This window comes from Puma concolor, chromosome D2 (genome assembly GCF_028749965.1).
Source record: "Puma concolor isolate L17-30 chromosome D2, mPumCon1.1.hap2, whole genome shotgun sequence".
Taxonomy (NCBI): Eukaryota; Metazoa; Chordata; class Mammalia; order Carnivora; family Felidae; genus Puma; species Puma concolor.
Window position 1 is genome coordinate 87,720,684 of NC_141677.1, and position 105,912 is coordinate 87,826,595.

The following is a 105,912-nucleotide window of genomic DNA, read 5'->3' on the forward strand; positions in this document are numbered from 1 at the left end:
TGACTTCACCCTCTTTCCGGGGGCCAAAATCCGCACACGCAGCGGCCAGGACTTGTCGCAGCCCTCTCCCCCTCCCCAGGCAGCGTGCGTCCGCGGGTCCGCGCGGCGCCGGGGGCGCAGAGGTCCCGCCTGTGGCCTTCGCCGGGGCCCGGGGCGGAGGGATTACTGAGCACGGCCGGGGTACTGTGGCCTCCGCCGGGACGGCTAGCGGGTGGGTACTGAGCACGGCTGGGGCGGGGCTTGAATGCAAAGGAGCAGCTGCGGGCCGGGGGCGGGGCGGGCCCGGGGGCGGGGCTCGGCACCGGAGCCGCGCGGCCCGGCGTGCTCGCACTCGGAAGCCCGGCGCCCCCGCGTACAGGCCCGGGCTCTGCGCGCCCCCGCCCGGGACCCCCAGGGCCGCTCCGCTTGAGCTAGGCCGCGCCGGCCGAGCGTGGGGGCCGCGCGGGCGGGAGGAGCAGGATGTCCTTCCAGGGCAAGAAGAACATCCCTCGGATCACGGTGAGCCCCGCTCCGGCGCCCCCTTCACCCCACGCCCCCTGCCCACCGCCGGGGCCGGACCGTCCCGGCTCCGCGCCCAGCTTGCTGCGCTCCGCGTCTAGCCCGCGCCGGTGCCCCCCTCCCGGCGCTGGTCCTTCCAGCGAGCGCCGCGCCGGACTCACAGGTCCCGGGCCCTCCTGTGCGCCAGGGAGGGCGCGGGGCCGGGAGAGGCCTGCTCCCCAAAGCGGGGAGGGGCCTCCTTCCCCGCGGCGGCCGCGCGCCGAGGCGGGGAGATCGGGTCTCGGCGTCCTCCCGGGACGCGCGGCCTTTTGTTGGCACCGCCGGCCGGGCCTCGGGTGCGTCCCCCGCGCGGCGCGGCTGGCTTGGCTCCGGACCGCGCCTCCGCCGCGCGGGGAGCTCTTTGTCCGAGACAAAGCGCCTCAGCCCCCGCGGCTCAGCCTGGAGCCCCTGGAGGCCCGAACCCCTCCACGGAGCCGGGGTTCGGAGACCCCAGGGGAGGCGAGCGCTCCCTCGTAGCCGCTGAGCGGGCACCCCGGCAGCCCCGGCCTTTGGGAGGGGAGACCCCCCAACAACCACAAGCGAGGGTGCGGGAGGTCAGACGGTTCACCCCGCGCTGCCAGCAAACAAAGCCGCCCCCTCCAGGCGGCCGGCCGGGAGCCGGCGGAGGGAGGGGGAGGGAGGCGCCCCGGCGCCAACTGGACCGTGGCAGGGGGCGCCCGCGAGGCTGAGACCCGACTCTGGAGTTGACCTCGGCAGGAGGGCGGTGGACTTGCGGATTCCCGTCCTGAGAGATACTCCGGGAGGAAGGAGCCCCTGTCCTTCCCGGACTGGAGGGGGTCTTGCCTCGTGACTGGCTCGGGGTCCAGCCCGATTCGGGAAGTCTGCCAGTGGCTTGCACGGGGTTGGGGTTTTGGGGGGGGGGGGGAGTCAGACACAAGATGGCTTGTTTAGGGGAACTTCCAGCCTCATCCTGGTGAGCACCTCATCCCAGCTGCATTTCCCTCTTGGTTCCAAACCCAGGAAGGTTCCCAAAGTGTGAGTTCAGGTGCCTGGAAAGGGGAGGGATGTAAAAGACCACAAGTAAGGTCTTCCTACCTGGGCGGGGCGGGGCGGGGCACACAGACGGCAAGTGTCCTCCTGCCTGGGGTGGGGGTGGGGGGGGGACACACAGACCACAAGTAAGGTATTCCTACCTGGGTGGGGGGTGGGGTGGGGCACGCAGACCACAGCTCTCTTCTGCCAAAGCCTTCGTCTTCCTGGTCAGGGTTTCCTTGGGCTTACTTGAGGATGGTCGGTCCACTGGGGGCTGCACTTGGCCCGTGGCCTGGCTCATCAGCTGTTTTGTAGACAGTGGGGGGTGGTTTTACGAATCAATACAATCCTGAGAAGTCAGTCCAAATGGAAATGAGGACGAGAGGAGGATCACGTAGTGAGGAAGGCCCACCCGAGACGGGTCATGTGCACCTCAGCGGGCTCTTGGGGTTCCTGCTAACTGCACTGCACAGCCTGGCTCCTGTGGCCTCGGCTGTTGGTGCGTGGAGAGCCACGCCTCCCTGTGAGGCACACTTGTCGTTCCTGCCGGGCCAGGTCAGAGGGGTGTTGAGGCTCAAACAGGGGAACAGGAGGAAAGGGCTGCCGAGCGGGGTGCTCGTCCACAGCCTTCTGTGTCTCTGCTCCTTTTCCACGTTTCTCCCCATCATTCTCCTGAGTCCGTGCCAAGTTCCGTGCATGCCACCCTACTTTCTGCCCCACTTTGCACCTTCCCCACCACTTGGCGGGGTTCCTAGAAGTGGGTTTATGGCTGCTGAGCACTGGGCCAGCCCCACCCGGTGCCACAGCTCCACGCTGTGCAGGTGACCCACCAGCTGGCCTCGCATCCTGGCACTTTGTCCACCCACGTGGGGTACCTCCAGGCAGCACCACGGCCTGTGGTCACCCTGATGTCTTCCTGGCCCTTCACCCCCATGGCCTCTCCATCAGCAGCTCCTGCCTCCCGAGTCCCAGCCTCTCTGGACTCTATCCCTCCTCGGCCCCTCAGCACCCCCAGACAGCCTAAGAGAGCACCAGGCAACACCCCCATTTCCATCACTGAACACCGCCCGTGAGCGACAGTGGCCTCCAGACCTCTCTGCCCCATTCGTGGGGGTGGGAGACAGTGCTGGCTTCCTCGCTCATTTCTACGTGTGCACATTGCATCCGAGTGTTCCAATCCTAATTCCAGAGGAAGAAGTTTTGGGGAGGATGTTGAATAGCTCAGTTTGGAGAAAACCTGTCTTTTGTTTGCTTCCAATAGAGCGACCGCCTTTTGATCAAAGGCGGGAAGATCGTGAATGATGACCAGTCCTTTTACGCTGATTTGTATGTGGAAGACGGTCTGATAAAGTAAGTTTCTGCCTCAAATATCTTCACAGATCACACGTGTGCACATTGATTGCACATTGTCCACAAGTTTACCTTTGGGTGAACTCCACCTAAATGTTTTGTTTTGTTTTCTTTTCTTTTCCAAAATCCCGTTCCCTGGAAAGAGCCCCAGCCCAGGCCTTTAGTGACAACAGAATCTTGTCAGTTAGTGGCAAGGTCTTGGGAAGCAGGACAGTGGCTCACACATGTATGTGTGTTATCACAGCTGTAGGATGATTCAGGGCTCGAGGTAGGTGCTTAATAAATACTTACTGACCACACCTGTCAGCGGCTCTAGTCCCTAGAGCAACACGTGGAACCCAGGTGGGCACCGCAGGGCAGTGCCCAGGGTGGGTCTTCTGTGTTGACTGTCTCAAGCCCACGGCTGGTATGTCATGCTCTCTGACGGTCTCCGGAGGCCAGACCAGTTAAGTAATCTTTGTTGCTTTCAGACAAATTGGAGAAAACCTCATTGTCCCTGGAGGCATCAAAACCATCGATGCCCATGGCCTGATGGTCCTGCCAGGCGGAGTGGACGTCCACACGAGGCTGCAGATGCCCGTCCTGGGCATGACGCCAGCGGACGACTTCTGCCAGGGGACCAAGGCCGCCCTAGCGGGAGGGACCACCATGATACGTGAGTGTCTCCCGCGTGCAAAGCATCCGTCCCAGGCTCCGCCGGCCAGGCTTCTGTGTTGCAGGAAGAGCCTTACAATAGAGCGATTTTTTGGTCTATTTCCCTTTATTACCTTTCAGTCTAAGAAAGCCCCGCGTATGCTTTTGTTCTCCCCGTTCACGTTGTGAGTCATCTTGCCTTGGCGAGCTCCGGCGTGCTCCTGGGATTTCCATGGGAGCAAATGGATGTGTGCCCAGGAATTTCTTATTTCCTGGGAAGCTGGCAGCCGGCCAAGGACTAGGTTTTCCAAACCAAAATGCCTTGCACGAGGGGAGGGGTCATGTCTGAAGCAGACACGTTTGCTCCTGAGCCTCTGAAACTCGGTTTGCACAAAGTTCCTGCCCATGTCGAGAAGGAGGCTACGTTTTCAGAAAAAACACGACAGGAATACTTACTGTTATCTGATCAACGGTCACCAGAGTTGCCCTTTCTTCAGTGCTGGCTCTGTGCCACCTGCAGCTTGTAAACCCTGGGAGCTCGGCAGACAAGCCCCGCCTACCTAACAGCTTGCAAGGCGGATTCACCTGCCCGAGGTGAACCTGACTGTGCTAAGCTCAGAGCCAGGACGAGACCCCAGCCCTTCTCTCATGGCCTTGAATGCCACCAGCTGGGCGGTGCCGAGTGCAGGCACCCTGCTGTGGTTAAGACCTGGTCTAACATGCCTGGTTGAACCCTGGCTTCATGTTCCAGCTGTTCGACTTCAGTAACTCACCTAACTTCTAGAAGCCACGCTTTGCTAACCTGTGAGGCGGGCGGGAGGGGAAGAGCCTCCTTAGACGGCTGTGGGGACTAAGGGCGTCAGTGCACAAGTTGTTCTGTTGTGCCTGGCACACGGTGCATGCTGTCAGTGCTGCCACCAGGAAGGCTGCCCTGAGGACTCTGGGCTGCTTCACAAGTTATGTTTAGCTATTGCCCAAACCACGGCTTCGTTTGGTTTACTCAGCCATGAAGCAAACACCAACAAGCCAACAATGGTCTTGTTTTTTAGTTTGAGGAGACTGGCCATTTTATTTTTTTATTTTATTTATTTATTTATATTTTTTTTTAAATTTTTTTTTTTTAACGTTTATTTATTTTTGGGACAGAGAGAGACAGAGCATGAACGGGGGAGGGGCAGAGAGAGGGAGACACAGAATCTGAAACAGGCTCCAGGCTCTGAGCTGTCAGCACAGAGCCCGACGCGGGGCTCGAACTCACGGACCGCGAGATCGTGACCTGGCTGAAGTCGGACGCTTAACCGACTGTGCCACCCAGGCGCCCCAAGACTGGCCATTTTAGATCACTGCTCATGCTCATCACTGGTGGCCCCGGCCAGCCAGGACACTTCGTGATTGTTACCTGCTCGTGCCAGTGCCCAGGCATCAGACAAGCCGTGAGGTGTCACTGTGAGGACAGAGAGATGCTGTGGCTTGAAGTAGCCTCTGGCTAACCGTCTTCCCCAGGCTGGAGCCATACAGGGACCACAGGGCAGGGTAGCACCCTCTCCCCCGGGGTCCTGGGCGTGAGATCTGACCTGTGGGGAGCATGGGAGACCCACATTGGGGGGGGGACCCACAGTCTGCTGGGGGAAGGCACAGCGTTTGCCAGTAACCCTTGGGTGGGTGTGCCTTCTTGTTGGCCACCCCTACTCTGAGCCCTTTCCCGGCACCCAGGGGAGACCGTGAGCAGTGTTTGGACCTTGGACCTGGGGTTGGGTGGGGGAAGTGATGGTGTAGTGGCCAAGTGCTCTCCTGGTTTCCCCAGGGGTGGGGTGGTGTTGTGTGTAGTCAGTGAGGTACAAGTAAGGGGAGCCAGCCCCGTGCTGCTGTTCCGGGCTGGCTGGCCGGGTTCAGCACCACGGACAGCACCACCACCTGCTTCTCCCCCCTCCACTGGCCCTCCAGGTGCGCTCACTCACGTAGACACCTGTGTTGGAGGTTAAGGCTCTGGACTGCCACCGGCGCTCCTTGGGGTGAACGTGTCCATCAGGGCGTGGGTGGCTTGAGTCTGGGCTTTCTCTCTGCTCAGAGAAGGCCAAGGGATATGAGGCAGAAGGTGCCTCTTTGGACAGAACCAATGAGCAGGTTCGTAGCAGCACCGGCCTCATGGAAGCGGCCCGTGGCCTCTCCACGGCTTTTTCAAAGGCACTTCCTGATCTCTTGGGAGCATGAAACCAGTCTCCCTTGGAGGCCAAGGTGGTTTCTGGTGACCAGAGTGGGGGCTCGGCTGACCGCACTGCCCCCCCACAGTGGACCACGTATTTCCCGACACGGGTGGGAGCCTGCTGGCAGCCTATGAGCAGTGGCGGGAGCGCGCGGACAGTGGAGCCTGCTGTGACTACTCCCTCCACGTGGATGTCCCCCGCTGGCATGAGAGCATCAGGGAGGAGCTGGAGGCCCTGGTCAAGGACAAAGGTAAGGGCATGTCCAGAGGCCGGCTGGGGTGGCTGGAGGGCGGGTAGGCATGGGGGTCCACGCTTCCCTGGTATTGGCTGGAAAGGGCCCCTACCCCCAGCCCCTGGCCAGGCTGGACTCTGCGTCTGTTTGACCCCAGGGTGGGGGGGTTGGGAGCTGGGGGGAAGAAGGACAAATTGGAAGGTCTGTTCTACTTGCAGAGGATCCAGAGCAGGAGGTCACCTGCCTCTGTGTCTGAGGGACGGGTCCTGTCACTGTCCTGAGCTGCAGCCCAGGCCCCTTGTCCCCGTCCTGGACGAAAGACAAGAACCACAAGTTTTCCCAGCGTCCTTTTAGGAAGGGAATACTTTCCAACCTGCAGTTCTCTGTGCTGTCTGCACTGAAAAGCCAGTCTGTGAACCAGGCTTAATTTCTTTTAATCAAAAGTCCTGAAGCAAAACCCACATCAGAGCTTCTTGGGGATTTGACACAAGTTAGTTTACGAGCAGGCCCGTGGGAGAGGAGATCAGGGAGCAGGGGAGGCTCCCGGGCGTCGGACCGACAGCGGCTGGGATCTGATCCCCCCTGCTTGTCCTCCAGGCGTGAACTCCTTCCTGGTCTTCATGGCATACAAGGACAGGTACCAGTGCACCGACGGCCAGGTGAGGGCAGGGGCTGAGAGGAGGGGACAGCGGGTGCTCCAGGCCGCTGGCAGGGTGCACACAGCCCCACACGCCTTGTGCGCTCTCTTCCCAGATGTACGAGATCTTCAGCATCATCCGGGACCTGGGTGCCCTGGCCCAAGTGCACGCAGAGAACGGGGACATCGTGGAAGAGGTGCCCGAAGGGCTTGCCCGCAGGATGGGCGGGGGCGGATGAGGGGCCGGGGTGGCTTCTGGACACTCACATGTGGGCACTTTGTCGCACAAACCCCCAGGGAGGGAACAGTGGATATATTCTGGTAGGCAGGCTGCCCTGGATCAGAGGTCAAGCAAGCAGGGAGTTGGGGGGTCTGGGGGCTTTTGTCCATAATAGAGATTCCTCCGTGATCATCACACTTCTTTTTTTTTTCCATTTTTTTAACATTTATTCATTTTTGAGGAGGGGGGAGGGGCCGAGAGAGGGAGACACAGAATCCAAAGCAGGCTCCAGGCTCTGAGCTGTCGGCACAGAGCCCGACGTGGGGCTGGAACCCACAGACCGTGAGATCATGACCTGAGCCAAAGTCGGACGCTTAACTGACTGAGCCCCCCAGGCGCCCCTGATCATCACACTTCTTATCAGAAGTTTCCCAGAACCAAAATGTTGCTTCCGGGGGGACCGAGACGGGCTTTCCTGGTGTCCTCTGCCCCTGTGGATCGAGGCCCCACAGAGAATTAATTGTTTCTTGTGGTCACTGAGCACAGGTCCTGGCCCCCACCTGCCCCTGTGCCTGGGCTGTGGGGTCGGCGCCCGCAGGTACAGATGCTGTGGGTGCCTGGGAGGTGCAGGGGCTCCTCACGGGGCAGCATGCCTCCCTGGCATCCCAGACACAGAGAAGCTTCCTGGTGGGTTGGGCTCTGCCTCATCCCCAGTTGAAAACAAAGTGGTGACACCTGGGGAGGGGCACGTGGGGTTCCCAGGTCCTCGTCCACCCACCCCGCCACGAGAGCGCCAGGTGCCATGTGTGGCCTCTCTGGTCCAAGGCCAGGCCGGGCTTCAGTTAGGAGAACGCCATGGGTCTGGCTCAGTATGCAGGCAGGTGGGCAGAACATGCCAGGGAGACCCCACCAGTGTGGGGAGTCGTGTTATTGGGTCCACGGGATTCTGCTTCTTGCCGGTTCTTCACGGTGACTCCCGGATCCACGTCTTCATTCACGCGAGAGGCACAGATCTTCAAGGGCGTGCCGGGGGAAGTGCATTCTGTCCACCCCTGACCACGGAGCCCCCAGTGTACTCCTGGATGCCCCCTGCCGGCGAACACAGTATGGCAGGCGGGGTGCCCTCTCCAAGCCCCAACCTCATCTGTAATGTAGGGAGCTGGGGTCACTCCTCTCCAGACCCACCCTACTCCTCTGTTCTGAGTTCTCTGTAGTTGGTGATTCGGGGGCCTGGAGGCCCGGAGCTCAGTGTAGGGGAGGAGAGCTCACATGAGCGTCAGGGGGGCAGGGCACATCTTGGGGGCGGGGTCTCCTGGGCTGCCTACATCACACCCAGACTGAGGCTCTGTGAGACTCTGGCTGTACCCGGGCCGGACTGTGATGTCCTGTCCGTGTTTTTAGGAGCAGAAGCGGTTGCTGGAGCTTGGCATCACCGGCCCCGAGGGCCACGTGCTCAGCCGCCCCGAGGAGGTAGGAGTTTGCCCGCTGAGCGCCGTCCCAGCCCTGACCGCATCCCAGACAGCCACTTCACGGGAGTGGACCTGACCCCGTGGGCGTCCAGGGCTGTGACTCGCTGGTCCTCCTCTGGCTCATGTCCCCCATCACCACCGGTGGCCCTTAACCCAAGGCCAAGAAGGCGGTGAGGTCAGGCTCTGGGAACCACCTGGGTCAACCTAGACCCTCCTGGGCACTGAACTGCAGGCTGGGGTCCTCAGTCACTCACGCTGCCCCCTCTGGGCCCAGGATCTGTGGGTGATGGTGGCCGTCCATGCCCACACCAGTCAGGAGGCCCCAGGGCCCGCTCAGTCTGAGCTCCCGTCCCCAGGTGGAGGCCGAGGCCGTGTACCGTGCCATCACCGTTGCCAAGCAGGCCAACTGCCCCCTGTACGTCACCAAAGTGATGAGCAAGGGTGCGGCCGACATGGTCGCCCAAGCCAAGCGCAGGGGTGAGTGCCGGGCCCTGGGCCCCAGACGCTTGAGGGCGGGGGCGGATCTCTCAGGGATCGGGGGTCACGTTCTCAGGACTGGGGGCCCAGCTGGCTGAACTGAGTCTCAGAGCAGGGCAGGCCTGATGGAGAAGCAGCAGCCACCCTGCCTGGCCTCTCGGCAGTGGGGCCTCGGGCGGGGGCTCCAGGGGTGAGTCCTGCGGGAGACGCAGGCGCCCCATGCCTGTACAGGTGGGGCCCGGCCTCCTGTCTCGTCGAGGTAGCAGCTGCTCACCAGGGGCCATGAAACAAGGGGCCCGTTGGTCCTGTGTGCACAGAAGTGACAGCTGTGTGTGCGTGTGTCATGTGTACACGTGTGTGCGTGTGTGTGTGTGCGTGGCGTGTGCGTGTGAGGGACAGCTGACCCTATGCCTGATGGGACCTCGCCCCCCCCGCCCCACGCTGGGAGCCCCACATCACTGTGTGCTGGGTGCCTCCGTGCCTCCAGGAGCTGGGGTGCACACACTGGGAGCCTGGGTGGCCTCTGCCCATAGAACGCCCCCAGTGGAGGAGGCGGTGGGGACACAGAAGAACGGGGGTCCTACGGGACAGCCCTCAGACCGGCAGGGGCGGGCAGAGTTGACCACGTTTCCTGCCCTCGGCCCAGCTGATTCCCCGGCAGGCCCGACCTCTGGCAGATGGTGTGAAGGGGAGGGTATGGAGGGGACCCCCACGGGGGAAGGTCCGGGTGTCCTGGAAGGTAGAGATGAGCCGTACAGGGTTTGGAAATCGAGGGGCGTAGCAAGAGCACAGCGCGAAGGGCCCTACCCTGCCCGGGTCCGGGGGGCACGCAGGCTGTGGGGGTGCCTCTCACGGGCCTCCCTGCAGGGGTGGTCGTGTTTGGGGAGCCCATCACCGCCAGCCTGGGCACCGACGGCTCGCACTACTGGAGCAAGAACTGGGCAAAGGCCGCGGCCTTCGTCACGTCCCCCCCCATCAACCCGGACCCCACCACCGCAGACCGCCTCACCTCCCTGCTGTCCAGGTGAGAAGCCCCTCCGGGCGCCCCGCCACGACCTCAGCCCCAGCAGCCCTGGGCTTCTGCACGAGCCGCGGGCCGGGACCCCCCCGGGCAGAGAACCCACGCCGATCCGTCCTGGCGCTCCCGTCCCCGTGCTGAGCCACCGGCCGTGCCCAGCGCTGCTCCGGGACAGCCTCCGGCCCCCGTGGGCTGTGCTGGCCGGGCAGGGGGGGCGAAGCCGGCTGGCCTTGGCCGGCTCAGGAAAATCAGGCCGCGGTGGGTTCCCCTGACCCCCCCTTTTCTCAGCGGGGACCTCCAGGTGACCGGCAGTGCCCACTGCACCTTCACCACCGCCCAGAAGGCCGTTGGCAAGGACAACTTCACGCTCATCCCCGAGGGCACCAACGGCATCGAGGAGCGGATGTCTGTGGTCTGGGAGAAGTGTGTGGTGCGTGCGGACTGGGGGTCTTGGGCCATCCCCCCCTACCGGTCCCTCAGAACAGAAAGCCACTTACCCGGTAAACACACCGCCTGGAACACAGGTCGGGGTGTGTTGTGTCCCCAGGGCATCACGCCCCCAGCCCTGCCATCCAGGGCTCCCCAGACGTTCAGTTCTGGTACCCCTGGAGGAGACTCCCGCCGCTGTGGGGCGACCAGGTCACCTGCAGAATGCATCTGGGAGAGCCGGGTCGCTATTTGTGATGGGATTATGCCCAGTCTCCCCCAAAGGCCTGACGTTTCCTCACACTGCCTGCACCCCCGCACTCCCGCCCTGAGCTCCTCCCCCCGCAGAGGCCCGGACACCAGCCCCCTCTCGTCCCCCTTCTTCCCGAGGCCTGGCCACCCCGGGGGACTGTCATGTCCTCCAGGGGAGATAGACGTCAGCAAAACCTGGCCGCTGATTGCCTCACAGGGTGAGCACGGTGCTGGTGTGCAGGGCCCAACAGGGACGCGTGGGTTTGCGACAGCGGGGCCCTCCGATGCCCTGGGAGCGTGGTTCTGATGCCGCCTGCTGCCTGGGGACAGGGGCCGCCGTCCACACAAAGGCCGCGAGACCAGACCCCCGAGGGCTGTTCGGACAAGCACCCCCCCCTCCCATCTCACCTTGGCCCTCTTGTTTCCCAGGCCTCAGGGAAGATGGATGAGAATGAGTTTGTCGCTGTGACCAGTACAAACGCAGCCAAAATCTTCAACATTTACCCGAGAAAGGGGCGTGTGGCTGTGGGCTCTGACGCCGACCTGGTTATTTGGAACCCCAGGGCCACAAAAATCATCTCTGCCAAGAGCCACAACCTGGTAAGAGAAGCCTGAGTCCCTGGGTCAGCGTCAGGGTCAAGGCTGGGGTAGCCCCAGGGACCTGCACCACCTACCTGCCCTGCCTTGCGGGAGACTCAACCCTGTTACAGGCTCATCCGCAGGCCCTTCCTCCCGAGACACGCGTTTTAGAAACTGGCACGGCCCGTTGTGGCCAGCTCCATCCGAGTTCGGCCCAGCGGGGGTGACCGGTTCTCACAGGTCCTACAACAGGGGCCCTAGGGCTCCGAGGGTGCCGGTCAGCCCGCAGGGGGGTGAGGCCGGCCCTCCACCCTGTCTCCCCAGAACGTGGAGTACAACATTTTTGAAGGCCTCGAGTGCCGAGGGGCCCCCACGGTGGTCGTGAGTCAGGGCAGGGTGGTGATGGAGGACGGGAACATGTTCGTCACCCCCGGGGCCGGCCGCTTCATCCCTCGGAAGACGTTTCCCGACTTCGTCTACAAGAGGATAAAGGCACGCAACCGGGTAAGGCCGGAGCCGGCTGGGGCGGGGGGCGGGGGGGATGGCTCGGACTTCTCCGACCTTGTCCACCTCCACGAGGTTTCTCCTCCTGGTCAGCCCGGCCCGGCGGAAGTAAGTGGGACCAGCGCCTGCTTGGGGAGTCGGTTCTTAGTAGTGGCTTTATGTACTTTTGTTTTTTTTTAAATCTTTATTTATCTTGAGGGGGAGGGAGGAGGAGCAGAGAGAGAGGGAGACACAGAATCCGAAGCAGGCTCCAGGCTCCGAGCTGTCAGCACAGAGCCTGACCCGGGGCTCGAACCCATGAACCGCGAGATCATGACCTGAGCCTAAACCAAGAGTCGGATGCTTAACAGGCTGAGCCCCCTCTGGCGCCCCTCCATGCACACTTTTATTACCCAAGTGGCACAACAAAAGTCAGTGGTGGCCGCCTCTCTGAGTGAGCGCCCTAGACCGTGCGGGGGCACCGTGGGAGCCCCCCCACCCCGCCGGCCGTGCGTGGACGCGCGTTCACAAACAAGCAGGGGCCTGTAGGCTTTACGGCAGCTTTATGAACCGGGGATTTGGGAGTACTTTCCACATCTTTCCTTCCTTCCCGCAACCCTTGGCTGAGCTGCCCCCTGCGTCTGACCGGCCCCCCGGCACGCGTAGCCGGCTCGCGCACACACACGCACACGTGTACACAAAATTACTGCACACACAGGTCTGCTTTATCCAGCTTTCTAGAAGGACGTTGTCTGAGCTCAGAGCAAGGAGGGCCGGCTTCCAGGGTGGGCCGGGGGCCGGGGTGGTGGTCTCCTCTGGGGGGGAAGGAGAGTGGAATCTGCTCTAACTCCCGGAGATGCCGCTGTCTCAGGGCGTGAGGGCCACACAGCTGCTCACCGAGGTGGGGCCTGGAGAACGCGGCCCAGCCGGCCCAGGTGCAGAGCCCAGGCCGGAAGTCCAGGCATCCCCCCTCCGCCTCCCGCCCAGAGGGGTGGGGGTCCGCTGCTGGGCTCCTGCAGACCCTGCCCCCACACGCAGCCCAGGCAGGGAGAGGTGGCTCCCGGTCCCTCCCCCTGGGTGCTGGAGGCGGGGTGTGGACTCAGACCCAAGCCGTCGGACTCGAAGCCCCACACTTGCCCCCCCGCACCCTGTGGTGACCCCCTGGGACTGGCAGCAGTCACGAGTCTGAGCCTGAACCCCAGGGAGGCACCAGCAGGAAACAGCACACAGGAGGGTTTTGCTTCGTTCACGGACCGTTCCATCATGGTGGCTACTGGGGAAATGTCTCTGGCTTTGGGGCCGTTTTCAGGGAGGACGGGACCCAGGGCTTCCTCGGGGCTGGGGTGGGGGCTCTGCTGGGGCCACGAATGAAGCCTACTGATGAGGCAGTGGCCACGGGGGCCGGCTTCCCCTTCCTTAAAGAGGCCACGTCCTCAGGGCTGCCCTTGTCTGAGCGTGTCCTCTAGCCTCAGGGGAAGAGGGGCCGTGTGCACAGGTGTGAGCAGGGAGGGACGTGCACACTGTGTAGGGGGGAGCGGGGAGGGAGGGGTGCGTTCGAGGTTGCGGGTGGTCGCGGGAGGAACCCCTCCCTTGGCTGGGAGCCCTGGGGTTCCAGAGCCTGGCAGAGGGGGGCCGTGGAGCGGAGCAGGCTCGGTCCCCCTGACGCCCAGCCCCCTCGGCCCCACAGCTGGCGGAGATCCACGGCGTGCCCCGAGGCCTGTACGACGGGCCTGTCCACGAGGTGATGGTGCCTGCCAAACCGGGGGGCGGTGCCCAGGCCCGCGCATCCTGCCCAGGGAAGATCTCGGTCCCACCGGTGCGCAACCTGCACCAGTCGGGGTTCAGCCTGTCTGGTGAGTGGAGCTGGGGTGGGGGCTCCGCTGGAGCATCCCGAGGGTCAGGAAGCGCCCCCGGGGTGGGCACCAGCACCCAGCCTGTGGCGGGGTGAGTTCAGCAAGGCCGCAGACCACCCACAACCGCCCGCAGATGGGGAGTGTGGGGATGGGGGTGCAGGACATGCTACCCCCACCCTCCAGGGGCCAGTGGGGAGGCCCTCCCGCTCCAGCGTCTGCCCCAATTTGGCCGCGGTGACCCCTACTTGGATCATTCGCGCTGTGGAGAGGGCTCAGTGACGGGATGGGCACACGATGCCTGTGCCAGGTGCCGTGTGGGGTCCGGCCCCTCCAGCCCGGGAGTTCCATGTCAGGCACATGAGGAAGGGCTCTGTGAGCACATGGGGACACACAGGGACACCGTGGAGGGCTCCGGGGGCCCAGGGTGCAGGCTGCCCCTTGGGCCTCTGGTCAGGATCCTGGCTGTGCTGTGACAGATCCCTGCAGATGCACTGGGCCCGGGTCCTACCTCTTCCCACCCCTGATGTCCCCGCCTGTCCTCCCTCTCACTGGCGGCAGAGTCCCTGCTGGCCTCCTGGGGTCATCATAAAAGCTAGGGGCAGGCTTCTCTTGTGGGGCCCAGGTGGGACGAGGAGGCCTGGCCGCCCCACCTCACTTCCCGCGCACCCGCGGCCTCGGTGTGGGAGCCTCTGCATGGTCTGCTCGTCCGTGCGCCAGGCTGTCCGCGGTGTGGGTGCGCGGGGGCTCCGCAGCCACGGCCCCAGTTACGGGTGCAGCCAGCGCGTCCGTGCCCCTGCCCTCAGGCCCACCCGTTCTGCAGGGTCTCAGGCGGACGACCACATTGCGCGACGCACGGCTCAGAAGATCATGGCGCCCCCTGGCGGACGTTCCAACATCACCTCGCTGTCCTAGGCGTCCGCGTGGGACCCGGCGAGCCAGTGCTGTCCCACCCACGGGGCGGCGGCTGGCCGGGGCTGCTCACCTCACATAGCTCTCCCTTTGTCAGACTTACCTGAAAGGTGCTTGGCCTCACCTTCCCCACCCCCCACCCCCCAAGAAACTACCCTTTTGGGGTCCCAGGTCCTGTACGAGGAGCCTGTGCAAGGAAAGGGCTGAATCTGGGGGGTTTCACTGCCAGGTTGAAGAGGCTGGATGTGATGGCGGAGTCAGCTCAGGTGGCCCCGAAGGATAGCTGGGTGCTTCACAAAGGCAGAGCTGCCGCCCCACCAGGACCACGGGAACCACGGGGGCCCCGCCGCAAGGCTGGGGCGTCGGCTCCCGTCCCGTTATGAATCACTGCCCCACGGAGCCCCAGGCCTCCCCTCTGCTCCTGGGGGTGAAGGTGCAGCCTGCCCCCCCTTCCCTGTCCGCCTCGGTATGGGGGGGGGGGAGCGCCCGCGAGCTGAGCCCCCTGCCCCAGAGCTGCTGTGATTTCAGGGACCCATCAGGAACTTCGCAAAGGGCAGCCTCGTTCGTACGTTGCCGAGGACCAAACTTCCGCTCTTGTAGTAGCCCGAGTCCAGGGGAATTTTAGGATCCTTTAGCTGAGATGCTCTCCTTTTACGACCAAGTGTGCGGTCTGGTAGTTGATTAGCGCAGCACATCGTGCACCAAGGACAGCTGTAGCCAGGAACCTGCATGCCACCCACAGCCCGAGCGGCCGCCTCTGCCCCGCGCGGACGGGAATGGGGTCTATTAAAGGCGTCTGGGTTAGAAGCTGCTGGCGTGTGGAGCCCCGACTTCTCTGACCCCGCACCACGTCCCCACCGGCAGTTCGTGTGCGGGGCACTCGAGAACATTCGTGCTGGCTGCACGGACGGCCAGCCACCCCTAAGGATGGCTCTGCTCGGCCTCTGGGTGGAGACGGGGCAGGGCTGGCTCTTCCTCTCAAGGGAAGGGGCCCGGGAACCGTGGCCGCACCCAGGCCTGCAGCTCAGACACGGCCAGAAGATGCTGGTGTGGCCCGTGGCCAGATGCACGGAGCGAGAGAGTTGGGCTGGATGACCTCCACCACATTCCGACCAGACGGGCCAAGAAGGTGGTGCAGCCCCAGCCTGAGGCCTGTGTCCCCTAGGCCCTGCCCCCTCAAGACAGAGCAAACCAGGGCTTTGACTCAGGAGGCACTGATGGCCTGGCCTCACTGCTTTCATAGAAATCGTGCTGCTTCTCTGCCCCAGGTGTGGAATGTCCCCGAAGGGTGTAGTTGCTCTAAGAGCAGGGTGTTCATGGTCAGGGGGACAACAAGCTGCACCGGTCGGGGACAGTCCCTTCCACCCTGCGCCTGCAGCGCCCATTCCTGGTGGTGACCAGGGAGCTTTTCCAGCCGTGCCCTCTGGGGGAGCACAGCCCCAGCCTGGAATCTGGGCTTCCTGTGGGGCTGCCCCCAGGAGAAGGCCCGACCTGGTGGTCCCCAGATCTGTTTGGTCAGTGCAGCCTCAGAGCTGCACTTCCGGGGCTCCGCCGGGGCCGACGTCCAGGCACAGGCGGGGCCGACGTCCAGGTACAGGCGAGAGGTGATCGAGGAGCCAGGTCACACCCACATCCGCGCAGCCAGCACAGGAAAGGGGTGTGCTATCCCCTGGGGTCTCAAAGTGCACACTGAGATTCACAAGGTTTTACAGAACCCTAACCTCTTCCTCGTTCTTGCCTCTGGCACCACCAGGTCTCCACCTAGAACTTTCTCTGGGGGCTGGCACCACCCACAGGTGTCCTGCAGCTGCCCACCTCTGGACCCTGGCTTCCCGGTAGTGACTCCTGTGTCCCCTGCGTGGGCACACGGGGTTGTCTCTGACATGAACTCCCCCGGCCCTTGGCGAGCGGGGAGCTCCCTCTGCCCAACTCAGCCAGCTCTTTCTCACGCAACCTGCGGTTCTGGTTCTGGTTCTGGTTCTCCACTGCCCCCACCCCACTGGCAGGCTTCGCCACCGTCCCTGTCGGCAGACTCCGCCCCTGCCCCACCCCACCGGCAGGCTCCGCCTCTGCCCCGCCCTCATCGGCGGGCCCCGCCTCTTCCGTGCCTCCACTGGCCGACTCCGCCTCTGTCCCGCCCCGTTCCCGCCAGCAGGCTCCGCCTCTGCCCCCCCAGCTTTGTACAACCCCCTGCCGGCTTACAACACGCACGACACTGGACACCGAGCAGCTCTTAGGTCGTGATGCTCAGAGGTGACAACTGTACAGAAACACAGCAGAAGTCGCCAGAACAGTGTGTCCATAAAAACACTCCTCACCTTTCCGCACGAGACTCCGTGCGCCCCGGGGAGCCAGTGCACGGACGTCCGGCAGCCGACGGCGGGGCCGGTGCCGAGGGCTTATGTACAGCTGAGACTGGTGGCACTGGAGCCTCTGTGACTTGCCAGTGGTGGGCCGGAGGGGTGGGGGTGGGGGGCACCAGCGGAGGCCGCAGGCCTCCTGCCACCGTTGCAGGTAACGGAGCCACCGGGGCGCGTCCCCCACTCCCGGCGGTTGCCATGGGCCACGGAGAGCCCTCGAGCAGGCTCGGCAGTCAGCCCGTCCCCGTGCAAACAAGGCCAGGGAGCAGCGGGGCCACCAGGCCCGGGGTCTGTGCTGGGAGGGGCCGGGCTGCTCGGCGGGGAATGTCCACGCTGGGCCTCTGCCCGCCACCCCGTCCTGTCCTCCTGGCAGACCTGAGTCTGCAAAGCAGCGGGAGCTAACTCTCGGTGAGGCGGGAGGGGCAGATGGGGCCGCACATGGACAGGGCGGGGCGCGGCCCCTCGCGGTCCTCCGCAGCCTCCCCGGCCCCGGGGGCCGGCGGCGGCTCGCTCGCGGGGTCCTGGCTCTTCTTCAGCCTGTGGGGGGGAAACACAAGGAGGGGCTTTCTGCAGCCTCTCCGGCAGCCGCAGGACGCTTCTGGCCACCCCCAACCCTGGCCTTGGCCCAGGACTTGCAGAATGGGTCCCCCCAGGGACTCGCCGGAAGAAGTGCCCCTCCAGGCACCGCAGGGGGCAGAGAATGGGTGTGGGGTGGGCCAGGGGTCAGCCCAGCCCAGCAGCACCCTGCCTGACCACCGAGGCCTCAGACTGCAACAGTGGGGTTGGGGAGCCAGAGCCGAGAAGGACACCTAGTTTAAGGGCATGTCCTGTGGGTCAGCAGTTTTGGAACAAAGCTTGTCAAGAGCTTGCCTGAGCGTCCTTATCCAGGCCTCCGGCCTCCAGGATGGCAGCCAGTGCCCTAAACCAGTGCCCACACATCGTCCTGGTCACCGGAGTGCAGAGCTGCCTCCTCCAGGAAGCCCTCCGTGCTGCACCTTACCACCCCTCTCCTGGGCCCGCAGCGCTGGGCTTCCTCCCTCCACTGCAGCAGGTGTCTTAGCTGTCTGAGGCCTGTCATAGCTTCCTGCTAACCAGCATGTGCCCTTTCTGTCCCATGGTCCCTGACATTCAGGAAAGTTTGTGGCATGCACGAGGGAGGGATATCAGTCCATGTGACTGCAGGACTGCCCAGCCATCACCTCCGGCTGGGAAGTCGGCGGAGTCTCTCCTCGGGAGAGGCTGGCTGTTAGACCTCAGTTTACAAGTGCAAGTTCCCAAGCTCCCCTCCCTCCCACACAAGCCTGAGCAGGGGCCTCCCACTCTCCCTCCCTGGGAGGGTGGGGACCCGCTTCCCGGGTCCCCTGATGCCCTGTGGCTGCCGGGGCTCAGGACCTGTGTGGCCCAGAGAGCCTCCCCCTCCCCTTGGCGCCCTGCTGCCCGCCCCCCAGCGCACGCACTCACTTTTCTCTGTTAAAAATCACAAAGTCTTGCTGGATCGCATCAAGGCAGTCCTGAAGGTAGTCATTCTCCTGTTAGAAAGACATACCAATGAATGTAATGGATGCTGTTAGACTCCCTCCCCTCCCCTCAGATGGGTTCCCGAGCGTCCCTCCCAGCCTGTCTCTTCCCCTGCTGTGGCCTGCGCCTGTGGCTTTCTGTGGAGACCTGACCCGGGCTGTTGGAGAAACTCTGCCCTCAGGCAGCCAGAACATCTGGGAGTTTGCATCTCCTGGGCGACCCTCAGCCAGTGACCAAAGGGTGCCCAGTTTGGAAGCCCAGCCACTGCCTCAGGGCAGACGCTGCCACGAAGGCAAGGTCTGCAGGACAAAACTTGGGCCAAAAACCATACCTGGCTTGGCTCCCTCCCCTCCCTGCATCAAAGCCAAGGTCCTGGGAGACAGAGCTGGCCTCTGAAACCTGGGAGGGCCTGAGTGCACACATGTGGCCACGATGGCCCCTTCCAGCCACGAGAGGGCCCTCCCCGCCGGAGGACAGCAGCACCTCCCCGCCCCCCCAACCCATCTGCCTCCACCTGCCCCCAGCAGCAGGGCCTGTGTGAGACCCGCTAAGGTCAGAAGGGCACCGCCTGGTGCAGGAGCAGAGGCCGGGTGGGTGCCCGGAGGCCTGACGGGTGTGGGGCATACGCAGGAGGGACAGTGTGGGTGTGGGGCGTCCTGCCATGGCCGGGAGCTAACTCCCGGGCAAGAACCCTGGAGGGGGTCTAACATGCTGCCGGGCAGCTCCTGGAAACTTGGAAGGAATGATGGCCCGGTGAAGATTCCAGAACAGCCCGGGACGAGTGCTGTCTCAAGAGAGGTGGGCAGCCAGAAAGGGCGGACAGACTCAACATCGAAGAACTGATCGCCCTCAGACAACCATGCTCTCCTGGGGGGCCCAGAGGACGTTCCTTTCAGTGAGGCGCTAACGACTGAGCTGGTGAGGGGGCAGGGCACCATGGAGCAGCTTGGCACCGCCTGGGCTCTGCAGGAGACGCTGTTCTAGAACCGAGCCCCCCGGCGGCCACGGTGATGATGGTGCGCCGGAACAGCACGAGCCTGGACCCAACTTATCCGGACCCAGCCAAGTGGGAGTAAGCCCTGTAACCGGCCGCACCGTGCAGCGGGAAGCAGGTCCCCCTGCGCCCGGGTCTAGCGGTGTCCAATGGGTCCCAGCGCTCCTAGGGCCAGGGACACGGACAGCCAGCCCATGCTCACACACACACACACGTGCACCCATGCACACAGATGCATATGTGCGCACATCCTCACACACGTGCACAGGCGCACACATTGCACATGCACATACATCTCCGTGCACACGCACACATGTATTTACACGCGCTCACGCAGTGCACCCATGCTTGCACACGTGCTCACACCTTCACGCACAAGCATGCTCACACATGTGCACCCCTGTGCACACACTACATGCACACACGTGTGCACACTTTCACACATGCACACGTGCACAATGCTCACACATGCATACATGTGCACACATGCTCGCACACACGCACCCACACGCACCCATACACACACACGCACACATGCACAGTAAGATCAAGGGTACGAGAGAAAGCTGTCACCAGCCACCTTGATGGAAATTCACACCATTTCCCGGGTGTACCTTTGGAAGTCTGTTGGATACAGGGTCTGAGCTAACTCTTGGCCACGCCACCTTGCAGCTGGGTGAGAGCAAGTGTCCCCACCCCGCCCAGTGGCTGGCCCCCAACACCCCCCACCCCCACCCTGAGTGCATAATCAAAATCCACTCATTTGGCTTCTGGTACAGCCCTCGTAGCTGGTCCTGGATCTGTGGGGTAACAGCTGTACCATGCACGAGGCCAAGAGGCTCCTGAAACTGCACCCCCCCCAACAAAGCAGCCTAGATCTACATAAACAAGTCCGCACCAGAATGGAATGGCAGTGACAAGTGCCACCGTCACGACTGTAAGTGTGTACCTTTGCCTTCGAGCCCCCAGGGCACAAGGACGCCGCTCCCCGTTACCCTCCCGCTCACTATGGAGACCTGGCACCTGGCTCAGGGCAGACGATGGGGACCGTGGCACATGTGGCCCAGGGCAGCTCCAGGCACAGCTGCGGAGCCCGAGGCGGCACGTTACCAGCGTGGACCATGCACGGCTCTGTGTGCGGCACACAGCCACCGACCTGACAGGGCCACCCTTCCATGCCCACAGGGGAGGGGCTAGGGCCAGCGTGCACGCACCCAAGGTGGACGACTGTACTTCCAGGAAACGCTTATTTTGGGTTGATTAGTCTTTGAAAGCCATGCCAAGCAGTTCAACGGGAAAACAGCAGCGTCTTCAGCACATGAATGAGTAGATATCCACGTGCAGGAGTGACCGTGGACCTGACGCTACCCATAAAAGTTAACTCAAAACGGACCCCAGACCTAAATGCAAGAGGTAAAGTGATAGAATGCGAAGAAGAAAGCGCAGAAGGAAATCTTCGATAAGACGCCAGACGCACAAAATAAGAGAGCAGGAGTGGAGACACCGTACTTCATCAACATGTCGCAAACGACCCCACCCGACGAGGAAAGAGAAAGCCACCGAACAGAAGAAACTATTTGCAGCTCATGTCTCCGACGAGTGTCTCAGGACAGGTGAACGGCTCTTAGCAATCATAAAAAGATAAGGAGGGTGGTTCCGGTGCTTTCGCGTGAACGGCTCAGAGTCCGTACGTGCGGGGCCACACCTGCAGTCCCACCTCTGAACACCAGGGGCCGCCACCAGCAGTCCAGAGTCCAGGCCCCCCAGCCCGGACCGGGCAGTGTGGTGAACGTGGCTGACACCCAGCCCCCGCCTGACCCCTGTGCCCAGGGGCAGGCCCGAGGAGGCCGCACCAGGGCTGGGGTCTTCTGCCGGCTCAGACCGGTCCAGGGGCAGGAGGGCCACAGCTGTGACTGCTGCCATCTGCACCTATACCCCAGCTGCTTCTGTGAGCACCAGCTGTCCCTCGGGGACAGGTGCAGGGTTGATCCCGCGCTCACACGCGAGCTCCCCAGGAGCGCCCCCACCCTCCCGGGAGAAGCTCTGTGACCTGGGGCAGGCGAGGGGTATCTGTGGGTTTCGCTGTGTCCCCCCAGAGTGATGTCCTAACTCCCAGCTCCTTGGAACGTGACACAGAGTCACATAAAGAGAGGGTCATCTGGGTTAGGGTGGGTCCTAACCCGTGGGTGATGGGTGTCCCTATAAGAGAAGACACATGCATGTGCCCCTGGGGGCAGAGGTGGGAGTGATGCGGGCCGGGGAGCCCTTCCACCAGGAGCAGGATCTCGAGACATTTCTACCTGCTTAGGAGAGGAAGCCAGGGGCTCGGCCGGGGGGTGGGTTTCAAGGTGGTGCCCCGGAGGGAGGGGGGGACCCCACACCAGGCCCCCCACTCACAGACTGAGAGCTGTCTCTGCTGCTGTCCCGGGACCTGTTCTTGGCCAGACGCTTTTTCTTCTTGTGTAGAGGCCTGGACTCCAGGATCATCTCCTCCAGCTCAAAGGTGGGGTCGCAGTGCAGGCGGCCTTTCTGTGGGGGGGGATGGGAGCTGAGCCCCACCACCCCCGTCGGCCCCCGCCCACCTGGGGCCCCGCCCACCGCCCACAGGCTTACGTTGGGCACAAAGCCCGGTGCCACCTTCTTCTCACTGAGGTCCTGCCACAGCACGCCGGCCAGCGATGGGGCCGCCTGCATGTCCTGTAGGCTGGAGGCTCGGTGCTTGGGGTCCACAGTGAGGAGCTGGAACACGACCCACGTCAGATGGCACCCACGCCCAGCACAGCCCTGGCGCCCACAGCTGGCCACCTGCCCCAGGCCAGGGCACCCCACTAAGAGGATCTCAAGGGTCAGGCAAGGAAAGGGGGCACTGACTCCAGATCAGTGCAGTCATGTGGCCAAAGGGACAATCTGGCCAAGCCCCTGGAGCCCAAGGCCAGTGGAGGGCGTGTGGGGTCCACGGGGACCTTTGACTAAGAGTCACCAGCAGGTGGCAGCCTTGGCCTGGTGAACGGCAGGAAGGGCCCCAAGACCGGAACTAAGTGGACACAGCCCCTGGGAGTCGGGGTGCCGTGTGCGGTCAGGTCAGTGTGGCTGGGTGTCCCCTCACATGCTGTCCCTGTCCCTGTCTCAGAGAGAAGGCAGCGAACCCTATCCCAGGCGTCCCTGAGGCGTGAGGCTTGGTGCACGGATGGCCCTTACTCCCTGCTTGGGTCTCTGGGGCCCAGGTCCACCGTGGGAGCTACCTGGGCAGGGGTGGGCAGAGCCGTGTGGGGTGGAGGCTGGGTTAAGAGCCTCTCAGGAACTGGGAGAGGCTGCTAGCTGCCCGTCTGTCATTCCAGGGGCGAAGGTGTCCAGCAGCAGGGGGGACATGCAGGGAGGGCCCTGTGGGCCAGGAGACGGGGGCCGGCTGGGCCTTGTGTGTCCTGTAAGCTCTTGCACGGCCGGTCCCGACCCCGGAGGCGCCCGTGTGCGACTCTCTGAGTGGAAAGCGGTGGGGCCGGCTGAGGGGCAGCCCCAGCCCAGGCCTGGACACCGGACCGAGGCACTGTGATAGCAGCACCTGGCCTGGGTCCCTGCCAGACTGAGGTCCCCTGGCTGCTGCAGCCACCTGTTCAGCCAGTGGGGGGGGTGCAAGGGGGGTCTGGGGTCCTTTTCGTGTGCTCCCGGGGGGTGAGCCCGACTGCTGGCAGCAGGCAGTGGCCACCCATGTCTGGCAGAAGGTCGGGGTGGAGGAGGCCAGAGCCTGCACGCACCCTCCCCCCGACACGTGTGACAGGGGGGCCTGCGCCTCAGTTTGGGCATCTGTGAAATGGGGTGATGCCGGGCCGTGGGATTTAGTTGGTGACGGGCACATGGCATTCGGCTCACAGCCAGTGCTCGGACTGGCCCAGCTACCGCAAGACGACAGAGAGCCCAGCGGGAGCGACACGGACGTGCACACGCAGGAAGCCGGTGCTTCCTCAGCGCGGGGTGGGGGGGGGGGGGGTGGGGACTCACCTTCCGCAGCAGGGCCACCATCTCCTTGGACCAGGTGGGGACGTACTGGACGCTCACCGTGCTGAACAGCTGCACCAGGGACTCCACGGCATTGCTGGAGTGGACGTCGTAGGGCCTCTGGGGCGGGGGAGGCAGTGCTGTGGCAGGGGACCCGCCACCCAGAGGCCCCCGAGGCAGCGCCCCACCCCCAGCACACACATAGCGCGGCCTCCGCTCCCAGGAAGATGCCGGGTCTGGGCCGCGCCTGCGTCCAGGCCGGGAAACTGGCCAGGACAGGCCGCCCCTCTGGCCGGGCAGGAAGCACATCACCCCCATGGATGCCCCGGCCTGGGCGGATCGGCCCTGGAGGCCAGGAGGGGCCACCTTCCTCCAGGCTGGGGTCCTGCAGTGTGGCTGAGGGTGCAGGGCCTCGGAGGCCCCCCAGGAGGGATCAGGAGGGCCCCAGCCTCCCAGGGCTAGAGGGTGAGAGCAGGGGACCCCACAGGAAGGTCCCAAGGACGCAGCCCCACTGACAGTTCTCTCCACTGCCTGGCCCTACAGTGCCCCTCCCCTCCCCCCCCCCCCCCAGAGCCCACGGTGGCTTCCCTCCTGCGCTGGCTCAGGCACCACTCTCCATAGACACCGCACTGGAAGTGTGCGTCCACGGAACGGGTGACTGTCCCTGAGCACCTGCAGGGACGGCCTCATCCCTTCCCAGGCACCCAGGCCCCCCCACCTCCGTGAGACACAGGCAGCTCAGGTCGAGGGCCAGCCCCCACCCCCAGGAGCTCCGTACCCATCCACGTAGCAGCTCGTAGGCCAGCACCCCCACCGACCACCAGTCCACCTCGAAGGAGTAGCCGCTGCCACCGCTGACGAAGGACTGGAAGATCTCCGGAGCTTTCCAGGGAGGGAGAGGCCACTGAGCATCCCGGAACCGCGGGTCCCCTCCCCCGCTGACCGCCCGGGGGACCCTCCCCCACCTGGTGTGGGCGGTGGGCCGACCCAGGAGTGTGTCCTAGCTCTCACATCGTCACCTAGCGTCTGTCTGAGCCTGTCCCGCACTACAGCAGGCTGGCCGGGGGGGTGCAAGGCTGGTGGCCGCGGCTCACCCATGTATGGCTTGGTCCCCGCCAGGGCGGTGGCCCTCTCCCCGTCCTTTATGATGGTGGCGATGTTGAAGTCGGTCAGGTGTGCGTGCCCTGCGAGGAGAGAAGACACAGCCGGTGTCCCGAGGGCTGGAGGGGCATCCTGTGGGCGGGGCGCGCGCCCCCACGGCCAGCCTCCCGCAGCCCGGGCTCACCTTGCTCGTCCAGCAGGATGTTGTCGGGCTTGACGTCCCTGTTGCGGGAGCAGGAAGTGGGGAGATGGTCCAGGAGCCCTGTTCGTGCCTTGCAGTCCCTGGCAGGGCTGGCGGTTCCCTCACGGCCCCTCCCCACTCAAGGCAGAGGCCCCAGAAACCCAAGTGGGCCTTGGGAAGATGCCACCTGGCAATTCTGACCGAGCCAGGTGAAAGGAGCCGTTCTGGTCTCTGGCAAAGTGCCCCTCCCACCTGGGTGAGGCCAGGAAGACAGCAGGAACGTCCTGGACACAAGGGTGCCAGAACCCCCAGGGGACAGCAGAACCCCGTCCCCAGTGCCCCAGGCTGGCTCCTCTCCCACCACCCCCCTTCGTGGCTGGCCCTTCCCCAGCCCCCCGGGCTGGCCTCTCCTCAGAGTCCCGGGGCTGCACAGAATTGACGACTTGGGCCTCTGCCTTGCACCAACTGGCCTCAGGCCTCACCCTGCTCGGCAAATGTTCGCTGCCTGAACTGTGACCAGGTAACAGAACCCCCAGGCAGACACACAGAGACCCCATCTACTTGGCTTCGTAATATACCACATGCGCTTCCTCGTTTCGTTCTGCGGATACAGCTCTGTCTTCCTAACTTCATCTGCTTTCAGCTAAAGTTACAATCAGCCTGATTCCCCAGGGGCACGGCAATGAGCAAACGGACTCCTGCTAGGGGTGGCAGGGACCCGGCAGCTGAAGAGCCCAGGTGAGGGCCGCCCTGATCCCGGCCGAGCCGGGGCTGCTCGCCTCGGACCCACCCCGAGGTGGACATCAGGTGCACAGCCTTGGAGCCAGGCGCTGGCTGGCCCAGGTGCCCCACCTGGGGGCGGGGGGTGGCCAGAGCAGGCAGGAGCCTGCCCGGGAGGCCATCAGGTAGGCACACACCTGTGGATGATGTGCTGACTGCGCAGGTAGTCGAGGGCCAGCGCCATCTCGCAGATGTACAGCCTCACCGTGTCCTCGGAGAACTGGACGTTCTGCTGCAGGTGGTATCGGAGGTCCCCGCCCAGGAGCAGGTCCACCACCATGAACATGTCCTCCTCATCCTGGAAGGAGTACCTGCGGGCACCGGGGGAGGACCTGGCACACACGCACGGCTGGGGAGCCGGCGTCGCGGTTCCGTCCACAGATGGAATCCACAGACGCCACACCCGACGAACCCCCGCCTCCCACGGGCACTCTCCGGGAGCAGGGTCCCGCCCGGGGTGCTGACCCGGCTCCTGCCCGGGAGCCGCGCTGAGCCGGGGCCCTTGGGAAAGATGGAGGGGCCCGTCCTGATGGGAGAAGCCCAGCTGGGGGCAGAGACATGGGAGTGACCGGTGGAGAGAAGGATACATCGTCTCTGGCCGTTTCCCTGCCGCCCCTCTTCTCTCAAAAGGGGATAAAAGCATCTGCTTTGGAGGACCGTTAAGGAATGGAGACCTCAAGGCGAAATGCTCAGGCAGTGCTGGGCAAGGGGCCGCTTCTAACAACCGTGGTGGTGGGGGTGGTGGGGATGGTGAGGGTGGGGGTGGGGACGGTGATGATGAGGACAGTGGTGATGACGGTAGTCACAAGACAACATTTAAGGACCTCCTTCCATTTTGTAATTTCTTTTGTGAGCTCTCAGAGGGCAGTCTTACTGTTGAGCAACTGGCTCTTTCCAAAATAAAGTCACGGGGCGCCTGGGGGCTCAGTCGGTTAAGCGTCCAGCTTTTTTTGGCCCAGGTCATGATCTCACAGTTCGTTAGTTCGAGCCCCCATCAGGCTTCACGCTGACAGTGCAAAAAGCCTGTTTGGATCCTCTCTCTCTTTCCCTCCGCCTCTCTCTCTCTGCCCCTCCCCGGCTCGTGGTCTCTGTCTCTGTCTCTCTCTCAATAAATAAGCTTAAAAAAAAGAAGAAAGTTACAAAGAATTGATTTTTTTCACGTGATGTTCCTCTCGCTGCCCACCGGAAGCCACCCTGTCCTCATCTCAGGGGCAGGTGGCCTGGGGAGGGGATATGGGTCCAGAGGGCAAAGGGACTCGGAAGGCCAGGCTCCGGGACAGGCCAGGAGTCCTGGGGAGCAGTGGACAAGAGCAGGCGGCCTCCCACGCCGGGAGCTGAGGCTGCGGCGGCCCCGTCCTGGTGGCGGGAGGCATCCCTGGCAGGCCCGCCCGTGGGGCTGGGGTGGTGGCCACAGGAGCAGGGCAGGAAAACATCATGCTGACGGGTCACGTCCCTCAGTCGTCCTACGTGGACCACTTTGTCTGTGTACGTGCGTCGCTAATTCTGCACTGGGGACCACTGCCACCCCTGCTCCACAGACGGGATGTCGTCTGCCGCAGCAGGAGGAGTTTGACGCGGGAGCCCGTGCTCCTGGCCACTAGGCAGGCACGTGGCCTCCCAGAGAGAGCCCCAGAGGGTGTGGAGGAAAGCGGAGGCCCCCCAGGTGGGAAGTCCTGGGTCTTCTATCTCGGCAAGCCCCAGGGCCGGTGTCACAGTTGAGGGTCGGCCACACACGGCAGCCCCTTCCTGAGAGGCTGCAAGCAGGCCCGGCCCGGTGAGGCCCTCCCTGGCCGGCACAGAGTGGGTGGGTTTGAGGGGTGCTTGGACGCCCCTAGCTTTAGAACCACTGCCCCAGGATGCCGAGAAGACCGCCATGGAGCACAGTGACACGGCGACACCGTGTGGCCCCGCTGGCCCCTCTGCTTGCCTGGACGCTAGACATTCGTAGGGACATCGGGCCACAGTGAGGGAGGCCCGGGGCCGCGTGCAGGGGTGAGGGGCTGGAGGAGGCCCGGGCAGCCGGGCTCCACCGCCCTGGGCCCTGCTCGGCACCTCGCCCTCTTCCCACAACCACGTGGGGAAGGCCACACCCCCCACGCACAGCCAGCTCCTCCCTCCTGCCCGGTCTCCCCCCCCCCCCCCCCCCCCCCCCCGGGGCGGGACCACGGTTCCGGTTCCGACGGGGAGAGCCGGCTGCGGGCTGCTGTCCAAGGCGCGGTACCCTCCCACCTGCTGCGGCCCAGGTAAATAAGCGAAGGGGGACCTGCGGCTCTGAGTGCGTCCTGCAGGAGCTAGCACCAGGTCACTTGCAACGGTGCACCGTCCCTGCCTCCGTCCCGTCCCCGATGCGATGCCGCTCGGGCGGCCTCTCCCTCCATGTTGGGCTCCCAGTGGGGGCGGGGCTAGGCCTCGTCTCTCACACGCCTCCCCAGCTGCCGCAGCACCTGGGCCCACCGAGGGCCCTCGGGAACGCCACCCGGTCTGTGAGCCCATCGGGGAGCACAGACCCCAGGAAGGGAGGCTGTCAGGGAGGATTCGGAGAGGACCCCGGCGGGGAGGACTCTCGTGCAGCCCCACGCTCACGGAGGAGAGAGGAGGGTGATCTCACTGCAGCCTGTGTCTGCCTCCCCTCAGGGGCTGGTCTTGGCGACCATTCTAGGGAGGAACTCAGGCCCCCAAAACTCTCCCCCACTGGCTTTAGCGCCAGAAACTCCAGGGGCCCCAGGCCTCCTTCCGGGGAAAGCCTGGGCTTCCCACGGGTGGGAAACCTGCATCAACACGTGCGTCGTGCACACCTGGACGGCGCTGGCCCTGGGGAACCTGAAGGTGAGCGCGCGGGGGGCGGGCCGTGGGCGTCAGGGCATCCCAGAGGCAGGAGAGGGGGGAGCAGCGGGGGAGGGTGGCGGCGGGTCCAGCCTGGGCTCTGTGCCCGCGAGGCGAGCTCACGCACCACAGGTTCACCAGGAAGACGTGCTCGATCTCCTGCAGGATCTCCAGCTCCCGGAACACGTTGCGCACCTCGTCCCGCTCGATGCAGTGCTGCTTGTTCATGTACTTCATGGCGTACATCTTCTCCGTGTCCCGCTTCTGCACGATGCACACCTGGGGGCAGAGGGCGCTTCAGGTGGACGCCACCACCCCGCCTCCCACGCTGGCCACGGCAGACGTGACTCGGGAACGACTGCATGTCTTTGGTGGGGCAAATTCCTGTGCAAGGCGCCTTCGGAAAGCAGGCAGGACCCAGCCAGGAGCACGGCGCTGGGGCCCAGGAACCCCACGCCCACCACCAGCGGTGACCCACTGCCCCTTCCTGGGGCTCGGAGCAGCAGCTGGCTTGGAGGGCCGCTGGGGACGAAGTGGGGAGACCCCTCAGCCAGAGCCCTGCACCTGGGAAGGCCCCAGACGTGAGAGCTACTGTCCTCGTCACCCCTGAGCCACCATCCCCAGAGCAACAGGGACCCTCCTACAATGGCGGGGCCCCTGCATGGCTCTCAAGTGCTAATCCCACCCGGCACGGAGCTGCGAAGTCCACTCGCGATGTTGGCGGCATTCACACTTTGGGCAGAGAGTGGGGGTGCAGGGACAGCAGAACCACAGAAGCAGCACAGATTCGTGCGCGCCCGAGTGGCCAAGGGGCGTCCATCAGAGCCACGGACAAAGGTCTCCAACAGCAAACGGGGCTAACGCACAAAATCACAGGCCGGGGGCCACGTTCCCCACCCAAGTCATCGAGGGACCTCTCGAGGACAGAAAACTCAAGTCACGCCTGAGGGTCCCCACAGCCTTTGGGCTCCAGGTGTTCAAGTAGCCGGAGCTGGGGGAACTCGAGGAGCGGGGAGACTGTCCGGGGGCCCCACCCAAAGGCAGGTGGCCTGGACCTGACCGGAAGTGTCAGTGAGCATCAGGGTCGCGGGCCAAACCCGCGGGATGCAGCCCTTTTAGGTGAAGCCCACGGTCCCTCACCTGGGAACACATCCTAAGACACGAAGGTGTTCTGTGGGTTTTTTTTCAGAAGATGTTTACCAGTTGAGCAAACTGCTTATCACAGACTTTCAACCAACCTGAGCATCCAGCAACCGTATGGACACCGGGCAAGTGAGCTCAACGAAATGCCACACGGCCACTGAAACTGTATTTATAAACACTGTTAAGCACGTGTGACGACTTTCATAAGGCCAAGCAAAACCGCAAGGCTGTGCCATTTAATGCGGATGCGGCGATGACGTACCCGATGCGGCAGAACCGGAACTGAGCACAGGGCATGCACCGCCCCTCACTCTGGCTCCTGCACCGTCACCGTGAGGGCGTCTGGTGGCAGTGCTGCCCCACGGTGGGGAGGCAGCCGGTGACTGCTGGCTTCGGGGTGCCGGGCACAACTGAGCAGCCTGCGTGCTGAATCCCTCCATCCTCCAGGGACAGGACCCTCATGAGGCACAGCAGCACCGGGCACACCTCCCTGCCAGCCCCAGATGGGCAAGGCGTGTGGCGTGGCGCCCGCGTGACACCCACGTGACATCTGCGTGACGCCCGCATGATGCACCTGTGCAGCTTCCACCTCAAACCCGCCCAGGGGCCGTGCAGGCCGCCGAGACCCCCGCAGAGCTCTGCCTACAACTGCCTCTGGCTGGGCTGACTCCCCAGAAAGCCCGCAGTTCGGGGCCGGGGACCTGACCTCAGACCTGCTTCGCTTCGGCGTCCAAAGACCCCCTTCTGCTCTTGATGCTATGAGAGTCAAGGCCCCCCACCCTCATTGTTCTGCCCAGACGAGGGGCCCGACATGCAGGAGCCCTGTCCCTGAGGGGGGGCAGAGCGGGGCCAGGAAGGGAGGCCACGACCAATGTCCTGCCCTAACCTTGCGGCCAGGCCTTCCCATGCAGAGAGAGGTTTGGAGCCATCCCCGTCCTCCTGACTGTCCCCCAAAGGGAACAGCGGGGGTCACTTCTCTGACAGGAGCATAAACAGTCATAAAAACATCCCCAAGGGGCGTGGGGACGGGCAGAGCTCTCCTGGTGGGGACGGGGGCAGCGACCACTGTGCCCGCCGGCTCCCCCGTGGGGACCTTGCATGTTCGGGGACCCCTGCTGACTGGGATGAGGCAGGGCGCCAGGCTGGGTCTGAGAAAGAGATGCCCAAGCCACAGGGCTGCCCCCTGGATCCACCCGTTGCTCTCCCGGCCCCTGTGGCCACACACAGCAGACAGACCCCTGTCCGGGAGCCCTCGGGCCGCCCTCGTCCCCGGGCCTGTCCTCCATCATCCGCTCCTCGCCGGCTGTCCAGCGGTCTCCCCAGCGGCTGACCCTCCCTTTCCCTACCTGCTAAACGTGAACGTTACGCTGGCTCGCAAGCCTGTGAGAAGTCAGGACTTCTCGTGCTCACGCGTCCACTGATCACGGCTTTGTCTCTGCCACGCTCAGCTGGCCAATGGCCTCAAAGACATCCACATCCTGGTGCCTGAGCCCCGTGACACGCGACCTTCCCAGGAGATCATCCCGGACTGTTCAGCAGGGTCCTCGTGAGCGGGAGGCGGTGGGAGATGTGAGCCGCAGGGTGTCCGGGCCAGAGCGGGCAGCATGGACCCGGCTGCTTCAGTAACAGACTCATTTCTCACAGCTCTGAGGCTGCACGTCCAAGACCAAGGTGCTGGCAGATTCCGTTCCTGGTGGGGGCCCGCTTCCGGTGCTCACGTGTCCTCAGCAGCCTGTCCTCCGTGGGCGCACGCACAGAGCTCTGGTCTCCTCCCCTCCCCCCCACAGGTGCCCGACACTAATGCCATCACCCACCCGCCTGCACAGCCTCCGCTAAGCCTAAGCCCCCCCAAAGCCCCCACCTCCAAATACCATCACACGGGGAGGGGGGCTTCAACATGGGAAGTCGGGGCACAGTTCAGTCCATGGCAGAAACGTGACGCCCAGAGGGAGGGGCCACCACGTGTGGTCATTTGTCGCAGTGGCCTCAGGAAGCCACGTCCTGGGAGCTGTGAGGGACAGCCGGTGTCACTGGGTCGCGTGATCCACCTCTGCTGTGAAACGCTCTCCTTCCGAGCCGTCGGGGATGCTCTGGGCGCAGACGCAGGGTTCGGGGGCCTTGACGGACGGAGACTGGATGGAGGCCGGGCCAGACCACGAGGTCTGTAAAGCCTCTCCCACAGACAAGGCCATTAGCGTGAAAACCGTTCCCTTTCTTGAATCTTTCCTCTCATTTCAGCCAAACGGCCCGAAGTTCGTCCACGGGATGGCCAGCCGAGGCGCTCTCCGGGCTTCCGCACCCGGAAGCTGTCAATGCGGCCCAGAGAGTGGGCTTACCGGCTCCCCCGTGTCTCCGTGAGCCAGGCCTCGGATCTGGGACGTCACCCAGAAACGCAGACTGAAGGAGCCTCGAGACCCCAGCTCTAGGCAATTATGCAAATGCGTCTGATCAAGTGTGATCACAGCAATTAAAAGCCAAATCACCCGCTGTCCCCTCTGCTCTCCCGACGCTCTTCCTCGAGATTTCTGAGCTGAGGGGGGACGGCTGGAGTTCTCTCCCGCTGGCTGACGATCTGAGGGGCCCCACGGTGGCAGGCGGACTGCCCACAGGGGCTCCTGGCCGGGGTCACCGGCGGAGAAGCCCAGAGCTGCAGAAACACCTCCGCCTCCACCCGAGGGGGCACATTCTGTGACTCTGAGCCTGGCTGAGTCCCCCGGGGCTCTGAAGACCTGTGCTGCCCCCAGAGCCTGGCCACCCTAGCGGATTCCATCAAGCAGCTGCCAGGTAAGGGCCTGTGATCCATCCTAAGGGCAAATCTGCGTGCCCCCCCCCCCAACTTTTGTCAGGCCCACTTGTCTGTGCGCCGACACGGAGGGAGAGTGGATTCCCGGCGTGCATCTGAAGGTGCTCTGGAAAGGCTCGCTGCGGCCCCGTGGCTGGGGACACGGGCGGCCACGCGGTCCCTCCTGCCATCTCCAAGGAAGTCGGCGTAGGCGGTGCTGATGGGGTTCAGCTAGCTGGGCCGGGGACCTGGGGGGAGGTGGAGCCCAGCCGAGCAGCAAGCTGACCTCAGGGCCACCAGTACCCACAGCTCAAGGGCCCTTCCCAGCCAGAAGGAGGCAGGGCGAGCAGAGCCCAGACCCAGACTCCCTGAATTTTTGGGCTCTGTGTCCTGGAAGGTTCAGAGCTCAACTGATCACAGCCGAAAACCTGGAGGGGGTGGAGGCAGAGCTTTGTCTCTGATTTCTGGGGAGCACGGCGGGACAGGAAGGGCCTGGGAGCCCCCCTCCAGACCCTGCTATGGGCCCCAGCACGACAGGGCAGGAAGGGCCTGGGTGGCCCCCAACCAGAGCCTGACATGGGCCCCACAGATGGCAATGGTCCTTCCTTCCTCAGGTCAGCTCTCCGTCCCCACTGCCTGCTCCAGAGAGGAGGGAGGGTGTCTCCAGTTACTTTCTAAGTTCAGAGGGGCAGGAGAAAATCATTGTAAAACCTGGTTCTGTGACGTGTAGCCTCAGTGTCAGGGCTGGCGGGTTACAGATCCTCAGCCTCCCGATGCTGTCCTTTGTGTCCCTTGTCCTACAGAGGCCACAGGGGCCACTGTCATCTCTCCCCACCTGTCCTGTTCGTGCTGGGAAAGTGTCCAGCATCACCTGTCCAGTGATAGACCAGCAGGTCCGTGATTTAAGGCGTCCTACCTCATGGGAGCCCGAAGCTGTTTTGACCTCCTGTGACAACAAGGCTCTTGGCCTTCTTACTGTCTTTAGCAGAAAGTCTGGACCTTGGGAGGCCCGCATCATTTGCGCCCTCTTTGGGGACACCACTTGTGTCCTTTGTTAAATCATAAAAGGCTAATTGGTTTTCAGCCATACAAAGGCCAGCTGATTTAAAATCCCATTAAAATAGGTATGCCTTTAAAGATTTGGACTTTTATTCCTAAAAGGATTTTTTAGAGTGCCCTCATCCTAAATAATGTCCTGGCAGTGCCTGTGGGGAGATTAAATTAACGGAAGACTCACAGGGATGTCTTGCTACTTAGAGCCTCAGTAGTGAGACAAAGCCGGGAGTTAAGCCCACACCCCCTGTAAACTCCACCTGTGCTCCCCCAACCCCAGATGCCGGTCCCTCACTGGGACTGTGACCAAACTCCCTCAGCACCAACCCCTCCCGTTTGGGCCCCCACCACAGAAAGTCACTGGACTACCCTATCCGTAGGGAAAGAAAAACTTAAAAATTACCCTAAGTCCTTGATAATAGGAAAAGACATCCCAGAACTCCTTGATGAAAATGTACATTCTTTCCTGGTGCCTTTGAGATGCACAGATGGTCTCTTTGCTAGATGCGAGCCCTCTGGAGGAAGTACAAGCTTCTGGGGAAATAACTCGACTTCCAATCAAAGGAAACAAGAAGGGAGCTGTTTGGGACTAAACTGACAAGTGAAACCCTCTTAAAAGTCTTTTCCACTAGAGCTGGTTAAAATGTTGGTGGGACACAGGCGACCTCAACTTCCAGAAATGCGGTTTTTTTTTAATTTTTTTTTTTAGTGTTTTTATTTATTTTTGAAGGAGAGAGAGAGACAGAGCAGGAGCAGGGGAGGAGCAGAGAGACAGGGAGACACAGAATCCGAAGCAGGCTCCAGGCTCTGAGCTATCAGCACAGAGCCCGACACGGGGCTCAAACTCACAAACCATGAGATCATGACCTGAGCCGAAGCCGGACGCTCAACCGACTGAGCCACCCAGGCGCCCCTAGAAATGCGCTTTGGATCCAACTGATCTTTCATAAACTAGTGAGTTTTATATGATCACACACCTGCCTCGTGTGGCACATTTCCCACCTGGGGATGGTGTGGCCAAAGGATTTGTAACAGCTCATCCGGGCGGCTTGAAGGAAAATAAGTGAGGAAGTATTACATGCTTAAGTATTCTAAGACTCTCAGAAATACAGAAACTAACCCAATTTTTTTTTTAAGTTCACGTGATCTAGGAAATCTTCAGTGGAGAAAAGCTAGTTTAAGTTTGCTGCCATAACGAACACAGATGTGTCTTCAGAGTTGTTGACATTAGATACAATGCGGACGTACAACTTTCTCCACCTGGGTTTTTACTAGTCAAGTAAGTTCATTTTACCTCTATGCTACAAAATTTGTTGGCAAAAAAATAATGATACTAACTTAAGAAGATAGGTAGGTAGCTGTTTAACGTCTCATGAAATTTTCAAGAGCAATCCAAGCATAATTACTAAAAAGAGAAAAAAATTAAATAGATGTAAGTAGACCAAAAGTTTGTAAATGAACTTTTCCACAATAACAAATGTCTACTTAAAAATAGTTTCCAGGGGCGCCTGGGTGGCGCAGTCAGTTAAGCGTCCGACTTCAGCCAGGTCACGATCTCGCGGTCCGTGAGTTCGAGCCCCACGTTGGGCTCTGGGCTGATGGCTCAGAGCCTGGAGCCTGTTTCCGATTCTGTGCCTCCCTCTCTCTCTGCCCCTCCCCCGTTCATGCTCTGTGTCTCTCTGTCCCAAAAATAAATAAACGTTGAAAAAAAAAAAAAAAAGTTTCCAAACTGGGGCGCCTGGGTGGCTCAGTCGGTTAAGCATCAGACTTTGGCTCAGGTCATGATCTCACGGTTCGTGGGTTCGAGCCCCACGTCGGGCTCTGTGCTGACAGCTCGGAGACCGTAGCCTGCTTCAGACTCTGTGTCTCCCTCTCTCTGCCCCTCCCCTGCTCACGCTCTCTCAAAAATGAATAAAGAAATTAAAAAAATAAAGAAATAAAATAGTCTTTTTGACCTCAAACTAACTTTGGGGTTTTCAGAGGGTCCCTGAGGAAAAAGATTTGTTATTTCTCCTTATAAAAGTACAGAGGTTACATTAATTAGGCTTATTTGACACATGAAGTGACACAGGGAAACGGTGAAGTTAGAAGTGTTGCTAAATCTTTATGTTACATTTGTATGCACATATGCTGTGATACACGTTTCAGAAGTTATGTAAAATGACTGGAAGCTTATCAACATCCTCAGCGGTTGTTTAATCGGCCGTAATTCCAATTACCTTAAAACGTCACATACCGTAGAAATAACCTAATTTCCTTGTCAACTGCACCACCTTTTGCAATAAACTGTCATCAGATCTGTAACTACGGCTGTTTTCAGTCTGTCCCTGTTTGGAGATGGTCACTGGTTTATCGACACTTCATGGAAAGCTTCTTATAACCACGTACAGACGAGAGAGTTTCATCTGCAGGAAGTCCGGGACTGGCTTCCACAGGGACCCTGGGAGAGAGGTTTCTGGAAACTGTGATCATGCCCCTGAGCCAGAGGAGACCTTCTGAAACTCTAAAGAAGCCAACAGCCCAGGATGGAGCACACCAGATTTAATTACGCGGGACGAAGGAACCCGTGAGGGAGATCACCACATCTCTGACCTTTGTTTGAAACATGGCTGGTTCCTTAATGTTTGGTTTTCCAGACTTAAGAAATCCTATTTCTCCTTTCTCTCAAGCTGTCTATAGCTCGCAGCCGTCTGGTAGATTATAGCTTTGGAATGGGATGGGGACATTTGGCTTCTCTCCCCACCTGATTCCTCCAAAATTTAGCAACTGCTACTAAATACTCTGACTTTTGCGCCGATGATTTGTGTCGGTTCAACGGGAATCTGTTCTCTTAGCAGTAGGACGTGATTAAAACCATCGGTTCTATCACCAAGACTGACTGGGAGGCCACATTTGAAAGCGCGGCACATGGAATCACTCGGCCAGACGTGAGAAACTCCTCCTCTGAGCTGACGGGGTCCACGCTTACCACGGGCCCGGAAATGCCAGCCTGATGCCTGCTCACGGGTTCCTGGCCCTGCAGGTGAGTAAAGACGTCACTTCTTGACAGACCCAGGAATCCCAGGGCACCTCGGGGACCCGGAGAAGACAGGAATTCATCCAAATTTCTAGGTCCTGAAGGCAAAGCCTGACCTGGTTTCTTAGTCTCAAGAGCCTACATCTGATCCGAGATTCCTCATAAAAGTTCCAGCAACGCTGACTTAAAAGGGCCTATGCGGTCAGTCACTATTCTCGCCATACTTACGTAACTGATCAGGCCACGTTTGATGAGCCTTGACTTATTTTGCAAAAAAATCAGTCTGACTTCAATCGTCTTTAATGAAAATGGGGGTTACTGTGGGGGGGGGAATTTTGTTTCGATGAAAGCGATGATACCCTTTGTGGGGTGTCCACGGCGCCACGCTTCTTCCTTGTAAACTGCCTCCTGCCATTTTGTGCATTCTGTCAATAATTAACATTTCCAGATTCCCCCCGCCCCCCCGAACTTTCTGACTTGGAAAAACTAAAAATGAAAACTGCCCTTTTCCCAAAGCCCAAAGCAGCTGGACAAGCTGATATAACTTCAGAGAAAGCACGCCAGCAGACCGCGTGCATGCGGCTGCGTGGGCCACTCCGGAAGCTCCCCGCGACACCCCAGGCCACCAGAGACATTCCAACCAAACACCAGGAAACGCACCCACTGCCCCCGTCTCTCCTCCCTCCACCATCCAGAGGCACTGAGACCAGTCACTTAAAATCTCAGCTGACCGCCCTCCGGGCTCAGAGTCTGTCTGGGTTTATGATTTAGTCCGACATCAACCTTTGTTTTGTCTTCGTTTCCACAGAAACGCTTCTCATTAAATACCCGACTGCTCATACCTTAGAGACAGGCGCGGCTTTGCGGGGGACACCACCTGCAACACTGAAACCCGTTTCGCTGAACTGACCTACTCTTGGGACTGACGAGCGACGGAGCAGGCTGTCCACTTGGAGCCTGGACTGTGATGCTCTGGGGGAGCTTCAAGGGGGCGGAGGTGTCGCTAAAATTCGCCACTCGGGCACAACATCATGAGCTGAGACATTTACGACACCAGCAGGTGCGAGAAAGGCGCCCCCTTCCTTCCTAACAGAGAACACGCCCCACGTGGACGATGGTGGAAGATGTACCCCCTGCACCAGGAGGGAGGTAAGGCCGAGAGACTTCTGGACAGACCTGCTTCTCACCTTCCGGTCCCCCCAGAGTGTGGTTACTCTTCCACACTGCCTCTGTCCAACCCGACATGAAAACACGTGGGCCCAGCCACTTCTTCGGGTCTCCATGACCTCACGAGGGCTCCCGGGCCACCTAAGACTTGCACTAAATAAACGTGTCTTATGTCGGCTGACTACTCGGGCTTAGCAGCAAACCCTAACAGAGCAAAGTCTGCCTCCTGCGGGTTCTCAGGAGGACCCAGCCCAGAGGACACGCCGACTTTGGACTTCTGGTCTCCAGAGCTGTGGGAGGATACGCTTCTGTCATCGGAGGCCCTGAAGCTGTACCACTTCCTTAACGGCCCCAGGACACGGATCCTTTCCCCGCACCTTCTGGAGGTGCCCGCCTCTGAAAATACCCTGCTTCCTTCTGGTGTCGGAGACCCTGCCCGCTGGGCCCCAGCCTCTGCCCTTACCTGACACCTGCTGTCCTCTGTCCCTGCCAACCGGGCCATTTGTCACGTGGCCCCACTGCAGCCCCCTCTGACCCCCCGTGTCCTCCAGCCGGGGCCTGACCACACCACTTCTGGGAGGCCCACGGGCCGCCAGGCACTCGACAGTTAGTTGTCCGGGAGGGGCCCTGGGCTCCACCCTGGCGTCCTTCACATCGGCCACGGGGCTCCCCCGAAAGGGCTGGCGACCACCCTCGGCCGGAAAGGCTCGACCGGCCCGGCCTCCACGGTCTGCCCGGCCTGGTGCCATCCCTGCTCGCGGGGACCTCGGGCGCGCAGGCCACATGGGCAGCAAGCACAGAATGGGAGCGGGAGCGCTGGGGCCTTTCACGACTGAGCCTCTGGGGCTGTCCAGTCGGTTCCTCGAACAAAACGGCTTTCTGAGCCCGCTTCCTCCAGTAATCGACTTGGGTGGACTAAGAAGAAATGCAACCGGATGGTCGCACGAGGAGTGGACTGTGCCGACCCCAGGACCCAGGGTGGTCCCTGTGAGTGCGGCGGCTGGGGGTCCCCGCGAGTGCGGGCGGCCGGGGGTCCCTGTGAGTGTGGCTGGCCAGCACGGCCCGGAAGAGCTGCTGAGCAATGAGGGTAATTGCCGTGTTCGCTCAACGCTGTTTATGCACTTTGCAGATTTAGTGATTCACCCCAAGCTCTTTTCCTCTCCAAGTAATTTTGCTCCCCAGAAAGCAAATGCCTGATGACAGGTCCTTGGAGCCTCAATACATCCTAATGAAACTGCCTCCTGGTCCCTCCTGGCGAGCTTCTCCCCACGGGAAAGGCCGTCTGGCTGTGGATGGAGGGAAGAGTGGGAGCCTGGCCTCCATGGCACCAGCTTCCCGAGGGTGCCCGGCTTCACTGACCCGGGACCCACGTCCAGACCCCACGGCGGCTTCACTGACCCCGGGACCCACGTCCAGACCCCACGGCGGCTTCACTGACCCGGGGACCCACGTCCAGACCCCACGGCGGCTTCACTGACCCCGGGACCCACGTCCAGACCCCACGGCGGGGCCGCCCCTCGCCAGGGGAGAGCTGGGATCAGGATCTCCCGGGCGTGCCGACCTCTGCATGCCAGACTGCCCTGCGGAGCAGGATTTTGTCTGCCTTGTTCCCACGTTTCCCAGCACCTGAAACGGGACTGGCACATAGGACATTTTGATAAACATGTGACGAAGGGTCCAGTGCCGTCCAGAGACGCTTCCTCTCCAGGCAGAAGGAGCAGGTGTGGCCAGGCTCCTGCCCCAGTGTCCTAGCAGGGTGCTCAGCGAGCCAGCCGCAGGCATGTCCTGGCCACACGGGGCCCCTCATCCACAGACAGGCCCTCGACCAGCTACCCGGGTACCGGGGGTGGGGGTCCACTTCCATTTTCTCATGTAATCCCCACAGCACCCTCGTCTTGAGGACGAGGAAGCAGAGTGCAGTCGGTCCCCACGAAGCCCCCATTCCAGCCTGCAAACACGGGGCCCAGCGTCCAGGCCAAACCCAATGGAAGACGTACAGCCACCTCGACGACTTTGTTTTGTGTCTGCATCAGACAGAATCAAATAAGCACCGGAAAGTGAGGGAGACTGATTCTCTCCTGAAGGACTCAGGAGTGAGCTGAGCACGTGCACGGCAGGCCGGGGCCATCTGCCTCTGGCTCCCTCCCCAGGGGCTTTATCAGCACGGTTCACCTCTCCTGGAGCTGACAAGCTTGTCCTAAAATTCATTTGGGAAAACAAGCAAAAATAGGCAGAAAAACATTTAAAAAATTTTTTTAAATTATTATTATTATTATTTATTTTTGAGAGAGATACAGACAGAATGTGAGTGGGTTAGGGGCAGAAAAAAGAGGGAGACGCAGAATCTGAAGCAGGATCCAGGCTCCGAGCCGTCAGCACAGAGCCAACGCGGGGCTCGAACTCACAAGCTGTGAGATCATGATCTGAGCCGAAGTCGGACGCTCAACCAACTGAGCCCCCCAGGCGCCCCCAGAAAAAACATTTAAAAGGAGAGCAAGGCAGTGACCACAGACACTAGAACTTCACCCATGAAAGTGTGTCCTGGGGCAGGACAGGTGTTCAGGTCAAAGGGAAGGAAGAGAGAAGCCAGAAACAGACCCGCCGCAGAAAGGCTTCGTGTAGCATAACGGCGGCATCTCAAATTTACGGGAAAGGGGACTTCTTAAAAAGCGATGTTGGGGGGCGCCTGGGTGGCGCAGTCGGTTAAGCGTCCGACTTCAGCCAGGTCACGATCTCGCGGTCTGTGAGTTCGAGCCCCGCATCAGGCTCTGGGCTGATGGCTCGGAGCCTGGAGCCTGTTTCCGATTCTGTGTCTCCCTCTCTCTCTGCCCCTCCCCCGTTCATGCTCTGTCTCTCTCTCTGTCCCAAAAATAAATAAACGTTGAAAAAAAAAAAATTTAAAAAAAAAAAAAAAAAAAGCGATGTTGGAATAACCGAATCACTATTTAAAAAAAGATACAATTGGATCCATTCATGACAAGCCACAAGCCAGAACAGATTCCAGACGCAGTTCTAAGACGACGCATGAGATGTAGGCGTGAGAAAAGAAAACACGGTGGGGGCAGGGACAACATTCCCAGGACACAAAACCCCTGGCGACAAGGAGAAAGGTCAATAAACAAGACTACATAAAAATAAAACATTTTACGTGGAAAAGACACATAAAACTGAAAGACAACACATGGGGAAAATATTTGCACTTGACATCAGAAACAAAGGGCCAACATCCCTCGTATACAATGAGCCTCTAAAAAAAAAAAGACCATCAACTCAATAGAAACACAGGCAAAGGCCCGTCACTTGGCCTCCTAACACTTAAAGATGCACAACCTTGCTTATCATGAAGTGGATTGGAGGGTGGCAGACGCGTCCCGCCCACAAAGTCACCGCGCCAAGGAGCGCTGCTCCAGTAGCCGCTGGAGGAGGGGGGATCCCCTTCATCCTGGAGCGCCATTCAGTGAAGGGGACAAAGGCCTTTAACCTGCACGAGCTGTTCCCTATAAACTTCGCTGATGGCAAGTTTGTTTTGTAAATAACTATGGCAGCTCATCAGAGAACAATCCCCCGGAAGGAGGGGGTAGCGGTGGTCATCGCTGGCCGCCACGCTCTGCCGGGGACCACGAGGTGGGGGGTGTGGTGGGGTCGAACCTGACCCGCCCCGCAGGTGGAGACCACGACGGATGCGCACAAGGCAGGTGGGGAGCACGTCAGGGACCAGCATGCACGACGGCCTGGAGGCCCACAGAGGGACCACGGGGATACGGGGCCACGGGGAGCGGGGCCACGGACTGCCCTGGACGGGCCTCGTGTGGATGGCGTTGCGCGTCATCGCGTGGGCCATCACCGTCAAACCACGGAACATTTGTGAGACGTCGGGGAACGTGAACCTGATACGAGCGACTGGCGTGAAGCATCTCAGGCGTGGGAGGGGCCATGGTCATGCTTGAGGAGAGTCTTCCCCTCTCGCAGACACACGCTGCAAATGCCGATAAGGGGAGACACTTTCCCGGGGTCACTTCCCGGAGTGTGGGCGGGAGGCGTGCAGCGGGCGGCACTGAAACTACGCGTCCACAGAGCTGGAATGCCCGGGTGGTGCAGAACTGCTCTCCTCCTCCCCGTCTGTACCTGTGCTTGAAGTTTTCAATTTATTTTTTCTTTTTTCTTTTTTTTTTTTTTTAAATTTTTTTTTTCAACGTTTTTATTTATTTTTGGGACAGAGAGAGACAGAGCATGAACGGGGGAGGAGCAGAGAGAGAGGGAGACACAGAATCGGAAACAGGCTCCAGGCTCCGAGCCATCAGCCCAGAGCCTGACGCGGGGCTCGAACTCACGGACCGCGAGATCGTGACCTGGCTGAAGTCGGACGCTCAACCGACTGCGCCACCCAGGCGCCCCTTTATTTTTTCAATGTTTTTTAAAATTTATTTTTGAGAGGGAGACAGAGCGTGAGTGGGGGAGGGGCAGAGAGAGAGGGAGACACAGAATCCGAAGAGGGCTCCAGGCTCTGAGCTGTCAGCACCGAGCCCAATGTGGGGCTTGAAGCCACAGACTGCAAGATCATGACCTGAGCCGAAGTCGGACTCTCAGCTGACTGAGCCCCCCAGTCTCCCCATGTGCTTGACGTTTTTCAAAATTAAAAACTAAAAATTAGAAGATGTGAGGCCTGAGCAGGGGCCTCAGCAGTAGCACCGGGTGAACCCCAAGAGCTGCCTCCCCAAGAGGCAGAGCCCACAGGATGGGCAGGTTTGTGGGGGGGGGGTGGGGGGAGCTCAGCATTGGCGCTGGGGAGGCCTGGGGGTTGGGATCCTGGGGACTGAGGGCTGAGTGCCTTGGGAACCTCGATTAGCCCACCTGAGGCGGCAAAGCCCACAGGCGGCCAGACACCCAGACTGGAAATGGACCCGGGGGGCTCCTGGGACAGCCTGGTTCCAGGGCGCCCACACCACCTCCCGCTCCTGAAGCACCCAGGCAGCCGCACCGGCCTAGTAAAGGAAGCTTCCTTCTCACTCAGGACACACGTGGGGGCGGCCGTCCCTGGCGGGCTGTGGGCTCACCCTCCGCCGTCCACCCACGTGGCCCGCCCCAGCCACTCCGCCCAGAACCAGGTGCACCTCTCAGGCGTCAGTCCCCCAGCAGCTCCGCAGCCAGGACGATGACCACTCACACGCTGTCCGGGGACAAGAATGAGAAAGCAGGTGTGAGCCTCCTTCTCCAGAATCAGCCTCTAGGGAGATGGCTATTTTAAGGCACAAAATCGAAGCCTGGGTGACCCAGAGACCAACCCAGCAAGTTCACATTGTGCTCTGGCCCACTTCGAAGCCCGTGGTCTGTTCGATGCTGCTCCCAGGGGAATCTGCCACGCTGGGTCTCTTGGGTCCGAAGGTGCCGGTCCCTGCAGGTCCCGTCCTGGCCTTGCCCTCAGCCTGGGGGGCGTCCAGAGCCGACCCCTCCACCAAGTGAGCTCCCTGTGGTCGGGAGAGGAAGGAGGCTGTGCTCTCGGCCCCTGCCCTCCCCGCTGCCCCTGTCCAGTTCCTTCTCGCTGGACACTGACCGCCCATGGCCCCTCCCACCAACGCACCTGGTTCTCCGACGGGCGCCTTGTGCCCCTCCCCCAACTCCTTAGGGCTTGGTCTGTTTGGTCCCCGGCATCCCTCTTCCCTCCAGAGTCATTGCCCTTTAGCCCCACCCCACCCAGCAGGGTCCCTTTTTGGGGGGCAGAATAGACAGACCCAGGTCAGCTAGGCAGCGTCCCTCATCGGGCTGGTGGCTCTGTGGCTAAACTCTTCCTATCAGGGCACCCCAGGTAATAGCTGCTCATAGGATCACTTATGAAATTTAAATCCGAACATGGGTTCTGCAGAGTGGAACCAAGACGGAAAGGCAGCCGTGCAGGAGGCCCAGGGCGCCGGGTAAGAGTTGTGAGCCGGTCCGGCACCCGGAGAAAGGCCAAGGCCAAGCCCCCCCACTAGTGTTCCAGGGCTCAGGGCCTGGGGCGTGAGCAACCTGGGCCTCACCAGCCCTGCCTGGGGCTCCGGGTCAGATGAGCCAGAACTCAGGGTCTCAGGGGTGACCCTCGTTGGAGCAGGCGTCAGCCTTTCCCTGCTTTTAACGCTGAACAATACTGCATGGACAGACCACTGTTTGTCCACTCGTCCACGGTGGACGCTCGGGTCCCTTCCACCTGTGGGCTCCTGTGAATTGTGCTGCTGTGAACACGGGGGTGCGGGTGTCTGAGACCCTGCTTTCAGTTCGTGAGGGGGCCCGCCCGGGAGTGGGATGCGTGGGCCGTATGGTCCCGTGGGATATTCTAACGGCAGGGTTTTCACTTCTTTCGAGGTCTCTTCTGTTCATTGGCCTATTCAAGGTTTCAACTTCTACCACCAACGTGGACAATTTTCTATCTGCTTGCCTTCGTTTGGATTTTGATTTTGGCAGGTGTGTGCGTGTGTGTGTGCGTGTGTGTGTGTGCGCTGGCTCCCTGTGGGATGGGATGAGGCCCCTCACTGTCCAGGGTCATTTGTGTGGCTAAGAGGGTGGAACTTTGGGGGAGAACCAGGGTGTGGGCACGTGCGTCCCAAGGTGACCAGCGCCAGGCCGCCAGCTGCGGGCTCCTGCCCACACTGCCGGCCGCGGCCCGCCTGCCTTCGGCCAAGCTTCCCGAGGTTCCCTGAGCGACCTGCGTGGCGGGGTCACCGTCAAGCATGTGACGGGAACAAGAGCATGGTTTCTAAGATCCAGAGTCCAGACCTGGTGCCTGGACGTCTCAGGATGTGACCGGGTCCAGGAGCGGCAGGAACGTGACTCCTTGGAGCTCTGGCCACTGCCGCTTTCTCCCCGAAGCGCTTCTGCCATTAGGGATAGTGAAGCCCCCAGAGGGGCTCCTCCCGGGTCAACTGGAGATCCTGTAGCTCTGGGTGGCTGGTCACTCGCGTCGTCTCAGGTGCTGCCAGGGCAGTCCTGGGACGTCCCCACAAACAGGGTCATAAGCTTCAGGACTGCTCTTTCCTCCCAGCCCACCTCATCTCCAGAGACCATATGAGGAGCTGGGGTCACAGGGGGGTCAGAAGGTTCCTGAATTAGTGGGGTCTGTGGCCAAGGTACATTGTGCCCTATCTTAGTTGTTTCCCCATAAACTGGAGAAATACGAGACACGCTACTCCGGCCACATCACGTGAGGCTCCGCCCACATCATGTGAGGCTGGCCAGTGCTTTCCTCCCTCCACGAGTAACAGCCCAGCCAGAGCCCTCCCACAAGAGCTGGACCCCGGGGGGAAGGGGAGAGTGTCCCCGGGCCAGATTTCACAGCAAGTGCCCTAACTCAGAACCCACGGCCTCCTGACGGGTCTGGGCTGGGTGGTGGGCAGAAGGCGGCCAGGCCCACCCACCTGAAAATCGACAGCAGTAGGCACTCCCAGAGGCCTCTGTGTGAGCTCCAGCCCAGCCTTTCTGTAAGTTCAGAGAGGAAGACAGTGCCCCGGGGTGCGGGACACGCAGGGCTGCGGGCAGGAGGAGGCCCGGCCAGTGAAGGGCAGAAATCCGCCCCGAGACAAAACCAGGCCACGGGGCCAAAAGGGGCTGGGGTACAGGACAAGGGCTGGGACACTCCCGCTCAAATACCACATTGTGACCACTGCGAAGAACGCACCCAGGTCAGGGGACTCTGCACTCACAAAGGGACACCCCATGCCCAGGAGACAGGACTTTGCTTCCTATAAAGGGCTGTGCCCGTCTGTTGCCTCAAACTTTGCTTCCTGACGATCCAGCGGCCTGACCAGGTGCACACTTCAAGGAGGCTCTGTAGCCCATCGTGAGCGGGGACCCAGCCTCTGCACCAGAGACAGCATCACCGGGAGCCCAGACCTTCCAGCATGGAGGACATTGAGTCCCAAATGCCCCTGGTTCAGTCAGGAGTGGGAGTACAGGTTGGCCAAGCCAGATCCCCCCACTCCACACCCCCCACCCCGGCTGGGTACATCAGCCGCAGCCAGTGACCGTCCAAGTCCTCGGCCACAGCAGCCAAGGGAGGGCAGTCAGAGGGCAGCAGAAGCCGTAGGGGAACAGGGGTAGGAGGGTGACAGGGTCTCCACTTTCCAATACGCTGGAAAAAAACTTAGAAAATAAAATCTATTCACAATAACAAAAAGAGACGATGTGCACAACAGCTCAACATATGATAACTACAAGAATGATATATAATAAACAGTAAAACGTGAGGGATTAATATGAAAATATATGACAACATTTGAGCAAAAAAATACTAGATCTCTAGCTAGGTAACATATCAATCTTCTCTTAATCTTTACATGTAATTCCTACCCAGATTTCATGTTTATTTCGATCATGACAAAACTTAGGTAAAAGTTCAGTTGGAAACATACGTGAGGACAGCAGGCATCTTGTAAGAGCAGGGGGGCGGGAGGGGGGCGACTTATTAGGAGACCCCCTAGTGGTAGGGGGTAGGAAGCCAGTACAGACCCTGGGGTCCCCAGGGAGGGATGGACAGGGCAGCCCGCCAATGGCCCAGGGGCAGTGAGGCCAGGTGCAAGGTTAAATTTCTGATGGAGTAAACAAGTCTTTTCCAACCCTGAGTGTTTGCTTTGTTCTGACTAAACACAGTAATAGAGGTCTTAAAGCCAGGGCGCAGGGCTGACTCGAGCGCCTCAGGGGCAGAAAGCTGAGGGGAGGGGGGCAGGGAGGAGGAGGCTAGGGGCGGGAGGGGGGGGCGGTGGCACTCGGGAGCGGGGCAGGGACAGGCTAGGGGCGGGGAGAGAGCAGACTGGGGGCGGGCAGGAGGCGACAGGGGGCGGGGAAGGGGCAGGGAGGGCGCGGGAAGGGCGGTCCAGGACAGCCTGGGTAAGGGAGGGGGCCAGAGGGGGCCGGAAGGAGAAGCAGGGGGAGGCTGGGGGCGGGGAAGGGGCAGGAAGGGTTCGGGAGGGGCAGTCCAGGAAGGCCTGGGTCAGGGAGGGGGCCGGAGGGAGCTGGAAGGAGAAGCAGCGGGAGGCTGGGGCGGGGAGGGGGCGGGAAGGGGTGCACCTCACCGACCCCCACCACATCCACCCCGAAAAGGCGGTGTGCCAGGCCCTCGAGTGTCACGGCCGCAGGGAAAGGGCAGCTGGGGAGGCAGGGCCGCCCCTTGCCCCGGGGAGGGGTGGGGCGCAGCCCCGCAGAGGGTTTGGGGTGGTTTGGGGAGGAGCACAGAAGGGTCCCCGCCCAGCAGCCCGGCCGGGACGCGCGGACGTGACACGAGGCCCCAGGGGTCACAGAGCCTCGCAGTTCCGTGCTCGCAGCCACCGTGGGCACCACTCTGCCCCCCTCGACCCGGCCCGCTCACGTGACCGCCAGGGCCAATCAAAGTGCCCCAGCACCCCCGCGTGATTGGTGCCGGGCCGCAGCACAGGGCCGCACCCAGCCAATCGGAGGGCTGCCTGGTGAGAGCGGCGCGGACGGCTCCCCGGGCCCTTCTTCTCCCACCTGACCGTCCCCCTGTGTGGCTCACTTGGACTAAGGCTCACTTGCCACCGGAGGCCCCGGGGACCGGCAGACAGCGCCTGCCAATGGCTGTCACACTCGTCCCCGCGGAGGCGCGCACCTGCTCCACCTGCTCACCTGAGCGTCACCTGTCCCGGAGCGAGGCACGCAGCTGGGCTCACACCCGCTTGGGCGCGCCGGTCCCCCGGCCCCCAGCCCAGGCACGGGCAACGCGCGAGGTCCGCGGCAGCGGCCGCCCTCCCGGCCTCCTGCACTGGGGACGCTCCCAGGCTCCTCGCCTGGTCAGAAGAGCCGGGACAAGGCTCCTCGACCCACGAGCCCGGGGTTCTCGGCATCCAGACGGTGGACTCGCACCACCTGCTCCCATGCTCCCCGGGACGTGATTTCTCCAAGAATCGGGAACTTGGGAGGGAAAGGGGAGGTGGTGGTTAATAGCGGCAGAGTTTCGGTTTTACTAGAGGAAAAGAGTCGAGGCGACGGAGGTGGACGGAGGGGTTTCTCGCACAGCAGTGTGAACCCGTCCATGGCCCTGAGCCGCACACTTACAAATGGTTACAATGGTACATTTCCTGTTACGTGTAATTTATCACACACACACACACACAAACTGGGAAAAAACAGAAACGAAAACAATAAGCACTCTTTATACCCAAGGACCAGGTACAGCAAGCTTGGATAATCCATTTTCCGGAGCTATTGTCCCCCAGGGCGGGGCAGCCACAAGGTAACCGCTCACACCAAACGCACCAACCGCTTTGCCCCCATTCACTGAGGGGCATGCGTGAGCTCCGAATGTTTACACCCACTCGACCAAGAGTGGCTTTCAGAGTCATTCTTACAAGGCCAGTCTTGACTGTGGTGTCCACGTGGGGCTGAGTCCATGCAGACATCTGAAATAAGGCCGCGCACAGAGAGGCACATTGGGCCAAGCCACACACACGTGGAGCCGGTTGTGGCGAGCCTCCAAATCCTCATTCCTTCTCCAGTGGGGTCACTGCCCTAGCCCCCGAGAACAGCCGGAAGGACCAAAGCCCAGGTCTGCCCACAGTCCGGAAACCCGTCCAGCACACGGCACCCCACAGCTGCAACCTCGTTAGGGAGCAGGAAGGAGTCCTCCCACTACACGGCAGCTTCTAAGGGTAAAGTCTCAGCAGGACCCTGTGGCTCCCTTCCCTCCCCACCTCACCACCCCGCAGAGCTCTGTTTCCGGGACCCTGTGGCCAGCTGGCTTTTAAAGCCAAGAACTGGTCAGAGAGCCAGAACCCTGGGGTTCTGCAGACGCTGTGGGGGTTGGTGCTGCTCAGCGGTGTATGAGGGGGATGGTAGGGATGGGGAGTGGGGGGACAGTGAAGTGGCTGCCCCAGGTCGGTCCCCAACACCGCTCCTCAGTCCGTTTCCAAATGTCTGCGTGACTTCCATGTCTCCCCATAGAAGCCAGTCTTGAATCCTGGTCGGGGTTGGTGCCCTCCAATGCCTAACCCTAACCCTAAGCCCCACCTTGTCTGCCCCTCGACCTTCCCCATGCTCTCTGTGGCTCGAGGGGGCAGAATTTACACTCAGTTGGGAGAAGCAGGGAGGGCAGAGGTCAGCCTGACCAGCAGATGTTAAAAATACTCTCTCCGTAAGGAAAGAGTGCTTGAGTGAACTCCTGCAAAGGAGCTAATTGCTCCGGTTTATGACTTGCCCAGGCCTTGGGCAGCCTGGGCCACAGCACCCACACAGCTGTGCGGAGAGGGGGCCAAAGGCCTCATCTGCCAAGCCTCCTTATCTGCCGAAAAGAAACTATCCGTTCAGAAGTGACCCATTTACGACAGACCCATCAAGGCAGAGTCCCGAGAGCTAATTTTAACCCTCCCAGAGCGCTCGTTAAGCCTCTTTGAGTTATAATTACCCCCAATCTCTAGACATTAGGAGGCAGCAATCAGGAAGTTAGATGTGGCCAGAAGGAACTGGAGACGGTCTCCGCACAGGCCTATTTCGAGAAGCCAGCGGCACGGCTGTTCTGGGTGAGACCCGTGCTCCCCTGCACCCCAGTCCTGTCGTCTGCTCCCCTGGAGAAGCTGCCTGGCCTCTGGGCTCCAACTGCAACAATGGTGTCCGAGTGTCCCAGCGGCTCCCGGACACTGGACATCTGCCGCCACCCCCTCCCCACAGCAGGGGCTTCTAGGACACTTCCCTTTGAGGCCGCGAGCGGGCCCATTTCTAAGGAAAGCTGCCCCATTGGAGAGCAGGGGTCAGGGTCTCGGCCCCGCGGAGCCGAGAGCTGTGTCGTCTGCACCCTCAGCTCCCGGCTGACTTACAAGCCCCCCAAAGACCTGGACTAAAGACCCTAGTGCTCCTGAGTGAGGCTCCCTAGTGCCCCTGACACCCCCCACGTCGCCAGCTTGTCCACAAGGCCCACCGACAGGCACAGCTGGGGCTGGCCTCTCCAGAGCTGGCGGGCAGAGGGGTTGGTCCCGTCATGGCCTCCTTGTTGGGTCCGCCTTACCTTGCCGAAGCTGCCCTTTCCGATGGCCCGAAGGATCTGGAAGTGGTCGAAGTTCACTGCAGAAAAAACAAGAGGGATGCCGAGTCAGGTGGCAGAAAGACCCGTGCCCTCCACACGCCTGGGGCTGGAGCAGCCCCCCGAGGCCACCCCCCCCCACCACTGCAGGGAGCCCCCTGCGGCCCCCCAGTGACACACTTCACCCTGGAAGTGGGCCTGGGTGATGGCTGAAGGCGGAAGTCAGGCTCCTGTGCAAAGCAGGGAGCGCCTGGGCCAGGGCAGAGAGGTGGGTCCCAGGGGCCATGCTGTCCCTTGTTCTGGGCTCCTTGTGGGGTCAGGCCAGGCCACCACACCCACGGACCCACAGCCGGGATGGGGCGTGAACAGAGCCGATGGTGCCCGGAACAGCTCTTCTTCGGTCCCAGGCACCCAGACACCCCCTCCTGAAAGCTGCACCCGACACGTGAAGCCTTGCAAGCAGGGTCCCAGGGGTCCCAGGTGCCCAGAGCCTTGGAAGCAGGCCCCCCACCCTCCTGCCGCATCTCCTGGGGGTGGTCGCCTGTGGGTTCGCTGAATGAGCCAAAGGGGAGCCTGCCACAGTCCCAGGGTGAATAACAGGGACTTTCCGAAGGGCGGTCCCCGGGCCTGTGGGGACCACGGGTGAACCACCCAGATCCTGGTTTCTATCAACTTTGTCCAGACATGAACCCCTCCCAGAGAAAGGGGTCGTTAGAAATCGCAGCCTTGTTAACTGTCACAACTCTCAGGAAAGATGCTCCCCGCCAGGCACACACAGTGCCCCGGGGAGCATTAATCTGTGAGTGAGAGCAGTTTGGAATCGCCAGTCCGGGGCTCCCGCTTCTGCTCTCAACCTGATGCCGCGTTTCCTTCCCTCTTGCATTTCCGGGCTCCAGGCAGCCCCAGCCAGCCTTGCTTTCCACACCTGCCCCCTCCCCGTCCTGGCTGGGGCTCCCCCAGCTGACTCTCAGGCCACCAGCTGGGCCCCACCTGTGCCCCAGGTCTGTGCCCCCCAAGTTCTGTTCCCCAGGTCTACGTCCCCAAGTCTGTGCCCCCCTAGGTCTGCACCTCCAAGTCCATGCCCCCCATGCCTGCGCACCGGGCTAACCTGGCTCCATGTGCCCCCAACACCCGTCGGAAACTCGGGGTCTCCAGATGCCCACGAGCCCTGCGGCCTGGGCCGCCCCTACAGGGAGCGGCAGACAAGGGCCGTGGCGTGCCCACCCCGAGAGCGAGAACGGCACATTGAGCCTGCGGAGGGCATCTGCCGTACAAGGCCCAGCACGTGGCGCTGGGAGGTCCAGCCCAGCGAGCCCCGGAGGAGAAGTTAGGGTTCGGCCGGCACGGTGCTGGGCCCCGAGTAGGGGCACCACCGGGCCAAGGGTTAGCAAGGGGGCTCAGCCAGCACAATCCCCGGTTTTAGAGAAACCACAAATCCTGGACTTCAGGTCCTTCCGGGAGAGGAACAGAACGGGAAAACAGGAACCAAGGTGTATGAAACCACGGGTCAGGAGCACAAGGGAACCCACGCCATGCTTCTGCCTGCACTTTTACGCCCTGGAAAGTGAGGTTATCATGGTGGGCTTCCTGGATGGAGAGGCCGCGGGGAAGAGGCGCTCAGAGGTCTGCGGGGCATGGAAGCAGAGAGTGCGAGCACCGTGGGGAGCTGTGGCCTGGCTCCACACTGGCTAGCCCCGTGGCCTTCCCTGGGCCCGCTTCCGGGACAGGGAAGGGAGGACGTGTAACCCAGTGCACGGCACCCTGTGGTTTTGAGCACTTCCTAAGACCCCAGGGTTGTGGGGTGCACGACGGGATTCCCAGACAGCAGGCAGGGCACTGAGCCGGCCACGTGGAAGCTTCACAGGGGAGACACAGGTGGGACGGGAACCCCAGCCGTAGCTGCCGGACAGGCGAGGCCGGCGAGCCGGGAGGGGTCCCCGGGCAGGCCCAGGGCTGGGCAGGGCGGGCATCCCATCGGGGCCAGCAGCCGTGAGCGAGGCCGTCCCAGAGGGCGGTAGCTCTGCCCACAGTGACCCTGCTCAGAGGAGCAGCCGGCCCGGACCCTACCAGGGGAGCCTCAAGCCCCACTGGGCAGCCAGAGTCACTCTGTCCTCTGCTAAGTGGAGGTTCCTCAGGTCACCCCTCGGACCGGCTGCTCCGCCCCGACGCCCAGGCCCCCGTCACTGCACCCAGCGGCTCACATGTGCTCCGGAGACCCTCCAGGTGGAACTGAGAACCAGCTGCTGCTCTGGGTCCCTTCCCCCACGTGGGCTCTGGATCCACTCTGGGCAGGACCGGGACCTCCCCTAACTGCCCCCGCCCAGCCCCCACCCAGCATCCTGCCACCGTCAGCCCCACTCTGGCTCCTAAAGGAGGTGCTGACTTTCGTTCGGGCATCCAGAGGCAGGGTGAAGAGGAGATCCACCACCAGGGTTTGTCCGAGTAGCGGTGGACGGACGTGGCGGAGCGTGCCGTGTTGCATCAGGTGGATGCGCAGAAGCCCACACGGCATATACGCCACCATGCAGAAGTCTGCAGCGTTCAGGAGAGTCCGTGTCGATAAAGTGTGAAGTTCCCCCAAACACTGAACCCAGCGGGTCTCACCAACAGGAGGAAAGGGCTGGGGCCCCCAGGAGCCCGCCGCCCTCCAGAGTCTCGAGGAACACAGCAGGAGGGCGTGGGGGATGGGGCCCCACGCAGGGGGGTGGGCTCGGTCCATGTTTGCTCAACCCAGAGAGGGGCTGCAGCCACCAGGCAAATGGAGCCCAGAGTAAGGCTGGTTCTCACCCTGGGTGGGGGCAATGCGGTGTCCCAGGAGGGCGCAAGCCCAGTGGCCTCCAGCCCCGCCTGTCTGCCCCGCCCCCACCCCACCCTCAGCTCCTGACAGGCCCCACCACTGGGTGCGAAGCCTCGGGACCAGCTCCTTGTGGGGTTGAGCCCAAGCCCTGGAGGCCACGCTGCTGTCCCGCATGCAAACCTTCTGCTCCCCACAGACACAGGTCACCACCCCGGTCCCTGGGAGTCTCTACCCTCTCGTCCCCTGGGCACACCTGCAGCCCCAGACGGCCCTGCTCTCCTGCACCTGGCACCGGGGGCCCTCGGGCACCCCCATCTTGCAGGGGACACTCTGCTTCTCTTAGGCCATTTGGGGCTGGGCCTTGGCGTCGTCCGAGTGCGGGCTCCGGCCACAGATCTGCTCAGGAGGCTGGGCCCTGCTGAGAGTGCCAAGGTCAGAGGCTGCCGCAGGAACCACAGGCCAGGTCTGTCCTGGGCCCTGGGAGAGGGCAGGGAGGGGCCCTCCCAGGCTGGACACTATCGTGGGTGACAGACTCCAAGCCAGCAGACAAATACGGCGCCTGGTGCCTGGGAGAAAAATAAAGCAGGAAGAGGGGTGGGTGGGACTGCTACCTTTTCCAAGGTCACTGGGGAGACATTTGGGCCCAGAGATGAGGTCGTGAGCCAGGAGTACCTGGAGTATGGTTGACCGAGGCCAGTTTGCTGCACCTCACATGTGATTTCTGTGGCTGTGTGATGCTGTCGGCACACCTCCCCCCTCCCCCATGAGACACCTCCCCCCCCATGAGACACCTACCAACCCCCCCCCCCCCCCCCCCCCCGTGAGACACCTCTGACACCGTAGGTCAGGGTAGCTCTGCCCCCAGGGTCCTATCAGACGCTTCTGTTCCTCCTGCTCAGAAATCTAAGCGCCTCAGGTGCAGCCATGCCTGCGAGGAGGCGGCCAGCTCTGAGCTCAGCCTCCGCCAGGGCTCCTGCCACACACACGGACACAGGCTGTCCCTGGTGCAGGTGAATATTTAAAACACAAAGGTTTAAGAAAATCTATTCTTCAAGGAAGGCCTTTATTTTGCCGAGCTGGCAATCACAGAGCCCCGCACTGCTATGAAAATAGGTCATCTCGGGCGCCTGGGGGGCTCCTTCGGTTGAACATCCAACTTCGGCTCAGGTCAGGATCTCCCGGTTCGTGAGGTCGAGCCCCACATCAGGCTCTGTGCCGACGGCTCGGGTCCTGGAGCCTGCTTTGGATTCTATGTCTCCCTCTCTCTCTGTTCCTCCCCTGCTCGTGCTCTTTCTGTCTCTCTCAAAAATAAATAAACACTAAAAAAAAAATTTTTAAAAAGAAAGAAACTAGGGGAAGCCTGGCGCCCAGACAGACCTCCGCAAGGTGTTCTCAGAGCTTCTCAGCCGCCACAACCACCGCCGGGGAAAAGGCTGGGCAATCAATGCTCCCACAGCCTTGTTCCGGTAAGACTCACGAAATCCTTCTGGTTTCCCAGGACCCGACCCGACCTGACCTAACCCGCTGGCCTGGCCACTGTCACACAGGTGGCTGGAAGGAGAGGGAGGGGGTCGCCCCCGGAGCGCGACGCTGTTCGCATGCTCGGTGAGCAGCAGTGAAAGCCAACAGGAGGCCCTCGTGCAGTCGCCTCAAATCCAAAGACCATGTGAGGTGCTCTCTGAACACTTTTCCCCAAAAATAACAATGGTCTGCCGACCGGAGTTCAGCGCTCGCCCTCCGTGGGCAGAGGAACCCGTCGAGTGCTGTTGGCTCAGTGGGCTCAGGTCCCTGGGCAGCCGTGAGGCCCAGCAGGTTCACAAGCCAGCGTCCCCAGCGAGGAGGAGAGAGCGGGAGAGGAGGTGAGCCCGGGGAGGGTAAAAATGGAGCCTCTGCAGGGCCGTGAGTCACCACTGTTGTCACTGGTGACACTGCCCGCGCCACGGGGTGGGGGAGGGGGCCCCTGCAGACCCAGAGGCCAGCCTGCTCCTGACGCCTTCAGGGCCTGGCAGGTGGGCCCCGTGTGGAAGGTGGCCTGCCCGTGGCCCCGGGGACGAGTCCCCTTCCCGGCCTGCCTCTGTGGTCACCCAGGAGAGGCCCGGCCCTCAGGGCGTCTTCGGGGGAATTCCATACCAGAAGTGGGGATACTGGGAAAGCTGCAATCATAGATCGAACATCACGAGTCGCTGCAATTCATTCAGAAGTCGGTTCCATTTTGTCTTACGTCCTATGACCCAGAGAACTCCCGCAGAAAACCATCCAGTCCGGCTGAGGCCGGCCCTCTGCAGGGTCTGCGTGGCCTCTGTGGAAACCCCTGCCTCCTCCGGGCGCACGGGCCGGCCCCTGCACAAGCGGGTCACCTGCAGGCACGGCCACCGCCGAGGCCTCGACCGGCTCGCCACCAGCTGTCCTGCAAGGCCACGGCTCTGCCGAGAACCAGGACCAGCGGGTGCCACGGGCGGGCGCTCTCTGAAGCCCTCCCGCTCTGGCCCCACCAGGTTCTCCGAGCCGCCAGGTAAGGGGTGGGTGCTCCCCTTTTCCAGGTGAGGAAACAGCTGAGGAGTCACAGCGGACTCCGGGCGAAGGACCCCGGGCCCCTCGGGGCAGAAGAGCAAGGGCCTCGGGGAGCCAGCACCACAACCCAAAGACCCAGGCCTCGCAGCCTACCCTTCCTTCCGTCTGGGTCCCCTCTGCACCCCACTCCCTCCCTGCCAGCTGCTCAGCCGTTGGGCCCTTCTGCAGGGAGCCTCCGCTGGCCCCTCTGAGCACTCGTGCACCTGCCCCAGCATGGGATGCCGGTGGGGGTGGGGGGGGGGGGCGCAGCTGCCCTTCCCGGTTCGGTGCCCTGCCCAGGGTGGCGGGAGCAACACACCGCCCTGTCTTTTCTGAGGAACAGACACAGCAGCGAGGATGTGTACCAGCCAAGAGACTGTGCCGAGGCCTCTGGGGTCCTAGGTTCTGGAATAATGCCCCTTCTCATGCCGAGGAAGTGCCTAGGCCTGGGGACCTGGGTGACTGGAGAAGCCAGGGGTGCTGACGCCTTCCTGCCCCCGGCTGGACCCCAGGAGAGACCCCCCTCCCCCGTCTGCTTACAGTAAAAGCCTTGGCCCAGAAACCCAACTAGTGATACCTTCCCAGAGCAGCACTGTTTACCCCGGATCCCATCCGGTCCGCAAAGTCTGCAGCTCAGTTCCGGCGTTAGGCACAGACATCCTCAGATAAATCAGTGATTAAGGCAACAGCCAGATCAATAATGCATCTCTGCCTGGGGCCCCGCCGCTCCAGCATCCGAGGGGGAGTCCGGGCGACAGGACCTGGCGTTCCGGCCAGGCCGCCTCCCGTGGCTGCGGGTGGCAGTGCCTCCCCCGGGGACGCCCAGAGGGGTCCTACTCAAGGCCCACCCCTGGCCACCTCCCTCTCCCAGGTGCTCAGCCCGCTACCAGTGCCACCATCAGGACCAACCTCGAACACCCCAATAATACGCGGCGGTGGAATCTGCCCTGGGGGCCCCCAGTTCAGCTGCATAGGGACATAGGAGTGCACTGAGGACCCAGGAGCTGGGTGGGGTGGGGGGCTGAGGAGGGGGGAAACAGGCCTTTGGAGCAGCTGAGTCCTGAACCCTGAGGCAGGTCTGCCCAGTAAAGCAAACGGGCCCCAGACCCCTGCTCCTGATCCAACTCTGGTCTGACTGCTGAGTCCCTCTCCCTCCCTGCCCTGTCAGGACCCACCCCCCCCAACCCAGCATGCCCGGATTTGGCATGCATGTGCCTCCTGGGTGCTCGGAAGGGAGAGCTGGCCCTGGGAAGGGGCAGAGCACAGCTGGCTCTGGGGGGCAAGCAGCTCCCCCCCCGCCCCGGCCCATGTCAGCACCAGCCCAGCCCCCGCAGCCAGCAGCACAGACAGACCCAGAGGCCAGGGCGGCTCAGGTCCTGGTGGCAGCAGCCACACTCAAGGGGGGCCCCAGGTCACATGCTGGGAGTCCCCTAGGACGCTGGCTCCCAGGGGGGAACAGGGGTTCCCAAGTCCCTAGGGATATGGACAAATCCCAGGATGCAAGTCAGAGGTCAACACTCGGTGAGAGATGCTCAGCCAGGCCAGGGGCTAGAGAAAACCCGTCCTTCTGTCTTTCCGTTTGCCTGTCTGCAGCCTCTGGGCTCCAGGCACAGTCCTGCAGGCCCCACCCCCTTCCCCACAGACGGGGGCCTCCCAGGAAACGGGAGAACCTCAGAGGCTGGAGCAAGGGGGCACCGGGGTTCCCGGGCCACCAAGCAGCAGTGCCCAGAAGAGGGGGTGCAGGCTCGGGGGTCCCGGGGGAGGGAGACCAGGGGGGTTGGGGGTGGGGAGGCCTCAGCCCCTGGGAGGGGACAAGGTGGGGTGCTTCACGCTCGCTTTGGCCGTCGAGCCCTCCTGGACCAGCCTCAATAATGCAGCCTCAATGTCAGGCCCCGTCATGTGTTCTGGCACCGAGAGCCCAATCACCCCTGTCCACCGGGCCCTGGAGCCCCCACCGCCCTGCCCACCCTCCACCCTGGTCGCCGAGGCTCCCGCCGGTGGCAGCGGCCCAGGCCTGACACCCCACTGCCCAGCCCCTCGTCAGCCGAGCCCCTTTTCCGACGCCAAGAGAGGCCCCAGGGTCAAGGCCACCAGTCCCTGGGGTACCCGTGAGCCGCCCCGTGGACCCGGGACCCCCAGTCGCAGGCTCAGGCTGGGGGCTCTGCTGCACAGGTTGACCGGGCGCTAACACTGCAGCCTGTCCGACCACGCGTGGAGCTGCCGAGCCGCACACGAGGCCACGAAACTCCTTTCCCGGCCAGCCTCGCCAGAGACCCCTGCCCAGGCGGGGACACTGGCCGTGCGTGGCCCCCCTCCACCAAGGTGGGTGCAACCAAGTGTCTGGGGAAAGTGCCTGGATATTCCAGAGCTTTCCCTGCCGTTTCCCTGAGAAATGCGACCCGCAGACTTTCTGGGATGTGGCTCCCTACAAGGCAGGTGCCTTCGACGAACGGGCCCAGCATTTTCAGCTCGGTGGGTCTTTACGTGGCGGCTGGTTGGCTCTTCCTCCCGCCTGCTGCAGCCTGGGGGCTGTTGCCATAGTTCCCAGCCACTGGGAGGACAGGGCCACGTCACCAGAGCCACACAACACAAACAGCATTAAATGTGATTCAGGGAAGAAGGGACAGGCAAAGCCCTGCTCACAGGCCAGGGGCTCCCGTATCAGAGCCGTCCCTGCAAATGGGGGCACGTCCTCCGCGCCTCCACAGACACGACAGCTGCCAGAGCAGCCTGGGCGGGGCCTCACCCACCAAACCTCAGAGACACCCGCAGGCCCGCCCCACAAAGCCCAGCCAGGGTGCAGACAAAGGTGGTTTCTGAACGGGTCCTGCTCAGAACACAGGACTCCTGATGTCAGCGGTGCGGACCAGCTGGGGAGAGGGGGCCTCTGGGCTCTGCTCACAGCTGAGCCCCCGGCTTCAGCCAGCTCCTGTGTCCTGGGCGAGGGGCACTGCCCCAGCCCCCTCCCCCCAACCCTGTACCCCTGCCACGCACACACAGGCTCCCGCACCACGGGCAAGCTCTAACCACAACGCGGAGGAGACCGAGTCTTTCCAGAGCCAGGAAGTCACATGGGGTGTGTGTGCCATGCTCAGGAGGGCACAGGGCCCCACAGGAGGGCCGGCCTGGGCCCCTCTCAGGAAGCCAGGGCCCCCAGCTGGCCAGTCCCTGGGGGCTGCAGTCAGGGTCTGCTTCCCAACCCCTCACCCAGGGACCGGAGGAGCATACAGACACAGAGGGTGCCCAGCTCAGGCCCGGACACAGCGCCTGCAGCAGGGCCCTGCCCTCCGCATTCCTCGCCTGGGCCACAGCAGCCACGTGGGCACCATTTGCCCATCAGAGGCTCCCGTGTGTGTGGGGGGGACGCGGGGACACGGGCCCGGCTGAAGGCAGCCCCAGATACCACAGCAGCCGCTACAAGCACAGACCCCGAAGCTGCGGTCACTGCTTCTGCTCTGGGAGCCAGCAGGCCAGCCTGGCACCTGTGCTGTCACACCAGCGATCCCGAAGGGTGGCACTGCTGGTCCTGGGGAACCTCAGAGGTGATGATCCGCCCTCTGCCTCCACCCGCACGGCAGCCCACACCTGCCCCACGCGGCCCAGCCCGAGTTGGGCCGCAGCACGGTCACAGCAGACGCAGGAAGAAAGGACACGGGACTGGACGAGGGGCCCGGGTCTTCTGCAGAGGTCAGTGCACAAGCCTCTGCCCAGCTCCTCAAGCCCATGGGGTCCCAGAACAGTCTATCATCCCCTGCACGGCCCAAGAAGCTTCTGCTTACAACGCGAGAAGAGGTCTTATTTTCTCAAACTGACAGAGAAAGAGGGTCCTGGGGCTCCGGTGCTGGGTTTGTCTCAGCGAATCCACCCCACACAAGTACATCCGGTGCCCCATGACCCTGAGGCTGGCTGCTGAGCCTTGCAGGTGGGACAGGCATGCCTGTGCGCAAAGTCATGGCACGGGCAGGCCACGAGGGGACACCGGGGGCCGGCCCCGCCCAGGCTCAGCCCACACTCCCTGTGCCGTAAGCCAGGAGCCTAGAAGTGCCACACAACTCAAGGGGTACAGGGAACCCCTCAAGCAAGCCCCAGAAGGCAACAGATGGTCTCTCTATAAAGTTCGAACACAAGCGAGGCTGTATAGCATGCTGTTCTGGTGCGCGTGCCTATCGAGAAAGGTTTTTTTTTTTTTTTTTAATGTTTTATTATTTATTTTTGAGACAGAGAGAGACAGAGTGTGAGCAAGGGTGGGGCAGAGAGAGAGGGAGAGGGAGACACAGAATCCGAAGCAGACTCCAGGCTCTGAGCTGTCAGCACAGAGCCCGATGCGGCGCTCGAACTCACAAACCGCGAGATCATGACCTGAGTCGAAGTCGGACGCTTCACCGACTGAGCCACCCAGGCGCCCCATATGGGGAAAGGTTTCTAAAGTGGCTGCAGAATCCAGCTGGCGGGCACCTTGAGGGAGCACAGGGATGGCGCCACTGGAGGCGGTTCAGCTTGGGCTGGGGCAGCGTCCCTGTTGTGCACGAGAATCCCACATTTGAAATTCAGGAGATGCGACTCAGGACCCCGGCCTCGCTCCAGGAAACGCGTGCGGGCCGGAGGCGGTGCGGGGCTCACCGTGCAGGTGCAGGAGGACCACGGGGCAGAGGCGCCTGAGGGAGCAGAGGGGGAAGGGAGCCCGGGTGCTCGTGGTGAGAGGCGCACCACGGACAGGGGACCCACGAAACAGCCAACAGGTGGGGACAGCCTGAGTGCCCCGCAGCTCGTGGGCGGTAAGCCACACGATGCGGTATTATTCCTCCACCAGACGGGGTGGCGCTCTGGCACCCACTCCAACGGAGACAGACCTTGAAACCCTGGCGCTGGGTGACAGGGGCCCGAACTGACAGGCCCCGCGCGATATCACCGACCAGGAGTGCCCACGACGGGTGGCCTGTGGACCAGAGAGCAGACCGCAGCCGCGGCTGCCAGCGGGACCGGTTTCCGTGGGGAAAACATCACGGAACCGGGTGTCGGAGGTGGTCCTAAACACAACGCTGCAAAATGTGCAAGATGCTGCCGACTGGTCGCTTTAAAATGGCTGGTTTTATGTGACGTGACTTTCACTTCAGTAAAAGCAATTGTACTTGTTTCTGGAAGTGAGCCACGACCGAGTGGGCTGAGGCCACGTAGGGGGCATGGCTGCCGTTGCATGGCCCCACACAGATGGCCCCATGTGTGGGGACGGTGGTCAGGGCAGGCCCTGTGCGGAAGAGGGGGCATCCCAGGGGCTCGGACTCATCGGTGGGCGCGCGTTCCGCGGAGGGAGGATTCTGCGGAACCAGCACGGCTAGGCTTCCGCACGCACACCGGGCCCCACAGTCGCCCCAGAGCTGGCCAGGGGGCCAACCAGAATGGGGTTTAGACGGCTCTCCTATTTCGAGGCGATCACCCGAGGTGGGAGGGAAGGGGGCAGGACAGTCACTAATCCTGTCTTTTCTTAATGGAAAACATAAGAAATCACACGTGGGGCGCCTGGGTGGCTCAGTCGGTGAAGCGTCCGACTTCAGCCAGGTCACGATCTCGCGCTCCGCGAGTTCGAGCCCCGCGTCGGGCTCTGGGCTGACGGCTCGGAGCCTGGAGCCTGCTTCCGATTCTGTGTCTCCCTCTCTCTCTGCCCCTCCCCCATTCATGCTCTGTCTCTGTGTCAAAAATAAATAAACTTAAAAAAAATAATAAAAAAAAAAAGAAGAAATCACACGTGTGGCTAAGGCAGCTTCATTCTGACCCCTTTGCTTTAGAACAACATTAAACTGTGTTAAATTCATATAAACCCAAGCCCCACCCATCAAATCTGTATTTTATTTACACTCAGTCCAGTTTCAAAACAGGATTCCAGGTGGACCTCCGTTCCCTTGGTGCTGGCGCATCATGACCGCAGAGCAGTGGGTCCGTCCGGGAGGACAGGACAGCCTGTGTCCTGCTGCCCTCTGCAAGGGGCAGCGGGGCCGACTGCACCAGGATCTGCTCCCCTCCGCCCAGGAGCCCCCGGCTCTCTGAGCACCCGCCCGCGTCACACTGCCCAGGCCTGGCCCGTCAGAGCAAAGCTGTCCGACTGGAGCTGGCCCTGGGCTTCCGGAACTCAGGAGAAGTGTCCACCACGGTGGCAAGAGCAGGGCAGAAGGAGCAGAAGGAACCATTTCTGGGGCTACCGTGGGAGCATGAAGCCAGCAGAGGGGATGGGGACGAGGATCAGCACCCCCTGACCCCCCTCCTGGACCCGATACACCATTAGAGTCTCTGTTTCTCTGGCCCGCGTGGCCTTCTTACTAACGTCCCCTTGAGTGCTGACTCCCGAGGCACCTGTGACTCAGACCAGAGCCCTCCTGTGCCTGCGCTGCCGGGTCTGTGCCTTCCTTCGTCCTGCACGTCTACCCCCACCAACACCGACCTTCCTCATTTAGGCTTTACGGCGGACACTGGTGCTCAGTGGGGGAAGCCACCACGGGCTGTGGCCTGCCTTCTCCAGGGGCCCTTGTTCGTCCACGTCAATCGTCTGTCAGTCCATCAACTTCCACACAAGCCGTAGGTTGTTTGTTTCTCTAAATTCAGTGCTCTGAGGGCACCTGGGTGGCCCAGTTGATTAAGCTCTTTGGCTCAGGTCATGATCTTACAGTTCATGGGTTCAAGCCCTGCATCGGGCTCTGTGCTGACAGCTCAGAGCCTGGAGCCTGCTTTGGATTCTGTGTCCCCCCTCTCTCTCTGCCCCTCCCTCCCTTGCACTCTGTCTCTCTTTCTCAAAAATAAACATTAAAAAAATTAAAAAATTAAAAAATAAAAATAAATTCAGTACTCTGAACATCAGTTGTGAGGAAACAGACATTGTTATGATATTTGCATCCACTAAAATGCCATGTGTCCTCACTCACTTCGGGCGTCCTCCATATAGACGTGGCCCAGCTTCTCTTGGTGGCCTACAGTACAAGGCATTTTCACGGCTTTATCGAGACATGAGTGACACACGGGACAGTGAACGTGGAGAGCACGTGCCCGGATCGGCTCTGACATCTGCACGCACCCACGTACTGCTGGTACGGGACACCGTGGGGGCGCAGAGCGGGGAGAATGCACTCGTAACACAGATACTGGACAAAGACGCCCAGTGCACAGAAACATCTCCTACAGCTCAGCAAGAAAAAGACAGAGAACGGCCAAGTTCTTCAATAGGCACCTCACGCGGAAGAGACCCAAGTGCCGGGTCAACACGGAAACAAACTGGGCATCTCAGCGACCAGGGGTATGAAACTGAGCAGAGCAGGGACCTCCCCACGGCCAGCACAGTGACCGACACAGAGGCCGGCAGGGCCGTGCGCAGCGGGGACTCACACGCGTTGCTGTGGGAGTGAGACTGGGCTCCGGGTGCCGCACGGCCCGGCCGGTCCACACGCACACGCACACGCACAGCACACGCCCACCGAGACACGAGTGCAAGAGAGGCAGAACGGTGCAAAACTGGAAATGACCCCAAGTGCTTGGCCTTCGTCAAATGGATAATAATAAGGTGTGACGTAGCCACACAGAACTCCAGGCACGACGAGAATGCGGCGGCGACTGCTACACACAGCCTGGACCCATCCCACGGAAGCGGCGCATCGAGAGAAAGGGGCCGGACACACTCCACGGTTTCACTTATGTAAAAGCTAAATTTTAATAAACATTCCTTGTTTGTTTTAGAAAACCATGTGTTTCGTAGTTACTGGAAGCAGAATTCTACACAAGCCCACTGTCTGCTGGAAGGTTCCTGTCTCTTCTTCCCCGGCCCGACAGGGACAGAGAGACGCAAATCTGCTACGGTGCTGAGTTTAACCACTGCTCTCTGCAGGTCCCCTGGGTGCCGAGGCTCTTTGGTTGGGTACGTACACGTTTGAAAACAAAACATATCAAAAGTGATGTAGCCACGGTGGTTTGAAGAGGGAAGTTTACAGCTCCAAGTGCTTACATCAGAAAACAAGACGATGGAGAGACCATGGGACTCTTGATCTCGGGGTCATGAGTTCGAGCCCCATGTTCGGTATAGAGATTACATTAAAATGTTTAAAAAAAAAGTTAAAGAAAAAAAGAAAAAAAAAGTAAACAAGACGATGGAATAGAACAAAGTATATCCAAAGTAGAAATTAGAAAATAGTAAAGAATGGAAACCACTTAACTAGAGACAAATAACAGAAAAACAAAAGTAACAACAAAACTGAATGTTACTTTTGTGATTCATAACATCGACAAACCTTTGGAAGACTGATTTTTTTTTAAATAAGAGAGAAAGCACAAATATTAAGAATTTTAGAAAAATGATGCCATTACCCATCCTACAGGCATCTAAAGAATAATTTAAAAAGATTATGAACTAACTTCATGTCAACAAATTATGCTACGTAAATGGAGAAATTCCTTGAAATACACAATTTACCAAATGAATACAAAAAGAAACACACCACCTGCACAGTGTCACGTCTATTGTTCCTACATAATGCATTCATAATTGAAAACCACTCTGTAAAAAAGAAGTCCAGCCCAGATGGCTTCACTGGTGAATTCTATCAAGTTTTTTAAGGAAGAAACAATACCAGTCTTACAGAAGCTCATTTAGAAAATAGATAAATCGAGCACCTTCTAACTTGTTTTATGAGATCAGCATTTTCCAAACACCGGAGCCTGATAAGGCCATTACAAGAAAACCATAGATAGAGATTTCTCGTGAGCATATACACAAACTTCCTTAACGAAATATTAGCAAATTAGCAGCAATATAAAAGATATAATACATCATGACTGCTGAAGTACACACCAGAAATGCAGGGTTGGTTTAACTTTGAAAACCAATCACTTAGAGTCACTACACTCACAGAATGAAGGACAACCCTATGATCACCTCAACAGAGGCAGGAGGTGTGTTTGACGAAATGTACAGGTGTTCATGATGAAGACTCCACAAATGAGAACAGGACCTCTTAACTGTCACACGGGACACCTACAGAGTCTGCAGCTAAGACCACATTTAGCTGTAACACAGTGAATGCTCTCCCAAGATGGGGAACAAGGCAAGGCTGTCCACTCTCATCATTTTCCTTAATGTTATGCAGCCCTGGCCCATGACATAGGAAAAGTTAAAAATAAACCACAGAAAAGACAACCTAGTGGTCTACAGAGAAGATCCTAAGGACTCTACAAACCCCTTCCAGAGCTAAAAACTCTGCGAATTAAGCAAGGTTACGTGATACATGGTCTATACATAAAATTTTTTTGAATTTCTAATGTACTATCAACAAGCCATTGAAAAGAGATTTTCCAAGTCCCTCTTACAATAGCACCAAAGGCCTTTTAAGGTAGGACCATGTCTAAGAAAGCTGTACAAGACCCTCCATGTAATACTGCAAACCACTGAGAGATTAAGCAGGACCGAGGTAAGTGGAGACTGCCCCTTGCTCCTGGGGGGATTGTGAACATTGTGCGGGACCCACCTTTCCCCAGAGGTAGTTATAGAACCAATGCAATTTCAGTCAAAGCCTTAGCTGGCTTTCTTGGGCAGAAAGGGGTGATCAGACACTAAAATTTATATGCAAATCTAAATGACCTAGAATAGTGAAAAATAATGCTAAAAAAAAAGAGCAAAGTTGGAAGACTAGCACTACCTGATTTTAAGACTTCACATAAGGGTACAGTAATCGGGTGCTTGGGTGGCTCAGTCAATTAAGCATCTGAGTCTTGGTTTTGACTCAGGTCACGATCACATAGTTCGTGAGATGGAGCCCCAAACTGGGCTGCGTGCTGACAGTGCAGAGCCTGCTTAGGATTCTCTTTCTCTGCCCCTCCCCTGCATGTGCTCTCTCCCTCTATCAAAATAAATAAATAAGTTAATTAATAAATATTTAAAACAATTTTTTTAACGTTTATTCATTTTTGAGAGACAGAGACAGAGCATGAGTGGGGGAGATGCAGAGAGGGAGATGCAGAATCCGAAGTAGGCTCCAGGCTCCGAGCTGTCAGCACAGAGCCTGAAGCAGGGCTGAAACCCACGAGCTGTGAGACCATGACCTGAGTCAAAGTCAGACACTTAACCAACTGAGCCACCCCGGCGCCCCTTTAATACTTTGAGTGTAGAGTTTTGTGACCACCAACAGTTTCTTGTTTTGTAGACAATGGGAAAGTAATACCTGAGAAAAGTCAGCGTACGTTTTGGTCCGAATTAGTCTGTGCTCACTGGAACGGGTTGTTGAAAGGCAGGACTCTCACATTTATTGCACGTGAACGAACACCCTCCTTCCTGTACTGATGGGCTGGTGATGAAGTGCACGCACGCTCCTTGGCACCACGTCTATGCCCGTGCCTTGCGGTGATTCTCTGTTGCGCATTGGCTGCCCCATCTAGCCCGAACCCAAGGCTCTGGGCCCCACAGGAGGTTCGCACACCTCCAAGGCCTTCGAGAAGACCTAGGAGTCGCTCTTATTGCCCAAAGTCTTACTGAAAACTTAACATTTGTTCAGAGTAAAATTAAATGGCTAATTAAAATGTTACATGTCCTTACTTTCCAAAATGTGTAAAGTCAGTTTGTTAGCTCTTTGCCTTTAAATTTTTTAATTTTGTTTTTTTCATTTATTGTTTTTTTAATGTTTTTATTTATTTTTGAGACAGAGAGAGACAGAGCATGAGCAGGGGAGGGACAGAGAGAGAGGGAGACACAGAATCGGAAGCAGGCTTCCAGGATCCGAGCTGTCAGCACAGAGCCTGACGCGGGGCTCGAACCCACGAACCGTGAGATCACGACCTGAGCTGAAGTCGGACGATCAGCCAACTGAGCCCCCCAGGCACCCCGAAAAACGTTTTCAAAAAAGGTACAGTAATGAAGACTGTGTGGCGCTGGTATGAAGACGGACGCAGGGCAATGGAACAGACTCGCTGTTCACAAACGGCCTCCAGCGCATGTGGTCACCTGGGTTTTCCAATGGCACAAGGCACTGACAAGGTCTATGGGGCAATGTGAGCCTTCCACAAGTGGTGCTGGAGCAGCTGAGCATCATCGGGAGAAGTGCTAACTGTGCCGTGCCCAAAACATAATTCTTGGTAGATTGCAAACATACACACAAGACAACTCCTGGAAGAAAAACATACGGTCATACTTTTGCAGCCTGGAGACAGGCGAAGACTTCTCAGACACGATGCCAGAGATGCTAACCATGAAAAAATTGATAAGTTGTGCTTCGCAGAAATCAAAACCGTCTGCTCTTTAAAGGACACTACTAAGGAAGTGAAATATTTGCAAATACACACGTCCAACATAGAGCCTGTAACCAAAATATATAAAGAACTTCTGCAAATTAAGAACAAAATTATTGCCCCTCCCCTGCTCACACTCTCTCTCTCAAAATAAACAAACTTAAAAAACTAGTTCAGAGCTCTGCATTTTACTGTAATTACCCCCCCATACGTAAAAAAGAGATGATGCCACTTTGCAAAGGGGGCGGGTTATAGGCATCCAGCCTTTTACGCTGCAGGAAGGAGCCGTTCACTGAGCGCAGGAAACGGGATCCGAGAGGCTGAGTGACCATGCAACAGTCACAGGGCCAAGAGACAGAGCAGTGGGTCAGAATCCAGTCTCCGGGATCCTCACGCACCTGTGCCCAGGGCTAGATGGGAGGGGCCAGCCAAGATGCTGAGAGAGGTGGGGGGCTATGAGGGTGGTGCAGTGGGGGGCTGGCCGGTGATGGGGGTGGGAAGCTGCTCAGAAGGCTCTCAGGGGGACACAGGTATTCAGAGTGGGCTCAGCTCGTGGGAAGGGGCACCAAGGGGTGCCAAGGGGCGTGTCGACACGAAGCCCACGTCATGTGAGCAGGACCCGGCAAGGGTGACCACGGAGGCCCAACCAGCAGGACTTGCTGGCGGCTCTGGGGCCCGGGGCTGAGGAGAGGAGGCCAGGAGGAGCCACGGCTGTGGCCTCTGCCACTCCCCCCAGCTCTGGGGCGAGGCCCTCTCCGATGGGCAGCTAGGCTGGGCGGGGGCAGCCATGCCGGATGCTCTCCTGGCCCCTGCCCGCGTGGAGCCACCACGGCCGGACCAGCTGGCCACAGAGTCCCCAGGGGAGTGGGCCAGCTCTGAGACTGCTCAGTCAGCAGTCGCCCCGGGCACCCCGCACAACCCAGTGCTCAGCCCCAGGACCAGCCCGACCCGCACAGAATCACCCCTCTCCCCCACACTGCCTGGAGGCTGTGCCCACAGAATGTGTCCCGGGCTCCGTTTGGGCAGAGCTAACCAGCCGTGCCAGGGGCCACCCCTCTCTAGAAACAGGGTGCTGGGTGCAGGTTGCTGGTCTCCTTGGGAAGCCCTTTGAAACCTGGCCAGGGCGCCTGGGTGACTCGGTCAAGCATCCCAACTCCAGCTCAGGTCATGATCTCCTGGTTCGCAGGTTTGAGCCCTGTGCCTGGCTCTGTGCTGACAGCTCAGAGCCCGGAGCTACTTCAGATTCTGTGTCTCCCTCTCTCTCTACTCCTCCCCATCTTTCTCTCAAAAATAAAATGAACATTAAAAAAATTTAAAAAAAAAGAAAAGAAACCTGGCCAAAACGGAGAAGTTTGCACAGTACAAAATTTATTTTTATTCTGAAACCCAATGATACACCTCAGATCACATCTGTGTGTACATGTGCCTGTGGGTGCGGCTCTGCGTGTGTCCATGTGTCCTCGTGTCTGGGAGTGTGTGCGTGCATGTGCTGGCTGTGGGGGCAGCTCTGTGCCTGTGCATGTGTTCATGTCTGCGGGCGCATGCGCACGTGTGTGCCCATGGACGTGGTTCTACGTGTGTGCACACGTGTGTGCCCATGGATGTGGCTCAGTGTGTACGTGCATGTGCATGCGTGTGCCCGTGGCTTTCTGTGTGTGTGTGCGTGTGCCCACGCACGCCCCTGGATGTGGCTCTGTGTGTGTTCATGCACATGCGTGTGCCCGTGGATGTGGCTCTCTGTGTGTACATGCATGTGCACACGTGTGTATGTGTGCACATGGAGGCCTGACACAGGCTCTCTTCGAGTGGGTTTACTGGGCAGCTGGCCCCGGGTCTGACAGACACGTCCAGCCTGGAGCCTGCATGCTTCCCTGGGATCCTGGCAACTTCTAGGCTGTGGGAAGGATGTGTGTTATGAGGGTGCCGGCTGATCCAGACCTTCCCCCAGAGAACTCCCGTGAGCTGCAGGGGAGGGAGGTGCCAGGGAAAAGCTGTCGAGGGAGCCTGGGGCCTCGCAGCCGTTTATCACCACCCCCCTGCCCCGCTGCGAGCTGCCGCCTCCGCCCCTGCAGCTGCTGGGCCTCAGGCTGAAGGACCGATTTATCCCCAAAGGCACGAAGGCCCTTGCCAAGCCGATGAGGCTGGATGGTCGCGCCCCCGTGCGTCAGCTTACACGTCAAGAGCTGCCAGACCCCAGGCTGCCACGGTGCGCCATCTGCCTGGGGGGCCCGAACCGGCCCCGTGCACAGGTGGGGCCGCCCTGGGGCCCCTGCAGCTCACACAGCCCCAAGCACCTCCGGTCAGTTAATATCCTACTTGAGCCTCACCAAGAATCAGTTACTGTCTCCCTGGCCTTCTAACAGCTTGCAAACAAACTGACGGCATTCGGACTGTGCCTCTGTGTTCAGGACACGGCCTCACCCAGGGGGCGGCCTCCGCCTGACCCAGGAAGCTCCTTGTCCCAAAAGGTGCTCTGAGGTTCTGCTGCCGGCTCCTGGCAGGTCCGGGCGCTGCCCTCCGAGGGGCTCAGCAAGCTGTCCTGCAGCGTCCGGCCTGGCCCTCTGCGCCCGAGAGACACTTGTCGAGTGCGTGAGTGAATGAATGAATGAGGCAGGGAGTGAAGGAGTGAGTGTGGGAGAGGTGCACGTTTCTGCCCGGTGTCCCAGAGCCGGCTTCCCCAGCACAGCCCGCCGGCTGCCGCGAGCCAGTCGGCGTCCGGGCGCGGCCCCGCTGGGACCTGGACGCCGGCCAGGCTAGGACACAGTGGAGGGGCCGCCTCCCACGGCCTGGGGGCTCTGGGCAGAGGGACAGGTCTGGGGGCTCCGCCTGCCCGGGGAAGCACCAACAGCCGACCCTGGCCCAGCGCGCACGAGCGGGCAGCCTGGCGTCTCCGTCAGGCCGAGCCCACGCTGCGTTCGCATAAACAGAAGCAGTGCGGCACCGTTAAGGGAAAGTTGCTATTTTAAATTCCGTCTCAGGGTAAGTGCACGGTTTTATGTCAGACCTTTCCTTTGAAAAGACATTTGCACACGGTTTTGATGGAAAAGTCGAGATTTAAAGGTTAATAAACTGCATGGTTGTTTTGCAGGAAATGAGTATCAACAAAGCCTTTACCGGGCTGACATTTACCCAAAAGGCTCGGGAACCTGGTGTGCCCGGCCTCGGGGCTGCCCCCTGCCCCTCGTCCAGGCAGAAGCTGGCATCAGGGGACCAGGGCAGGAAGGGCCCTTAGACCTCCCCACTGTGACGTCCCCTCAGCAGCTGGGGCCTCTCTGGTGCAGAGCCACACGCCGGCCGGGACCCCCGTGGCAGGCTGGCCTCCTCCCCTCCCAGGACCAGTGGCTGGGGCACAGGCACCCTCTCTTCCAGTCTCCAGGGGACGTCCCAGCTGCTGGGACCAGGCTGCTACACCTCGGAGGAAGGCAGATCAGAGGTCACAGCTGTGACGGGGACCCTAAGAAATCAGTCCATGGCCCCTGAGCCCCAAGGACCCACCCCTAACACAACAGGGCTTCCTTGAGGCACCAAAGGGGGCCCAGTCCAGGGCGCCGTCCCCAGCACCTGCCGCGCTGCCACTGGGCCCACCCAACAGCCGTCGGAGCAGGTACACTGTCCGCATGCCCGCCGGCATAGGGCCGCAGGCGTCCACACACAGACCTCTGGGTGGGGGTGGGTGGGGGATGAGCTGGTGCCCACAAGCAAGAGGGGGTGCGTGACAGCAAAGGAGCCCCGTCCTCAGTGGAGAAGTGGTCCTGGCACCCCGTGCACCAGCTAAGAGCCCGACCCTTCCTGTGGACCTGAGCTGAAGGAGAGCCCGCCACCATGTGTGACCTACTCCAGGGTCACCCCAGAGCCCAGCGTCCATCCTTCCACCTTGACCCACTTTCCTCAACATGCCTCCTCCAATGACAAGATTTCACGGCACCAGAAGACCAGGGTGGGGCCAGCCCCATGTAGCTTAATCATCTGCACCCCTGAGTTTAAATTGGACAGTCTGGGACCACCGGACCCCTGCACCTACCCCCCAGAGCCCACCCAACTTGTCTTCCTCTGGCACACACCAGACCTCACACGACCCCCCTCCATTAGAGAGGCGCCTTGGCCTCCCGCCTGCCGGGCACCTCTGTGAGGAGGCCAGAGATGCTCTCACTTGCGGGGAAGCAGAGTTTACGGGAAGTCCAGTCTGTCCGGAAAATCTAGGCGCCAGCCCCTCCTGGGGGCCTCCTACCACAGGGAAGTGGTGAAAACAGATGTCCAGCAAGGGTGGGAAGACAGCAAGGAAAATGTTCACAGAAAGACATAAAATGGTGAGCCATAAGGGCTGGCTTGGGGTTGGCTGTGTCAGTGCCCTGACCCCACAGACCCCTCCATGGATCCCTGGCCAGGGACATGTCAGGGCCACCACCCTGAGCTGGCTCCAGGGCGTTTAGACAGGGCCCACATGCTTGCTCACATCCCGGAGGCATGACCACATGTGTGGGGAAGCCCGTGCTTCTGCTCCTGGGCTGGTCTGGACGGCCGTGCCCTGGCCACGCCACACCCCCAGTGGCCAAGATGCCGCCCCCTCCTCCAGCCCAGCACCCCTTCCTCCCCATTCTGGCTCAAGAGGTTGGACTGTCATCCTAGGAAAGGGTGGGCCTATTTTTGGCTAAATTGAACAGAATTAAGGAAAGGTATTATTTCAAGACAGAGCATAAGACTTCTGTTTCATGTTTCCAAAAATAAGAATCAGAAGAACTGAGTGGCGCCAGGAGTCTGCATTCTTGTGGGTGCTCCATCCAGCCTGTGGTTTCCAGGACGAGAGTCTTGGCCAGGATACGAAACCATGTGAAGGTGGGATAAAGCTGGCCGTGCCTAAGAGGCGCCCCCCGAGAGCCGTGAGGGGAAGAGACAGGACTCACTAGCATCGGGAGACTGCCGGGCAGGGGTGTGCCGGGACCACACCGGGGCCCCAGACCTCCAGGAGTCAGGAACGTGGGCATCCTGCCTCCCCTGCAACCTGAGCTTCTCCTTGTGAGTGGGCGTCAGGAGCCTGGAGAGCCTGCCCGCCACCCACTAGCCTCACTCCTGTGCCCACGGCCTCCAGCGGACAGCACCATGGACAGCATCTGCTAGCCTGGGACCCTGGGACGACCCCCACGGACTCTGGTCCAGACCTGGAGGGGTCTGCGTGTGGTCTGGACCTGAGCAGGGGGAAAGCCCTGCATAGAACAGGTTTCTCCTCCGTGTCCCTTGAACACGTACGTGCGCACACACACTCCTTTCCAATCCTCTGCCTTCAGGCTGCAATTCACTTCTTACCTGGGGCCTCAGCATACCGGCCTGACCCTCCACCCCATCAGTACTCAGCCCTGCCACCCAGGGCCAGGCTGCCCTCTGAGCAGCTGGGATGAGGGTTTTGTCACCTCCCGAATCACATCAGGTCACATTCATCCTGCAGAAGTCAGGTGCATGGCAGAGCTTCCGCGTCCCGAGCGGTGGGATCCTCAAGGGGACAGACCCCCTTCATGTGAAGATTCCCAGGGATCCCATCTCCCGCCACCCTCACCACAGTCCTTGCCCTCTGATAGGACTTTTAAAAGGGGGTGAGGGATACAGTCTGCCGTATAACCAGACAGACAGATTGTCCCTGTGCTGGTGACAAGGGAGCAAGGGGAAATAGAGGGCAGAGTACAGGCTCACAGCAGCACCCCCCCCCCCCCCCCCCCCCCCCCCCCCCGCCCAGGGGAATACGTGTGACATTCCTCAGACACTCCTGGCCGCCCGAGAACAAAGGAAAGGGGTTTAAGTGCTGGCCATGCTGATGTGGGAAACTCAGGCAAACGAAAAGTTAAATTCCCTTACTGCCACAGCCCATCCACAAGTCCTTGAGACCGGCAGAGTGACCTCCCTCTAGGACCTCAGCTGCCTCGATGAGGACGCTTTGCTGGGGCAAAAGAGAGTCTTAGCTTGACGTCATCCCAACCCCCAGGATCCTGCACGTCTACTTCCTTTGCCTCAACTCCCCCAAGTATATGCTGGCGATCACACCCCCAAGCTGATGGCCCCCGATACACATCTGGAGGGTCTCGTGACTGAGGTTTCATTGAACGGTAATAAGTGGAGCTTCCCTAGCAACAGCCAGCCCCTCAAGGTCCTGGAAACCTTGCTTCCAATATTCCTTAGGGACTTACTCTATCCCTGACCCCTTCGAACCTGAGGGGATATAATAAGTCACCTGTCACGACCCCAGGGCAGCTCTTCCTGCCCACGGGTGGGTCCTGTCCCCGTGCTTTAATGAGATCACCTTTTTGTACCAAAGACGTCTTCAGGGATTCTTTCTTGGCCGCCGGCTCCACAGCCCCACAATACCCCCAAACCTCATCACTGGCATGTGGAGAGAGACCCAAAGACATCCAGAACTCAGTGCGGGACACAGGGGGCTTGTGAAGAGATGTGACATTTAGTCCCCCTCAGACCTGATGACAAAACAGATTCCCAACACAACACAGACAGGCGTGTGCACACACACTGAACCCACAAGAGCTCTAAACAACGGGTGACAGTGAATTCATTTGTAATTCTACAGCAAGACAGACAAATCCAGAAACCACAGAGGCATCAGTTCAATCATATGCGAGACGATAAAACTTCTGTAGAGAGAAAAAATAAATACTTTTTAAATCAAAATACTACCAACTGTGAAAGAGTATTTGCAAGAAATATGACAAGGGGGGCTCATTTCCTCCCATCACAGTGAACCTGTAAGATTCGTGAGAAACCCAACTGGACAGGAAAAGAAGCGGGGGCCCCACAGGCAGGTCAGAATGCAACCGTGTCCCCCCTGCACCCTCAGCGTAAAGATGTCCACGGACAACACAGAGACCCCATTCTGACCTGTCACAGTGAAAGGTCTGGTTCTGCCTCGTGCTGTTCGCGCTCCTGGTGGGGGTGGGGAGGCCCAGCCCTCGCAGGAGCTGCTTGCAGCGGGGTGTCGGGGCACACCCCCTCTTTCGGGCAACAAAGCCGCTGCCGTAGGGTCCATCAAGGTCTGTGGGCAGTGCACGCACAACTACAAAACCCAAATCGCCTGAACGACCCAGGTGCCACAGCCAGTGGTCGTCGCGTGGCTCCGTCACAGCTGTGACGCGAACTTCGTGTGGATGCTGAAAACCAGGCAGATTTCTGTGCCGATGAGACAAGCGCGAGGTTTCATAAAAGTGCGGAGAACCTGCGGATGGCGGCTCCTTCTGTGTAAACGCACCTCTCGACGCGGGGGGCCCGTGTGTGCAGACACGAGCCCGCGAGCAACCCAGGGGCTTCCCCTCCCCTCCCCGCCCCTCTGCGCGGCAATCCCGTTCACACCCTGCACATGAGGTACTTTCTCAGGCCAACAGGGATTATCTGGGCCTCAGATGATTTCTTTACACCTCTCTGTTTATCAAAAACAACAAGCCCTGTTGCACGTGCTGCCCCCCCACCCCCCCACTGGACGAGAGAAGTCCATTCTGCCTGCTCTGACGGCCCGGCACGGGGCCCTAGCTCAGGGGGACCAGCTCAGTGGGAACCAGAACCTAGAACCAGTTCCGGGGACTCAGAAGCCCTCAGATCCAGGCGAGGAAGCACATGTCAGGCGGGGCTGCTCCTGCGTGAGCCTCAGGCCGGCTCCAGGGGAAGCCTCTGTCCTTCCGTCCGTCTGTCCGCGGCGCGGTGGAGGGGAGGGGCTGTGCTCTGCACCCAGGCCCGCACAGCACCAGCACTCGTGGGCAGGCCCGGCTCTAAACTGCGCAGCCGGCCCCCGCACTGTGCTCGGCAAGAGCTCGGGCCGCGCCGGAAACGCCACGGGACTTCAGAGGCGCCGATGACCGTGGCACCCGCAGGTTTTGCGGAACCACCTGCCACAGAAAAAAGTGGACTTCTGTGGCCCCTCCGTGGGCCACGCAACCCCGGCAGAGCCAGAGTGCTGGCCAGGCAGTCCCCCAGGCGTCAGCAACGTTGGCCCCAGACGCACACAGCACGGTGTGTTCTCTGTGGCGGCTCTGTGAGGCCTCCTTCCAGGGCTGGGCACCAGCCGCCCCCTTGGTGTCTCCTGACCGTGAACCATGTTGCCCACATCACTCCCGGCCCTTGGCTTCGTCGGGGAAGCCCCCACTTAAGGAAAGAAACAGGAAAGTCAGGGACAGTTAGGCAAATGCAGCAAAGGGCATTCTGATCTCTCGGCTGCCCTCGTGGGACCGGGGCCATCAGTTAAACGTCTTGGCCACCTACTGCCACTCCTGCTCGGAGCTCGGCCAGCAGAGGAGATTCTCCACATCCTGTTTACAGCAGAGGGAAGGGAGCCCCGGGGGAAGGCTCCGGATGGTAAAGCCACAACTCAGCAGGTCCACGACAGGAGGCAGGCCCTTGTCAGCCCCTCAGAGGCTAGGGCCTGAGTCCTCTGCTCCCCCACAAAGGGCCACCGCCAATGTGGACAGCCCATGTGCACCAGGTGCAGGCGTCTCGGGGATGGCGTGGGGTCGGCAGGGTGAGGCACAACCTGTGGTCAGCTGATGACCCAGGGACCCGGCTGCACTTGCCATCTGGCCAGAGTCTGCGGCTCTGTCTGGAAACCACTGGAAGCAGCTCTGGAAAGGCCCTGGTTCCCTGTGCTCAGCAGCGAGTGGCACGCGGCTGGCAGCTTCAGGGGCAAGGGCAGGTGGTGTTTCCTTGCCGTGTGACCAGGACACCCATTCACCTGGGCTGCAGGCCACAGCCTGAGGCCAGACACAGGGGGGCCGCTGTGCTCACTGGGAGCAGAGGAAGAGGACGAGGGAGCAGTTTGCTCCCTGGAGCAGATCTGGGTGGCGTCTGTGGGAGGACAGTCTCCTTGGCAGCTGCAGAAGCAGGGAGCCTCTGGCCGGCTTTCTTGGTCCCAGCGCCTGCCGCAGAGCCAAGGGCCCGGGAGGGGAGAGGGGGATGTAGACAGAGGCTGCCATGGAGATGACCCAGCGCCACAGCGAGTGGGGTAAGCCGATGACGCCTGCTCTGCATGGAAGCCACCAGCTGTCGCCTCCCACCCCTTCACCCCCATGGGCCCAGATGGCTCCCACTTCTCCCCACACAGTCCCAGGCTGTCTCCGCGGGCCCAGCCCAGACCCCGCACCCCCATTCAAAGGCCAAGGGTCCCGAGTGCCAGAGGTAACAGGGAGACAGGGACAGACGAACATGCACGCACAGCACACAGCCAGCGCCCAAAGGGCCAGATTCTCCAAATTCTGGGACTTGCTGCTGAGGCCTTTGCAGGCCAACTGAGGAGAAGCATCCTATAGGCACGTAGCCTTTAAGAGGAGACAAGGACCAGACAAGGCCCGAGACCACCCAGGCCACACGCACGGGCTTGCCAGGCTGCAGGGGAAACCCAGGAGCATGGCCTTGCAGATCAGGAGGCAGTGGCTCACGGTGGAGAACACGGGAAGAGGCAGAGGCAAAGCCATCCCACGCAGACACCACGCTGCCCACACAGGCCCTTTGCATCCAGATCAACAGTCCATGGCTGCAGCGCTGGGCCCAGCAGACAAAGACCAGGGACAAATTCACTACAGTCACAGGGCTAAGGTGCTGGGGTGTCAGTGAAAAAGATTCCTCTCCCTTTATTTTCTAACACGTGGAAATTGATAAACAATTGATAAACAATAGATGGAGAAAAAGGAAAAACAGAAAAAATAGTGCACCTGTAGACTCCAATGCAAACATATATACGATTATATTTAAGTAAGCGGATTAATATTCCAACTAAATGGCTGATGTTTTCAGACTGGATTTTAAAAAAGCAAAACTTAATGACGTGTTATTTATAAAAGAACTACTTCTTAAAGATATAGATGGCGTAAATGTCAAAGGGTGTAAAATGATATATCGTGCAAATATCAATCAAAAGAAAGCCACATGGTCTCATATATATCAAAGTGGACTTTAAGCCAAGGACTGTTATTGGTGACAAAGAGAGATAGTTCCTAATGACCACAGGACCACGCCATCAAACAGACACAACAGTGCCAGCCACGCACACACCCACCCAGCAGCAAAACCAGACAGAACGACAGGAAGACACAGACCAACGGACAGGGTTGGAAGTTTTCTTCTCTTGGTCACAGAGGAGACACAAAACACCACTACCAGGAATGACAGGGGAGGCATCACTACAGACATCAGGAGAACGACAACTTTATGCCAATGAAGTCACTAGCTTAGCTGAAATGGGCAGATTCCAGTCCTTGAATGGGAATCCAAAACTAACACGGGAAGAAATGGAAAATGCAAATATGCCGTATCTGTTAAAGAAATTGTGTTTGTAATTAAAATCTTCCCACAAGGAAAACTCTAGGCTCAAATGGCTTTGCCGGTGCACTCTAGCAAACACTTGAGGAAGTCATGCAAACTTGTTCAGAAAACAGAAGGGGAGAGAACACCTACAACCCATTTTCTGAGACCAGCATAAACCTGATACCAGAACCGGACGAGGACATTGCAAGAAAAGAAAATCTAGGACAATATCCCTAATGAGCATGGAGATAAGAATTACTGAAGAAATATTAGCAAACTGAGTTCAATGATAGATAAAATCCAACCTAGTGATGCAAGGCTGGGATACTATTCAAAAGACAATGTCATTTACCACATTGGCAGAATAAAAGAGGGAAATCATGTGATCACCTCCACAGGAATAGGAAAAGCACTTGACAAAATTCAACATCATTAATGACTTAAAAGCAAAAAATCCCACCACACTAGGAGGAGAAACTTCCTCAACCTGAGAAGGGCATCTTTGAAAAAGCCCAGCTGACACTGTGCTTAATGGTGAAATACTGAACCCCTTCCCTTAAGACCAGGGTGCCTGCTCTCCCACTTCTGTTCAACTCTGTGCTGGGATCCTAGACAGTGTGCTAAGGCATAAAGTTCTAAATGGAAGAAATAAAATTGTCTTTGTTCACAGATGCCATGATCGTGACATACAAGGTTTTAGGATACAGTGGATGTGCAACATTTTTTAAATTGTATTTGTTTTTTGTTTGTTTGCTTTTTTAGAAAAAACGCAGGACTACTGCTCCCATTACAAAGGGCAGATCTTTGCAGGATGAAGGAGGGAATTCTGAGGGTGAGAAGGAGGCCCCTACTTGTCAGCGTTGAGTGGGTTCCACAGGACTATGATGACTCAGGCCCTGCGCGGGAACTTCTTGGAGATGTAGTGGTCCTTGTCGACTGGGGTGGATTTCTTGCCCTAATGCTCTTGGGGACTCGGTCCACATCTCCTCCAGCACCGCGTCGCTGTCCCTGTTGAAGGGCATTCCTATGGCCTGGGGGCCTCTTGTCATTGTGGCCACTGATGAGCACTTGGGTGTTGTTCTCGACTGACTGTGAGCACAGTGAGTGGACCCGGGTTAAACTCTTCCTCGTCCCGCTTCTGCAGCTGCTCCAGGGTCACCTCACTCTTGGGTTTGTTGAGGACACTCATAGTGGTAGTGGCTGTGCTCCCAGGTCAGTGCTGACTCCTCTGCATTGCTTCTGCCTCTCACAACTTATTAAGTATTAGATATGGAGAGAAAATTGAACAAAACTTGTGCAACCCCTGCACTGAAACTATGGAATGAGACAGAAAGTAAAGACCGGAATGGACAGCATGATTTGCTATGTTCATGGATTCGAAGACTCAAAATTTTAAGAGGCCCATTCTCTCTGCATTAATCAATAATTTCAATGCAATGCCAATCAGTATCTCAGCCGGCATCTTTTAGGAATTGACAAACTGATTCTAACATATACATGGAAAGGCAAAGAATCTAGAATAGTGAAAACAATTTTGAAAAAGAAGACCAAAGTTGCAGGGCAAGCACATCTGCTTTCAAGATGTATTATAAAGCTACAATAATCAATATGGTACAGTATTGGTGTAAAAGATCAAACAGACATCCCTATTGCAAAAGAAGGAGGAGGAGGGGGAGGAGGAGGAGGAGGAGGAAGAGGGGAAAGGGGGAAGAGCAGAGAGAGGGACGGAGGGAGGAAGAAAGACAAGAAGGAAGGAAGGAAAGAAGGGAGGGGGGAACCTTGGCCCTTACTTCATATTAACACAAAAATCAACTTGAAATGGAGCTTTAAAATTAACAGCTAAAACTATAAAAGTTGTAGAAGAAAATAAAGGATAAAATCTTTGTGATCCTGAGTTGGGCAAATATTTCCTAGAAAGGACAAGAAAGGAACAAACCATAAAGGAAGAAATTTTTACTTCATCAAATTTTGACTTATTTTCCAGAATCCCCTTTAAGAACCAAATCGGAATCAGATATACAGAACTGGCTCCTAGAAACCAGCACACAATTGGATTAGCCATAAGGGATGGGGGAAACTTTCTGGGATGAAAGAAATATCCCACACTTGACAGCAGTGATGCTTACAAAACTGTATACATTTGTCAAAAGTCATTGAATCACATCCTTTAAAATGATAAATTTTACTTTATGTAAATTACAATTCAGTAAACTGAATTCAAAAATTAACTGCTGGGGCACCTGGGTGACTACACCCACTCTTGACCTCAGCTCAGGTCTTGATCTCAGGGTCGTGAGTTCAAGCCCTGTATTGGGCTCTGCCCTGGGCATGAAGCCTACTTAAAGTTTTTTAAAATTATATCTCTATGTAGTACTAATTAAAAACCTAAAAATAAAACTATAAAAAAAATTAGGCCCCTTATGATAGCATCAAATAAACAAAATGCTTGGAAATAAAATTAATGAAAGATGCACAAGACGTGCATACTGAAAACTCCAACCCATTCCTAAACAAGAAATAAATAAATGGTGAGATATACCATGTTCATGGATTAGAGGGCTCACTATTATTAAGATATCCATTTTCTCTAAAATTGATATACAGATATAACATAACCTCAACAAAATCTCGGCAGACTTTTTTGTAGACTCAAAATTTATATGGAAATACAAAGGCTATAGAATTGTCAAAACAATTTTGGTAAATGAACAAAGCTGGAAGACGTACACTATCTCTTTTCAAGATTTACCATAAAGCTGTAACAATGAAGAGAGTGTATCACTGGTATAAAGAAAGACAAAGACAGATCCCAAAACGGACTCACACATGCAGATCAAATGACTTTTGACAAAGGTACCAAAGTTATCCAATGAGGACAACAAAGTCTTTTCAAGGGATGGTGCCGGAATAATTGGGTATCCACATGGGAAAAACCAACTCCCTACCTCATGCTTTGCACAAAAATGGGTTAGAAATTGGCCCTAGACCTAAACTTGACTCAAAGGTAGACAAAAATTTCAGACAAGACAGAGAAATCACCAACCAGAAGGGAATGACTGCTCATCTAAAAAGAACATTGAGGGGAAGAATAGGCCAACCACAGATGGAGAGAAAATATCACAACACATCCATCCATCAAAAGACTTGAATCCAGAATGTCTAAAGAACTCCTTTTAGAGAGCTCAGTATTCATACAGAACTCAGTGTTAACAACGCACACACACACACCAAACGGGCAAAAGACTTAAACAGACCCTTCACACAGTAAGCTGTACAAATGACCAATCAGCAGATGAAAAAGTCATCAATACCATGAGTCATCAGGAGAATGCAAATGTTCCTAACACGAAAATTTCTCTTTGTTCATCATTTTTGGAACACTCATCGTCTGCCAATGTAAGAAGCATAATTTTCTTGATAATTGTATAGTTCTCCATGACAATTAGATTTGGCCGTGCCTACTGGAGAGATCCTGCCGAGCCTCTAAGACACCAGCCGGCTGCCCTGCGGGCCAGCAGATGCCTTCAACCCAGACCCCACGAGCACTCCCAGGGGCCCAGCCAGAAAGGAGAACAAGTCTGGGCCACGACTGCCCCTGCACAGTCCAGAACATTCCCTGAAGGTAGACCTGGCGTGTGTGACACCCATCGGGTCAGAAAGACTCCAGCTGGGGTTGGTCTGAGCACTTCTAGGTCAACTCGCACATTCCCTCCTTCCACTCAGTCGACTTAAATGCAACAAGCAAGGCCCTGGGAGCCCCCGGTAAATACAGTGTGGTCCTGCCCTCGCGGCATTGCAGGCACTGGAGAAAGATGCACATTCCTGTGACAGGAGACTCTTGGAGAGGGTCTCTGTCTACTGTGCAGGCTTGCGTGCACACGCACGCGCACGCACACACGCACACGCACAGACATGCAGCACACGCAAGAACACCATCTCCAAACAGAAAGCTGCTTTTCTTGGGCCATCCGTGCTGCTGTCTGTGAGTCTGGCTTCCACGAGCCCCCGGGAAATCGAAAGCCCCGAGTCCTCGACCCAAGGCCGTGGCCATGTCCTGTGTGCTGTGCCCCGAGGGCCTGAGGCCCAGGCTGCTGGCGGGCTGACCCAGGGTCTGGGAGCTGAGGCACCACCAGTCAGAGGGTGCTGAACCACCAGCTCCCACCTCACTACTCTCGTGGAGGACGGCTCTCTTTGCTGTAGGGCTGCCGTCCACTCACCAAGGTGATGTCAACGGCAACCGCATTGGAAACGGAGACACTGCAAGATTGTGTAATTAACAGAGCCTTTCGGGACGTTTCAATTAACTCAGTCTGCAGATGAGCAAACTCCTGTTCTCTGGAGCACCGAGATTTTTTAATTAAAAGGAATTTGAGATAATTTTGTAAAGGTTTCTTGGATTCCACTGGACACGCCCACAAGGGTCTGAAGGCAGGTGGCCCGCCTTGTTCCAGGTGACCACGGTCCCCTCGGCTTTCTTGGCCTGCAATGCCCTCCCTCCAAGACTGCACACGTGGGCCCGAAGATGCGCATCATCCCAGCAAGAGGGTGGGCTCAACTTTCCGAGGACTGAGGAGCCCTGTCGGCCCCGGAAGTGATAAGCCCACAGGTGAAATGGGCTGCACAAACCTTAACTTCCCGGCCCCAAGACACAGCTCTGCCACCCTGCGCACTGCCCTGGGGACGCTCAGCCTGCAGACTGGGGGTGCGGTCAGCACGGGCTCTGCATCCACCTGTGCGCACAGGACAGCCTTTCCTAACCTCGTGTCCCAGCGAGACAGACATGGGCCCTGGCAGGCAGGCGGGGGGAGGGTCCCCCAACACTGGGCCTCTCTCAAGATCCAAGGCTCCCTCTGCAGGCGTCCAGGGGGCCTGTCGAGACAAAGCATCTTCTGGGCCCCAGACCACTCAGGCTGCTTCCTGAAGACACAGGAGCCAGAACATTGGGCAGCAGCCCACGAAAGCTGCTACCGCGAAGTCCAGCAGCACCATGCACGGCACCCCCTCCACGGGCAGGAGGTGCCCACACGGAGTGGACAGCTAAGGCGAGCACAGCCCAGGACACTTGTCAGCCAAGCAGGGGCTGCTCCCACACACTCCCACACACACAGGCATAAATATATCCTTATATACTCTCTCTCTCTCTCTCTCACACACACACACACACACACACACACACACACTGCCAGGCCCATGGGCAGGGACTCCCAGAGACGCTTTGGAAGGGACGCCAACTCCCCAGACCCTCAGCCACACCTCAACTGCATTTCCTAGCCAGTGGTCACAGGAAACTCAAGGCTCAGTGCTCCCAATGGCTAGCACTGTGGTTCTCAGCAGGGGGCAGTTACCCCCTGGGGACACGTGGCAATGCCTGGATGTATGACTGACTGTCACAAATGTGGGGGAGTGGGGGGTTGCTGCTGGCACCAGTGGGCAGAGGCCACGGATGCTGCTAACATCCTGTAGTGCAAGGAACCGCGCCCCTCCCCCTCCAAGAACGACCTGGCCCGGATGTCCACGCTGCAGAGCCTGCCTGGCTTAGAGGTGGCCCCTGCTCCACCCTGCACAGGGCAGCCCCCGCCGGCTTGGCCTGTGGAAGTCCAGAGGACCCTGTGGTCAGAGCTGTACCCAGCTGAGGCCCCAAAGCCGCCCTGCACACCAGTGACTGCCCCAGAAGGCACGGGGACCCTGTGCGGAGGGAGGCGGCTGTGGCCCCAGACACGAGGCACACACCTGCTCACCAGCCGGGTTCTCAGCTCCTGTCAGATGTGCGTTTCATAAGCAGCCCACACGCAGCCTCTCCAACCCAATTCAGGGAAAGGGCTTTTGGGACAGCGGCACCTGCATCTGCCCAAATTCATCCATCACGTTCAGCCCGAAGGCAAGTGCAGCCAGTCTCCTGTGTCTCCAACAGCCGGGACAGCCACTCCCACCCCTGTGCCCCATTCCCCGTCCCCTGCAGGCCCTGCCCTGACTTCTCCTAAAGCCCAGTGTCCTGAGCCTGTTTGTCCAAGTGACCAGGCAGCTTCACCTAACTTCTCTGACAGCCTAGAACAGAATACACGCCCCCAGAGAAGACGGAACAGGATCATCCAGAACCGAAGCCAGGGTCTGGCCGTCCAGAGGGCTCTGCTGCTGCCAGCTGGGGACGGGGGAGGGCAGGGGGCAGGGGGCAGGGCCAGAGGGCCCGGACTGCCACGACAGGGCACTGAGTGGGCAGGAGCCATGCCGGACACACGGGCTGGTTACACCTGGCCCCAAGGAGGGCTTGGGCCTGGGGGCACCAGAACTTGGTTCTGAAGGGGCCGAATCTGAGAGTGTGAGACACATCAGCGGTAGTGTCGAGTCAGAGACTGGACAGAAAAGTCCGCTACGTGGGAGGCAGGTCCCGGCTGGAGATACAAATTTGGGAGTCGGCATATGGATGACATTTGAAGCCGTGAGGCGGCCGATGCGTGAGTGTAGTGACACACAGTGGGGAGAGAAGGACCGGCCGAGGGGCCGGGGAGAAGCCAGTGGCAGCACCCTGGGAACCACAGGGAGGGAGCGACTCTGGGCGGCTCCGCGGTGCTGGGTGCTGCCACGGGTGGAGGACGAGCAGGGCTGGGGCTGGACATCACTGGCAGCCACGTGGAGGGGACCTTCCCCCGGGCATGGGGCCACAGGTTCCCAGGGGCAGAGGGGCAAGGACGAAGAGCCCCTGACGAGTTTTGCCGGAGACGGGGAGCAGTGCGCGTGCAACGCCTACAGGACGCCTGCACCACGAGGACCCTGGGGACACAGAATCACGTGGCTCCACCCTGGCCACCCTCAGGAGCCGGTGACGCAACCCGTCAACACGCATGGAACCTGAGCTGAGCTCAACACAGGGCTCGGCTGAACCCGGGGGGCCCGGGAGCTCGACCCGCCCGTCTCCGCTGCAGCCGTGGACGGCTCTTCCCGCCCCCACAGAGCCTCTGAGACGTCCTGGGGCAGGGAGGGCAGAGATGCGCACATTCTGTCAGGCCTACAACTAGGAACACATCCTGGGTTGTAGGGTCATTGCCCCGAGGGCCAGCAGGAGCCATCTGAGGCTGGACACTTCTGGCACGACGGGGGCCCCGGGCCGTCTCAGCCAGAGGGTATTTGTGAGAAGGGCCGGGGAGGTTTGGGCTCAGTGCGGCGGCACGGGGGCGTAGGGGCAGCGGCCTGGACACTGTCAGGGTGCTTGGACAGCTTTAGGGCTGGGCATCCTCGTAGCTCGTCCACAGAAGGTGGGGGGTAAAGTGGGTGCAGAGCTGTGACTGGCAGAGCCGGGCAGGGGGAGTCTGGCCATTTGGGCTTGGACAACACTCGTGACGTGCCACGGAGGGCTCTTGTCTCTGTCTTGGCCCATCACGGCCGGACGTGGGTGTTCTGTGATATCATTTACGTGCCACACAAGAGCGCCAGGGCCCGGCCGCGTGCCAAGCCAGCTCCAGACGTGAAGGCTGGGCTCTCTCTGCCACGTCCCGCCGAGCAGCTTCTGAAGTGGTTGTGTGAATTCACACTCCCTCTGCCCGGGGCGTACAGAGCAGGTGCACACTGCAGATACTCAGCTCGCTGAAGGAGGTGACGGACACACACCAGAGCCCGTGCTTCAGAGAGACGGTCCTTTCCCAGGAACAGTGAGCACCCCTGGCACCCGGACGTTGGATCCCGGCACTGTCCCCTCCCCGACAGAAAGACTGGGGCTCCCTGGAGAGCTGACTGATTCCAGCACCGGGCCAGGGGACAAACCTTGTGGGGCCAGAAAGGAAGCGCTCAAAAGGCTGCAGGAACAAGAGAAGGGCGACAGGGCGTGCCAGGGGCACGGGAGCCAGCCGGAGGCCGGGCCGGAGCTACAGCAACAGAAGTGACAATGAAGTCACACTGGATTATAACCCAAGTGCCCGACTCACACCCTTGCGTCCACACCAATATAGGTGAATGACCCAACAACCACACAAATGGGGAGGAGAGACAAATCTGTGCAGAACGTAGACGCCTCCCCCTCCAGGATGGGGGGCCTGACACCCACCCCCTAAGCGTGGGTGGTGCGTGGGGACTGCCGACAGGACAGTCCCTGACGGCGGACGCTCCTGAGTAGGAGGCCGCAGCCACGGGGACAAGGTCAGAGCCCCGCTGGGCCCCTCCCACAGACCCATAACCCAGTGGGACCCCGACATGCTACAAAACACCTGACCAGCTCTCCTCGAAACCACCGAGGTCATCAAAAACCAGGAAAGGCTGAGAAACTGTCGTGGCCCAAGAAATGTAAAGAAAGACACGTCACGTGGAACCACGGAACAGAAGAATATCAAGTACAGACGGGAAACCTGAATCAACTATGGGCCTCCGTTACTCAGTTGTGACTGTTAATTCCACGTGTCAACTCGATTGGCCACGGGCGCCCAGATCACGCACTCTCCCGGCGGGTCTGGGCGTGTTTCGGGTGATGCCAGCACTGCAGTCCGTGGATTCAGTAAAGCCGACCCCCACCCCAGCGAGTGTGGACATCGACCAATCCACCGAGGCCCTGATGGAGGAAGGGTGGACTCTCCCTTTGTTCCTGCCTCACCTTCCGCGACGGCTCGTGTCATGTTCTGCCCTCGGACTGGGAGCTGCCCACGGACGCGGACTCCGTTCCCGGGGTTGGCCGGCCCACGGCTGACTGGATCCTGCTTGGCCCGGGTAACTGTGCGAGCCCCCCGGTGGAAATAAATCCCCCGATACGCACACACACCCCCGCATGCACGTGCCCACACGCACACACCACACTCTTGTTCTGCAAGTGCACCCCCACCCCCCGACAGCCCTGACTACTATGGGGTCAGGTCACGGTGGGCTCACCGGGTGTGGCTGTCTGACCCTCCACCCCAACACAAGACACTGATGTTCGTGGAAACCCGTGGTGACGGCTCGTCGCACTGCCTTCAGACTGTGCTGCAAATCTACAATATTCTCTCTCTCTCTCTTTTTTTTTTTAAGTAGGCGTCATGCCCCTGAGATCAAGACCTAAGCCGAGATCAGGAGTTGGACGCTCAACCCACTGAGCCACCCAGGGGCCCCTAAAATACTCCAAGTTTACAAGAAAAAAGTTTTGAAAAAGTAACACATGCTTCATATGGATCCAAGCACGGATTGGAAGGCGATACGGAAAACTGCAGGTGGTTGTTATATTAGTGCTGAGGTTACATAAGACGCTGAATTTCTTAATATTTTTTCTTGTCACTTTTTGTTATATAATAAGAAGCTATAAAGTTTAAAAAAAAAAAAAAAAAGGAGCGTCCTGGCAACGGCGTCTGGTGGCTACACGAGCAGCCACGTAATTTGTCACACAAACCAGGACACGTCTGAGAGTGACAGGGAGGCCGTTCATCACCACACCCGACCAACCAGCAGGAACCGGAGTCGTGCGGGGTACAGGGTCATAGCTGCGTCCTCCCTAAATCCCTGCGCATCGTGGCCCCAGAGCAGAGCCGGGTCAGCGGGGAGGCTTTGTCAGAGGCACCGAGACGTGCACACTGGTGTCCGGGGGCCCTTCTCAACCTTCTCGACCCTGTGAGCCCGCACAGCCAGCCCACCCATGGCTGACCACGCACTCTTGCCCGAAGCACCCTACAGGGGTGGGGGGAGGGCCACCCCAGGTTTTCCAGCTGCTGAATGTGCCACGGGGCCGCCAGCCCAGGCATGAACTGCTCGCGCACGTGTGGACGGGGACCCCCTCTCTTTGTGGCTTCCTTCCTGTTTCCCTGTCCCCCGCCCTCCCAGTCATGTGCTAATTTTGCAAAGCATCCTTTCTGCCAAGGAGCTAAAATACAATTTAAGAAACACACGACGACCTTGATTCTAGAAGAAAAGGAGAAAACAAAAGAATTGGGGACGAAGGAGAGACACGACCCAGGACAGCCCAGGTGGGTCCCCTGGACCCAGGGTCCCTGTGAGCTTCCCGGAAAAGTCCCCAGGGCCAGGTGGGTCACAGGTGCTAGCAGGTGCACAGCCCGCAGGCTGCCTGGGCTCCATTCTTCACACTCAGGAGGCGCTCGCTTCCCCTCTTTCTTCCTGTTTGTTTCCGAGACGGACGGCACTTCCCCGGAGGCTGAGTTTCGAGGCAGAGGACCGAATTCCACGAGTGTCCCAGGGATTCCCGGGGCTCTGACACAGCGACCGGCTCTGCTGGGTGGTGCTGGGTCCTCTTGCCACACTGGCACCCTGCGTGGCCCCGGAGTCGAGGTGGCCGAGAGGGCGCTCACACAACACGGGGAAGGCAGGCCTCTTCCCGAGGTGGCCGCGGGCAGGCACACTGAGGGACTTCCGGCTCGTCCCGGCCGGCCACCCCCGTGTGCGTGCTCTCTCCTGAGCCCGAGCGGGACCTGCTCCAGCCACGCAATGCGGCGGAGGGACAGGGTGCCCGTCCACACCCACCGCGTGCCTCAGCCCCCGTGTGCTGGGCTCCATCGGCCTTGGCGCTCTCGGGAGGAAGTCCCACTCCCCCGCGGCAGACACCTGCGGACACGGAGGAGCCCCGAGACCACGGACGATAGGCCCACGCAGCCGCTGGTGATCCCTTCAAAGGGTGGGGCCCAATTCCCTCCCCTTGAGTGTGGGCTAGACACGGTGACCCACTTCCGGCAAGTGGCCTAAGGCGCCAGGGACAGCATGTGACTTCGGAGTGTGGCTTCCTCCTCTCTCCCGGCTCGCAGAGAGGCTGGCCGCCGTGGCGTGAGGCCACGCAAGCAGCCCCACGGAGAGGCCCACACGGTGAGGGGCTGGCGCGGGAGCAGGGCCCCCGCCCGTCAAAGCTGCAGACGGTGCGAGTGCGGCCACGGCTCACGGCTCACGGCTCCCGGCTCCCGGGGGGCCCGGAGCCAGACGCACCCGGGAGAGCCGCTCCCGACCCCCCAACTCACAGAAATGGAGGTGACGGCACGTCTTAAGGCCTGAGGTTTCGAGGTGGTTTGCTACGTCACAGAGAACAGGAACAGATAACACACAGCAGGCGACAGCGTGAGCCGCGACCCCCGGGGACGTGATGTTCGGCCTCCAGGCCTCTGAGCCGTTCCAGCTGGGAATGAGGCACCGTGTACGTGAGCAAGGGAGCCACTGCGGATGTCCTGGGGGACCCGTCCCCACCGGACCCTGGCCAGTCCAAGAAATAATAAGAACAGGTGTTGTTAAGTCACTGAGCTTTGGGGCCCTTCGTCGCCGCAGATGAGTAACTGACGACGGGCCCCGCGGCCACAAACAGCGTCCAGTCTGAGAGACTCGGTGCTGAGACCCTGCCCCACCCCCAGGGCTCCGGGTCGCACGTGGCCAGCCAGATCCCAGGAGAGGCCTGGGTCCTGGGGGAGGCAGCCGACGGCACAGCAGACGCCTCCTCGCCCCGACGCTGCCACAGGCACGAAAGAACAAAGGCCACGCTTGCAAAGGCCCGAGTGTCTGTGCCAGGCCTGACACGCTCCCAAGGAAATCGCAAAGTCGTCTATTTCTTGCTTTTGTGACCAGTTCCACCTCACGCATACAAAGTATGAGGAGTCATGATGTGAATTCTGAGAGCAGAGACCTTTCTAAAGTCAACTTCTGAAATCGCTGTGAGAAATTGAATGTGCTCAGCTCTATTTTTAATAAATTGGGGGCGACACTGACTCCCACCCACACCAGCTCCTCGGTTTCAGAGCCTAGATAACAGCCAGCCAGGATTTCGCAGGATCGACGCGGGCCTGTGCCGGAGCCTCCGTGGGCTCCCAGGCACACGCGGGACGTGGCGGGGGGAGGAGGGGCCTTCCCACAGCTGAGTGGAGCCAGGCAGGGAGAGCCCCCAGCGGTCAGCTGCCTTGGTTTTTAAAGTAATAGATTTTAGGTCAATGACGAAAAACATTTTTTGATGAAGCAGGCATCCCAGATTTTAAAAATAACAGTAATTGTATTAATTACAGCTTCTCCCAAGTTGTCTCAAATCCTGATCATGGAAATCACTCTGCCTTTGGATCCAGCCAGTGTTTGGGGAAGCAAAAAGTAGCCCAGCGTGTCCTGCGGGGGCCCGGCCGGCTCGCACCCCGAGAGGAGCTCGGTGTCCACCCGCCTTGGGGAGAAGGAGCAGAACGGAGGAGGCCTGCACGCTGGACGGCGAGGACTGACCGTTTGTGGGAACACCGGCCAGCAGGAGGAGCGCTTACCGAAGCTGTGTTTGTGTCCGTGGTCACACACAGGTTGCGGAGCGAGGCAGGTGTGAGGAAACACACGGTCGACCTATTCGAAGTAAGGAAGAACGACATGCACAGGAAGGACAGGGACCCCAGCCCCAGGGCCAGGCCCTTCACTAAGGTCAATGCCGCATTTGACTGAGCTTCCTGTGGACGGGGAGCCGGGCACAGGCCCTTAAAATAAGAACCAACCGGCCCCAAAGAGGACCAGAGGGGCTGTCCCGGGCCCCCCAGGAGGGCAGACGGCTCCCGTCAGCCCCCCAGCAAGGCCCTCGGGTGTGGGGCTGGACCGCCATGCTCCCAGCACACACTGGAGGGGAGCCAAGCGACCTCTGGGACACGCGAGCCCTCGGCACCCGCCAAGCAGCCGGCTCTGGGAACAAGGACACCCACACAGGATCGGGGAGCACCTAGGTGTCCCTTAGCAACCCCCACTGGTACACTTGCCCGGCACGCCTGGGGAGGGATCAGAAGGAAGACGCCAAGTCCCCACTTACGACAAAGGAAGACGGTGGAAATGTGCTGTGGTTACGTGTGCCCCGGGCCGTACCTGAGACGTATCACGAAGAAATAAAGACACAACTGAAGGAGACACGGGGCCATCTCATAACCAGCAGCTTCCCGGTAAGAGCCAGCTTGTGTCCAGGGCCGGTGTGGGCTCCCGTCCAATGCCCGTCACCCAGTGCGCCGAGCCCCAGGGGACTCTGCCCTCAGCATCTGGGCCTGCTAAGCCCTCCGCGCCCAAGGTGCGTCCCAGGGTGGGCGGCAATGGCACCGCCTGGGAGCCGGTTGGCAATGCAGACCCTTGGGCCCCACCCCAGACCTGCTGAGTCGGAATCTGCCTCTTCACAAGGCCCCCGGGGGGGTTGGGGCCCAGGACGGCTGGGCCGCCCTGACCCTGTTCAGAATGAGTGCCCCTCCACGGCTTTGCCACCCTCAGACCCTCATCCTCAGACAGAAGCCCTGAACAAAAATTACCCCCGCGCATTCGTACATTACTTCTCAACTGGAAAGCTGGGTGGTTAAATTTTTAAAAGAAAATCGGCTTATTTATAGCACTTTAAAACACACAACCAGATGGACAGGCGTGCAGAGATGATGTGACGGTAGGTCCCAAGTCCATTCTGAGACCAGCCTTGTCAGCCACGGGAGAGAAACACGTCAAGCTCCAGGGCTGCCTAAACGCCCTCCAGGACACCCAGTGCTGCCCCCCAGAACCCCAGAAACCCAGGAACGAACACGCAAGGGGGCTTTCCAAAGGGGCCACGTGCCCTCCTACCCAACCTGAACCAAATGCCCGCCCCACAGCAAGGGCCTCTGCATTGCCTCTACCAGCTGGTCAAGGACCCCAGGGTCCCAGGGTCTGCACCCACAGGGCTTCTGGCCACCAAGGCCCCTGCCATGTGGGGAGGGCGTGTGAACCGCCATTAGCCCAAGTCTGGGCCCCACAGGGAGCCACCGCCCAGCCCCCCCACCCCCTCTTCCCGGTCAGGAGGGAAGGAAAAAGGTACTTCCTGAAACTCAAGTCTATGCCCCCTGCAAACAGAGTCTTAATAAGGAGGGGCCAGACTGACCCCCACAAGGGTGGCCCCATGAGCACTAGCAGGCCGCCACCCGTGTGCCCCACCCGCTGCTCTTGGCCCTGCAACACAAAGGAAAAGTGGGGCACATGCACCGTAGAGTAGTGGACAACCCTTCTTTGCTGCTCGTGCGACTGGCCACCCAGAAAGCCCAAGCACAGAAATCAAAACCCTGAGAACCGGCAAGGGTCTCAGCAGAGTGGCCATTTCCAGGATGAATAGTTTCAAAAGTAAAGTTTCGGGGTGCCTGGGGGGCTCAGTCGGTTGAGCGTCTGACTTCGGCTCGGGTCATGATCTCGCAGTCTGTGGGTTCGAGCCCCCCCGTCGGGCTCTGTGCTGACAGCTCGGGGCCTGGAGCCCGCTTCGGATTCTGTGTCTCCCTCTCTCTCTGCTCCTCCCCACTCGTGCTCTGTCTCTCTCTCACACCCAAAAAATAAACATTAAAAATATTTTTTTAAACAATGAAATAAAACGTAGAGTTTTCGTTCATTCCAGCACTAACCAGTGCGGAAAGATCCTGTTCACAGTTCACCGAAGCCCAGCAGCGAACACACAATAAAGGGCATTTAAACTTAGAAGCACCCTAAGTGAGCCCACAGGAGGAAGACCTTCTCGCTGCCATCAGATGTTGTTCCAAATGGATTGGAAGTTTCCATATGAAGTATTGGAAGGCAGTGCAGGTGCAGGTTTAGAAACTGGGAACGGATGACAGTAACACAACACCAAGGCCAGGCCCTGGCCAGGAAGGAAGCTATTGATGAATCCGACCACACAAAAATTAAACACATCCGTACCAAGAAACCCCCAGCAACACTGCAAGATAGGTGGCAAATGTGCATAGGGGCTGTTCGCGGGTGAGGCTGTGTGCACGCAGAACAGTGAAAAGAAACAGGACAGCAAAGGTCCCAGTGGGAGGCACGCGATTCACAAGAGACAGCCGCCCCAAAGATAGAAAGCAAAGAGATTAATTACCAGTCCCATTGGCAGAGAAACTCCAAGCATTAATACAATCTTTACCTTGCGGACCGTCAAAAGTGTAAAACATCTCCACCAGCCCAAGCTGGTGAGGACTCAGGGAAAGAGGGCTTTGGAGCACACAGCAAGAACAAACCACCACGGCCTTCCGTCCCGGCTGCTCCGTGGAAGTCTCTGCCCTCTCGCTCCCTCCCCTGGGTCCCTCCTGCCATTCAGTTTACTTATTCACATTTCCTGTCCGCCATCGGTCTCCCCACTGCCCCCCCGTCTGGTTACCCTACACGCAGCAGCCATACCCATTTGGTCACCAGCGTGTAAGGCGCAGCCCCGACAGCAGCTGGCTCACAGAGGGCCGTTCGAATCGAGGCCAGCCGGGCAGACGTACCAAGATGCCTTGGGTGGACACTCTTGCGTGTGTCATTCCCAAGTGCATGAAGCTGAATGCACAGAGATGCTTGTGCTGAGCTGTTTATGATATTCACAGACAGGGAAACACCCCAACGTCCTACGATAGGAAATGAAGTAAATAGGGAATGTGGTATCTACGCAGAGGAATTGTCTACACAGAGGAGAGCAGAAATGCAGGGACTCTGGGACCCGACGACCCATCAAAACCACCAGCAGGGCCTAAAGACGCAGCGGTGCTGAGCTCTGCCCCCACCCCCACCCCACCCCCACCCATCCCGACAAACTCAACTTGAATCTCTGGGGGGTGGGGCCCAGCCAGCCTGGTGTTTAAGGGCACCACGGAGTCTAGCTCGCGGCCACTTTGGAGGACCACAGTGGCAAATCTAGCCAACAAATGATGCTGTAGATCTATCAGGTATCTGCCACATATCGCTGAGTAAAAAAGCAGGTTACGACAGATCCACATACGGAACACGCTCCCATTTCTGTATCAGAGGGAAAAAGTGTGCTGCCACACGGCTGCACGCGTGAGAATGCCCCTAGGGCAAGGCTGCAGAAGACGTCCACCGACGCGTTCGCCACGGCGGGCTCTCGGGGCCAAGGATACACGTCTGAGTCTTCCCGTTGAGGACAATTTCAGGAAAAACAGGAAAGTATACACGTTTATTTATTTTAATGCTTCTTTAATTAGAAAAAAAACCAAGGCTTTTTTTTTTTTTTTTTTTGAAGAAAGGTGGCTTGAGAACGTGCTGGCCTCCTGTCCTGGCAGGCTGTCCACCCACCCAACAGACTCAGGCGAGGCAGTCTACGGCCTTCAAGGCTCCCTTATTCCCGGTTTTCTTGGGGGAAGCAAACCTTCGCAGTGACTAGGTACTTACTCCCCGCTACTAAGCTAACGCCACACTGGGCTTGCAAAGGCCAGGTGCCCCCCCCCCCCCCCCCCCCCCCCGTTATGGAGCTGCTCAGCAGGAAGGAGCTGGAGCCCCAGCCCCCACCCCAGCAACCGCATTCCCCTCGGGGACACCAAGACAGTGAGAGATGAGGGGGCTGCGGGACGGCCGCAACCCTGGGGCAGAGAGCAGAAGAAAGGCGGGTCCCCGGCAGGGTTCAGCTCCGGAAATCCAGGGCTCCCAGAAGTGGGCGAGGGATCTGAGGCGTGGGGGCAGGGGCGCAGGGAAAGGGGCCCCGGTCTGGTGTGAGAGGCGCACAGAGTTTGAACACGCGGCCGGCACCTGCCAAGTGAGCACAGGGTTCTCGGCGGCGCAGGACCCACAGGGACGAGGACACTTGAGACTTTCTATATCACAACCACGCTTTTTAGCTGAGATTTACCTGGCACTCTGTTAAACTGCCCTCTTTTATTCTTTTTTTTTCCGTTTCTCTGCACACCAAACTTGATACATTAATCGGGAGTTTTAATCCAAAAAATTCATCAGAAGGTCTTCCGTCGCCATAGCAACCGTCCAGTCCCAGCAAATGCACGTCTCCGGCACAACTCGGCCGCCTCTTCCAGCCGGCTCTGCAGCAGGGCCGGGAAAGTCACGGAACCGCTGTCTGGAGGGGCCGGGAGAGAGCTGGGGTTCAGGGGCCACGGCTTGCGTCCCGACTCTCCTTCCTCCTTTCCAAACCCCACTCCTTCCATCTAAATAACGCCACGGACCTCACGCCAAGAGCTGCACAACATTCTCTCAGCAAACGTGTGCTGTGACTCTTGAGCCATATGTGTCCTGACAGTGACACGCAAACGTACGACAAAGTGGCTGCCGGCCTGGGCAACGTTGCCGGCTGCCCAGCCCAGGCCCGGGCTTCGCCTCCCAGTCTCACCCAACAAAGTCCGGATAAGGCCCGATGGTGTGTTCAGTCTGGGGATGTGGCCACCGTGCCAAGTGATGAGCAACTGACTGACGGTCACACGTCCGAAACAGCAAGCACCTGTAGCCCGAGTGGGCGCCCACTCCCACACACGTCCCCAAGAGCTGGCCCACGGCCGCCCTACTCCAGGCAGGTGAGGAGGGGTGCAGGATGTGCTCAAGAAGTCTCAAGTCAGACTGTGCGCATCATAAACAGACTCTGTGCTCTTTTTGCCTTTTCAATGATCCTTGAAGTCTGAGACACTGCACACCGTGAACAAACAGAAAAATCCCACCTTGAAAAGCTGGAGGCAGCCCCTGCGCTACATCAATTCCTCTACATTCACATTCTCTGCCTTGGAGAGCATGGGGCTAAGGTACGAAGAGAGCGGTCGGCCCTTGGCTGACACCAGCACGTGCTCAACTCAGCCGTCTTTCTCATCCCGCAGCCAGAGAAGCCACATGTAGGTAGACCTGCTTCCTCACTCGTTCCCAATTCACTCTGGGCGTTCTCTACTTTGAATATTTATGTCAAAAGCAAAAATGTATAACATACGAAACACTCACGGCAGTCAGCTCTGCGGCTCTCAAGTTCAGAACACACTGTACCGATGGGGTGGGTCGACGGGGTGGGTCCGGAATGCACCCATGCCTGGCCCCTGCTGAGCTGCGGAGCCGGCACCCCCCCCCCCCCCCACCAACCCCCGGGGCACCTACAGCAGTCTCTCCACTGCTCTCTGACGATTGCCTGCACATCCACCACCACTGGCCTCAGGTCGTATTATTGTAATTTCCTATAACGCTTAAATTATTTATCAGAATAAATAGCTCGGGCTCTTGTGCTGAGCTGTGCTCTAAAATTATAAAAGACCCATCATACCTCTGCAGGCTGCCTACAAATGAAAAATGCATATTTCAACTATTTTAAGAAAATGTCAGAAAACATCAAGTGTGTCATCATTGTACCATTTAAATTATCTGCACGACATCTGTAAAAAGAGCTGTATGCTTGCATGTGAATTTATCACAGTGCCCCAAAGGCAGACCTTCCCTGCAGGTGCTAAGTCAACGGTGGCCCATCACTCCTTTCCACTGGCGCCGCCTCCGCATGGCCACTCAAGAGATACCTCCCCTGGGTCAGCAGCTGTACCTGCAAGGGGACCTGAGAGGAAACTCTCAAAGGCAGTTCCCAAAGGGCAGGTCTTTGCACAAAGGCAAAGCCGTCTCCCCCACTGCACACCTGCGTGCAAAGACCAGGCACGGGGCGGCCACACCACGCCGTCACCAGGCAGAGCTCCCAGGGCCAGGGACCCCGCGCCACCTGTGGGGCTGGCCTCTCTCCCTTCGCAAACTCTCGGCACAATACAGGTGCAGAGCAGACCAAGCCTGCACAGCGCCCCTGAAAGGAAACTGGAAACACACAGCCGTCGCCACCGTACGTGGCTAACCCCGGGGCCACTCCGACCACGGACCCTCGCCCCAAAGGGCGGGCCCAAGCCTGTTCCGCCCGCCTCGCCGCCACTGGACACGGAGGACGCAGGCGGGAGCCCTGGATGCGCGTGGGCGCCGCAGGCACCACGAGCGAGTTTCCTCGGAAACCGAGCCGACCCGGGACGCCGTCCCACCCGGGCGGCCGCGGTGTCTGAGCGCGAGGAAAAGCTCCCGCCGCGGCCGCCCCGCGAGAGCGCGCACGGTGTCCGTGCGGCGCGGGTCCCCACGCTGCCCCCGGGAGCGGCCCGGGGGGCCCCCCGCGCTCACCGTCCTCCTTGTCGTCAAACACCGGCCTCCGCGCCGTGGCCGCCGACAGGGACGAGCCCATCCTCTTCTTCCACTTGCTCCACGGAAACAGGGGGCGCGGCTGCGCGCGGGCATCGCTCGCGTCCCGGGCCCGGGGCTGGCCTGCGGCGGGCGGCGGCGGGACCGGGGGCGCGTCGGGGCCCGGGAGGCGCGCGCGGCCGGAGGGCGGCGAGCCGGGGGGCGCCGCGGCGCTGCTGCCTCTGCGCTCCGCGCCGCTCCTCATGGCCGGGCCTGGGTGCGCGCCGCGGCCGCAGCCGGGGACATGGCCCGCCCGCCAGGCGGGGAGCAGGGGCGGCGGCCGGAGCGGCTAGCGGCGCTCTCCGTGCGCCCCGGCCTCGGCGCTGGCTGCCGGCGCGCGCGGGGGTGGGGCCGGGGCGGGGCCGGCGGCGGGGGGCGGGGCCTGGGGGCGGAGACCCGGCGGGCGGCGCTGGCGGTGGCGCGCCCCGCGGAGGGCCCGCCGCCCACCTCGAGCGGGGCCTGGTCTGCGCGGACCCTGCGGCGGCGGCACCGACTAGGAGGCGGGGACAAGGGCGAGGGGGGGAAGGCCACGATCCCCTCCGGGTCTCCCGAGAGGACGAGAACGGCCCCGCTCGGCAAGGCGGCGGGGACTCGGGGCTCCCCTTGGGTGTCCCTACCCCCGCCGCCCTCGCGAACAAAGCCGGCCACCCGATGTGGGGCGGCCTTCAAATTCATCGTGAGGCTCTGCGCTTCGCCAGGCCGCGCGCGGGGCCGGGGAAGGGCGGCGGGGGCCGAGGCTGGGTGGGGGTCAGAGCGTGCAGGGGAGGGAGAGGGCAGGGCGGGCCGCCGGGCCTGGTACTTCAGCCCCTCCGCCAGCGGTCTGAGGGGAGGGAGCCTGGCTGCCAGCGCGCGCACTCACGGACTCGTGCGCCCTCTCTCTCGGGGTCTCCTTGGCAGGGTCCCCGTCCTCCTCTCGGTGAGGCCTGCCGGACGCCCATCCGGAGCTGGAGCCCCTGGCGCAGGTGCACTCCGCGAGCCCTCCCAGGAACCGTGTGCCCGAGTTGCCCAGAGTCCCCTGGCCCTGCCCGGGTCCGACGAGGGCCTTGGCGCTGACCGCGGGGTTCTCCACGGCCTTCGCGGCGTATTTGGGGAGCGCCACGCACAGCTTAACCTCGGTGAGTCTCCACCCCTGCTCGCAAGGCCACGTGAGACCGCGGGAGTCCAGCGCTGGGCACAGCGGACGCCCTAGGAGACGGTTCTGAGGAGTGCCAAGCCTCCTGCACCTTAGACTTTGTCACTGAAGAATCATTTCTGTGATGGGTTGGCTTTTGGAGGCCTTAAGTTCTGCCTGGTAGCCAGGCCCAAAGCCCGGTCATTGCTTCCTTCCCCGAGAGGTCGTGGAGGGGCCTTCTGCTTCCCCTCAATGCGATGGACCCCTCCTCGCCACCCCCCCCCCCCCCCCCCCCCCCCCCCCCCGGCTTGCAGGTCCTGCAAGGCCCTGCGGATCTCCCCGCCGCTGCTCCTCCCGCTGCTGCTCCTCCGTCCACGCACATCCTTCGGCCACCCTGGGCTCTGCCCTGTCTCTATCCCCCAACCCCAGGTTGTGGTACTCAGCCTATCCCTCACCACTCCAACCACTTTCCATGGTTGGCTACACTTGTACCCCACCCCACCTTTGAAATTCAGCGTGGCTCCTTGACCTGCTTGACCAATGAAGTGAGAACTGTGGTGAGCTGTATAACACAGGTGTGGGACTGGCCATACATATCCCCTTGGCTAAGAGGAAGCCCCCATCACTGGGGACACTTGCAGAGCAGCCCCAGGCTTGTAGGACAGGTGTTGGGCCATTGAGATGGGGGAGGGGCGCATTTTTGCTCCAGCAGAAGCAGGGTTAGTCCCACTGATTTTGTGAACTGGTCTCTCACTTCTCCAAATGAGCTGTGCTTCCCTAGGGGGATGCCCCTGACATTGAGCCAGTAATTGTCACGTAACCAGAGTCCAGCACAGTCTCCAGTTTTCAGGTGTGCTTCATCTTATGTCACCCCTATGAGATTAACACTTGTGGGCTGCCCGCCTCTTCGTAAACAATCCTTTTATGGAACTCTGAGCTGCCCTGCTGGGAAGCAGATACCAGCACTGGCCCCAGGAAACAGGAAACAAGTTCAAAGGGGATTCTGATCCTGGGGCGCTCACCGCTCACCGACGTGGAGGGTCCCGGCAGGAGATGGGAAGCAGACCATCCCTGGCTGTGGGCCACCAGCACTGACTCTGCTGGGACCAAGCAGAGTCCCAAACACGGTGGCAGGCAGGAGTTTGGGGGATCAAGTGCTGGGATGGTTGGCTGCCTGGCTTCTGATGACCACAGAGAGAATCATCAGAGAGGGGAACGCACAGCGGAGGGGCCGGAGCCCCATGGTGCATTGGAGGGAGCCCTTCACCTGCTGGGATGGTACCAGGTCTGAACACAGGCTCGCGCATCAGTTCCCAGGGCCGCTGCAAGAAAGCACCGCAAAGTGGTGGCTGCAAATCACAGAAGTGGATTCTCCCACAGCCCTGGAGCGGAGCCTGTTCCTTCTGGAGGTACTGAGAGGGAATCCGCCCCTTCCTGGGCTTCTGGTGGGCTCCTAGCAATCCTGCGTGACCCCTGACTCGCAGGGGCGTCACTGCACTCTCTGCGTCCATTGTGACATCATGTTTCACCTGCGTGTCCTCACCTCTTCTTCCCTTATGAGGCTTCAGGGCCCAGCTTAACGCAGGCTGACACCCATCTCGAGATCCTTAATTACACCTGCAAAGAGTGTCTTTCCAAAGACGGTCCCATTCATAGGTTCTGGGTGGACATATCTTTTGGGGGGCCACCATTAAACCTACCACAGTCCACTGTTGGGTCCTCCAACATCTGTGTCCATCCTGTGTGCAGAATACCCCGCTCAGCACTGCGGCGTGAGCTCCAGGCCTAAAATGCCACCTAAGCATGATCAGCTCACGAGTCCCAAAGGTCACCATGTCTCTCAGGTGCTAGTGACACTCTGGGTGTGGCGCATCCCAAGGCAGAATTCCTCTTCATCTGTGCAGCTGGAAAACAAGATACCTGTTTCCCAAATACATGGGCAGGTCGAGCGCAGGACAGACCTTTCCATTCCAAAAAGAGAACGTGGAAGAAACAAAGGGGTCACCACTCCCAAGTAAACTCAAAATGCAGCAGAGAAAATTCCGTTAAGTTTCAAGACCCGAGAAGAATCCTCTGCGACTGGAAGCCCCGTCCTCAGAGCTGTTTTCTTCCTTTATCCTGATGGGTTGCACGTACCTGCAGTTCACCAGCCCTGTCAGCCCCTTTCCTGCTTATAGAACTTTCTAGAAAGTCTGGTAGCACTCTTTCACTCCGCCCTGAATCTGTTGCTCTCAGTGCCGACGGGCGGTGCATCTGCCGGCACAGCATTCGCAGACACACACGGGGCTCCCTTAAATGGGGGGGGGCAGTGAGCCCACCTTTCCCGCTGGGCTCTGCTGCGACGGCTGAGTGACTTAAGAGTCGCACACCAGCCTCTCCGGCAAGCGGCTGTGCAGCCACACCCTTGGCCCTCTGTTTCCAACATGCTTTTCCAATAGGCAATTTCCTAATTTTAGTGTTCTTTGCAATCCAGATAGGCCCAAATCATTAAGCGCTGGTTCACTTTTGCTTAAGAGACTTTCCTCAATTTATCTCTTTTCTCTCACATTCTACTATGAGCAGCAAGAGGAAAGCAGCCCACGCCTTTAACACTTTGCTTATAAATCTCCTCAGCCAGTATCCAAGTTCATCACCTGCAAGGCGTTCTGCCTGACATCAGAATGCAGTCCAGCCCAGTTTTCTGCCACTGCACAACCGGGCTCGTTGTTCCTCTGGTTTCCAGTAGCACGTTCCTTGTTTCCATCGGAGACTCCACCACCTTTAATGCTCACCTTGCCACCAACAAACATCCTGCTCATGGTGGTGTGTGTCCTGTCCGAGGGCAGCATTCCCTTCGTCCTCAGTCCTCACCAGCCCACCCCGACGGGCCATATTTCTACCAACTGTCTCTTCAGGGCATTTCGACTGGGTCTCCTGGAATTAATGTCAGTTCAGAGCTGGTGTTCAGTAGTCCCCAAATGTCTGATTATGTCCTTCCCCCCTCCCCCCCACCCCCAGTGCTCAGTTACCCTGGTAGAAGGCCATCAGTCCCTTCAGGGAAGGCCGGGAGAAAGATAAGCAGTATACGTTTTTGGTAGTGTCCCAGAGTCCTTCTTCGAGGGGCACTTCCATTCAAGGGGCCTGGGTCTGTTAACCAGCTCTGGTCTGGAAACTGTTGAGGGGCCATGGCTCCCTGTTTTTATGATTCAGGTTAGACTTTTGTTCACTTGACCTAGAACTTCTCTGCTAACACAGGCTTCCTGTCTACTCTACTTCCGGGAACATTGTGACTGACCAGCCAACACCACAGGTCTGCTCAAGTCAGACTTGGCCTCTGCTGTGCATCACGGCCACCATGGCCACCTTGCTCGTGGTGGTTGAGTGCCTCCTGTCATCATCCACTGGGGAAGAGTTTAGTTCATCTTGGGGTGTATGTCTTATTGGGTGGAATTATGATCTCATTATGTCTTTGTTTGGAGACCAAGTGTCGTTTGAAGAGGTGTGTATGATGTCAGGTTGGCAAGGGGTGGGCTTGTGATGGTTAATTTTCCGTGTCACCCTGCCTGGGCTTGGGAAGCCCAGAGAGCTCGCAAAACATTATTTCTTGGCGAGTCTGTGAGGGTGTCTCTGGAAGAGACTGATGTTTGAGTTGGTAGAGTGAACAAAGCAGACTATCCTCCCCGCCATGGGTGGGCAGCATCTAACCTGCCGGGGGCCTGAATTCTCTCTTCTGGAGCTCGGCTGTCCTCAGACACTGGATGGAGCTCCTGGCTCTCAGGCCTTCCGACTCTAGGACTTAAACCAGCTACCCACTCCACCCCTCGTAGCCCCTTCCCTGGTTTGCAGGCCTTTGGCCTTTAGACTGGGAAGTAACACTCCAACTCCGGTTCTCCGGCTTGCAGATAGCAGATCCCAGGCTCCCTCGACCTCTGTAACCATAGGACCCGGCTTCGGTAATGAACCCCCGTATATATACCTCTGCATATCCTATTAATTCCGTTTCTCTGGAAAACCCTGACTCGTACAACAACCCAAGAAGAAAACAATCCCCAATGGTGGTAGATTTAAATCTTCCTCTCTCTCTCCAATTGATAGAGAAAGTACACACACACAAGTCTGAGGAACACCGTCACCCAACTTGCCCTAACCAACCTCTAGAGAACATTATAAACTCACTGGCATATTACACATCATTTTCAAGCGTGCAAGGGACATTCATGGAGATAAGTCATATCCTGGGACCAAAAAAGAAAAATGTTTCAGTAAATTTCAAAGGTTTAAAATCATACAGAATATGTTGCCTGAACACAATACATTAAAAAAGACACCAATGATAACAGATGTCCTAAAAGGCTGCACACATTTGGAAATTATATGACAAACTTCCAAGTAATCCATGGACCACATAATAAATCACAAAGGGGATTAGAAAATATTTAAAACTGAATGAGTATGAAAACCAACATAACAAAACGTGTGGGATACAGCTATTTTTAAATGCTTATATGAAAAAAGTAAGTTTAAAATCAATGATCTAAGTTCTATCTTAAGAAGCTAAAAAAGGAAGAGTAATTTAAATTCAGTGTGAGTAGAAGGAAAAGACATGAGAGCAGAAATCTACGAAACAGAACATGACAAATGATAGAAAAAGTCAATAAAGCAAATCATTGGTACTTTGAAAACAACCAGTAAAACTGATAAAACCCTACTATTATAGAATAAAAATAGAGCAAAAAAATAGCCACATCAGAATGGAAAAGGGGGTTATCACTACAGGGCCTAAGGAGATTAAAAGAATAGTTAGGGGGGTACCTGGGTGGCTCAGTCGGTTAAACGTCTGACTTCAGCTCAGGTCATGATCTCACGGTTCATGCGTTCGAGCCCCGCGTCGGGCTCTGTGCTGACAGCTCAGAGCCTGGAGCCTGCTTCAGATTCTGTGTCTCCCTCTCTCTCTCTGCCCCTCACCTGCTCACACTCTATCTCTCTGTCTCTCAAAAATGAATAAACATTAAAAATAATGTTAAAATAAATAAGGGAATATCGCAGAAATTTTGTGCCATAAATTCACAACTCAAATAAAATGGGAGAAGCCTTTTTAAAAATGCAGTTTATCGAGACTGATAGAATAGAGACTATGAATAGGTCATATGTGTGCACAAAATTGACTCTATATCTAAAAACATGCCCCCAAAGAAAAGTGTATTTGCTGAGACAACTGGATATCCGTACGAGAACAAGCTGAGACCCTTACGCAGATACTAACTCAGAACGGATCAGAGGCCTCCGTGTGAGAGCTGACACCACAAGGTTCTACAAGAAAACATGGCGGACCTACATGACTCCGTTGGCCGAAGAGCTATCAGATGTGACACCAAAAGCTCAAGCTGTCAAAAAGCCCGTGTCTGTCTTCACTGAACTTAAAAACTCGCGTGCTTCAGAGACACCATAAAGAAAATGAAAGGGAGAGGCACAGACTGGGAGGCAGTGATGCTAAGCTTATACTTCTGGCAAAGGACTTGTGCAGAGAATATATAATGACTCACAACTCAGTTATAAGAAAACAAGCAACCTGGTTAAAAGGTGGGCAAAAGACTTGAACAGACATTTGACCGATTCATACGAACAGCTAACGCACACGTAGAAACGTACTCTACACCGTTAATCGTCAGGCAGATGAAAATTCCAACCACTCTGAGATAGTACTTCATGCTCATTAGAAGGGCTATAATAAAAACCACATTCACTACTGCAGGGGAGGAAAAAACTTTCCCTGTATCTTCTCAGACCCAGTTTCTGGGGTGTGTGAATTAAAATGACGACAGAGTAATAGGAGAAAATGTTTGTTTTCTGTGCACAAGGGCGGCGTCAGAGAAAAGACAAGAAAAGCTCAAAAAAGCTACTTGGCCTGGGGATTCATACGCCATTTTAACAAAGGGCAGTAAATTGTAGAGAAGTGACAAGAAAAAGTGCTTTGGGCTTCTAGGGATGGTAAGTTGGGGCAAGAAAAACATATGGGGGAAAGTACTGGAAGATAAGGTAATTTAGGAAGGTTTGTTATACAGACTGGAGTCAGCACCATCTCCAGAGCTGAGAGCGGTCTCCCCTCCCGGCACGGGAGAGCGTCTTCGTGGAGGGACATCTGCTCCCTGATTTGGTGGTGGGGACACACTGTTTCTCAGCACCATTCACCTAAGGTGATCCCATGTCAGGGTGGCATATTCTGTGGTGGCCAAATACCTTGTGTTTTCAAGGACGTAGCAGAACTGGAACCCCCAAATTCTGCAGATAGAAATGTACAGTGATATGACCACCTGGAGAATAGTTAACTCCTTAAGAATTGAAGCATAAACGCACCATAAGACCAGCAATTACCCTCCTAAGAATCTACCCAAGAAAAATACAACACACAGCAACTCAAATACATGCACATGAATATTCATAACAGCATTATTCTTTTTTAAAGTTTTTTATTCTTCACTATTTTGAGAGTGTGTGTGTGCACACACAAGTGGGGGGGGGGGCAGAGAGAGAGAGGGAGGGAGAGAGCGTCCCAAGCACTGTCAGTGCAGAGCCAGGCGTGGGGCTTGAACTCACAAATCACAAGGTCATGACCTGATCCAAAGTCAGAGGCTTAACCGACTGAGACACCCAGGTGCCCCTATAACAGCATTATTCTTAATGTCCCCACACCGTAAACAGTCCAAATATCCACAAGCTGGCAAACAGATAAACAGTAGATTCGTGCCACGGGATATCACCCAACAATGGAAAGGAGTGGAACACTGCTCCCTGCTGCAACACGGACGGACCTTAAAGTCAGGATAAAATGGGAAAAAAAACAGATGAAAAACCACGTATCGTATGGTTGCGTTTACACGGAATGTCCAGAAAAGGCAGATTTGTGGAGGCAGAAGGCACACATCAGCGCACTCCTAAGGCTGGAGGTGGAAATGGGGATTGTGGGAAGTTCGTTCTGAAGCCGGACGGTGGTGTCGGTTGCAACTCTATACATTTACTACAAATCATTGAATTGTGTCTGTACGATGGGCTGTGGTCAGGGGTCTTTTTGTTTGTCATCTTTCCATTTTTGCGAAAGTATAACTAACCGCAAAACTCACCATGGTCCCTCAAAAGCCATGTTGTGAGAGAGACTGCAGACAAGGGAGGGGTGAAGTGGCCCCTTTGGTAGGGCAGAGGTACACGGAGCTGCTCCCTACGTGGAGATGGCCCAGGGCCCTCTTGGACACCGTCCCCGAGGGCTCCAGAGAGGGGTGAGGTGACCCTGCACCAGCTGGCCATTCCCGTGACATTTCCGCTAACAAACCACCCCGAACTTCTCTCTACCACCTACGATTTGCATCTGACTCATGTACCTTGCGGTCGGCCGTGCTTCGGCAGATCTCACCAGGCTTGGCTGTGGGTCACGGATTCAGGCCACGTCTGTCCTGTGGGCCTCTATTCTTCCGGGAGCAGGAGGCCACTCATGTGCTTTCTACACGGATACAAGGGCCTTTGCGACTCTGCTCACATCCCTTCTGCTCACACTGCTCACACTGTGGAGGACGCTGGGAAGGACTCCGTTACGAGAACAGCATCTGCGTGGCCCCGAGGTGAGAAGGGCTGGCTGGCTGGCAAAGCGTGACACGGGAGGAGGTCCGGACGTCACAGGCACCTGTGGTCCCTGCGAGGCAGGTTAGTGACCAGTGTCATGCAGGTGGCCACTGCACGACAGCCCTGTCCACAGACGTCTCAGCGGCCACGCGCTCTCAAAGCTTTGTCACGGCCACTGAGGGTGGCTGGAGCTGCCGGAACCACAACATGCCACGTCTCAACTGCACGTGACAGAGGGGTTTCACGTGGCCTGGCAGTCAGATTACGGACTAACGGAGAGCCATGGGCTACAGTCTACCTGCATTTGTTGTTGAATTGTTTGCGGCTGAATTCCTGTTGATCTGGTTTTATGGTTGAATTCATGCATTCTTATACTCCGTGACTGGGTGAATTTCTCATCCGTTTTCTTTCACATGGTTGAAAAATAGCCGTGTTGTTGGGACCTCACTACTTCGGAGATTGGTGATCGGGGGACAAGATCCCAGCTCTCTCACTGATAGCTGCATGGAGCTGGCAAGTCCTTAACCACCCTGAACTTGTTTCCTTTAATCAGGGTGTGCACGAGGTAAGCATCCCCAAATGCAGAAAAACATGGCTTCAAACTGCCTTGTTATTAGGCAAGTGGCACTCTATTTATCTGACATTTTCGTGTGTGTGTGTATAAATATAATATATATATACATATAGATACATACATATATATATATAAAGCTTATTTATTTATCTTGAGGTAGACAGAGGGAGCATGAGCAGGGGAGGGGCAGAGAGAGAGGAAGAGAGAGAATCCCAAGCAGGCTCTGTGCTGTCAGCATGGAGCCTGACGTGGGGCTCGAACTCATGAACCTTGAGCTCATGACCTGAGCTGAAATCAAGAGCTGGAGGCTTAACTGCCTGAGTCCCCCAGGCGCCCCTATCTGACATTTTATATTTCTGCTTTTTAAAAAAAACCTCCTTGGGGCGCCTGGGTGGCGCAGTCGGTTAAGCGTCCGACTTCAGCCAGGTCACGATCTCGCGGTCCGTGAGTTCGAGCCCCGCGTCAGGCTCTGGGCTGATGGCTCGGAGCCTGGAGCCTGTTTCCGATTCTGTGTCTCCCTCTCTCTCTGCCCCTCCCCCGTTCATGCTCTGTCTCTCTCTGTCCCAAAAATAAATAAATGTTGAAAAAAAAAATTTTTTTTTTAAAAAAATAAAAAAAACCTCCTTAAGCTCTGTGTTGGCAGCACAGAGCCTGCTCGGGATCCTCTCTCTCTCTCTCTGCCCCTCCCCTGCATGCTCGCTCTTTCTCAAAATAAATAAACTTAAATAAAAAAATCTCCTTTAAAAAATTCCCTTGCCCTGAATTAGATCTGTCCAGTATACTTTGAACCACTCGACCATTAACAACATGAAGGGGCACAACGTAGCAGGTGCCCGCGTGCGGCTCTCTCCACGTGGCCTCCCTCACCCTCCACCTGGCTGCCAGGGTCCGTCCACAGCTCACACTGATCTGATGCTGGACCCCATGGAAGCATGGTGAGCCATCAGCCCCGGGTCCCAGACTTGGCTCGTGGGGCGTCCAAGGCGGGTGTGGGTGAGGCAGGTAAACGCAGGTCTCCCGGAAGGCAGAGCCCGTGTCCTCGCCGGACTTCCTGCAAACGTGCCCCAGGCACACGGGCTTGTCAGGTGGTGAGGGGCCACCCGCCTCATCACTCTGTCCCGTGCTGCCCACCCACAAGGAACCACGGACCTAAACTGATGTGTCCACGTCTTGTTTCTCGGGCGCGTGCGGGATTCAGGGACCTTTATGTTTGACGACTGCATATTTTCTGGGGGGCACGTCCCTCCATAGCAAGTGGATAAACGGCCATCACCAGCCCACCTTCCCTCTGAGCCCGGAGCTAGTCGCCTCAGAGGGCCAGGCCAGTCTCTGTCCCCAGGCAGGGGCTGTGACACCAAGCCACCCTCCACGGCCACAGCACTCAGTGCTGCCTTTAAGTAAAACTGAACCTCAAGGTGGCCCCAGCGGCTTGTTGAGGATGAGGACCACACAGGGTGGAGAGATTTGGGGGAGAATCCTTCCCTCACCGCTTCTGATGAAGTTCTGTGCAAACACTCCTGAAATCTTCAGGGAAAAGGGCCAATTCTCTGCATTGTCCTCAATCCTCTCTTCAAAAGAGGTGACAAAATAAAGGGAGGTTTCATCTTTTCGTGCCTGTGGGCCCTGCTCCTGGGCGCCCAGGGAAGCTGTATTTCAACATTTACGGGGTCAGAATGACTTGGCAAAACCTCAAAGCACGGGGCTACTTCTGCCCCCACACACACCGTACATCTGCTCCGTTAGAAACTTAAGCAAA

General features: G+C 58.9%; 2 protein-coding genes, 1 long non-coding RNA gene and 1 pseudogene across 3 annotated transcripts; 1 reads left to right on the forward strand and 3 right to left on the reverse strand.

Annotated features, from left to right (window-relative positions):
• Positions 1-333: 333 nt before the first annotated feature.
• On the forward strand, positions 334-14,595 carry DPYSL4 (dihydropyrimidinase like 4). The gene is made up of 14 exons (XM_086681242.1): positions 334-498; positions 2,792-2,880; positions 3,351-3,535; positions 5,803-5,967; positions 6,547-6,608; positions 6,703-6,783; positions 8,208-8,276; positions 8,632-8,752; positions 9,620-9,776; positions 10,059-10,200; positions 10,878-11,048; positions 11,352-11,531; positions 13,198-13,363; positions 14,184-14,595. Exons 1-14 carry the CDS (start codon positions 460-462, stop codon positions 14,273-14,275), a joined length of 1,719 nt encoding a protein of 572 aa, XP_086537368.1. The 5' UTR covers positions 334-459; the 3' UTR covers positions 14,276-14,595.
• A 1,904-nt stretch (positions 14,596-16,499) lies between these two features.
• STK32C (serine/threonine kinase 32C) lies at positions 16,500-95,101 on the reverse strand. The gene is made up of 12 exons (XM_086681243.1): positions 94,825-95,101; positions 49,161-49,216; positions 28,150-28,301; positions 25,337-25,510; positions 24,423-24,460; positions 24,232-24,321; positions 23,916-24,019; positions 23,141-23,257; positions 21,758-21,883; positions 21,542-21,673; positions 18,094-18,161; positions 16,500-17,169 (listed from the first exon to the last, which is right to left on the reverse strand). The coding sequence occupies exons 1-12, from the start codon at positions 95,084-95,086 to the stop codon at positions 17,031-17,033; spliced, it is 1,458 nt and encodes a 485-aa protein (XP_086537369.1). The 5' UTR covers positions 95,087-95,101; the 3' UTR covers positions 16,500-17,030.
• Positions 76,901-77,420, reverse strand: LOC112854628 (small nuclear ribonucleoprotein Sm D2 pseudogene; annotated as a pseudogene).
• A 3,116-nt stretch (positions 95,102-98,217) lies between the features above and the next one.
• Positions 98,218-104,522, reverse strand: LOC147576248 (uncharacterized). Its single transcript, XR_015241937.1, has 2 exons — positions 100,148-104,522; positions 98,218-98,905 (listed from the first exon to the last, which is right to left on the reverse strand). It is a non-coding gene; the product is annotated as an uncharacterized LOC147576248 (long non-coding RNA).
• Between the last annotated feature and the right edge of the window lie 1,390 nt (positions 104,523-105,912).

What these genes read in the sequence shown, in the direction of transcription:
- DPYSL4 (XM_086681242.1), top strand. Translation starts at nt 460, where the DNA reads ATGTCCTTCCAGGGCAAGAAGAACATCCCTCGGATCACG. An exon ending in ACCAGTGCACCGACGGCCAG is followed by an intron (nt 6,609 to 6,702) that starts GTGAGGGCAGGG and finishes CTCTCTTCCCAG; the next exon opens with ATGTACGAGATCTTCAGCAT. An exon ending in ACGGGGACATCGTGGAAGAG is followed by an intron (nt 6,784 to 8,207) that starts GTGCCCGAAGGG and finishes CCGTGTTTTTAG; the next exon opens with GAGCAGAAGCGGTTGCTGGA.
- STK32C (XM_086681243.1), bottom strand. Translation starts at nt 95,086, where the DNA reads ATGAGGAGCGGCGCGGAGCGCAGAGGCAGCAGCGCCGCGGCGCCCCCC. An exon ending in GAAAGGGCAGCTTCGGCAAG is followed by an intron (nt 28,302 to 49,160) that starts GTAAGGCGGACC and finishes CTCTGCCCCCAG; the next exon opens with GTGTGCATCGTGCAGAAGCG. An exon ending in GTGATTTTTAACAGAGAAAA is followed by an intron (nt 17,170 to 18,093) that starts GTGAGTGCGTGC and finishes TCCCCCCCACAG; the next exon opens with GCTGAAGAAGAGCCAGGACC.